The 144179-nt window shown below is 41.9% G+C and overlaps 1 protein-coding gene, 1 long non-coding RNA gene and 1 other non-coding gene across 5 annotated transcripts; 2 read left to right on the forward strand and 1 right to left on the reverse strand.

Moving 5' to 3' along the window:
• Window positions 1–48457: 48457 nt before the first annotated feature.
• Window positions 48458–59173, reverse strand: LOC113944525. 2 transcript variants are annotated; one of them, XR_003526719.1, is made up of 7 exons: window positions 59087–59173; window positions 58644–58785; window positions 58392–58510; window positions 57272–57323; window positions 55356–55603; window positions 50238–50316; window positions 48458–49688 (listed from the first exon to the last, which is right to left on the reverse strand). It is a non-coding gene; the product is annotated as an uncharacterized LOC113944525 (long non-coding RNA). The 2 variants fall into 2 exon arrangements; XR_003526720.1 differs by lacking the exon at window positions 55356–55603.
• NUDT14 (nudix hydrolase 14) lies at window positions 58932–118981 on the forward strand. Of its 2 annotated transcripts, none has more exons than XM_027637740.1 (5): window positions 58932–59092; window positions 85935–85978; window positions 100170–100234; window positions 105053–105290; window positions 117485–118981. In XM_027637740.1, the coding sequence occupies exons 1-5, from the start codon at window positions 59012–59014 to the stop codon at window positions 117723–117725; spliced, it is 669 nt and encodes a 222-aa protein (XP_027493541.1). In that variant the 5' UTR covers window positions 58932–59011; the 3' UTR covers window positions 117726–118981. The 2 variants fall into 2 exon arrangements, with proteins under 2 accessions (XP_027493541.1, XP_027493542.1); XM_027637741.1 differs by lacking the exon at window positions 58932–59092 and adding an exon at window positions 81757–81945.
• LOC113944852 lies at window positions 112677–112802 on the forward strand. Its single transcript, XR_003526847.1, has one exon. It is a non-coding gene; the product is annotated as a U1 spliceosomal RNA (small nuclear RNA).
• Window positions 118982–144179: the final 25198 nt, after the last annotated feature.

Below are 144179 nucleotides of genomic sequence, written 5' to 3' on the forward strand. Positions count from 1 at the left end.
TCCACCACAGTTTTTGCAGTTTTGAAGAAAATTGAGAGTGTTTTGACATTTGTGAGTGGTTTTAGAAGGTTCAGAACCATTCTCCATCATAACTGATATCAACACAGTAGCAATTCAGTAGTTCAGTCTCTATTCTCCTTCAGTACTTGCTAAAAGCTTCTAGAAAATGCATGAAATTAGCAAAGGCATTTTCTGGTTTGATTCAAAAAACTTTTGTGTTCTCATATTCAGAATTCAGCAATAAACTAACTCTGTGTTTGGGTATCGCTGAGAAAAATTAAAATACGGGAAAAAAATTATCAGCATCCTAACAGAAAGAGACAGCCTTCTCCTTCCACCTTCTAATCCCCTCTGCTCACACATGACGTACAACAGCAAAGCTACACAGAAGATTTTGAACAATTCTAGTTTGTGGAGAACTTCACTCAAATTTTAGTCTCAAGTAAAGTTTTAGAATCTTGTTCAGATTTCAGAGTTTTGGCCTTAAGAAAATACACTCTGCTAAACTATTCGTAATGATCTGGATAGTCACGGCTCATTTCAAATTATCAATAATATTGCCTTTTTGATGAGCAGTCATAGATTTTATGTTAAAATTTGCAGAAAAGGCATTTGGGGGATGCTTTGCAGCCTTTTGAGAGTGGGCAAAGAACACTATTTTTCCCATTAGCCTTCCAAACTCACATGTCTATGGGCAGATTAAAGTGAAAGACATAGTGAGGGTGTCCCAAGGCTGCCCCCGCTCCAAAATAACAATAATACACAAATAGTTCAGCTGCTGAATAGGTTTGGGTAATCCTTTGTACTTTTAGTATTTCACCATCTGCCATGTCTAAAAAGGAGTACATGTAGCCAGGAGCACTGTGAAAGACAGGCAGGCGAGGGATCATGACCCCTGCTTTTGACCTTGATGCTGAGAACTCACATCTCAAAAGAGATCTAGGACTGCAAACCTGTCACTAGTCCTGCCCTTTGGAGGCAGACAATTGGCAGGGCAGATTCGTCTCTGTAAAAATGAGAAACTGTTGTGGGGGGCTTAAGGGGAGGAGGGAATGAACACCAGAGAACAACAACTGCATTTCAAATAACCTCACTGATTCCTCTCGGCCCCCCTATCAGCATTTCCCTTCTCTCATTTCCATACCGAAGGCAGATATAAAGCTGTGAAAGATGTTCAAGATGTGGCATCCATTTGGAAACCTCCCAGGCAGTTGTACTAACATGTTTTTAAAGACTGCCTGTAGGTCTTTCATCTGGATTAGTTGCACATTCTTCCCTTGGCTCCTTTTTTTGTACCGAAGAGCTCCCTCACTTTTATCCGCTGCAGGACAAAGTTCCCCTTAAATCCCCACCTTAGAACTAGCTAATTTACACAATAGAAGAGACTTGCTTACCACCACTTTGCATCTGTATTTACACACGAAGGGCACCTGGAATCAAGTGAAGCTCCTTTTGGGGATTGACTTCCCTTTGCAAATCAGGAGTACATTCCAGAGCTTCACTCACTTAAAGTTCACACCAAATATGCGAGTTCAGCTGGCTTGTTCATGAGAGTAAGGCAAGCAAGAACTGGCCTTCTATATGACTTCACATATGAGCAAGGTCTGATTTTTCATTTTTATATTTTTTTTTTTAAGTGCTAGAAGTAAGCAGAGGTAAGCAAAGGATGGACTGGTGGATACACCGCACTGATCTTGTTGTCCTGGGCTTGTCTCACCTCTCTTTCATTAGGTTGGTTTTTTTTATTATTGAAGAGGAAAATAACATAGATGGAAAAAAATTCAGGAAGATATATGCCAGACACATAAGCTGAGGTGTTCATGTTTTGCAAATTGTTTCTTCTGTCTGCTCGTTGATAATGGAGTTTTTGACACTGAGCCACAGAAAAACAGAAAAAATTGTTGCCTGCCTTGGCCAACCTAGTGAAAGAACTCATCTCCTCTTTCCAGTTTGTTTCCATTCCCCTCATTAATCCTTCTTTCCTGCCCAGCTTAACTCTCCCATCCTGTTATCTTCGCTTCATGATGTTTCACCCAAGACAAGGCTGATGCCTACCATAACAAATTCCTCTGAGAGACCTGGCAAAAAGAGAACACGACAAGAATCTGCAGGCAGACAGAAACCTGAATGGCTTGCCTTAAGCTATATTGATATTTCTGCAGTGATATATAAAGAGACTGAAGTAAAAAGGTAGACCTTTGGCTCACTAGGGACAGTTATTTGTTTTTAGATGTGGCTACTAATTAGTCTTTCAAAGGAAGATGAAAAGTCCCTGTATTACACCAAGTTCCAGTGTGATGCTACACAGAGGAAATTTTTCTTGACCTAACAAATCAGCAAGACATATCATGCTTATTCTGATATTGTCTTAATCCAGATATCTACAAATACTATCTATCAACATCAAATAACTGAGTCCTACTCAAAATCCAGGTCAACCAGTATGTGTATGAGACTATGTAATTGGGTCATTGGTCATGATATGTTGTCCTTTAAAAATTTTGGTTTCCCTTCATTTTGGAAAGGTTGAAATAAATGATCCAATTGTCTTTGACCCAGTAAAGGGAAATGAAATAAGAACAGCTGGGTAGGTCAAGAAGGAGATGAGTCATGTTACAGTCAACTCATCAGGAAGGGCCAGAGATCTGGACTGCAGGAATTAGGACAGCTGAGTGGGAGTAAAGCAATTGCAAGTGTATTAGACTCTTATCCAAATCCCTTAAAATGGCCTTTGGTTCTCACAAAGTCAGCAGAAAACTGGCAATATATTGTTGGAAATACTAGACAAAAGTGGAAAAGAAATTGCTTTTAAGAGAATGTTCAGTGGAAAACGTCAATCCTTTATTTGAAAATATGGGCTGCTGTCTTAAAACCTGGAAGGTTTTAGCAGATAAATTGTTGCAGCAAAATAGAAATTAATTTAGGTGAAATCAACAATCTATCAAAAATGTCAAAAGATTTCTTACCCTGACTGGATGTAGCGTTTTTGGATTTCTTCTTCCTAAAGTGTATTGTACAGTCCTAAATCAACACACTTAAATACTGGCAAGCATTACCAACACTACATATGCTTTCATTTTACTATTAATGGCATTAATGCTAGAAAGAGCAAACTGTGCTCTTTTACATGTATCTGATTACTTCCACTTACAAATATGGATTTACTTTAATAGTATTCTTCTAGAACAGGACACACCCTTGAATGCTTCACACTTCCCCCCCCCCCATAAATCATGGCTAAACTCTTTTCTCTGGCCAAAACCATCTCTGTGCAATGCTGTTCCTGATCACTTCCACTATTTCTGCTTCTTATCCACTCGCTTGATACTATAGTGTCTGCAGATTATGAATGTCCTGGTGGTGTCAAACCAAAACAAAGCAATTGGGGATGAGTGAAAAAAAGTTCTGAGTCCACAGGGCCACAGATAATACTCTAAATACAACTGTGCAGCAGGCCAGTGGAATAGCTGAAAACTCTTTCTAGGTCAGTGAAGTTTGGGTAAAATTGGAGGCAAGCAAAGGCAGGCAAACAGTCTTTGGATTAAGCACATGGGTTTTTTTCTCTATGATTTTGCCTCAGGTTCATTTTGAAGTTTACATGATTTTTTTAATTATAGCTCCATTGTTTGAGGTTTCATTGGGATTTGGGGGGGTTCTCCTACTTTTTTTTTTTCTTTTTCTTTTTTTTTCCTGTGTAAAAAGAATATTGGAATAGGATAAATGCTCAGGCAAACTGGCAGAAAATATTTCCTGAAACCAAGAGAAACAAAGGTGAAGATAAAAGTACCAACAACTCAAGTTGTGACTCAAATCACTCCAGTGCTGAGGGTAACTGTTTTTTCATGAGGAATAAGAAGGAATGCAACATCTCTGAGGGACCAAGGACTAGCAACTGTACTGCCCAGTACATGAACTCCCATTAGCTCCCTGCTAAATAGATGCATGGTGGGATGGATTTGAGTATCACACAACATCAAGAGAGCAACAAGTGCTTCGGAGATTGACTGTTGTGGAGTCTCCATCCTTGGAGAAACTCCAGACTCAGCTAGATATGACCCTGAGCAACCTGATCTGACTTTGAAGTTGCATCTGACTTTGAAGTTGACTGTGCTGTGAGTGGGAGTTGGACCAGGTGACATTGAGAGGTCCCATCCACTCCAAGATATTCTCTGATTCTCTCTAAAGCTTTTTAAATTAGTTACCTGTGCAGCTAGAGTGACATAAAGAAAGATAGAGAGAATGCTTTAGCACTGAAGTTAAAGGCATCAAAATGGGTAATATCTCTATTTCCAAAGGGGAAGATGAGATGTGAGAGTTGCTAAAGTAATGATGATCCAACGATATAAACAAGACAGTTGTTTGGAAGGTAAGATAGTATCTTTTTATTAAGCCAACTGATAAGAGTGGAAAAACAATGATAAGGTTTGGGGCATGTAAGCCTTTTTCAGGTCTGCTTTTTTCATGTCAGGTCATCTTCAGTTGATCTTGTAAATAATCATAATTACTGCAGTGCTCAACTATGGAGAGATAGTGACTCTATGCATATAATTACTCAAGAAAATGAAGAATGTGAGATTAAGTTTTAAAATGTGTGTTAAGAAGACATACAGCCTGTGGCAAAAGGAACATTGAGTTTGTTTTGAAATAAAATATAGTGTAAAGGGAAATTCTAGAAGTTGGATTTCAAAAGTAATTTTAATTTTTAGGAGTTTGTTTCATTTCCTTGGGATACTCCAGACTGCAAAACTATGTTCAATTCACTGGAAATGGTGGTGTCTAATGGAGAGAAGCCCTTGCCTGGGACAGCAGAAGACATTTCAAGTCAGAAGTAAAAAAGTTCTTTGCTAGCAGTGATGGCCTTCAAAGAGCTTCCAAGAGCTTTGCTTACCTCGTGTCAGCCCTGTGAGTCACTCTTTTACACAAGCAATAAATGTATCCAGATTATATACACTTAATGCAAAAAACCTTGTTTTGTTAAAGTTGTCTTATTTCCTCACCTGTTCAACATGAAGACATCACAAGTCTTGTGGCAGCTGTGTATATCCTGCATTCAGAGAGCTGCCTGACCCAGTCAGGGCAGGTCTGTAGTTTAGGCAGATCCAAATTTCTCATATTTTTGCCCTTAGATTACCCTCTAGATTATTTGTTAAAAAGTCCCTGCTGTTCATCAGCAGAAGAAATTATTTGTTTAGAGTCTGAGGAGAACCCCAAAGCCTCCTTTCCTCTGGTTCATGACTGTCTCCAGCTCCCTGCAGCTCAGTACCCCTCTTCTACTCCCTCTCACTCTGTGTGGATTAATGAAGGATGATATTATCTTGGCAGGGGGCTGGGGACTCTCCTGGGACTTGTTTCCAAGTGTTGGTATTTTTAAAGAATCCGAGGTTATATGAGGGGTGGGCATGTCCAAAATAAGGTAGCAATTCTGAGAAAAGTCAAGATGTGCTGGTTGGAAAAGGCACAAAGGACCCACATCCAAAGACCACCGGCTCAATGGAAGGATGTGCAACAAGCTAATCTGATGAAGCACAGGGCCATGAGACTCTCAGAACCTGAAGCCTTTGATATATGAGCCCTGTAGCAAAGATTCCCTGGATGCCATAAAGGTGAATTGAGGTTAGCAGGGAGCAGATAAATATGGGAGGGCGCAGACTTCCATCCACCTGATGAGGGAGCACGGTTTTCTTTCATCTGAGCAGGGCCCTGTGTTTGCTAAACATTTCAGATGCTGCGTTCTTGTTTTGGTTTGGTTTTCATTATTAAAAACGCAGCAAATGAAGCCCCCAGAAAAGAAGCGGGAGGGAGAGCTGCTCCCACATTCTCACCTCTGGGTGGATTGCTTGACCCTGCCCACAGTCCCACCTCGAGTGACTACCAACAACATAAATCCCTGTGGAACACGGGAAGGTTCTGGTTTAACGTACCAGCAGAGCGTGCCTCAGGAAAAGGTATAATATCATTGCCAAGGAATTTCAGCATTTATATGCAGCTCCAAAGTAATCATCTTCTGTTTATTGCCTGGGTAAAATCCTTTATTTCTTGGGTGCTGCATGTTTGAGTTCCTACCTATCACAGACAAAACAGACATTTTGTTCTTCTTGCAGCTGCATCCTGTATACTCAGAGGTGCCCCGTGTTTTCTCAGATTTTCCCTCATTTTCTTTTTATTGGCATAATTTTCCTTGTTGAAGAACCACAGTTACATTTTTTATGCACAGGAAACAATGACATATACCAGGGCTACCATGGACATCCTGTTATCTGTAAGAAATGCTCCCTATGCTTATTTTTGACAAAGACTATTTCAAAGTTTTCAGATCAAAATGGCTTGAAAACTCATTAGTTTACATGAAGCTGTCCAGTCTTATCAGGCCTGATATTTCTCTGAGTATAAGCCTCTGAAATCCATCCTCAGTGAATTATGTCTGCACGGCATCAAGGGCCCTGTAGGGAGGGATGAAAGTTCTCCATAACTGGCAGCTCATGATTTAGGCAGGGACACCTGTACCAGGTGCCCTGTCTGGAGAGCAGAGGCCAGTCAGTTAGCATAAACCACTCCATTCCTGTGTACATTTTTCACAAGTTTCATTGATGCACCAGGTTCAGCATGTTTTCTGCAAAACAACAGCTGATGGAGAACATCTTTTTGACACCTACACAGATTCCAAATCTTTACAAACATGGTATTTTCAGTATGAGATGACAAGCAGCATCTCAACTGACATGACTTGTGCCTAACTTGTGACTATCAGTCCTTGGATGCCAAGGCAAGAAGCACTCAGTCTAGGAAAATTGTCCATGTCCAAACCTATAAACACCCTCAGTCATGGCAATGGCAAATTAACTGAGTTGAGAATGTTGCAGACAGGGACTCAATTCCTGGGAGCCACAGCAGACCTGAGCAGAGGTCAGGACTAAGCACAGTCAACTTGGAGAGGTTTACTTGACCAACAAACCCTGGTATTTTTTTATCACAAGAAAGTTTTGCCCCAGATAGTGCTTTAAAAAGTTCAGATCCATCTGTGTGGATGATCTGAACAGCCATGGTGTAGTCCATCCACACATGGGTTTGTTCACCCCCACTGTCACGACTCAAGCTGTCCAAGAAGTTTGTTGATTAATTTCTGCATGTCAGCCACTGGCTGGGTGAGGGTGGGGAGTGCAATTTGCACAGACCACAGCACTCAGAGTGATCTGGGTCACCCTTTCAACAGTGTGCTATGATGGGAATACTGTCAGACACTTTTGTCAAACACAAGTGTGCACCGTGTGAATGTTACAACCACCAAATGTGTTCTGGGTCCCTGTGACTAACCAGAGCTCTAAGATTTAAATAGGTATTGAATTTTGTAATATGTCCCAGGGGTATGTGGGAAAGGCATCCTTGGTATGATTCCTTAGACCTTAGGGGGAACTGACACCTGTGTAAGTATTAATCCCAGGTAATTATTTAATAGGATTTTTCTAGAAGAAGGTACAGAGGTTTCATAGTAGAGCACTGTAAGACCAAGCAGAGCTGAGTTAAATGACGAATATTCCACAGACCCAGACTCATGGGTACTATACATGGGCTGGGGACTGCCATCTCTTCCGTGGTTATACCCCAGGACACTGGCAGGAATGACATGTCTGCCTGACCCCTGATTCTTCTGCTCCATCATGAACCTTCCCAGTCCAGTGCTCACTGCCTGCAGCTGGAAATCCCAGGAGCTGTGGAAAAGCCTGCATACTTCATGGCTGTACTCCTGGACATACTTCTGGTTTTAGGGGGCACAGCTGCAAAACACTGCTCTACCAAATTCATGGGGGTTGCAGTCTCACCCTCTGGTTGTGCCATTTCCAAGAAACAAGGATAGGTTGTTAACACTGCTTTAGCTACTATGATTTTAAAAAATCACACCTTTTGCCTTGTGCTGGGAAATCTGTGGGCGTTGGAGCGATATATATATATATATATACACACATATGTTTGTGTGTATGTATGTTATAGAGATACTGCATATCTATTATATATGTATTTGTACGGACTTACACATATGTGAACATGAACAGGTTAAGCCTGATCTGTAGAACAGGCTAATATGTCCCCTTTTTTTGAAAAACAAACATTTATTGCTGACTTGTCAGGCATATTCCTTTTTGTTGTTTTTTTAACTTGGCCAGTTCTTAGAGTACAATAGTACATTGGCCATCTGTGCAGAGGAGAAGAGGGGTTTAATGAATAGACAAAGCAGGGAATGATTGACTGATTGGGACTGTTTCCCAGTCTCATTCATACCAGCCATACAATGGAATCACTCCCCATTTACACCACCAGAAGTGAAAGGAGAATCATGTCTGTTTTGAGTTCATTCCTCAGAAGCTCAGATCATCCTCCTGGGCAAAAGACATTAAAGCACGTGCTGCTGAAGCCAGGCTATCTAGTTTATTCAGAACATGCCTAAGCCTTTTATATGTGCTAGTAAAATTAGCTTCTCCTCTGCCCCTCTGATGGTGTCACGCAGCAGACGTGGCCTTTGTATAGGGCTAGGACAGTTTGTGTCCGGACAAACTTGTTTATGCAACCCAGAATGCCCCTTCCTTTTTTTGTCCCCATGTATAATGACAAAGTTCTAGGCATGTGGGCAGATCACTTACTTTCCCCTTTTGTCACAGTACAAATTTACAACAGCCTGTTTGCATACCGTGCGCTGGATTTTAATCAAGTTCACTGTAAGGAGAGATAATAAAAATGAGAACCATGATTACTTCACAGTTGATTTCATTTGAATAAAGAGCTGCTCAATGACAGATGGTTTCTAGAGCTGCTCTATATGTGAGCTGCCATGATGTTGAATAGTAAGAAGAACAAGAAAGTATGCTGCTGTGGTCTTTGGGTCCTTACTTTGTCTTATCTATATTCATGTTTTATTCAGAGAGGAAATTAGACTCCACACCATTTTTTATTCAGAAGAGAAGGTTGGAAAGGGATAATACACAGTATGCAAACCTGCCAGCTTCTCTCAGACCAGGTCCACATCCATCTACTCTACCAATAGAGCTTTAACAGTATTCTCCACCAGCAAAATGCCTTATTGTGAGTGTAGCTTATATCAGGGAAACTGCGCTTTTGGCAGTGTGACTTGTTTCACCTCCACCCTCAGCCCAGAGGCAAATGTGTTATCCCAGAAGAGCAGAGCAGGGGAGTTGCTTGTAAGACCTGTGTGAGGAAGGGATGTGTCTGTGCATTGCCTGATGTGGCTACATCAGCAACTCTGCAATGCAGACATGTGCTGTGAGTCTGTTTCCACTGGCTTTGCATTTGGTCACTTCTGTAGGTTACTTTTGCCATGTCTAGTACAGTATTACACAAAACTGTTGAGGACTTTATTCTCAGAGTCTGTGGCAGAAATGCCCCTCTGGCGTATACTGAGGGAGAATATAACCTGTACAAAACAAAGATGCTTGGTGACGTATCCTTCTATGAATGAGTGGTCTTTCATCAGCAACTCATAGTAATTTTAATGTTTTTAAAGAGAATATTGCTTGTCCTCCCCCACCTTTTCAGATCTCTCCCTGATTGCTTACCTGATCCCACCTGCATTATCCTGATTGACTCTTCTGAGCTGCAATGGAAAATCATTGACTTGATGAATTAAAATGCCGGGCTTGCTTTGCATTTGGAACAAGTTTTCCAGAAAAGGCAAAAATCCACAGTTTCTAAGCATCCAATAAATACTTAGAAATGTCAACATTTCTCAGGGGAAGGAATAGCTTTTATTAGACTACCTGTTGTTCTTGCAAGGGTTAGACAAGTTTTTAAGCACGCCAACAAACTTCAGTTCAGAAAGTACCAATCTTCAAAAATAGGTACAGTTTGAAAACAGTTGCTTTGAAATCAGTTAATACATCAGGAAAAGATATGGCTTGAGATGAAAGGTAGTTGGTGCCTGTGGCTTGTTGGTGTCAGAAGGGACTGCTACTAAAAGCGGAGTCCCGAAGGGCATTAGCCCATGTGGTTCAGAGGGAGACAGGTAGTTTATCACCTCAGGAACACAGAGGTATTTGCTGAGAATAGTTACCAAGGGATTAGAACATGCCATAAAACCACTGTCTTTATTGCATCCACAAATTTTGCATCCGATAGTGATTAAAGCCAAGAGGTAAATATTTCAGCTCCTTGGGCCTCATTAATGGTAGTCTTTCCAGTGGCTTTAAAATGCTTTGAATTGTGCTCACATAGAGCACATTCATCTTGTAAGCTTTTGGACTAAACTTTTTTGGCTGTTGAATCATGGGTTCAGCTAGTGGCCACCTGTGACTCTTGAGATCACTGTGATTATTAGCTTAGGCAAATGCACTTGCCTTCCATTCCTCCTTCCTGTCTCCATTTATCCTACCAGGGTATTCACCTGTTGTGTACTGTCTAAATCCTTGATTAGGAGGTCTCCGGGTCAGGGCTTGTCTTTGTGTCCTTTGTTAGATCTCTTCAGTATTAATCCCTTTCACATTGGCAGTATATGAAAGGTGGATTCCTAACAAATTCTTATTAAGTACCCAATTAATAAGAGCAAGAGCGTGTTAAGAGCACAGAACAGAGACAATGCTCCATTCAGATGCTGTACGAAATCTTGATGCTGATACTCTTATTCATGTGAAGTCTGTCTAGGGCTGGGGAAGAATCTCATGATAGCACTAGGAAAGGATTATTAACAGAACTGATCATTATTTATTTATTTATTTGTAATTCAGTGTGTATATAAAGGAATAAAAATTACAACTGTTTTGCTTGTTTTTCACTATGCACCATTTATATGGATTTTATTTTATAAATTCAGACACAATTTGATCCTGGGAAAACAAAGAAAAATTGGCTTAAACATTAGCCCCTGGACCTGACCATAATCTGAGGCTTCATTCTGCTTTACACCTTCTCTCAAAGTATACCACAACACAGAGACTTTTATGGTCATTCAGAGGAGCAGGCATCCTCTCCTGGGATATCTCTGTGTTTTTAAGGGACTCAGCAGTTCCCATGTGCCGAAGGATTAGCAAAGTCCAGACATCAGACCCAAAACTCGAGTAGGGCAGAATACCTAAGAGCATGTAGGTATGCTTGTACCTAAGTGATCTAGTGAATTGCATCAACCTAGTAAATGGCATCCCTGCCCATGGCAGCAGGGTGGGAACTAGACGATCTTTAGGGTGCCTTCCAATTCAAATCATTCCATGATTCTATGACCATGGAACCTTGTGGCAGACAGGCACTGAATAAAAGTGGGTTGTATTAGTCTGAGAGATGATCTGGGAGCAAGATGACTCTTTGGGATCAGTGACAACAGGGAATTGGCAAGGGCCAGCTGACCATGAGGGCAAGTAAGATGAAGGAAAAGGTTCTGGCACTACTGGTTGAGAGAAACTCCTGGAATTTACCTGAAATGCCAAACTGAATAAGATGCCAAGCTACAATATTTGCTTTCAGAATAGGTGGCTACAAATTTCTGGAGGGAGGGTCACATCTGAGGTGGTTCCATATCAAGATGTGCCAAGCTGTGAAACCTGGCTCTGCTTCCAGGCTCCTTCGTCTTGCAGGGCTCCAGGCTTCCTTCTTCCCTGGCTCCACGTCTCCACATACACAGGCATCAGAAAGCACATGCAGTGCCTTGAGCTTCTGCCTTGAGCAGTGCCTTCAAAAAATATTCCCACGGTACACCTCCGGCTGTGGATGTGAGGTGATGAAGGCAGGCCTCTGTGTGCTCCCAAAAGAGCTCCCAAAGATACTGGGTGCTCGTTTTACCATTCATTGCCCTATAGAGCAGCCTTTAGGCTGCTCTGAATGGTAACAGGTGCTTTCTGGCCCCATTGTGCCGTCCCAGCTGTCAGGGATTTCTGGGGACCAGTGAGTGAGATTGTGTAGGAGTTGCTTTAGTGGCTCTTTGCCATTCAGGAATTCTTTTGCGCCAAGGGAATCCTCCAACAGCTGTTTGGGCTGGCTTGGTGACAGCTTTGTGCTGCCGGAGCTGGGCAAAGCAGCCCCAGCTGGGCCAAGTATCTGGCTCCTTGCGTGTAACTTGCTTATTTAGGCCTGTCGCCCTGTTTTGTAGGTAATCTCTGCTACTGTTGGTGAATGCAGCAAGCTGCTGAAGTCGGTGGCCTTTGCCAAAGAGCAAAATACCAACTGATGTAATTGGAATGTAAGATCTGCAACGCTTGAAAATTCTGCCAGAAACTGGCTAAATGGAGATGGCATCTCATTAAAGGGAAGAATGGGGTCTCTGTGCATGTGTTCTGTCCTTAGACAGGGCAATGGATCTCCAGCAAGTTTCCTCTGCAAAAGACAAGCATTTGAAAGAAAAGGATGAGGAAGAGCTGGATCTGTAGGTGCAGTGTACAGTTTCAGACCTACTATATCCCAGGATGTGACATCCAGGTGCAGCAAATGAAGACCTGGCTGAAGGCTCCACATCCCTTATGAACAAAGATATGCTTTGGCCACGCCACACTTTTGGTTGTGCATGTGACCTGAATGTCTGTCCTCATCCCTTTGTGCTATTGCCTATTCAGTGGCCACGAGGAACAAATCATAAGGCCAGCTAGAGACAGTGTCTCCATATCTACTGAGTCACGATTGGCAGTGCACGCCTCGAGCATCAGCTGTTTGATTATCCAGAGAGCATGTGGCTTCACTCAGCTGCTCCAAGCAAAAAAAGCCAAGAAGGACAACTGACTGATTGTCAAGAAGTGTGGACAATGAGGCAGGAGCGGGAATCCATGTGACTGGTTTCTGAGTACGGCCCTTCAGTACCTAGTCAAAACAGAATGGGCCTGAGCTAGCTGATGACCTGCATATGTAAAAATATTTGTCCCTATTCAAAAGAGAGTGGGACAACATACACTGTGAATGGAACAATGCATGCAAGCATTTGGAAATCCAAGACGTGCCTTGTAGCTAAATCATACGCAATTACATTACCTCCCCCAGTGTGTTGTTGATGGGCAATCAGGTCCCAACAAAGCTGTGAGGAAAATGAAAATAGCACAAAACAAACTCCTTGCTAATGAGCAAGCCCATTATTTGTCTGCCGCTAAATATGTAAATACTGAAGCAGATAAAGTAAGAAGCTTAAAAATAGGTATTTTTCTGTTCATTTATCGGTATTTTGTAGCCTAATGGATTAAAGCGCAAAGCTGACAGGCTGCTTTAAAGAGATGTTCCTTGTGGGACATTAAAAAGTCTTCATGCATGGCACTAGACAAAACAACCACATCACTGTCTTTGCTCCAAGTGAAAAATCAGCTTTTTTGTCTGCTTTTTATATTCAGCACTATTAAAGGATATGCTCTATTTTGCTAAGTAGACAAAGGAAGGATATGCAATAGAGTTAGACATCACCTAGAATTTACAGTATTTGCCATTAATTGAAATACATCTCCCTCAGGACCATTCACTTCCCTCACCTCTATTACAAATACAGTTACAGAATTATTTGGCCTAGATTCATCCACAAAAATAATGCCTTGAAGGGACCTTCCCAAGGGAGGAGCAGTGATGCTATGCTGCCCAACTATTTCCTTCTGGACCTTAGTGAAGACACTGCCTGCAGATGGTGCACCTGCCAGGCTGGATGGGCCAAGGCAGGGCCACCAAGCAGGTTTGTCCCAGGACAGCCTTCCAAAGCTTATCAAGAAAAGACTGGAGCCCCACCACCTCTCCAGGCTGGGGAGCAGGGGGAGGCGTGTGGTGCCCGGACCTTGTGGACGGGCCTGAATTTCCATGGATCCCCTAAGATTTGTAATATCCCTGGAAAGCCCTTGGCTGTGAATGGCCCATGTGTCTTCTTTCAGTTGAGAGACTTCACCACATCAGTTCCATGATGGATGGGAGGGCCCTGGGCTTGGATGATGGGTATGCTCCAGATGCTCCCTCGCCCGGGGCTTTTGGCATCCCCTTTTCCCGCTGCAGGGGAAGCCAGTGCCTGCATCCGGGGAGCCAAGCTGGGGGGCAGTTTCCCACAGGAGGGGAGAGAGGCTGGGTTTGGAGCCAGGGCTTGCAGCCCAGAGCCAGCATGTGGAAGGGTTGGAGGGAGGGATGGACTCTCCCTGAGGTGATACCCTCCCTGCGAGGGACTCTTCAGGGTTTTTAAGCGTAGGCTGCAGAAATCTTTTTCATTAGTAGATACATGTTGCTCTTCTTTGAAAGAAAACAATTGCCTTTTTTTTTCCCCTCTCCCTCCCTGGGCTACTTTAAAATCTTCTTCTCCCATGAAGATTTCATCCGAAGATAAAAGATTCCTCATTTTATTAAAAGGAGCCCTTCTGGGTATGATCCAGTGCACCAAATTCAAAACAAACCTGGAAAATATTGACAAAAATAATAATAATAAAAAGAGCCTATATGGTGTGAGCAAATTAAAATAGATCAATCCCACATGAGGAAACATGACAGCCCTATATGTGAAGGTTGGTGTGGATTTACCCTGCTCCAAAGTTAGAGCACAGCACAGATTAGAAAGAACAGCTCCACACTCCTCTGAGAGTCTGTGTCATCACAACCTGCTACCCCAGGAAGAGGGACAGCTATTTATTATCTTTTTTTGCGGTGCTTTTTGTCAGCTTGAGTGTGAGTAATGTCAGCTCACTGATATTTTTCATGTTTTAATAAAATGCAACCAACACTTCAGGAACAGCATGCATCTACGTTTTTTTCCCTCAGTCTCAAGTACCTTAAAAATCAGCAGTACCAAATGTTAGGCAGTTACCACGACTGACTTACAGATGGACCAGACAGGAGAGAGAGAGAGAATACTGTTTTCTCAACACCACTTTTATCTCATACTTTAAAACCCTCATCAAAGAATTTCATACATATTTCTCTACATATTGCAACTTGTTGGAGGGGCTGGACTTGGATTGTCTTTTTAGTTAATTGCTACTTTATATTTTATTTAAAATACAGCAGTTCTAAGAAGTTCTACTAGGAGGTCATTCTCTCAGGTACTGCATAAATGTCAGCTACGTTTGCATTTACTCCTTTATTTCCTTTTTTTTTTTGTTAGGATTTTCCTCCAGGCCATTCCCCCTTTATGTTCAGAGTTCTTGAACCTGTGTTTCAGCTTCTCTACTTTCCAGCTCGGCGTCCTACTATCATTAATGATGTAGTTCCAAAATCTACGCATCCCTTGCAGCTGAGATAAGAATCATTTGGGTTTTCTATGAGTAGTTGCTCTACCTTTATCTTCATATGAAAACATTGCCCTTCATGGGAAATAAATTTGCACCACTTTGATTCACAAATTCATCTCCCCTGTCCTTGCGGACTTAATTCTGTAACTGAATCCAGACACGGAAGCTACATGTACCCTGGTAAATTAAACATGGCCAGCAGTGTTCCCGGGCACTCCGGCCAGTTGGCATGGAAAAGGTAGTGTCTGTGCTAGGAAACTGCCTAGTTAAAACTGCTCACATGGTAACCACTTACTGGAAATAGTCCCTGGACTGGCCTAAGTTCTGTGCCTGAGAAGAGAGTTAGAATGGGCAAATGCCCAGAGAAGTCGTGGATGCCCCATCCCTGGAAGTGTTCAAAGCCAGGCTGGATGGGGCTTTGAGCAACCTGATCTAGTGAAAGGTGTCCCTCCCACAGCAAAGGGATGGAAACTAGATGACCTTTATGGGCCCTTCCAACCCAAACCAGTCTGTGATTCTACAAAATTCATATCAGGGGTGCTCTAACAGTGTGCCAGTACAGGCACAGCTCAGCACCTGGGGATGCTACTGCCACACCTGAATTTCCTGGCATAGCCATCGCTGCCTGAGCCTCTTGCTACAGACCCAGTGCTGTGGGAGCAGGATGCAGGGACCAGCTCACTACTTTATCTGGGTGAGCTGTAGTACCACAGTGCAAAACACATCTGCTGTGCATGACAGCATGCCACTGGTGGCTCAATTGCATGTGAAAGTGGATTTGTCTTTTATTACTGCAAGATACACCGTGAAGCTTAAGCCATTGCAAAATGATACATATTATTTGGATGCATAGGTGGGTAAGATAGGTAGGTAGATAAATAGATGGATAGATAGATAGATGGATAGATAGATAGATCAGGATTCTTCATCCTTTGGCTCTCCTCCAATGTCTAATTAGAGGAAATGAGGTGGAAGGGACCTCAAAGGGATGTCAGTCCTCACTGCAGAGCATAGACATAGAAATCCTTACACAAGGCCACCCATGAGCCCAGGTGCCCCAGGACCCTCTCTCTGGCAGTGACCTGCAGCAGGTTTGTAGACAGTCCAAAGCAGGGCACGATGCAATAATCCTCCTGTGGGCATAGACTTCTCACAGCTTTTGGCAATCAACAATTTCCTCAATTTAGTAGACTCCAAAGGAATTTTTCATCATGAATGTTTCTGTTCCTTTCCTGAAACCAGTTATATTCTTGGCCTTCATAATACCCTGGCAAGGAGTTCCACCAACCCATTAGATGTGGTATGAAGCAGTATTTCTTCTTGTTTGACTTCGCTGCTTGATCATTTCTTTGCATGTGTCTCAGTTCTTCTATTGTAAGAACAGCTGTCTTTATTTACCTTTTCTGTGCCATTTGGGATGTAAAACATTTTTTTCTCAGATGTTGCCTTTCATCATCACTTTTTTCCCTCATAAGGTAGATTCCATTGTACTTGTTTAGTCTTTCCATAGAAGTTATTCCTCCATAAATATCACACCATGTTCTGTCACAGTTACAGATCTACTGTAGTTCTGCTATGTGCTTTTGAGATGGGGGGACCAGACCATTTGAATGTACTTGGACTGAAGTAATGGCTTAATAATGTTATCTTTTTTTTTCCCCTGTATTGTCTTTCCAATAATTACTAACATCCCATTTGCCTTTTTGATTGCTACTGAGCACTCACTGGTGCTGTGATAGTTTCATAGCACTGTCCCCAGTGACCCCAGTTTTCCTCTCCTGATTGGTAATTGGTATATTAGAAGCCCTCATTACCTATGTAATATTCAGACTGGTTTTCTCCAAAGTGCATTATTTTGCACTTTTCAACACTGAATTCTATTTTCTGCTTTATCATCCAGTCACTCAGTAATGCCAACCTCTTCTGCAATTCTTTGCTGCCAGCTGTAGTTTTGACAGGCAGGAAAACATCCAAAGCTGACTCTTTATGGGACCTTTGATTCCTCTCTTTATAAAAAAAAAAGTCAATTCCCAGAGGAGCCCACCCATCTCTTTGCAGATTTTCTTCAACCTACATGCTATTGCTGCTGTCCAAACAGCAAAGTCTTGTCATAGACCTGCCATTCTGCTCCAATTGAGATTGAACTAATGAGTTAAATCTCTTATGCAAGTTGTTGGGAATAGGCCTGGGCTTCTCCTACTCTACAAGCAACACACTGTGCTCCACTGGCCCCCTGCAGCAGTTTTCATCTCCACACATCAAAGTACTTGCAAAGATGGGGGAGTATCAATGTCTCCAGGTGACAGCCAGGGAAACTGATACCCCTTTTAGCAGTAACAGTATGCACTGTTCTAGAGTGGCCTGAATGCTATTTGTTGAATAAATTAGTTAATGAGTAACAGCAATAGTTGCTAATTAACATACCCAATGAATATTTATGCTGGCATCTCGCCAGTTGTACATCTTATACAATGTGTCTTTCACTCTCACTTTCCCCTTATTTATTTCATACCATGAGCTCCCATCGGAAACGACCTATCCTGGCTCTGCCTCCCCAGCATCTGTCACAAGGAAAGCTGACTTCTTCTTCCCACCCTGCAATGGCCAATCATAATCAAACATAAATCTCAAAAACCATCCCCAGCCTCACTGTGTCCCTACTTCCCAATGTAGCAGTCAAACAATAGCTCCTCCACAGCACCCTTACGATTTACAGAGTCAAACTGTACGGGGGAAATAAGACCCCAGCTTATGGGATGAGGCAGAATCGACAAGTAACCTGTGGGATTCAAGGTCACACCTCCACATTTTTTGCCACTGTCAAAGACCAGCTTCAGAAGAGTTATGCCGTCAAAACGTAACTGTCCTGGGATATTTAAAGCTTCGTAAAGAAAATCAATAGTTTAATTTCAACCTGGAATCCAATCTGCAGCCTGCCTAGCTCCAGGCTCATTGCTGTACCCCACAGCCTGAATTAACTCCAGTGCCTGGAATAGCCCTGAAGCGTGTGCATTACACTCAGTTCACTAATCAGGCATCTCAACTCTGTAGTACGATGAGGCAAGAATTGGTGTTTGTAATTAAGGAAATGAGGGAGTCTGTTGGTGTCATCTCTCCTTTTGAGACGTCCAACACGCCTTTGTTCCAGCAAAGAGCATCGTACAGGCACAAAACCTAAAGCCTGATGGTCTGTATCCAATACTACCCTTAGGGATGAGATTCTAAGCATTACCCCTGTTTTGATCTTACCCAGTTACTAAAAAGTTAAGGCTGACTTAAAACAGTAGAACAACTAGTGCTGGTTGTGAAGAGTCACAGGAAATCCCACTCTACCAGTGACTGCAATCTCACATTAGCAAATGATGAAATAGAAAATAAGAATTTCATGATAACAAATGCAAACTCATGCTTACAGAGAAAAATGCTCACCCTAACAATGTCTACATAGTAATGGACATTACATTAGTTATTTCCAGTCAGAAAAGACATCCTGCAATCAGTGTGGATAGTGCTGGTAAGTACATAACTCAGGGTCCAGCAGCACTTAGAAAGAAAAATGAACATCAGCATTAGGAAAGAAACAGAGAAAAGAAAAAGACACCTGTTCTCATCCCTGTATTGCTGTGTACATTGATGGTGTGTGCTCCTGCAGGCAGGACTGCTAGCTGTGCCTCAGAAAAACAGAGCAGGACCAGAAAGGTTCACAGAAGATCGACAGGGATGACCAAAGCTACAGAAAGCCTCCAAAATAAAGAAGCATCATATGGGCTGTGACTGCTCAGCTGAAAAAGAGACCACTGGGACAGCAGAGAGAGAGGTATGTGAAATTGGGAATGGCCTGGAGAATGTGATAAAAATGTGTCTCTCATAGTGTGAGGACTGGGGAGACTTTATGTGATTGTCAAGTTTAAAGCAAACACACCCAATGCATAAGCACATTGTGACACCCGCAGGATGTCGTGGAGGCCAAAAGTATAAATGAGTTCAAAAAGCAATTAGAAAATTCTTGAAAGAAAAGTCCATCAAAGGCTCCTAGATTGCAGAGATGAAGATACTGCCCTGGCTCAGGAAGTCCCTGAACTCCAGATTGCCAGAAGCTGGGAGGATGAAGTGGAGGAAATATTGCTGTACTTGCCCTGCTCCTGTGCTCCTGTTGCTGAGCATCCGCTATGGGCTGGTCAGAGACAGGATATGGTCTAGGTGACCCCTCAGCCTGACTCAGCACTGCTGTTCCTGCAGCCTGGCTCCTCTCCAGCTGGGTTAATTCACATGATGGCTGCTCAGAGGCTGTATTTCTTCACGCCCTGCTGGCCTGTGTTATTCGGGTTATCCAGAAGACGGAATTGTCTCTGCCAGTGGGGACAGACCCTCACTGGGATCAGAGCAATAGGGCATAAATTTTTGGACACAATGATCAGAGCTGAGAAACTTGGTACTATGAGGTCAAGGGTCCTGGTGGAGCTGAAAAAGAAAGGCAATGACAAGGACAAGAGCTAAAACAGGCCCTGGGCCTGCCATGACCAGACCAGCACTGGCTACGTCACTCTGGCAGGACCTCATTGAGGTGTAGGAAACTCATTTCTTTTGAGACAGGCCCAATCTCAAACCAGTGCTATACAGAGTGGGAATATGGACATGTAAGGGATTTTGAGTCCATGCCATGCCCAGCACTTAAACAGTTTCTGACAACTTCATGTTCTACCAGGGCAGAGCAGTTCTGGGTTTTGCGCTGGAGTTCCTCACTAAACAAAAGAGGGGGCAAGCATTGCTCCAGGCTCCTACCAGGCTCTTCTCCGAGAATTCCCAGCCTTCCCATGGCAGATACACAGAGCTGCAGGAGGTTCAGATAAGGCCTCACTCCAAAATGAAATAAAAAAGAAAGGAAAAAAAAAAAAGAAAACCCAGAAAACCAAACCACTTGAGCACCCAGGTAATGAGCAGCACCTGTGCACCTCAAGGCACACAGTGCTTCCCAGTCAAGCCCACAGAACTGCTCCACGTGCTGGAGATGATGCCTGCACTTCAGCATTTTGCAGTATCAGGGTGTAAAACAGTGCAGAAAAGCTCTCCTTTGCCTCGCTTTGCAAAGCTGCAGCATTTGTGAACACCGTGCTGCAGATAAGCAGTTTAGCTGCGTTGTAGCAGTGCGGCTCTTTTTGAATTACTAAAAATCTCATCACACAAGCTTTGTCTGTGATAAGCCTAATCTTCCCTTCTCATCATTATCGTGCTAGAAATCATGCTGGAGGCCTCTATAATCTGACTTTATTTTGCATTAACCATAATTGTGAGAACTTGCTTTCTGCATGCGTGTTTGGGCAGAGATTGTTTGCCAATGACTTTATACAATTATTTTACTCCCAGAAGTATGCCAGAATTAATTTCTTTTCCTTGGTTTGAAAAGTAAAAAATGAATTATCACAGAGAAAAAAGAAAAGGAGAAGAAAAGAAAGTCCCTGTTGTACAGCATGACTCTGAAGTGTACAGTAATGGCCTTGGTGGCACGAGTTATGAAGTTAGAGATACTGAATAACCAAGCTTCACCAGTCAGCTTGGTCTGCACTGCTTCAGTGCACATTGCTGTGACAGTCCCAGTACACCAGCTCTCAGTGGGGGACATATGCAATGACTTGCATTGCAGTTGTATGGTCACCTTTGTTACTCTCTAATTAATACAGATACAGCGTTGTGTTTGGATATTCTTTTCTTTTTCTTCCACTTCCACCAAAATCCATGCTGCCTGTTCACTCATAACATTTTCCTTTACAGTGTTTCAGGAGTTTTCCTTACCTCTAGGGACTGATCCTTTTAAACCAAAATGAGACCTTGGGGGGGGGTGGGGGGGTGGGCCACAGGCAGGAGTTGGGGTGGGAGCTGCAGAGGAAGCTCTGCACTGCACAGGGTGTGGAGCCTGAGCACAGGATAACAGCTCTCCAGAGTCAGTCAGGAGCTACAGGGCTCAAAGAGCAGAGCCAATATTTGCAGCTACAAAGCAGACCTGATGCTGATCCCAACCCATTTAGATCCCAGTCTGATACGAGAAAAGAAATTTTCATAGTCTTCCCATTAAACACCTTATCAGTGATGTTAAGGCACCTGGAGTGACTGAGTGCTAGGGAGAAGACACTCATCATGAGACGTTTATAAAGAGGAACACCTAAGAACATGAAACAAAGATATTATTATGGCTAATGAAACAAAGGTATTTGATTAATTACTGACATTGCAGAAGTACATTTTTAAAAGTGATTACTATAACTAGAGATGTCGAATGTGATAAGATGCACTAAACAACATACAGTAGGGCAGGAGAAGATTTATGGGATTCCCCTGCACCTTGACTGTAACAAAGTTCATCAAATCTCAGGAGTTCACAGGAAGAGACCTGAAGAGCTGTGAGTCTTCTTCAAGCCCCTGGAGAGCCACATTAACTAACCAAGACAGTCAGTGAAACAGATAACATGGTGGGAGTCACTCAGGAGGGGGAGAAGGCAGCAAGGCTGCTGGGCTGATAGCCTTTTCCCAGTACAGGGTTACGGGGGTTTGGCCTTGACCAGAATGCCCAAGGAATTGTCTAGAGGGGGTCATGGGGGCAATTGTGGTGCTCAGGCTCTGATGTGCCACTTTTTTCTGGCAGCCCTCATGGAACAGTTTGGAGGTGGCAGGACATTGGGCCACCAAGGGGTAAAACTGAGTTTTCCTGAAGGGCTTCACCATGGGAAGAATTCCAGCAGACATGAATCAAGCTGTCTGCTGGTGCTTTCCACCATCCTAGCCATGATAGTCCTATGGCCTCCCACTACTTTTACTTTGCATTCCAGCAGTTGGCCCTGGACAGTTTCCTTGGGGAACGCAATTATGCAGGAGCCTCGTTCGCTGCAGGGAAGGGAATGTATTCCACCTCCATTTGCTGCTGCAGCCACAAGGAGATGGGAACAAACTGGCCTAAGGAGGGGAAGCCCTTTGAAGATGGGCTCTTGTAGCCTCCTACTTCTAGATCAGGATGTCTCAAAAAGCTGAGGACTGTTACGTGTAATATAGAAATAAGTGTTGGGAAGTGGGTAATTTTTCATCACCACCTTATACATTACCACTCCTGGGTCAGATTAGTCACTGGTGGTTGGCAGAGCAGGCTGGAGACTATCAGCTATCTGCTGCCCTGCTATTATCCCTTCCACAGACACCAGTCTCTGGCTGCTGTCAGAGAGCAGCAACATGTAGCCAAAACTCGGGTTACACATTGCATGTTAATTTGTAAGCTAATTTTGCTCTCTTGGCTCTGTTCGTGCTCTGGCTCTGAGTTCCTGCTCACAGTTAGAACTAGCCATGCATATTTAGACAGTGACGGTAAGGAGGGAGAGCTCAGGGACAGGCAGGCAGCCTAGTCTTCAACATATCCACCTGCATTCAAGTTGAGGACATTACCTAGAAACACTGCTCCTCTCTGCATTCTGCATGGAAATATGGCTGTATTGATTACAGGGGTGCAAATAAACCATTTCTGAAATGGCAAACAAATGGTGATCACAGAAAGAAAAACAAGTTACATAAAAATAAAGAATCAGATATAAGAAGGCAAGTTGCAACAGTGAACACTGGGGATTTGTCCAAGGGCCAAGAACTAACCCAGTGTTCGTAGGTGCTCTTGGACAACTGTAATGTAAAGGTTTGGAGCCAGATTCTCTGTCAGGATAAGTAAGTAGTGCAGTAAATTGCACTAATCTGAGTTACAGCAACAGAGACTCTCTGCCATTAAAAGCATAGGTCCCTCCAGAAGAGCAAGGGGCGTCTTTGATGAGTTGCTGCATGACAGCAACTCCTTACACACTGGAGAAATATCTCAGTGATTTCACTGGCAGACACATGCCCGCAGGGGTGTTTCAAAAGGTGGAAAAAAATAATAATATCCTTAAGCTACCTATAACAATTGCTAATTTCCAGCTACTTTCTTTTTTAATCATCGAGACTGGCGTATGTTGACACTCCCCTATCATTGCTATTAATCAGATTTGGCTATCTCTGTTTAACTACCACCTTCATATGCCCCGCGGCATTTTTTTGCATTTGTATGACAGCTCCATAACCTTAACTGTGTTGCCCTGCACTGACACCGAGTGTAATGCAACACCTTCAGACAAAGGTGCTAATAAAACCTGCTTGCAGATGCCCCGAACACAGCGGTGTGGGAGGGAGATTATGCGTCCTGCCCTTGCCAGCAGAGGTCACTGCAGAATGGATGTGCGAACACTCACCCGGAAACCATTTTAAGTCAAATATCCAAAAAAGGGTTTCCCTCTTCTCAGATAACTCACAAACAGTAAGTATTAAAAAAAAAAATAAAATAAAAAAAAAAAATTTAGACTTGAGGAGTTCTGAATCCAAACGGAGTCAAAGCCTCCAGGTAGCACAGCAGATCTCCTCAGATCTCAAGTAACCAGACATGACATTCTTCAAACATTCACCTCTCCCACTAGGCCAGATCGCACTGGTTTTAGATGAGGGCACCCACTATAATCAAAATGATAAATTTTCTGAAAATAGCAATGCATTTTAACATAATTGCTAGCAGATTGGCTACTGTTGATAGCAGATCTATTGTGTGAAAGAAAAAGGAGGCTATTTCTTTTAGTTATTCCTGTTCTTTATCTCAGTTTCAGAGGCACTGATGTTGAATGCTGTAATCTCAGTGAGATTTAATTTTGATTACCTAGTATGGAAACATTTCTCCCATTCATTTCTCTGGGGTATATAAGCAGACTGTGAATATGGACTGTATGGATTTCCCAGTGCACCAGGGTCACAAAGGGGTTGTCAGAGTAAGGACTAGAGGGGCTTGGCTTGGAAGATCAACTCTGCTGTACATTCAGTTTTGCCATGGGAGCTTTCATGATGGTCATCTGACCTGCTGTGTAACCTTGATATAAAATCCTCTCCCATGAGCTCTTTTCCATCATCAGATGTTGCAGAGGAGATTTCAGGAAGCCATTCACCCTTGATTTGGAGGAGAAACTGAGAACCCAACTTTACTCTAGTAAGTAGTGGTTAATTACCTTCAAATTTTTTTACTTGCCTTCTCTTCTGGATGTATCTAGCATCAACAACCAACCACTAGATTTTATTATGGGTTTATTTTCTGCTTGGAACATCTGTTGTATTTTCCCCATGCTCATACTTGTAGACCACAAACAAGTCACCCCTCAGCCTTCCTTCAAACAGACAAATTCCACCGACTTCTCAGTCTCCTACCATACAGTTTTCCAGATCTCAGACTGCTCGTGTACCTTTCCCTGATGCCTTTCCAACCTGTCAACATCTTTTTTTTGAAGTGTGGACTTGAAAACAGGACAGAGCGTTCCTGTGGTTGCCCCGTGCTGTTGTGCACAGAAATAAATCCAGGTCATGGCTCCCCTTGTGCGTGTTCAGGACATTCTGCACTGCAGCATCACACGAGGAGATGACATTCATCTGGTTACTTCCCATCACCCCTACATCCTTACAGATACCCTACAGCACATGGAATGGAGTCCTCTTCTTTTCCAAGGGATTTTTGACCCCCCCAGCTCCATACGCTGACGGTAATGAAAGGCCAGCCCTGAGCTCGGGGAAGAAAATGGCTCCCCCCTGATCCTTGGACCATTTGGCTTAGCACCAACCCCAGGTTTAAGTTAGAGCCTCAAGGGAGACTCCCCAGCTGCAGCAGCACAAAAAGGATGGAGCTGGGAGCAAGGGTGGAGCCTGCATTCCTCAAACTAAAAGGAGACTTTTAGTCTATTCCTCACCAGTTCTTTGAAATGTCTCTCAAGAGATGGTTAGAGAACAAAGTGAGGAATGAATAAAACACACATTATCAGTACTTTGCATGAGTCCTGCAGGGATAGGTGGCAAACTCCCTCTGTTTCTCCTCCCTTTCTTGTTCCTTCCTTGCCACAGTGACTCTCCCAGCCCCAGCTGGCTTGGCATCCTCCCTGCAATTCTTTGCAGATCTCCCCTTGGAGTCACTGGAGATCCTGACGCCCTTCTCAGATCTCTTTGCTGCTGCTAATTGGCATCCCAACTAAAAATGCCTTGATTGGAATGACACAAATGGCAGGAGAGGAGGAAAACACACAAGAATGGGGACAAAATGCTGCACAATGATAAATGAAAAGCCAAAAATGTTGGGGGTGGTGCACACCACTGATTCACTGGGGAGCAAAACAGAGCCCTATCACTCATTGCCACCAGGAAAACCTGGAAGGACTAAAGTTACATCCTAGAACAATGATATTTTTAAAATTAATATATTCTGTCTTTTCTGTCTCTAGAAGCATACTTTTGAAAACTACATTGTCCAGTGCTGGATCACACACCTTTTTTTTCCCATGGGATTTTAATCGAAATTGCTTCCTTCCCAACCCATAGTGATTTACACACAGTTTCTCCAAGTGTTGCACCATTACTGCCATGCAATGGAAAACTAGGCCCTATGGCTTGGACACATTGGTCAGAGTCATTTGTATAGGCCAGAAAATCTTTTGAATGCATTCTTTTATTAGCTATTGGGGGGGTTGTGTGTCATCTACCGCCACCACCTGCAACTCCTAGAACGCTTCCATCAACACTGTCTCTGTACAATCCTAAACATTCACTGGTCAGATTATGTGACCAATACAGCTGTTCTAGAGCAAGCAGCAGTCCCAAGTATTGAGGCCATGTTGCTGAGAACACAGCTGCGCTGGGCAGGGCACGTCTCCAGGATGAATGACCACCGCCTCCCTAAGATCTTGCTTTATGGTGAACTTGCCGCTGGCTGCCGCAAGAGAGGAGCCCCAAAGAAAAGATACAAGGACTCCCTGAAGCAACATCTCAGCCTTGGCCATATTGATCAACATAACTGGTCTACTCTGGCCTCCAATTGGGAGGTCTGGAGACACACAATCTATAACACTGCTGCTTCCTTTGAGAACTCACACAGGATCACTCTTGAGGAGAAAAGACAACGCAGAAAGAATCGTGTCTTGCAGAATATACCATCTAAGGAGACCTTCTGCTGTGCCTTTTGCAACTAATCTTGTCTATCTCACATTGGCCTTTTTAGCCACCAGCGTGCTTGTAGCAAATGTGGGTAGAGCCCTTCCCAAATCTTTGTTTGCGAAGCGCAGCCATGATGAGGGGGGGTTGTGCCTTTTCCAAGAAAGTTATGCAGAAGATGAGCATTTGCCAGCCTGGAATATGTCAGCATAGCTCCATGAATGATGTAAAGCCAAATTTGAATAATGCCATTGGTGTTAATTTGCATCATTGCTTAATATCATCCCAGAAAAGTTGGATAAGGATGGATTGTCAATTGTCTTTTGCTGTACATGAACTGGGTTCAAACAAGAAGTGGTAGTTTTGCATGTAATAGATAGTAGATCTATGGAATTGTTTGCCAAAGGATATTGTGGGTGATACAAGTTTATAAGGATTCATTCAGTGACTGGACAAGTTCACAGTATAGAAATGCACTGAGGTTACCAAACAGACAAACCACACCTTGCTTAGGGAGTCCCTGACCTGAGAACAACTGGATGCTGGAAGGGGAATGTATCTTAGAGGTTTGCTTGTTCCTTACTCTCCTCAAGACATCTGCTTATGATTACAGTCCAAAACTAGATGCCAGGCTAGATGGACCTTGATGTGACCTGGTACGGCTGCTGTTCTGGTTTTATGTTTGTGGTACAGATAGTCGGGATAAGGATTCTAGGATTCTATAGAAACATAGAATGGTTTGGGTTGGCAAAGACCTTAACGATCATCTAGTTCCAGCTCCTCTGCCATGGGCAGGGACACATTCCACTAGAGTGGGTTGCTCAAACCCATTTCCTGAAGTGTTTAGTTAAGAGAAAAATGACCTAGATATTTATATTTATTTCTGCCATTACAGTATGCTTTGGGTTATGCATGGCTTTCAAGAAGCAGCATTGCTTAATGGCAATATTACTTATATTTTCTGTGGATAAGTTGTGTCTTCTTTATTCACATTCTCACAAGAAAATCAAGACGGTAAAAAAAAAAAAAAGGAAAATGAAAAACAAAGAAATCAAGTACACGTGTTATTTTGACCCAAAACGAGTCCATGACAGCTTAGTACACACAGACATTTCAACAGGCATGTTGGCTTTATAATCCCTTTTTTGGCGTCAGCATAAGTGATGAAAGGTAGCCATGTGTCCAGATAACTCCAAATGAGTGATTAGAAAACCTGGTCATTTTTCCCATGGCACAAGCCCCTACCTGCCTTTTTAAAGACAGCCTTCATCCCAGATGCCTGGTGAATGCCAGCTTGTTGCAGTGTCATATACCTGTGAACATGCAGCCCAGCCCTGCAAGAAGCAAGTGCCAGGGAAGAGGATGAAAAGCAGACCCTACAATACTCCAGATGGGCAGGCTGTCCCCAGGGAATAGCTCTCCTCTTGTTTCTATCAGCAAGCAGAGGGAAATATTTAAAAGAAACAGGCCTTGTTTGCATTAATATTTAGAGTGTTTTGCCCCAAATGTAGCTAAATAATGAATCTGAAGGTACTAAACACTGTTGTGTGAAGCTGGAGATCAGACCAAACAGAGGAAGAGAGGTGGCAGGAAGGCATCTTAGGGAAGCAGAGACTCTGCTTGGCCCTGTGTGCCATCAAGGTCTTTCTGGAGGACTCCACAGAGATCAGATTGTGAGACCATGATGAACCTGACAGTGACTTCCAAAGGAAATGGTGGTGCCATATTAATGGCCACTGGAGAACTTCAATGAAGCAGCTAAGGACTGCAGCTTAGCTGAGAAAATCCAGTGAGGGTTTGTCTATCCAGCAATCCAGAATCACCTTGGTTGAATTAGCCAGTGAAAGCAGGAAAAGCATCGCTTCCCTGAAGGGATGGAGTTCATTTGGACTTCCTTAATGCCAGTCAACAGGGCAGTGAGGGAGAGACAGGCACCAAATGAACGCTTCTATATGGGATGTTCCAACTACAGGTGGAGAACTGAGCTCAAAAACTACTGCCAAGATGCTGCTGGGGGTGGGAAACAGCGAATCTCACTTAGCAGCCATAGATTAGATCTAGATGCAGACACAGATATTGTTGGTTTATTAATGCCCCTGTTCTCGAGCTGGGTGGCAAGTCCCCCGGGGGGCTGGAGTGCACAGGGTTGAATAGTTTATTTCTGCGAGGGAGAAAGCAAGTCTGAAGAAAATCCCCCGCACCGCTTCCCTCTGTGCTCCTGCTGGGATCAACCAGAGTTGCTCCTCCAGGACGCCAAGACCCACAGGCCACATCCGGCATCCACGTGGATCCCCCACCTCTGCATCGCCTGTCCTTCCCTGGCCAGGGACATGCCCAACTGCTCTCACCATGGCCTTGGCTTTGGCCTGGCTGTGCTCCCAACCCTGCACCAAACAATCCCTGCTCGCTCAAATTAGGATATTTTCCCTGGGGACTGCTGTCTGACTGTCAGTTTTTCCAAGCTGGGTCTATGCCAGCTTTGTATTTCCTTTTTCTTTCCTGATATGCTAACTCCAGCTTTGTCTGTGGGAAGCTTTCTCTCACAAAAGTACTTGGTGAAGATCCTAGTTTTCCTAGGCTTCCAGGCTAGAGCTTGGGCTGATAGCCATTGCATCTGGTGGAATCACTGGGCTTTTAAACCTACCTCTGCTGCTGCCAGGGGCAGCTGACAGAGGGGTTGCAATATCAGGGTATATGATAGCAATTTATAACAAATGAATAATGTATAAAACCTGACCAAAGATTGAGCTTCCACATCTGATGCACTGCCAAGAAAGGTGGTCCACACTGATCAGCAATTCTGACCTTCTCCATTCACTGCCACCTATTTTATTTCTGTTCACACAACTATTTGAGTTCATTCTTCAGGTGCAAGAGGTCAGTCCTGGCTCTTGCTCAGGACGGTGGTGCTGCCACAGTGATCTGTGGCCAGGGTAGAGGCAGAGAGCTTGTCCTCACCACCTGGGCACCTCAGCCCTGTATGAGGAGCACAGATATCCATCTGCCTGTGCTGCTTTAGTCATTGGTGTTCAAATTCTCCATCAGTTCCTGGGTCATTTGGGTGCACTGTCAGTGCAGAAAAGGTGTGAGGGTGGGTCAGAAGAAAGTTTTTTGGTATCTAGTGTCTGGGTGCCAGCTGAGGTCCTGTCAGAGCCCAGGGGTCTTCTAATCACAACCAAATGGTTGGGCAGGAGGAGCCACTGGGATTATCTGATGGGAAACTGAGGCCAGAGGTGGGTTTAGTGACCAATGAACAGATCAGTTCACCAGGGGCACATTACTGGAAGAGTATGTCATATAATAAGAAAGATCAACCAATGATGGGTGAAAGGGAGGAAGATATTCTGCCTCAGCCTCTCCTGAGGATCACCACAGGTTTGACTCATGAGTGTAGGCTGGAAGAAGGCTCTTAATTTTGTGATGAGAAATGCAGAGATTGGATTTAATGCTGGAGAACTCACCACTGGAGAGCTGGTGACTTTCCATAAACAACCCCTGTAGGCAGAGCCTGATGCGGCTTCACAAAGAGCTGAATTTCATTCTAACAGATATATTTGTTTTGGAAAGGTGTCTGTAAAGCTGAATGTGGTGCAAGTATGCTGCTGGCAATGAATTTTCTGGCAGAGTCCCTCTTGGCATGCAGCAAAGTTACCAGTCCAGCCCCGTCATTCACGCCGGGCCTGAATCACCAGCGTGTTGCTGCAGCTTTGTGCTGGTACCGTTCCAGAAAAACGGGTGAGAGGCTCCAGAGAGTTCCCGAGCCATGCCATGTCCTGCCTGTATGGCAAGGTCAGTGGCAAAGCTGCCTGCCAGAGGCTGGCTCTGTGCAGGAATGTCACTCCAGGCATGTCAGGACACTCTTGGCATCAGTTGCTCTCTACCTGCCTGGGCCTTGTTTTCCCTCCTGGTCCTACACCAGGCTGGATGGGCAGGGAACAGCCAGTGAAAGGGATAAGTGGCTGCTGCCCCAGCTCTGCTGGGATCTGTGTCCCAGCTCTGCTGCAGAGTGGTGATGACAGGGAGACTACGGTGGAAATTGAGGAGAGGCACAGAACCCTGATGAGGTTTGCATGAGACCTGTGCTCAAGGTGAGTAGAGCCCTGCCTTACTGGAGGAAAGAGTCAAGTGGCTTAGAGATGTGCCTTGAACATACACAGAAAAAATCATTTTGAAGCTAAGATGCTCAACAAAGGCTTGAAATAATGTGATTTCGTTCTCACCACTTTCACAATCTCCTGTGTCACCAAACAATGTTATTTCTCTGTGTTTCAGTTCCTTCCCTCTGGAATGAGGAAATCTTCCTTCTCCTGTCCTTTGTTGCTCCTGCCTACTAAAACTGCAAGTTGTTTAGGCCAAGTGTAGTTTCCTACAAGGTGTACATACAGCACATATTCCATACATGCAGGAATAAAAATGAAAACTTAGGACTCCTCTAAAACTGACAGGTCCTGATAAGGGACGTGCTCACCCTGCAGGCTGTGTCTACCAAGTGGCTGCATATGTGGTCAGTACTTTGAGAGGCTTTCATCTGATGTTTCCTCGTGCCCTCAGTCTCTTTGACTCCATGTGCTGCCAGACATCCGTGGCTACAGCAAGTCTCCCTAATCACTGGCTGCTGGCAAATACACAATCAGTCACCAGCCACTTTTGAAGCGCGCCAGACACACAGTGGAATATGTGCTCTTCTCAACCCATCTGCACAACAGGCTACAGATGCCAGCTGCTTTTCTTGGAGTGACATGGACGAGAGAGAAAGAAGGGAAAAGGAGAAAACAGGGTAACTGAAAATCACATTCCCCATGCTTCTTTCAACCCATTTGCCCCTTGCTTACATATTGCTGTCTTGCTGTTGCCCCAGTTTTTCTGTCTTTTTCATTTTTCCACTGACTAATTAGGCTATCATAGGGTTAAAGAGGGTTTAATCTCATGACAATAAAATATGAGATGTTCCTAAAGTGTCTCCATACTGGTCTTTCAAAATAGAATCAACATGTCTTCTACCTGATGGTTTAGATCACTTGAATAGACTGACAAGAGCAGCCAGTTCTGAGAACCCCTCAGTGCAACTCACTCATCCTTCTCAGAGAAAATTGACATTGCAGTTTTCTTTGGGAATATCCCCAATTTAAACAAGGTTAAGATAGAGAAGACCACTGGGGATAATAAGCTTAACCTTGTTCTCCCTTATACTTTCCTGACACTGCTCTGACTTCACTTACCATGGTGAGAGTACTGCTGGTTGACGCTGGCCAGCAGCAATTCAGATGAAATTTGGGTAGGCTGGGATGAAATTTAGCTAGTCTACAGCTGGTCCATGTGAAAATGCAAATCTGCAAGTTCTGAGGCATGTTGGTATGGCAAACTGTTGGGAACAAGGTAAGTAGCCACTAGGTGAGTAGCTAATCACTATGTTGCAACACTATTCACCGGGTGATCATTTCTCCGGGATTCTTGTGCAGGATCATACATATTTTGTGCCAATATTTTAGGAAGAAAATATACTTAAAACTCTTATCCTGCTAGTGCAAATCTACATGCAAATCCTCTTTCAAAAATAAACTTGGGTATGATTTTGCACATGAAGGCACATGAGCCTGGATGAATCACCTGAATGAATTCCAGTTCAATGGGATTAAACTAGTAATACAAAACAAAGCGCTTTGGAACACTTGGAAAAAAAAGGAAGGAGACTCTCACTGTGTGCAACTTTTCCTTTTTGAAAACAAAATGAATGAAAGTAAGCATTCCATGTGCCTTCAGATGAAAGGTGCTTGATGAACACAAGTGCATTCTGGGAGTTTGTGTTGTTTTAGAGCATAACTTTTTGTGAAATTCTCAATTCCATCAGCATCTTCCACATCAAGCTCCCCAGCTTATCTAGGAGCCCTTCCCCCATGTATAATGAATAAATAAAGATTGTGAACAGCAGAAGCCACGTTTCTTCTGAGTAAAGTCTGTCTGCACAGACACACCATATGAATGAAACCATTTTCAATTCACAACTCTTATTAATTTGGTGACAGAGGGGGAGAACTCAAGACTGGTGGGTACAATGGGCTAATTGGATAAAAGGCATGTGAAAACACCATACCTATAACATACCTTGTTAGCATATGCAAATTAGATAATTATACAGGCTGATAGCAGGTTAGGCACAGTAATACATAGTCCATGTGAACTGTTCATAAATACTTTTGAGACCAAGAAATGAAAGTAAATTCTTTAAACATCCTAATTGGTTGCCAAAAGGAAATTCATTCCAGCTAGAACTTAATTCAGTGTAAAGTAACGTAACTCATTTGATCTCAATGAAGATCAAAAAAACACAACCATATCCAGACAATCTTGGATTAGAATGCATTGTTTGTATATATTTACTACATAAAGTTATTATGCAAAAAAAATCTAAACTAGATGAAAGGTCTGTGAAATCATTCATTACTATTTCTCATGTTATTAGTGAGTTGAACGCTGTCCTGTTCGTGCAAGGAGACAACAGGTCTTCCTAAAATCTGGGTTTGCATGCAGGATTTCTACAAGCCAAATGGATAGTCAGATGTTTCCCATTCCCTCAATTGCACTCAGCAATTTTGCACTTCAAATCCAGGCCAGCCTCTCACCTTTCAAACTATTAAGGTACCTCAGAGACATTTTCTAGGGAATTATTCAGGTAGACAACATTTTTTCTACTTGATTTGCTATGAAATGACAAGCACTGTTAAACCAAAGGTTAATCATTGATTAAGTTTAATGACACTAAAAGAAACAGGTCATGTGAGAAAGCAATTGCACTTTCATTTTTGCTGTCACAGGTCATTTATAGCTTTTGATTCAAATTCCACCCCACGCAAAGAGTTGCTAACAACATCCTACTTCAAATTCTAATGTACTACAACTGCAGAGCAAGCATGTGAGCTGGCAGTAATCAGGTCATTTGTAAAGCATACACAGATTCTTTCATTCATCGTGGCCATTAAACTGTTTGAAAAGATTATTTTATTGTTCCGCATTAAGAGGCAGTGCTTTTGACAACTTGTTTTACAGAGAAGTGCCCCATTTTATTTGTATGCAAGACTTCTCCCATTTTCGTGCACCTTATTATCACCTGCAGTTTTTCCCAGTTTGGTACAGACTCAAAACAAAAACCACCAACAAGAAAGGAAACGAGCTTGAAAATAGATAATTTTTTTTTCTCTGTGACCAATAGCTCTTGTGCCCAAAAGTAAATGAGGAGCTGAAAAGTCAACTGTAAGACTCTACAGTTCTTTCAAGGGTGGCTACATCAGCAAGGAGCTGCTCAGAGCAGTAACAGAGATTGCTTCTGATCTCATCCTCCTTTGTACCCTCTCATATCCATTTGGTCCCACGACATGACTCTTCCTTTACTCCAGCACCAAGCAGATCGGAATCAAATCTTCCACCTGCTGAGGGAGAGTTAATGGGCATTGTTAATCCAATATGCATCTATGCTTTGGCCTACTAGCCAAAATAATTAGCCCTCTAACAAAGAAAGGACCTTTTAAAAACTTAGACATGGGCAGGAAATAAGCAATAGAAGTAGACCATGAGGTTTGTAAGGCTATATAAAGCCTCTGTAAGCTTTCTTTTCTTCCTTTTCATCCATGTATAACATAAAAAAGAAGGGCCTACTGCTTTAAGCTTTTGGGCACTCACATCAGGACCCACATATTTTATGCAAAAATGTCACAGAATTTTCAAAACCGACCTTGCTGAAAGAAAAAACAATATAAAGTCAGTGCTATTGGCTTGACCTAAAAAGGCAGAGTTTCTGTTACCAAGAGCACTTACAGGCAAAGGAGACCCATGTTTCAAAAAAACTAATGGTGGGGGAAAAGAGAAGAGATTGTCTTTATTTGTACGTTTGTACATGAATTCAGGGGTGAGTCTGGCTCTTGGGAACCAGACTGCTGCCAGATGCAAAGCTGCAGAGAACAGTTTGTCTCTGAAGCGTAGCACTGAAGAATCTTCATGCAACGGGCAAACCACTCCAGGTGTGATTTGATGAAAACGGGCTGTTGTTACAGACCAGCTCCAGAGTATCACCAGAGCTCATATCAAAAATTGGCTTTAAAATGGTAGTAGAACCGATGCAACAAAAGGAATGCCTTGAAGAGTTAAAATATTTCTCTTTTCAAAGAATGCAGCAAGCATTGTTCAAATCTATAAAACATGAGAAGACTGCTCATTCTGCAATATCTACATGATTTTTTTTCACTTTAAATCCAATTCAGGAATGGTCATAAAAAGTCAGCATTAGAAATTCTCATTTTCAGCAGAGTTGGACCATTGCCATCGGAGGCTTCTTGAAGAGTCAGTCGACGTCCACATCTATTTTCACCCTTTCAACCCAATTCTACATTGTTACTGCTGAGTGGTGGAGCTGCCTTTGAAAACATACAAAGCAGGTGATTTTCAATTGTGTAAAGCCGTGTTTGACTTCAGGCATTTGAGTTCATGGGAATAGCCTTTCAAAGTGCCTGGTCCAAAGCATAGTGGAGTCAACGGAAAATCTCCAGGTGACTTCACTGGGCCTTGGATCTGGTCCAAACTGTGGAGCCTCAAAGTCTGGAAGTCTCAGCTGGGCTTGAAGTTAGATTGTTCAAAAACAGAATAAGAATTTTGCAAGGTCAACCTCCACACATGCTGTGCCCTGTTTTGCAATGACGTGAGAGTCTCCTTCAGGGCTGCAGGTATTCAGCACCCAGCAAAATGACCTCCCATCTTAGGATAAACCTTCTCACAAAAGGCACTGCAGTAGATATCTAGTGGATTCATTACATTGTCTCAATCTGTCTCTGTCAAAATTCGTCCAGCTGTGCAATCTTGTGTTAGACACAAGTTGTGGTTGTAGCTCATCTGCTGAACTTAAAAAGCTACATGGAAATTCACTTCTAGGAGACTATTCCCTCCAGGGGTTGGCTAGGAAAAATAAATAAATAACCCCCCCCAAAAAATATGAAAATTTAAATTAGAAGTGTGATCTGATCTCCAAAACAATTCTTTATCCATAAAGTTCCCACCCAAGGAACCAGTTACATGCATGTTTCAAGGAACTATATTGTTTAAAGAAACCGTAAATGTCACACAGTTAAAAGAGAGAGATGCAGCTAGATTTAGTTAAACAATTGACTAATAACTCAGTCAACATTATTCTTACCCTAGGTAGTAGTTATCAGCTTAGACAGCTGTTACAGTCTTTCACTGCAATACTTAAAAGGCAAACCACCAAATTCAATACCATATTGTTTGCGTAGTAGTGTTTGTTTAAAGGTAAATCACTCATAAAAGTGTAATTTCCTGCTGATACATAATGGCGGATAGCGGCAGGAAGCTGGGCCGAGCAGACAGACCCTGAGATATGCACCACTAAACCACCAGCAGTAGCTACCCCAGCTCTAAAATGATTGTGTTTTTACACCCAGTAACACCTAAATTAGCACCAGCATATTAGGCCTTCTTGCAGACGCCTCTTGTCTCTTTGTGCAACAGCACAAGATAAGAAAAACTGCTACAATCGACACAATGAAGTAATTTTTCTCCAAATAAAGATTCCTTTCCTGCTGGGGAGACCCTGCTGGGCAAAATTCCCTCCCCAGTCTGTTTCTCTTACTGATTTGTTACAGAATCATGCTCATATTTTGGGATTCCTTCTGCCTGCTTTCAGCTGACACACTACTTCATAGGATTTCATCATTTTTGGAACAGCTAATCGGAGCTCCCAAATTCACAGCGTTTTGTTGTCTGGTTTCTGAGTGCCAGTGGCACAGAGAACAACTGCTGTTGGCTTTGGGAGACCTGCTTTAGATTCATGTCATTATAACCAAACCCCCAATTAACTTGCCAGCATGTACTAACCCCTCACCCAATGGCCCCTCAACCTGTGTAGGGCCTGGCAGCACAGGGGGATGCTCCTGGGGATTAAGCCTGAGACACGGACAGGGATAAAACCTGCCCCAAGAGGAATCACCTGTTGTTTCCATCTTGGTCTTTGGAGCTGAATGCTTTTTGCCCAGCTTCACCTGCCTAAATGTCAGATTGCTGAGTCCAAGCCACATCACTACACAATTAAACTATAATCAATGAGAAGAGAGGCAGAAGGCAAATCATGCTGTGCACTCCGTGTACCTTTCTTGGGCGGAATGAATCAGCACCCATCTCTCAGATAGTCCCTGGTGCCCAGGGCGAGTGGATATGTATTTTACTTTCCTGCATTTCTCTAAAGAGATTTCCTAGGATGCCATCACTATGCCTTGATGGCCTGATGCCAGAGCACTCCCCATGTGCCATAAGAATGCACTGGATAAAATCTCACAGCCTGTAGCTCAAGCCCACGCAGAGTGGGAAGGAAAGGACTCTCACTGCATCTCTCGCCCTTTCTGTGCCAAAGCCTAATTGCTCAGCCAGATTAGGAGAGGAAGAACAACTTGTGTCCTCTGCTCTCTCTAACCCGTCTGTACCTGAAAAGCTGGACCCAGACAGACCTGGATCTCAGCCACAGCATTCAGAGGAAGTTTTGACAGAGTGAGGATGTTGAGCCTCATTTGGTAGGAAGGGTAGTTCATGTGGAATTTGAACTGGGACTTTCTCATTCCTTTGGACAGGAGAGACTTTTGATATGTGTAAATAGAGATATTTTTACAGAATTCCATTTAGCAGTCCATAGAAAGGAAACAGGAGTCCTGCACAGATTACAGAAAAGTGAATTACTATGCTAAATTTAAATTCATAAAACATTAATAGAAGACTAAATTGGAAATCAGTTCCATCTTCCTCCATCTGCCAAGCTCTACCTTCTCAGCAGCAAAACATGTAGCTCAGGGAAATTCTCCCATCTCCCTCCATAAGGGTTTGATGTAATCAACTTTTTCCTGTCACATACAAAAAATTACCTTTAATTAGCTCAGTTTACATCTGTGCTACCCAGACTTGGAAACTTGTTTTGGGATATGAGGAACCAGTTGTCTTCTCAAGTGTCTTATGAATCATCATGAGCAATAAATACATCAAAGTCCTGTAGTTCAGGAGTATTGTCTGGCACAACTGAGGCCAGTGCTTATCCATGGAGATGGAGCTCCATTGCACATGCCATTCCTTTTGCACAGTCCCTCATCCAGTCCAGTTCAGCCATCCCTGCCCCTGGGCTATCTTAGCACTGAGAGGAACAAGAGCAAAAAGCTACCTTGCCTTCCTATGTCAGCAAGTGTATCCCAAATGATGACCTAGATAGAAGAATTGTTTGCCTGAAAATGCTTTATCTTTGGCCTAGTTTTGGTTGGTTTGGAGGTTTGTTTGTTTGGGGTTTTTTGGGTGGGGGTTTTCTTGTTTGTTTTTTTTTCCTTAAACACAAATGCATTTAAGAACAAAAGTTTCCAGTGCCGTGTGAGCTGCTCACATTCCCTGAAGTTCAAGTTGTTAGAAATGAAGGGGGATTCATTTCCTAATAAGTTGAATAAAATCCTTTTGCAGGTTGCATAGTTCACAACTAAATATAGTATTTGTCAATGCTTTCCTCACCCGGAGGAAGAGAAGACTGTCTATTGGTTTCCTCTTCATTAAGCAGTTGCTAAAATAAAATGTCTTTGTTTAATTGAATGCCTCTGCAGACCTAGTCAGGTGCAACTCCTATTTCTTCAAACAAAAAGATAACAAAGGAAACATGGAACTGCCATATAACCTTGTCATTTGCTTTGAGGGGAGGAAGAGTTACATGCCAGTCATACACTTCCCTCAGTGCTTCAAGGACAGAAGGAACAGCTGTTAGTCTGGGGGCAGCAGGAAGAAGGAGGATCACACACTATATAAAAGCAGAATAGGATTTGGAGAGAAATTATAATCAGCAGGGGAATGGTTTGGGAAAGGCTATGAGGGGCACGGTTTTGTCATGACAATTCTCTCGGCTAGATCATCACTTTTCTCCTGTGGTAGTTGGTTCCTCACTCAAAAAAATATCTTGAAGCCAAGAGAGATTTTACAATGACCCTGGTGTTTGTGAAGATGCCATAATCTGGCATCACTTGTGCAGAAAGTACCTTTTTGGTATAAGGACTGAGCTACTGACCTGAGTCACGGATTGGGTAAATGTCTGTCCTTTAAAAAATAAATATTGTTCCTTATTATTGCTTGCACTGCAACCAGGAGTGAGAACAAGACCTCTTCGTGCTTACAGAGGCAGATGCTGTCCCTTGCATTTGAAATCAGTGAGAGCTATGTTGTATGCCAAAGATAACAGAAATGGAAAGGAAAGGATTAGATTGTCAGAAATCACGCAAGAGGTTAGTGGTTGTGCCTGAATGCTGATTTTAGGATGCTAATGATAGCAGCTAGGAATATGGGGAAATAATTAAGGAAATCTCCCAGATGTTCATTCCATAGTTGATGATGAAATTTAGGGTTTCTGAATAACACTCCTTGTTATTCATAATAACAGAATTCAGAATAACACACTCTGTCAATAACATACACAGAGCCATGTTTTTGCAGTCTGTACTCCAAAAAACCATAGGAATCTCAGACTTTTATTTTCTTAATTGATCATGAATTTGTTCTCCTTTCTGTTACAGCAGGGTCAACTTTGTGGGAAACTACTGAGTTATTCCAGATCGGAATTTGTCAGAGAGCAGAAAAACAGCAGGTCACCTGCCACACAGTTGCAGCAAGCCTGCCTGCATTGCTGCTGTGAGACACGTTTGCCAGCCTGTAAACTACTTCCACATAAGCCTGAATGTATCCTCTCGTCCCTTTCTCCCCATCTTAAACGGCACAGCACAGGCAAAGCCCCACACGGATCTCTGGCTCTGGCAGCCCATGCACTCAGATCCCCATGCACTCACAGCTCCCCAGGCCTAAACACCTTCTCCAGCAACAGAAGCATCAATCTAGACAATGATGGCAATACATGGATTTGTCATCACACAGATTTTAAGGCCAGAGAGGCTGTCGTGATCTCATGATCTGATAGTCTGACCTTTGGATTAACCTAAGGTGGAGAAATTCATGAAGGAGCTCCTGCTTAACCCTGTGGTATCAATTTGAGGTTGTGGTGGTTTAAAAACCATGCCTTGCTCCAGTCTCCTGATGATGGAGAACCACCACATCCCTGGTCAGGTACTGCTGTGGTTTGCTACACTCGGTGAGTCACTTCCACACAAATCCTCTTAAGCTTCACAGGCCTCCTATACGGATGCAAATCTGGAAACCAAGACATTTTGTAGATTCTATTCCAGTACAATACAAATAAAAATTCTCCTGTTGGGTCTATTAGTCAGCCTAAAGCATCCACTAGAAATCACAATACATGGATCTTCTCTATAAAGTGCCACCTACTTTCTACCTCCATCACAAATTTATAAGTTGGTGTATTAGCCAACACAGATGTTGTTTAAGACACTTTGATCTTAGAGAGAAGGTCTAACTTTGCCAAGAGGCTCCTAAGGACATGGAAACTGAATTTCTTTTCCTATTTGAAAACATCTCTCACTGAAACACTCTTTGAGGGAAATCACAAATGCAGGAAACAGCAGCTACAGTGCTGCATGTTTGTCTGTATAGAAGGAATGTGATGATATCATTTTGGAATGTGCTTTCTTTCTCAGGTTTTTGTTTTGGTGGTAGGAATGTCACTTTCTTAAAAAGTAAAGCACATTCTTGGCCGTTGTCTCCCTCCCCCTCCTTCCAAATTTTGCCTACAAATCAATATTCTCATCTCCTGCCATGTGTTTTTCCCAACCTGTCAGATACCGTTCCTATGTTACTAGTACAACCATCTGATGTCAGGCATCCCAACAGGCAATTATAAATAGTCATTTACTATTAGCTTAGAAGGTTTATTTCTATAGATATAAGCTTCAAGATGTTCTTTGCTATTTTAACATGAAAGTGTTGTTTATTTGCATTTGGCATAAAGGAACTGACCATTTAAAATCTGTCCTTTTCCACCACACTGTAGTAAAACCACAAGACAAACCCTAGTCCTCTGAAATGAACTGCAAACACCTCATTCTATGGATTTTCAGAGGAACTCAAGGGCATGTGATGTCCTGTTCTCCACAAGTCCGACTGGGTACCTCTTTTTTATAGCTCTGCCTGAGAGTGCCCATTTCCCAGTGGACATACCCTTAGAGCCAAAGTCAGTGCAGATGAAGCTGGCCAAACATGGAGATCTCCTTTGCTACACTTTTCTGTGGAACTGTCACTTTTTTCCCCGTTTATACGTAATCCATGTGCTATGCACCACTACTACATCCCCTATTACCTCATGCTTTTACACTTCTACTTCCAGTTGTTGTTAAGAATGACTTAAGGATAAGCGAGATTCTAAACCTCAATGCCCCCAAGGGACTGAGATGCTGGAGAACACACCTGCACTTCCAAGAGGCCAACTCTGCCTCATCATGCCAAGTTGTTGTCTCTGGGAGCGCCTTCCATCCCATGGAACAAAGAAAATTCAAAATTATCCAGGAAACAGACCTTCAGACAGAAGAATCTAAGAGCTTAACACTATTTTTGTCTTCTGAATTTGTCTCTCCCTGGGGATCTCAGAGTGCTTTGCAGATGATCAGAAAAGGAATTCTTCCTTCAAAGAACATGGGGGAAACTCTCCATGGTTGGAAGGTTCCCTTGTCCACATGGGCATGATGAGCATAGCTTTCCCAAAAGCCTGGTGCCTCAGGAGTTTGTCCTGCAGCAGTTTGAGACCTCTTCAAATGGCAAGTGGAGCTTTGATGGTTGGAAGGACAAAATGAGCTTCTTGTCCTTTCCAGCAGGCGACACTGTGTTTAAACTTTGATATTGAGAAGGGCAATGCACATTGAAACAATGAGTTTCAAGAATCCTACTGATCCTTAAAAGCAACATGTTTTCAGCAATGAACATCTGGTAAAGAATACCGTGGAAGAAGAGCAGGGCACGGCCAACATGGGAGGCAATTCAAATGCTAAAATGCTAAACCCTGTATAAATTAAGCTGACTCCTGAAAGAGGTATTGGAATCTCCTTGTCCTCGTATATCTCACGTCCCAGAGATGACATGGTGTGTTTTCTGGGTCTTTATTCTCAGAGAACAGCAGCATTAACATCAGTCAAACTGCAATTTCTGACCAGGATCATAATGTTGATAGTAATGAAACAGCACTAGTGAAACCCAGTTCACTGATCTAATGTTCTGTCTGATCTCCAGGGTCATTTGCAATGAATTCTACTGTGGTTTTTTATCATAGAACTCCTCTTACCGAAGAATGTTTGACAAAATGCTAAGGGTCTGTAATTGGCCAGAGAATCAAAATTATCTATACAATCAAGGCCACTGTAAGATCAAATATTGACTTTGCATTAGCAAAGCCATCACTACAAGAGAATTAAGAAGCCTGGTTGGGCAGATGTAATCATGCAAGCATCAGCCAGTACATTTTTTTAAGTCTCTATACTGGCTACAAAATGCTTATGCAAAACCAGAGGCTTCCTAGTGACTTAAATCAGGATTGTGTGTGGGTGTAAGGGTGTGCCTTTGCTGGAGCAGTTAACATGTCAGGGGCCAGAAACCCAACTCAACAAGTCTCTGTATTCTTTAACAATTAGATAAAGCAGTAATAAGTTCATAATTGCAATTCCACAAGGTAATTTCATGTGCCTGGGAGATGACAATATGCATACAATTAAAAGAAGAAAGCTTTTCATCCCTGCAAGCTGTATTACTGAATTCTACAGCCTTTTCTATTTGCAGCACTCGGGAGTCACCTGCTCAGCATGGAGGTAGCAGGAGGGGAAGAGGGAATCCTCAAGGCTGTAAATGCACTGTGTCAGTTCAACAGACAATATGGAAACACAGATCTCTCCTATGCTACCTCTTCTTAGCAATTTTCAGCTTTTTGGTTGTACGCAAAAGGAAATGTCCTGGGATAAGGTTCTTAGATCTAGTGTAACAAAAACAGTATGAAATATCCCTTTTACTCCGGCCATATTTGAAATAACAAAGCAGCTCAATTTCTGAATTATTATATTTAAGCTGTCTTTAAAATTTCCTTTTTCCCCCGACAGCTTTAAATCTCTCTGTGGGTGGAGGTCTAATGTCAGCACACGCAATTCTATACTTTAATCATTTTTTAACTACAAGATCAAAGCAAGTAGGTTTTTATTACTCCAGCGTCCAATACTTCATAATTTAACTATTGAATGTCGGGCAACAGCTCTTTTCAATGAATGGCATTTAAATTAATCTTTTCAGCTACACTCCCCTGTGTATTACAGAATATGTATTAAAGGAAAAAAAAAGAATATTTTATTAATCATATGAAAATCAGGAGTAGTACAGATGAAACATAACAAACTTGTTTCTACATTTACTCTGGGGCTGTGCAAGCAGCATGCTGCCTAAGAAGAAACCCTGCAGCGGACAACATTAACGTCTTCATCTTATTTTAATTTCTAACACTTTTCTTCACTTTCTCTGCTCCCACACAGGAACCCAGAGAAATTGATACCCAGAGAAATTAATACCTGGCCTGTGGCCAGACTGTCTGGGTGAGCAGTCCACTGGGATATTATTCCTCCAGCCATGGCAGCGCAGAGCCATCGCACCAGAAGAATGTAGGAATCTTTTATCCCCCTGGTGTCATTCTCTCCCTGACTGTGCCTAAACCCTGTCTACAGTCTCTCTCTCCACTGCCCTGTTTATGGGAATTCCTCCCATCCATTTGCTAGTGTCTTACTCTCAAGGTTGGGTATCATGGGAATAAAGTTTTCCGACCTGGCTGCAGACTTGCTTGTTCTTTTGCTGACATCACTGACTTTGAGTTTGGGACAATAGCTTCAAAAAACATGATCATTCCTTATAATTCTGGAGAAAAGGTGTCACAGTTATATATGGCTTATTAACGTTCTTTCTACTGTTCACAGGGAAGTGACATACTCTCGTTTAGTCCAGAGGAATCTTAACAGCGTCTTACTGTGATTACAGCATAAGCCCTGCACATGAATCTTTCTGCACATGAATCACTTTGGGCACCTGGGCAGTCCCACTGACCCTCACCATTCAGCTGCTCTGCGTGGACACGGATTTACCAGGCAGCATTTCCAACAGAGCCGAGCACAGACAATGCTTGCACTTTGCTTTCCTCCCAAATACTTCTCTGTCACAAGCCATTCCAATTAAGAAGGCATGCAATAATACCCCTAATTACATTTTACTTTGATGAGAGATCTAGGCATTTTTTAAAAATGCCTGTTGTATAGGGTTAGGAGAATCTTCATTTCAATTCTTTGCATATTTTGGCACGAGCTGTGTCTCCGCCCTTCGTCGGGCTCCAGGCCCTGCGGGGCACGTGCATCTCTTCTCCTACTGCAGCCCAGGCCCTGGGCGCCAGACATCAGCAGAGCAACATGGGGCTAGTTTTTACTGATTAACCCCAGTGCTAAATCTGTGAGCTCTGATAACTCCAACACAAGAAGACAAAAAGACTCTGAGCAGCCCAGGGGTCTGGATGGAGGGGGTCTTGCTGTAAAAATGTTCCCTCGGAGCCGTCAGGTACAAGCAAGCGCCTAGAATGAGATTTATATTTTGTTGATTACAACGGTAATAAGCCACAAACACAAATTCAAAGAGTAAGAGTGAACCAAACCCATGTTCTCTTTGAGTGAGATAGAATCTCTACCTTTTACACGCCTATCTATTGATGTGTTCCTGGATAAAATGTGTAATTTTAATTAACTGAAAGTACCTGCCTTTTACATTGGACGTGGTGCTAAAAACAAAGAAAAATAGACAGCAAAAATGCCATGTTGGCTGACTGCATATTTCTTTTGTGCTGAGAAATTGGGATGTGCACTGCTTTCCTCTCAATCAATACACATTAGTGTGTAATTGGGGAGTATAAAAATATCTGCATCACTTTGCTAATTCTCTTGCCAATTAGGTGTAAGCATTTATGTGTTAAGCTTCTCTGCTGCAGGTTCCACAGATAAATTTCTTTCTATTAGTGAAGCAGCTAAGGGGAATGTAATTGTCCCTAAAATAGGGAAGAAAAGAAAAAATCTAAAAACAAATGTGTTAATACAGAACCAAAGCACAAGGAAATTAAATTCTTCACTGTAATTGTAAAATACTATACTAGTATGAAATATTTGTCTCTGTTATTTAGACTATCATGTCAAAAGCATCTCCATTTAACACACATAGTTGTAAGTATGGAGGTATAAAGATTTGTCTTTTTATAACTCAAGAGTGCTGTGTTTTTGTTGGATCTCAGAATTAATTGGTCAGTTCAGATCCCTTGACCATACTAAAGATGAATTTTAGATCAAGAATTTATATTTACAGTGAACCAAATATCTGAGCAAATGGGTATATCATTAGAGCTAACTTTTAATCTCCGTCCAGGCCCAAATCTCAAACATTCCTCCTGGATATCCTCTCTCTGCCCAAGGGTTTTGCCATCGCACTCTCTCTTTCAACACCACCCTGTTGTTTGGCTAGCAAGACACGTTGTTTCTCTATCTCAACCAAGGATTTTGCCAAGTCCTGTTGCTTCCACTTCTGTAGCATATTTAGAATTCCTCCAGCCCTCTCTATCTTGAAATTCTTGGCCCTGCACAACTGTTTTATTTTGGCTGCTAGAAGCCCACACTAACCTAACCAGATTTTGGCTGGCAACAGAGATCTTTTTAACCATGTCTGTTTTTCCCTGGGCACATCCTTGTTTACTGAGTCTGGTGGTGGTGGAACCAATACAGCAATACTCAGCACATAAAGACACCAAGGAAAATCCATGCTGAGTCTTTCAAACAAATAGAAGTGCCACAAAACAGAGTTGAGGACGTGGCTTAGCCTAAGACTCAGGTTTTCTTTGTAGGGTTTTTTTTTTTTTTGAGGATACCTGTGTCTGTCTACTGAATACAGCTTCTTTTTACTGTTTCCAAAATGCAAGCATATGATGTACAGTTTTAATTTTTCCTGCCCAGTTTGCACACAGGTGAATGCCCACAAGCAACTCTCTCTGGGTAAGGGCAAACATGATGTAGAGACTCTGTGATTCTCCCATTAAATCTGACTGAACTGGGCTATTACAGCTAATAATGTCTGTTAATATATTAGTAGACTGCTGGTTAATGTACATGGGTAGATAAATGTAGATGTTGGTATTGGTGATGGCAGTGATAAAAATATAACAGTACAAACACAGTCTTCTGCTGCAAATCACTTTTTCCTTTATTACCTTCCCCAAGTAAAATTCAGCTTTGATTCTAGTAGCAAGCCTTTAAGGAAGGCTCAGACAACACTTATCCCAAACCTCTTTTTACCAGTATTATCTTCCTTCTCTGGTAGGTTAGATAGAGCACTAACTTCAAGAGTTCTCCTATATACAAGGTGCACAAGATTGTTTTTGTTGAAGAGTTGCTTCAGTGGTTTACTAAAAGACAGAGTTCATTTTTTTCTTTTTTTTTTCTTTTTTTTTTTATTTTTTAGGGCTTTTTATAAAACCCATTTTTACTGCACTTGGAAAATGTGACTATACAATGGGAAAGGGCAGGCCCTCCTTTTTTTTTTCTTGTCTGAACACAATGGCAGGATAAGGGAGGCACCGCTCATTACAAGGAATACACTTTAATCAAGTTGCCCAGCACCAAGTGTTTGTCTTCCACCACTCTAGATGCCAATGTTTGTTTTCTCTCTGAGAGAAGAAACAGAAAACATTTTTTCATTTTAATAAAAATCTTTCAGAATGAAGCAAACAGATGACCTAATTTGGAGGATCCACTTTACTTGGTAAAGATGATTGGAGGTCTCCCGTACAGCATTGCTGGAGGAGATTTAACACTTTCCTGCTCAGTTTGCTAGCTGGGAACTGTGAGATTGATTGCAATGGTGTTTGATTCGACTCTCCCTGCTTCAGCAACATTGCCATTACTATCACATAAAGCTCAGCTTGAGTGGGAACTACAAAATATGCTGCTGTGACTAAAGCTGCAGTTGGAAAGGTGGAAATCTGGCTTTATTAAACACATGCGGGCGCCTGTTAAAATTACTTCTGCAGCTAAACCCAGGATTCACAGCAGTCTCGTTCTCTGGTACGACAGCATCCAGCTTTAAAAAAAACCAGCTGTTTCCAGATTCAAGGATATCAAAGCAAGTCTTCTGATATGTTTCTTTATCCTACAGGAGTGGGTGTCTAAGTATACAAAGACAAGAAATCATAATCATAAGAAAGACTCATCTTTCACCTAAATAATTCATTTTAAGCCTCCAAGTTTGCACAGAAAAGCCCAAAATCCTTAAAGACTCATAGTGCAGGGAAACTGAAATGCTTATTTATTGTGAAATCTCATTAAATCAAAGCCAATTTCCAGGACTTGGAGCTCGAGTGCTACATTTTTTGTGCTGTTGGCTGACAGGAGGCACTAACAACACTTGAGGGCTTCAAACATCTTGTCCTGTCTGGATGTAGCATCTGGTGACAGCAGAGACTGACTGTATTCCCTGTGACCAGGCAGAAACAACAGCCTGAAGGCTCCTGTTCTGTTCTAGGATTCATCTCCTTCAAAGCTAGATCTCCCATCCTTGTCTCCAAGCAGCATGGAACTCCCAAAATAAAGGGACGTGAGGGTAAAATGAAGGGCAAAGAGGCAGAAACAAGAAACCTAAGTCCTCTTTCCCCTACATCACCTTGAATACCAAGGGAGCAGCCCTGTTGTCACCGAACTGCAGGCACAAAAGGTGCCTGAAGTTTGTCTTCCTGAGACTCCCTGCTGGGAACACAGGAGGGACACCAGGGAAGAGGAGACAGGAGATAGTGGAGGACTGGAACCAATGTGTTTTCTGCCATGCACTTCTCCCCAGATAAACCCCTACTTGCCTTGCATCACACAGTACATCATAGCTGAGACTTGGTAGAATCTATCAACTTGTCTATGAACTTCCAAAAAATACCAAATTAACTATCAGCCACCATGAGATGGTTTACCTTGGAAGTTGTACTCCAATGGTGAAAGAATTTCTCTTTTAAAGCTGCCTTTCTGTAGCTTCCTACTGCTAATTCTGACTATTGCAATGCCATATGGCATCTCCCTCCAAGGGTGAATCAGGCAAAAATGAGGGAAAAAATGATTTTTTGTGAGCACATTCTGGGACCTGCTCTTCTGCCTGCCTGCACTAGAACATACAGAAGGTATTACTGACAGCCCAGGCTACCTGTGCAACGCAGCTAATGTGCAAAAATAAATGGTTTGTTGTAAGCATCTCATAACAATATCTGGTAAAACATACACTGGACACTGAACACCTTGAGGAGTGCATTGACTGACGACAAGCATGGTATTCAATCTTTGTCTAGGATCCATCTGTGAATGGATCAGTCCTCATTTTCATAAAATCACTGTTTATTGTACTGGCCCAATAATTGCTACTATTAAAGCAAAAGGCCTTGTAGAGTATCAACAACCTAGAGTTGTGAGGCACCTACCTAGGTGTGCTGGAAGGTGCCGCATGCAAATATCTATACTCATCAGATGGGCATTTCTTTGCTTATTACTGTTTTCCCTTTGCCATCTCTTAGGGCAGTTCCCCTCCATGGCATTCGTGGATACCAGCTGCCTACCTGTTTTAGCCAGCAGCTGCTATCAGCTTTGTGCTATTCATTTGGCAGAGCTCTCACTCCTTAGCAGGTTGTTATGGTTATGGGCATTTTCCTGTGTTGGAAGGACCAGGAATGAACGTGCTTTCCTGTGCTTTTGGCCCACATCACCTCTGTGGCACATGGAATATCCAGCTCCCTGAAACCACAACCCCTGTTCATTGCTGACATTGCGGAATCATCTGGATTCAAGATGATTCAAGATGTGATCTCTTCAAGATTTTTCCTCCTAAACACTGTAAACCACCTTGGGATTTATTTTACCATTTATTTTGCTATGACCAGGAGGATGTTGGATTAATATTTCCTCTACCAAAAGCAGCAACACTGTCAGCAGAGAGTTTGTCCCATAAACTGGATTGGAGCTGGACAAGCAGGACTCCTGGTGACATGAACAATGGATTGTTCTGGAGAATTATCTGCAGAAATCCTGCTATATCTCATCTACAGAGAAGCGTCAGAGATCTCAAGCTGGGGCTAAGGAGTAACCACTGGCACTCAGGACAGACTCCTGAAGACTTCACTACACATAAAGCAGGCACCAGGTTTATCCACTCCAACATAAGGGTTTCAGACATGTCAAAACAGTTCAAATCAAACATCTCGCCATTCATTAATCATGTTCTTTGCTCTCTTTTTTTTTTTCTTGTTGTAAAAAAATGTGCATAAAACAAGGGCAGAAGTATAAATTTATTGTCTATAGACTGGAAATCTTTTTTTTCCGGTCAGCTCTGTTCCTGAGTCAGTTATCGTGTGCACTGCCAAAGGAAGTAATGGAAGTTGTCTATACAAAAGAAAGGGAGCACAAATCAACAGGAGGGAAAATTGGGTTTATCTTGAGCCACCGGCAAAAACAAAGCTGTCAACGATGTGAAATGAGACAGAGCTCACTGCAGACTTGCATATTCTGCATCGATGATATCTAAGTTGCATGACTGCTTTGCAGCTCTTTTTCCTTCAATCCAAATAATATCAGACTTCAGATTTCTTCTCAGCCTATCTGTCTGCTTGCAAGACACTACTGCATTGATTTCCATCTGGTGCATGTTTTAAAAGTTTTCCTCACAACCCTAAGGATTAACTGCCCTTTTTTTTTTACAGAACTTCGGATTCTGAAGCATGCTGAAGAAAACAATCACAGCAAAGAAGCACCAAATCTCTTGCAAACTCTCCCCTCATCACTGGGCATTCAAAGACGCACCAGCAGCTGTTAATGTAACGTTATGGATGATTAGCAGGACTTCCTGTATCTAATGAACATAGCTCTTTCAGAGAGGAGACACAGTGCAATGCTGTCCCAGGAAAATAAAAACGATGTAACGTTCAGTCAGGAATGCATTTACTACATGGCCCGGAATGGTGAATTGATCTCATGCTTCTGTAACAAAGATCTCATCTGTAGTCCCCATGCACTGCCGGCACTGGCACGGCTTCAGAACGAGCCCGACAATCCTGCTCCCAAAAGGAACTGATTAGGAGGGATGTTCCAGGAGCTATTTGATACAGGCAGCACAGTTCAGAATGCCATTTATAGAGTAAAAAAAAAACCAAAAACCAGTATACAGCAATCTTAAGTATTTTCATGTCTAGGAATGTCAACGGCATCCTCTGACAGTAAAAATACAGGCTTTTTAAGCACTCCTATAACCACGGTGTTCCTGGACTTGAAGGAAGTAGAGCTGACGGACAGATGTTTTGGTGTGAGCATGGCACAGAAGAGAAAAAGGTTCCGTTTGTTTTCCACTCCTTTCCTCTTGATTTTAACTGGAATTATAAATGTAGATCCATTTAAAATCCCACTGCTCATATCTCCATGTCTTGTTGCACACAACAAGGGTATCCAGGGATACGTGGAACAAAATGTAGAGTTGTCAGACGACCTAATGGTGATGGGAATAAGGATAACATAAGTAACACAGGCAACTTGTATGAAAGGCTTTCAGCATCTTTTGCTGAATACCCAACTTATGGCAACAGCGCAAAAGCAAGGGAGTGAAAATGCACTTGGGAGTTCAGCTTCGTCAATACTATAAAATAAACTCAAAATGGGTGTTGCCCAACCCAGTTGTCAAACATCGCTGCTGCAATACAAAGACAAATGTTTGTTGGCTTAACTTTGAAACTGCAGTAAATGCTCTTCTATTCAATTAGATAAACAAATACAGGACTGAGTATATAATAGGGTCCTTTCAAGTAAATTATGCTTCCTAACACGTGTAAAAGAAAAATTACTTTAATGTTTATATTTCTGTAAAATAAAAAGCCATCAAGGCTCTCCTTCTGTTATATTCCAAATATAAAAATTAAAGAATGTTTAAATGATGTCCATTTTATGACAGTGTCAGCAAAGAAAAGCAAAGAAGTATAGTCAGGCTGACAATCCAGCTTTTCTTCTCACTGTTAGGAGAGAGAGGGAGAAAAAAATTTACCATTCTGTTCTCATTTACAGTAGCACAAATCCCCAGGAACTGCACTGACTTCGGTTAGTTATTTTGGATTTATGGCACACTGAAAGAGATTAGAATTTAGACACACATGAATAAAGAACAGAACATCCACGTTCACTCTAAAGGCGTTTCCCTTTCCTATGTACACAGAACAGCAATGCTGTCCTTAGCAGTGACAGATTATGTGCTGTTGGTTTACCTGCTCGCCTGGAGATATTTATACAGGTACCAAGTGGGAAGCCTCAGTGAAGGAAGTGCTTAGTTACCCTCTCCAGCAAATACATCCCAATCTATGTCCAGGGAAAATTGCCTTCTCTACAGCATCAGGGCGCTAGGCAAGGGCTAACATGCATACACACAGCATTATGCACCCAGTGATGAGAACCACCTGTTTGTGAGTCTGTTCTATTGTCTCTGCCAAAAATTGGCTCTAAGTCAGGACAATCTCTCATGCAGATATGTTAGCTTGCATGGGTTTCATATCTTTAAAACACCAAGTAGAAAACTGTAGTCGTGATTATAGAACACTATGGTTAAAACAATATATAATTCCTGACCTTGATGGAGGAGGGCATTTTGTTCATACAGTCTGCTTAGCTATGAGAATCTAGGATTTAGTCTAGGCAGAAAGGCAATGCACTGAGTAGCTCCCTGTTAATTTGAAAGCAATGATATGCCCTGCAGAGCACAAACCAACTTTGTACACAAAACACCCCATGCCTTGTCCACCTTGCTCAGCTGGGGTACAACATCCTCACGCAAGAGCAGGTGGCCAAACAAACAGTGTCTTTTCCTTTGGTTTTGATTCCTGTCAACATTAAACACATCCACCTCTTACACTCTGCAGGCTTTCAAATGAAGTGGCTGCAGGCAAGGAAGAGGCATTAAGAGAGGGAGCATTGCAAAAATAAAGTGAGAATAGGCTGCTCCAGGAGATCGACAGAGATTAAGGTTGGATATCCCTGGTCTCGGTTTTACTGTGAGCATACTAATGGCCACATCTGCAATTGAAATGCTCTGGAAACCTTCACTGCAGCCTCCAAGAACACAGTGCAAAATAATAAATCCAGCAAGATGGTTCACAAATAGGAAAGAGGAGGAAGGGTTGATTTTTGTGGTTATTATTTTTTGAATTATAACCAAAAAACTGAAAATGTCTAAATATGTAGAATGTTTATTAAAAAAAATTGTCAAGGTTTCAAAGTCAAGCACTCACAAGTTAGGAAAATGTCAATGGCAACAGTTTTGAGAGTCCAGTATAAAATGCCTAGGATTTTGTTTTTCAGAGCTTTGATTTTTATGGAGACCAAATCTCTTGGAGACCCAATCTTTTAAAGACCCAAACGCTAACATTCCAGTGAGCTCTCAACAACAGATCAGCTCAACTTCTTGCAGATTACTTGCTCAATCACCTCAACTCAATCAGTCCAACCCTTATATTGCTTCCTGACTTCAAGTCACTGATAATGAAATCCTGCTGCTCTGTATCTCCAACCCATATCCCTCACTGCCATAGCCAAATCATTGTCCATGCTGTCCTTCAATCACATGCTTTTTGATGAAAAGTTACAACCCCCTGAAGTAACTTGTGGAGCACCTACCCTGTCCTTCCTCTGAGCTCTCCTCCAACTCAGTTCTAACGAATCTCACTAAAGCATTTAGGCTGTTTTGTTCTGTGATTTGATCACAATGATGAGCACAATAAAGTTCTGGATTCCTCAGTTTTGGTACAACAGAAATAAATATGAAAATAATATAGTATGCCTAATGAAGAGGAGGCAGAAAAATGGCCAGTTGTGTCTCTTTACCTTTCTATCACATAAATCACACATACATATATTTATATTTAAATATATCAAAATAGAAGCCAGATACCTGCTCCCTACATCTGTTGGAATAAAACCCCTCTGACTACACTTTTCCTTTGGAATGTCTCAATTTACCAAACAGAAAGATTTCATCCAGACAAGTATTCAATTAAATTCCTTTGGAAAACAGGCAAGCTTCCACTGGAGCTACGCCAGCCCCAGCTTCTGAGCAGCCCAGCTGGTACTCTCCTGAGGACCAGGGTTTCCAGTTCCCACAGCTTCAACAAAACTGCCTGAAGATTAAGGACACTTGGACTTATAATGCCTACAGTCCAGGGCAGGCTACCAGGCACAGCACAGTGTTGTGGTCACTGGGGAGCTCAGAGATACCAGGGTCATGGCTAGAGCCATGGCCAACATTCAAGTATCCCACAGCTCAGGCTCCAGTCCCTTTTACAGGCAATTTCAAACTATTGGAACATCAAGGTTCCCTGAGAAATCAAAATACTTTTCTCCTTCCAGCTCTATTGCATACATATGTGGAAAACAAAAGAAGATTCTTCTTGATCTTTTCCTCTCCTTCAGCTGTTCCTTATTACTGTATGTTCATCTTGTTTGTTCTTTTGTATGAATTAGTTTGCTGCTTTTTTTTGGTGAAAGACACCATTTTTCTACCTGTATTTGAACAGTTTCCAGCATAATGAGATCCAGATATTAGTTGTGTGTGGTTTTGTAATGCAAGCAACACAGTGTTATCATTTTCTTTTTCCCTCATTAGAGAGAAGTTAATTGAAAAATCAAAGCCTTCCCTCTAATCATTTTCACTCTGCTAGCTGTAGGCAACATTTGTTGGATAGTAATTAAAATAATATAAAAGTATCTAAATTTTGCATGCATATTGTTTCTTATTTTTTTCACAGGCTGTGTGTTTGTTCTTCCCCCAGCTGAAAAGCTAGAAATGAGAATTGACTTCCCAAGTTCTCACCCACCTCCCTCTATTTTATACCATATTGCAACTTGTCATATTACATTGTGAATATCTTAAGGACTATTTGACATATTAGTTGCATATTTATGTTGAAGAGCTTTTTCCCTCCACTATTTTTAGATAGATCAATTTTACATGTCATGATACACATATCTATATTTATACTGAATATGCTTAAATTTTTTTTTTCTTACCATATTTAGTTCAAGGCTTTTAATGATGTTATGCACTAAAAAAAGAGCTTTTTATCAGACTTTATTTCACAAGGCAGATGGATACATATCAGTTCTTCTGGGAAATCACACTACTCTACTAGGCACAGGTGAGTTTCCTAATACAGCCAGGAGACAGTACTTCACAAAGTAAAGACCAAGATGGTTGCTCTCATTAAGAGAGACACACTTTGTGTTTCTCAAAACAAGGAGGAGCTAATGAAAACATCTAAGGCAAACAAACTATTTCTTTAACTCACTGTGGTGCACATCAGTGATAGATACCACACCTGTCTTTCTCCTGCTGTCAGTCCTCACAAACCCAGTTCTGCAAATCCATACATGAATAATTGCTCCAGCTTCTTCAGACTGAGGCTATTCATGGGATTAAAGCAGCTCTGGACCAACTGATGGTGAACAAAATTGCTGCAACATAATGTTATGTACTGCAGTGCAGACCTCTAACTTTATATTTGGTAATTGAAATGTAAATAATTTATTAAAAAAAAAAGGCGTCGCTCAGAAAAGTTACTACTAAAATCAAAACAAATTTCTCTAGGGCTCTATTTACAAAGCCAAGAGAATTGGATAAGCACGATTCCTGACTTTCATGAATGTAACCAGGGTGGTTATGCCCCAGAACTGAATAATAATTAAAAGTTAGATATTGGCAGTTTCAGGCTTGCTTTTCCACAGGAGCCTAAGGGGTAAACCTTAGAAGGCAAACTTCACAACAGCCACTTCATTATGGAAAGAACAAGCATCTGATACCAAGAAAGGCACTCAAAACTAACATCTCTGTGGCAATGCAAGGATGACCCACATGAAGAGGATAAGATTTCATGCTGTCAACCATAAGGATTTCCAACATAAGTTTACAAAATATGCTGAATTTTGGACACTTTCACCCACCTTTCTCTCTAAGCATGTACAGCAAAGGTGTCCAACCTTCCTGATACCTTATGTGATCTTAACAAAAACTGCACGTGGGAGCTGAGGAGGAAGTTCTGGAAGCAGCTTCCAGGCAGAGGAAAACGGATCTGCTGGCATCCCAAGTCATCTGCAGCTGGACGGGCTGAACTGGGCACACAGCCGGATCCTGGCTTCAGCCAGTGCCCCTTGGCTTCAGCAGCCTCTGCTGCCCAGAGCTGGGCATTCAGGTTATCTGTCACCCCAACAGCAAAGCCTTTCTACCAAATATGTGGCATCACCTTGGCACAGGACCTGTGCATAACAGCTCACAAATTACAGGTTTGTCATTGCTTCATTTCCTGGCCTTTTTTTTTTTTCTGCAGCCATGAGGGTTAGAAATTGTCTTTTAAAAATGAAAGCTGAGAATTGCAAGTCTCTAGTTCCTGAGGCTTCCATATTTGTAGTATCTTAGTAACTACTGTTACTACTACCGTAACAACTCACAACTGTCAAAAGACATAAGAAAGTAATGATACTCTGCAATATCTCGAGGAGTCCTCTGGAGATAAGAAATGCTCAGGACCTGATGATTTTTTGTTCATGAGCCATGGCATGTCAAAGAGCAAAGTGATCCTGGCAGGGACTGATGGAGATTAAAAGCACATGCAGATGCTCAGACACACAGAAATCGCTATGGAAAACGTGCTGCCTAACTGTGCATGAATGAACCCAATAGCTCAGGCACCTCACTAAGCTCCAGCAGGAAGAGGGAAGTACTGCAAGGGACATTCCTGGCTGTCCACCCACGGTAAACCTGCATGCAGGTGGAGGTGGGAGGGTGTGCTTGGCTCCCGGAGCCATCGCGAGCAGAAGGGCAGTAGCACCAGGCTCTGGACGGGAACGTTCCCGGTTGTGTCCCAAAGCAAACAGCAATAAAACAAACTGCTAATGAGGATGCAACCTGACCCTCTGCAGAGCGTATGCCCAAGGACTGTGTGACTGCAAGGGGAAGAGAAGGACTGTGTCGGCAGAAATTTCAAGCTAAAGGGGATTTTTTTTAAATGAGCAATGCAAAAAAAGAAATAATGTTTGGGTACTTCGCTGGTAATAAAAGTTACTCACAAAGTAACACAGGGCAAACACTGCTTTGGAGAGAAGTCTGTTAAACAAAGAACCTTACCCTGCAGAAAGAACTCCTTTTTAACACTAATGTTAACATTTCATTTCTTGTAAGAAATCCCTGTGAATCTTCCCTTGAGACTCTTCAGCTCCAGAGAGGACACTTCTCCTTTTTCTCTCTCTGCCTGCTGACGTACTCTGCTGATCTTCCTTTCCAGGAAAGGAACAAAAGTTCTACTCAGTTTTTTGCTTTCTTTATTAGGTTGTTTATCAGACTGTTACACAAACCATTCTCACAGCCTTCAGAGCCTGTGTGGTGAAACATCTAGATTTTAGTATTTTACAACAGGAGACCAGCAGCTCCAGGAAATAAAGAACTCATGAGGAAATCACTCACGGCAGCGTTCACATCCTTACATCTGTTATTTTAAAATGCAAGAAAACAACACACAGTACAGAAGCCACTGTTAAGGGGGAAAAAGGAATGTGTTTAATGTAATGAAATGCAACCTGTCATTCTGACACATTCCTGGTTTCTGTGAGTCAAATTAACAGTATCACTTAACAAGGAAGATGTGATGGCATGAGGCAGTTGGTTTGTGGAAGGATATCAGCGGTAGCTATTTCAATTAGGAGTGCAATGGTAAACCTGGATAGCGCTCTGCAAAGAAGCTGTGACAGCCAAGAGTAACCCAGGATATAAGAAGTTTGGGAACTGATGATTTAGGGACAGTATCACAGAAATGTAAATGATACCTAATGGAGTGGTGCTAATCAAACCCTAGAGATTTTGCAGGCAGTTAAATGTGAGCTTAAACTTAAGCATCATAATCTTCTCATTGAAGGTAACAGACACGAACAGAGTCATTGGACACTCTGGAATTATGGATGCCTGTTTTCCCAAGTTTCTGGATGAACACCATCATTAGTAATGCTGGTTTAAAAAGGAGCAGACACAGGGATGTCAAATAACACCCAACAGAGAAGCTGGGACAGCGCTCGGACTGAGCAAACATGCCTGGTCTCTCCATTTCCTTTGGAATCAAGTTACTCCAGAAAAAGTGGTGTGTGCTTGGTGGGCACATCCCCTGGTGGGACTTTATGTGGAAACAGAGCTCTCCCAACCCCTGAGCTGAGCCGCTGAGCAGCATCCCTGCATTGTATCATCTCATAATTATTGCTGTGAAGCCAGTGCACTTAGAGCTAGGCTGGAATCACTGTTCCAGTCAGCAGAGGCAAGCCACGAAAGCAGTGAAAGGGAACAGGAAAGCAGGAGTGCGTTTCACCCATCCAGAAGTTTTTCCCCCTTTGCTACTATCCATCTGAATAAATGGGAACTTAGGGGAATTTCCTTCTTGGGATTGTTCTTGGACTAGCAAATGTAAAGCCACTTGCTGCACAGGTTAGTTAGGCCTTAATGAAGAACAGCAATGAAATTCAGGTCCAGGTGGTGAATGGTCAGTCCCACTATGCAGGACATATTTTTCCTATTTATTTTCTCACTCAGATTTCACCTCTAAAATGGGAACACTAAGGCAGCTCCTCAGTCTCAGCCTGTTAAACCCTTAGTTCAGCTGGCATACTCACAAAAAAGATTTTCCAACAAAAAAATCGACAAGTCTAAGTTGCGACACCAGAGCACCCCAAAATGTGTTTTCCCGTGACAATCCACTAGACTGTTCCAGGTACATTAACGAGATCAGGTCTGTGACACATCACAACCCCAAAAGCTTCCCACCTAAAGCTAGGAATGGAATAAGCAATCCATCACACAGTATGACATGTTCCTCAAAACACACACACACTCAAAACCTGAAAGCGGTGTCAGAATGTTTATTGAAGAGGGCAATCTGAGTGGCTGAACCGACCTGGGTAGCCGGTAACTTTTAACATAAGCAAACAGAGATACTGTAAACCTGCTGTGCATGGAAACTGTGTTTATACTTAAATTGGACTTAGAAGACTGAAATAACTTACTAGAAAAATATAGCTTAAGTTCCCAGGAGCTCTGAATGACCTCAAGATCGTTCTGAAAAAAGCAGAAATATATGGACATATACAGTGATGCAAACAGAGTTATACAAATATTTTCAAAGTCAGCTAATAAAATACATTTCCTTGCCTACTTTTTGTGATAGCTTTGCAAACATACTTTTAAAACCACACTTTTCAGCCCCACCAAACATTTTTTTGCCACTTGCGTTATCAGAACTGATGGTAAGCATTCTGCAATGTAAGTGCTGCCTCATTTACTTTTTAGCGAGTTTTGTAACTGCTTGGTCTGTTCCTTTTAGCCAGACTGCTGGGATTCTTCTTACCACAGGACAAGATAATAAACCTTCTTAGTGATGACGTGGAAGTACATTAGAAGACAAAAAAAGAAACATATGCAAGAAATTTCAAATTAGTCTCAGTGCAGTCGATACATTGACAAAATAATTTGATTTATACAGCAACCAAAATAGCTGTACACAGGAACATCTGCACGGAAAGTGACCACAAATCAGAGAGATAATGACCACTACAAAAAGTGAGCTCTGTTGCTCATGAACCCAGAAAATCATTACTAGAAGCATTAAAACAACAAGGATAATCTAACCTGGCGTTGCATAACAATGATCAAACTCTTATGAAAATCAGAAAACTGCTAAATCTGATAGTGATTTATTTAAGACAAAAGTGAAGTAAAGGGAGAGAGAGTAATTATTTTGTAACTTGGTTGAAAAAAGACAAAATAATTTAATTGAGCTGCATTTATTCTTCTGCCATGGGTTGGGTGTGTGGCCACAACTGGAAGCTGACGCTGAAAGGGAAAGTTGGAGAAGCAAAAAGTGATGCACTGCAGGCTACCAATGAATCTGTATTCACCCCTGCATTTTCCACACCACTCATACAACCCCCATTCTGACACGAAAGCACCACACAGGCCGGCATAAGTGACTGTCCTTTTAACAGCAAGGTGCTCCTCCTGCAAAGCCTGATGTATAATCAGGATCGGGATAACCTGTGGCAAAAAGGTAGCACACAGGTGGCATCCAGTTCAGTTCAGTGGAGGAACACCCCACCAATTTTGGTGTAACGTGTGGACATAACTGACCCCGAGAGCATGTGCCAACCTCCTGAGCAAATATCATCGCTAATCGGTGTTTCTGGAGAACAATGCAACTATCTGAAGGCAGGTTGCAGCGCGGTGGTGGCCGGTCCCTTCTGCCGTGCCTGCAGTGAAAGGACGAGAGCAGATGGGCTTAGGCTGACACAGGGGACATTCAGATTACATACCAGAAAAAAAATTTTCATTGTCGGGTGGTCAGGCACTGGAATAGGTTGCCCAGGGAGGTGGTGGGCTCACCACCCCTGGAGGTGTTTAAGAGGCGTCTGGACCTGGCGCTGGGCGATGTGGTTTGGTGCTTTAGGGGTTACAGCGGCAGGGCTCGGTTGACGCTTAGGACTTCATCTTAAAGGTGTCTTCCAACCTTGACGATTCTACGGCTCTGTGAATAAAGGCGACGGGGCCCGTGTCCCCGTTTTGGGGGCGAAACGCAGCACTCCCTGATCCCGGTTCTGTCAGAGGGCAGGACAGCGCCGCACCCGCGCCCCGTCAGCGCCCCGGGGCCGCTCCCGGCCCGGCCCGGCCCGGCCGCCGGCGGCTGCGCGCGCCTCTCCCCTTCCTCCCCTTCCTCCTCCTCCCCCCCTTCTCCCCCTCCTCCCCCGGCAGGGATGGAGGCCATCGAGGAGCTGGCGCTTCAGCCCTGCACCTCCTCTCTGTACCTGCGGCCTTTCCGCCTCTCTTACCGGCAGGTGAGTGGCGCCGCCGGCTCCCCCCGCCCCCTCCCGCCGGTGCCCTTCACCCCCGCCTGCGCCATTTTGGGGCGGTGGCGGTGTCGCCTCATGGCGCCGCCCGCCCCGCTCCGCCCGCAGCGCCCCTGGGGCGGCTGCGCTGCCCCCCGGTACCCCCTCGGCCCGCCCTGAGGTGGGGCTGGAGGTGGGCAGCCCGATAGAGCGCGGGGTCACTGCTGTGCGGTGCCCCCTGTGCCCACTGCTCACCCGGGGCTGGCACTGTCGTCTTCACCCCGTGCTGGTTTTGTGGTTCACCTCACGCCTTGGGCCTTGCCTTGGTGCGGATATTTCACATCCTGAGCCCGTTGCTGGCCAGCTCGTTGCTGACATCCACAAGTGTTTAAGGGTCTGGGGCATCTCTCATAAGGAGAGACTGGGGGAGCTGGGCCTGTTTGGCCTAGAGAAGACCGAGAGGGGATCTCATTCATTCATATAAATATCTCAAAGGCAGGTGCTGAAATGATGCTGCCAGACTCTTGTTGGTGCTGCCTAGCAACAGGACCAGGAGCAATGGCCATAAACTTAAAACCCAAAAAGTTTCACCTCAACATGAGGAAGAACTTTACGTTGAGGGTGACAAAGCAGTGGAACAGCCTGCCCAGGGAGGTCATGGAGTCTCCCTCTCTGGAGACATTCCAAACCCACCTGGATGGGTTCCTGTGTTTTTGCCTTGGACTAGATGGTCTCCGGAGGTCCTTTCCAGTGCTAACAATTCTGTGATTCTGTGAATTACTCCGCTGCTCTACCAGCCCAGCCGCAGCACCTGCAGTTGGGAAGCGGGAGAGGAACTCCTGTCCTTTATCATGTTTATATCAGCGTGAGTCACACAGGATCACAGAGAACTGGTACCTGCAACAGCGCTGGAAATGCAAGGTGTGAAAGGAAGGTTGCTTCTCGGAGTGCAAAGCTCTACATGTTCCTTGGACTCTTTCCTTGGACCTGCACAAAGCCAGTTGTTTCTCTGGCTGACTGGTCCAGGATGAGCTTTTACCCAGGCAGAGGGGTGGAGGGGGAAATGCATAAAAATTTGGACAGCCCTAGGAATACATGCTGCAAAACACATCTCTTATTCTTTATTTGCTTCGCTTCTGGACGCCTCAGTTGGAAAGGCAGAACGGGAATGTATATGGAGGAAGTGTGTTTAAGTCCAACAGTGAGATACAATACAGAAAAGGAAAAACAAGGGTTCAAATAGATTGCACCAAAGCAGATAAGCTGACTTTTTACCTTTTAAAAATATTTTTTGTATATTATTTTCATAAAAAAAGTTCTCCTTAGTCAGAATAACTAAAGTAATTTGTGAACAGCTGAGAGCTTTACAAAGAATTAATTATTTCTTTTTAGGTATCAGAAGTAAACCTAAGAACATTTTTCATGTTCTGAATTTTTGCTGTCTTAGTTTACAAGTGACAGGCTTTACTGCTTAATTTCATTTTCGTTTCTGAGTCATACTTGATTTACATGAAAAATGGTATTTAATTAAAATGTACTAAACAGAATTGCAAAATTACATTTAATTGAATAGATGTACCTTAAACGTGATGAGTATTGTGAAGAAGGAACAAGGATGTGTTCGGTCATGTGCTTTGACAGAGACCAGCATTGCCACCAGATGAAGTAGACTTGCCCTTCTTGCTGCTTCCTCTCCTTGCACAAGTGTTTGTGCAGCAACAGAGTGAGCTGGACCAGGATCAAACCTAATCTGGCCAAAGAAAAGGAAGTTAGTTTTAACCTAAACAAGATCAGTGATTCAGTTCATTATGCTGGCAGAGGGGAGGTGGTAATGTAGTGGTTAGGGATGAGTGTTTGGGGCCTGTTGAGGGCAGAGATTGTTTCTTTTGGCCGCAGCACTGTCTTAAAATGAACTTGACAATGTAGTTTCTATGGCATCTGTACAGAGTCTGGCTTGTGTCCAGCCTACTGAGAGCATAAGCTCAATGTGAGCACGACTGCACCTGACCTGAGAGACAGGCCCTATGTTTATTAAAAACACATTTTGCATTTAAAAACTGACTTGCTAACCAGAGGAAATGCTAAATATTTTCAATTATTTAACTAATTGTTTCAAAAGCATTTAGGTCTGCTGAAAACCCCATTAAACAGTCAAGTGTCTAAAATCTATGAGAGTTAAATGCCTGATCTGCTTTTTTGAAAATTCCACCACTCCTCTAAAACTGACAATTATTTCCAAAATCTAGCCCTTGATCTTAATGGTTTTATGCTGAGTAGGGCTTCTCCTTGTCCAACGTTTTTTAATTCACTAGCTGGAAAAAGAAAAGAAACTTTCCTTCTTCCCACTTTCTAATTGGTGCTGTATCTTATAGTAATATTAGTTTCGCCCTTCCATGAGTTCCCTGAACTTGCTCGCTGAACTTAACCCAAATCTAATAAAAAAAGTCTTTCTAAATAACTAAATGCGGAAAACATAAATAATTTGCATATTATTGCAAAACATTTGTTGCACTGTGAAAACTGAACTAGTTTGGACACTTATGTTATGCAATCTGGGGCATCATGCTGTAATTGGAAGGCTTGCAGTGGTCTTACAGGTACTTCTTGTGAAGTTGTAATGTGTCCCCCACATCCCTACATGCACTGTACTCCAGGGGAGATTCCTTGATGCATTTTTTTGTGTTCATGTAATATTAATGAAGGATAATCTGGGCCTTGAAGACTGAGAATTTGAAATCTATTGTCAAACAGGTATGCTCCTAAAATAAGCATTGATATTTTAACATAAATCCTGTGTCCAAGGGCGAACATATAGTAAGAGGGGTTTTTATGCATTTGGTTTTTCATAACTACTGCTTTTCTGTACAAATAGGAAATTGAAAGTATTCTTTGATACAACATATGATTAAGTATTCATGAATGCTTAAGTTACAGCATAGATTTATAGGCATTTCATGTCAAAACTATGCTACTTATGTGGAGATAATTTGGATCCCATTGCTAGAGCTAAGACAGTTAAGTCTTCAGCAGTTAGACATAAATTTAGATAAATTTAGATAGATGATTTATATCACAGTTTATCCTGCTGATCTGATTTTATCCATTCAACCTGCACCCCACTGAGCTGTAAACCACTGTTCTAGCAGGTTTACAAACCACTCGAAATCTGCAAGACATCAGAAAGGGATTCATTTGGGGGCTGAAATCTAAACAAAATGCTCAGTAAATATTGTAAACCAACACAGGTTACACATCTGAAGAAGATGGTCACAGAAGAAGGGAGGAGCCAAAGACTCCGATGATCATCTGCTTGTGCTCAGAGGCACTTTACACATTTACAGTTGCAGGCCCAAGGATTGGATTAGTGTTTTGGCCAGCTGAGTGTTTTCCTTGGGCACATGATTGTTCAAACACACACAGGAACAGGGTTGTATGTACACAGAATCAAGTCAGGCAGTTACTATCACGTTACAGAAAACTCCAGCAGTGTCCTTGTAGGTTTGTGCTTGAGTCCAAAGTTCCCCTGTGTTGTAGCAGATTCTGGCTACATAGCAGTAGTGAGGATTGTTGTAAGTCATGGCAGTTCCTGAAGTTACAGCAATTTATGCCCACAGTGGATCAGCCTGTCCCATGGAGGGTCATGAGATTTTTTTCATAGGTCTTTCATCGTCCTCTTCCTCTGCCCACTGGTATTTTAAATGAAAGTGATGAGCTCTGAATTTTTCCTATGGAGCATAAAAGTGGGTGTACACCCTTCTGAAGGAATTCTAGGTTTTGAAGCATACAGATGGAGGCACTGTACAGTTTGGTGTTGGGCATCCAAGCTATGTGGAATAGCCTTGTTGGACACATCAGTGCACTAGTCACTTACTGAAATTATTTGTTCTGCTTTTGTATAGTGTAAAGCTAGAGATGGAAGTGCAGCCAAGGAGCTGTGGAATTCAGCAAACTGTTGTCAGATTTGGTTAGGGCCAATGTAGAGGGCCCTATGTTCTTCAAACTGTGTTCTTCAAAATAGGCATCTGACAGTACCTCAATAGGGAATTCACTTTCTAGTTGGGATTTTCAGCTGTCAGCCCTGCTCCAGGTGAGGCCCTTGGTCAAATAATCCATGTTCTTTAAGGTGAGATAGCCTGGGGTTGAGACATTCATGGGGTACCTCAGCCTGAGGAATATCCTCTGTTCTGTCAGGAGGAATGCTTTGTATGTATTTTTGTTCTGCTTGGTACTGAGAGAAGAGAATTCATTTTTCCTCCATATAGGGCAGCATCTGGCTAGTTTTAATGTGTACTTGCCTCCAAAGTGCAAATTGATTTGTTATCTACATTGGCTTTTTTTTTTTTTAAACATACATTGCCTTCTGAAGAATTGGCTTTTTTACCAGGAACTCCATGGTAAATCTCTTTTCACTTTTTCCTATTGAAGTTTTTCTGCTTTTCATAAATAATTTATTCAAGAGACCAGAGGGATGGCTAATGAGAGATTAACTCAATGCCCAAGGGCTAGGGCATTTCCCTGGGATGTGGTAGAGTCAGCCTGCAAGATCTCACTTCAATTAATATTGCTTCCCACATCACAGGAGAGTGTGCTCACTGCTGGGAAACACATTTGTGTGTAAATCTTCAGCTCTCTTTTGTGTATGCTGGCCAGGCACTGGCCTATATATTAGAAAAAAAAAAAAATACCAAGTTTAAGAATTCTGCAGAGACTCCAAGTCATAAAGTAGACACACAGTTAAGGAGAGCTGTTAGGATTTTGGGTGGCATTAAGTATCCAAATGGGAAATTGGATTCAATGTATTCTTCTTAATCTGCACCTGAGCAGGGATTTCAGTGGTTCTGCATGTTGTATTTGGACCCTTGCAGGGGGTTTTGACGGAGCTATGGTGGATCTTCTTGTAGTAATTTAAGTTACTGCATGCAATTTCCCCCCATGCTTGTGGTTCTTACCCCTTGAGAATCAGCAGAGAATAGGTTTGCTCCAGCTCTTACTCTGCTGTTCCAGTTCAAACCCACCTCCATCAGCCCTCTAAGCCAAACCACTGAGCTTTACACAGAACGAAGTGAATTGCCTTTGCATATTCTTTTTGGTGACCTCTGTGCTAGGGACAGTACCCTTCAAAGGGGAGGCAGAGCATGAGCTGGGGGGAAGCATCTCTCTGGGGGAATAATACCTTGAGCTGCTACAGAAACTTTTGTGCAAAGCTCACAAATCAAAGCCTTTGTGGATCTCACCCAGACTCCTATTCCTTTGTTTTTGAGGGTGGTTCTGGCAAGGGAGCTCTTGCCACTGTTTCCTTGCGTTGTATAAACATATATGTGCATTCTGCCCAGGAACTTTTAGAAGTTTGCCACCAGACTAGAATCAATTGTCAGTGATTCTCCCAATGTGTATGTGTGTGAGTGAGTTTGTGTTTTGAACCTGTGGAATGGTGGCTGAGCATGTGTTTCAGTGATGTGGGATAACCCTCAAAAACTCCGTGCATATCGACTGAACCATGCAGTCAGTAGTGGTAAATTGGAACTATTTGCTCTTTTCTAAGCTTCACATTCCTTCCACACTTCAGAGTAGGCCAATGCCTGAGCATCACCTTACCTCTGTTGATTTAAGGTTTAGAATAATTCATTTTGAAATTAAACATGAAAAATGCTCCCTTCAAGTTCATACTAATGCATGATGTTTTCATTCACTGTTAAGGGAATTAAATTATATCTTTGAGTTTTCTCAGTCATTCTAAAGTAATATTCAAGGCTGCTGTAGATTTTAACTTATCATGACCTTTGTAATGGGTGCAAAATTTACTTCATGATCAGGGTTCAAACCATCAGTGAAGAAGGAATTTCCTATTTCAAATCAGAAATTTGCTACTACTTTCTTTTATGACCATGAGCAACCACTGTTTCTGTGCCTTACAATTCAGCTGTCTTGGAGATGTCATGAAGATGAAAATATGTGTAGAAACGAGTGAGGCAAATATCATTGATGTCATGAAAAATTTGAAGATGAATAAAGCAAAGCAGGGCAGTGCTACAATAATATTAACATCTTATTTTGCATTCAGATTTTTTTATATAAGCTAACAGCAACACGAATGTGCCCAGCTGCCTGAAATATTCTCTGGAACTTCCGTCTGCTTTTTTATAAACATAAAACATTCTTTTCTATTTTGACAGTTAAAAATTATGCTGTTTAGGGAGTAAACAGATTTTTGAATTACCTGTTCAAACAAGTAAGTCTTCTGTTGAATCTTCAAAAGGTTCCAGTAGTAGGAAATATGTTACCAAGTAATACATTTATTTGCAGTTCGTTTTTTTTCAAAGCAGTAGTGCACAGAAAGGAGATGCCATTTTTTGCTGCAAAGTTTGTCTCATTTCCTTCAGCTTGTCAAGTCTGATATGTCAGTATATAGTATTAATCTTAAATGGAAACATACTGCTGCTAGCTCAGGGACTCCCTGAGCTGCAAATTGCAGGAATCTGAGAGTGTTTTAACAATATATTCTTCCTTGGGCATCTTGTCAGAGGTAGGATCCTGGATGAGACTAATTTTTGATCTGACTGATCTGATTGCTCCTGTGTTAACTGGGAATTACGGTTGAAGTGCAGTATAATTCTTTTATATGGGTGAAAGGAAAGAAACATGAAGTTTTTGAAAAGACAGCATTAGGGAGTTAAATACAGAGGGAACATAATTTCCTTTGAGAGAAATGGTGTTCTCTGCAATTAGAGCACAGATTTAAGAAAAGGAATTAAGGAATCTAGGCGTATCTGCTTCTGGCTCTGCCATGTGCTTTGAATCCAACTCTGGAAAATTGCACAAGTTATTTTTGTATGAGACATCTATGAATTACTAAAGGGGGAAATGAGAAACATTAGTTAATGAGAGTAGTAGTTGAAAAGAACACTGCTACTTGTTTTTGTTTCAGTGAATATTATGTCGTGTTAGTCTTAATTTCTTTATCCAGCGTGCTTTGACAAGTGAATGTTACCTTCTTTGAAGTAAGTGCATGAAAAGTAATTGGCAGTGACAAAACTTCATATTTTTAGGTCAGTCATATTATAATTTAACACACATGACAGCAAATGCCACTGATTGGAAAGAACAAGGCTTTGTTGAGCATCATTTGTAGCATCCTTGCAGAGGGGTGAAATGTGTCTGCACTTGCATAAATGAACAGTAAGATCTCATTTAGTGCCATCAGTAGCAAGACTACTTGGGTTACTGCACAAGTATGAAATTAAAACCAAGTGTCAGGGGGAGGTCCATCAGCTGTAGTTAGTTTAAACCAGTACTTCTCGAGTTCTGATGTGTAGCTCACTAGTGAACCATTGGAATACTTGTAGATCATCCATGTGAGCCAACTAAGGAAAGCAGATCAATTATCAGCAGATTTTAACGTGCTACCAAGGTCTGCAGCTTTGCTGTAAGATGTTTCCAGGTCTGCAGATGAAGAGGTTGAAAACCATCAGCTCTGACAATACCTCTCCAGTAGCCTCAACTGCAAGGGCTTGTCTACACAGGACTTTCCTGATTAACTCCATGTCTCATTCTACAACAAAGAGTCTGGTTCTGTTTACGTTAAACCATTTTCAAAGTACGATTGCACTTTGAATTCGTACCCTACCTTAATCCATGTTAACTTTCCAGTGCGTGCCCTAAGGGAGCAGTAAACTAAACTGGATGACTGTGTCCACACTGGGGTTTAATGGAGTTTAAGTAGCAGAATTGAAGTTCATCAAGGTACTTATTTCAGATTCATTTTCTTGATGTCCTGGTATAGACAAGCCCTAAGAATAAAAGTGGTTTAGTTCTAAGCAAATGAACCATGTTATAAAATCCATCACTGAGGTTTTATTATACTTTTGTGTGCGAAATACAACTACTGTAGGGTATAAAGTGTGTTCTTTTGTCCTGTTTGGTGCCATATTTTTTGCAGTAATTGCAGTTAGATCTAAGAAATAAAATAGCGTTCAGGTTCTTCAACAACTAAGCGCTTTATTTGTTTTTCAGTTTGGATCAAAATGCATGTGTTTGCTTAAACAGCAGAAACTTCTTTTTCCTTACAAAAAATCTGTCATCTGAATCACAGTCTCAGCTATGACTTCATGTGCATTTGATGTGTTTTAAAGCAGATGAACACTGTAAAATTTTAAGTGTTTATAGCAAATCTGAATATTATGGAAATTAGACATTTTCTGTAAATGGCGGTATTATTAAAATGCCTGAGTTTCGTGGTCTATATGGGATGAAACTATCCTGTTGTGTTCCTGAAGATATAAGTGTATTATAAATAACAGTTTTACCTCAACTACTGCCATATTTAAAATACATTTGTATTTTCATGTGTAACTCATAAAAGGTCAGCTCCTGTGCTTTGAAAACTCTGCACAAGTTTATACTGCATAAATAAGCATGTTTTACACAGCAGGCATGTAATGTTATCTTCCCCTCTGACTTGCACTCAGATTAATTATTCTTCATAATTTTTAACTAAAGCAAGTTAAAGGACTTTGCTTTTTGGTCCTGTCCTTCAGACATTGATCAAAATCTTCTTAATAGAGTAACACTAAAGTTTGCCGAAGTTTAAACAAAGTGAAGCTCAGTTTTTCTTAGTGGTCGGCTCATGTCACACTAAAGCCCTGATCACTGATCAAAACAGCATTAATTATTTGTTTCACATTGCGGTTGCTGTGTCAAAATCCTTTAAATACCTCTTGGAGCAGAGAGGGAATCTTACGGCCTGTGACAGAGCAGCTGGTCTGGACATGGGCTGATGCCCCAGTTGACAGGTTGTTGGATTAGAAAGAATATCAAAGGCAGTGAGTAAGATTAGGGATAAGTGAACATCTGACAGCAGTTTGCAGCAGGGGAGAACAGATGATAAACAATGGGAGCGGGGTGCGTGGGGGGGGCGAGAGGTGAGAAGGCCATGGGAAAAGTGTGGCGGCAATCACTAAAGCTCCAGGTTGCTGAGCCTCATGAATAGAACAGGAAATGGGATTTGCTGGGACAGATGTGCTGAGCGGTGATGAATACATTATAGGGAAATGAGGCTAAACTCCTGAAGGTGAGAGATGTTCTTTCTCTGCAAGTAGAAAATATGGGAAAATAAAAGTTTGCCCCCCCCCCCCCGAGAAGTAAGCATTCATAATTGAAAAATAATATAGAAAAAAAAATGGTGATTTTAATAAATTATTATTCCACAGTAGCATTCACGATGAACTCTAGGTCTGTGCAGTCTTACAGCGCTATTGCATAGATAGGATTGAAACTATTTATTTTAGTCATACGATTGCACAAATGCTGGAATAGTTTGAATGATGGAACAGCCTGGGATGGAGGCTCTGACTGGATAATGCTTAGACACATATTCTGTATCTGGCATGTCTTATATAGCACTCACATAACATATGTTTGATCCTGCCACCCTTAAGAGACTTGTACTGAGTGATCTTGTGAGGTCCTTCCAGCCTTAACATTTTTTCTGTTCTGTAAAGTGATTGAATGCTTGCAGAAAATCGTGCATAACTCTTCCTGTTCCTTAGGGTATTGTTTCTGTACTTCGTTGACTTCCTTAGTTTATATTCTTGAGGGATCCTTTTGCAGTATTTATGATACATTTACCTCAGAAAGCCAACAGAAACATTTTGTATGTTTACTGATAGGACTGTATGTCAGTTCTCTGACTTAGAATTTCTTCTGTGGTTTGGTTTTTTTTTTACAATTTTTTAAAAGAAAAACTCCTTAAAAAACTTCTTGCACTACCATTTTAATAGTGCACTACTTTAGCTGAAGGGGGGAGGTGCAGAAAGGATGATTGTTGGTGTTGTTCTGAGAAGGTATCAATAAGGTTTGTTCACAAAACATATAGAAATTTATTCCACAGTGTATTCTCCCAGTTTGAGTTACAAACACGAGCTTGCTAAAAGAATGTCAAAACACAAACTGTGAGAGTCACCAACTGGAAAACATAAAGCTCAATGGTGTAAGGACAAGAGGTGACCATCTGTCCTCCCTGACCCCAAATCCCTCGTATGTGCTGCCTCTGTCCTCCAGATAAGGGGACATGTAGCTGGCCTCCTTTAGTCCCTGTGTGCTCCTAGCCATGGGTACTGTAACTGTAGCTCTAGTTTTTAAAAGTACAAGGGATTGTAACCAGAATTTGGGAGTAATATGTCCTATAGCCCCTGCTTCATGGAATTAGCTGTTCATGTTCCAGAAACCCTCTGTGCAGTGTTTTGACCACAGCGACATCCCTTGAATACAGCAGCTGTAGAGCTCAGGAGTTTCTGGAAGTTCCCCCGAATTATTGATCTACAAATTTTGTCCTTCAGCTGGCTGTAATCAAAGAAACAAAATGGTGGTGAGCACAGCAAATCTAGATTAAAAAATATGCTTTACTGATTCTGATCAGCATAAGTACTGCCCTAATAGTTCTGTTTTCCATAAAACTTTGATTTCTGCATTGGCATTAGACTATAACCAAAGAATTTGCTATTTGTTACAGCAGTTCCCATTTTAAAAAGTGGTTGAAAATTATTTGCAGTTGGCTTGAATAGTTCTTTATATCTCAATATTCAAACTGCTGCAGGGTCACTGTCATCATAACATTTCAGAAATACTGCAGTAACATATGGAACTGTATATAAAAAAACTAATCAGTTAATCACCAATTAATTCAGTTTATTGAATGCCAGTTGTACATGACTTTCAAGTAACAGGTACATTTCTGTGTAGTAGTGCTCTCTTTAGAATGGCTGAGAAATTAGAAGATGTTCACAAGTTCCCACAAATTACTTGAATCTTTCTGTGTATTATTTTTTTCCCGATGGGAAGATGAGATGACCACCTCTATGGGAATCACATTTCAGCTGAGTCTATCAAAATTGAGAGGTAAAAGTGAAATTAAGAAAATAACAGAACCTGGAGCTAGTTGCATCTGTCACTTTGAACTGATTTTGGGGGGGATGGGGAGAAAGGAGAGGATGAAAAGCCCTGAGGATCTTTGTGAGGAGGGTCTGTGAGAAAGTTTTAGGAGAAAAATCTAAAGATTGTTCCTAAGCTTTGGCTTCTGTTAGCCCCCTGCTGCTGTTCTTCATCAAGTTGTTTTAATGGCTTTCAAAGCAAGTGAGTGGAAAATGGTTTCTCTGGAACTTTAAGGAGCATGAACTGAAAACTGTCATTGCTTTATAAGTGAAACACATCAAAGATTGATGGAAGAATTGCTTGTTAAACACATTGTAGATTTAATTAAAAAAAATAGGATATATCGTAAAAGAGACATCATATCATCATAACTACCTAAAGGTGAAAGTTTAATGGCTTGTCATCTGCTCAGGAACCTATGTTAAGTATCTCTTTCATAGCTTTTTTGACCCTCTTTATGTCTGCAAGATTTTTTTCTTTTTCTGAGAGTGTTTTTTTCCCCAAAAGTACAGAGGGAAAAGTACCCAAACGTAAAAATGTACCTGGTGGTTACTGTGCTTTTTAATTTTCTTTCTGTGTTTAGGGATGCCTTCTTCTGGTAGTTTTAATTATCTAGTGCTTCAAATTCTTATCTATTTCTGAAATAGTTGTTGTTCTTTGTGTTGCAGTGCATAATATTTGTTCTGCGTGTTCAGTGTGTGCAAAGTGCATTTGTGTGTCATCTAGTAATTGTGTGTTTCTTCTGGAACCTGGTCCTCTCACTTTTCTGTCCTCTCCCCGCCTTCTTTTCCCTCCACAGTCCTTCCAGACAGTAAATAGTATGTTCTTTAGAGTTATGTAGTAATTATTAAAAAAAAAAAATAAAAAGTGTGCCTAGAAAACAGCGTTTCCACTGAAACTCTGAGCTTCATTCTGTTAAGCTGAATGCTTGTTCTGATGTCATGCTGCATATGATCAAGGTGCACATTTTGGAAGCAAATGCAAACAATTGTTTTAAAAGGCTAGAAGAATTCCTCAGCAAGCTGATAAAACACACTGTGCACAATTCACTGTCCATCTTCACATTTCAAAGATTTTAAATGTTGTAGTTCTAGTTTTAATTCGCAAGTTTTTTTCTGGAGTTAAACAGCTGCATCTATGCATGATTCTGACTCTAGATCTGATTCTTAATGTAAAAAATTGTTTTTCCCAAGAGCATAATATGTGATGACTGCATTACTGGATTTTGTGCACGTGACAGGCTTAAAAATCGTATTTATCATCAAAAATCATGGCATTATTTGGGTGATTCCGTAAGATTTCCGTGATTTATGAGACAATTTAAGTAGGGAGTAAGAATATTGACTATGCAATCAACTACATAGGAATTGGTAATTTGGTGTTATTGTTTTAAGGATTCTTTTCAATTATATTTGTCATTTTAGGTGCTGTTTTAATTAGCTGTAATGGTTGGTTGTGAATTCAGAACGAAGGTAGCATTTTGATTTGCTGCATAAGAAGATTCAAGACTATAAATGGGCCTGGCCAGACATTAAGATCCTTAGCATGTATTTTTATAACCTCCTGAAACTCCAGCCTTGCTGAATAAATTGACAGTTTTGCTCCTTTCATTGATGAGGCCAGGTCTTCCCTTGCATTGTTTCTACTCAGTCCTAGTTTAGACAAATTCTAAAGTAATCTAACTTTTTCTTTTTTTTTTTTTAACTTAATAAGGAAGGTGATTGGAGTAGCAGCAGTGCAATGCTTTTTGACCAGAAATTATATGTTCTGACAAACTGAGCTGGAAGTCAAGATGTGGAAAAAATAGGGGAAACCAGTGAATTTGTATATTGACTGTAACATAGTAAATAATTAAAGAAAGTATTTAGGATATGAGCCTACACATCTCTTGTATATATTCTTACCCAGAACTGCTGAAATAAACTATTACTGTTGACTTTGTCCGGTTTCATTTGGGCTTTAAGACTTACCTTTGTTATCATTTGGCTACTTAAACTTGTTGAGCTTTTGAAGCAGCAGGCTTAGAAGAAAAATTTGCCATCCAATCTTTTGGCAAATCTGTCTTAGAATTTCATGTGTATGTCTGCACTTAGCACTCTGCTTTCAGCATTGTAGTATTTCTGACACTTGAAAATATTGGACTTAGGCAATTTCTGGCTTACTTTGTCTGCAAGGCTTGTGTTGCTCTTCAGAGTGACATTTCCATAGCACTGCAGTTTGCACAGTGTAAAATTTGATCTGTAACTCATCTGACTTGCACTGCTCATATAAGTTAAAAAATAACGTGAGATAATTTCATGTAGTGGTAAGACTACAAGGGAGAATGGCCTTAAACTGGAAGAAGATAGATTTAGATTAGGTATTAGGAGGAAACTCTTTACTGTGAGGGTGGCAAGGCAGTGGCACAGGGTGCCCAGAGAAGTTGTGGGTGGATGCCCCATCCCTGGAAGTGTTCAAGGCTGGGTTGGATGGTGCTTTGAGCAACCTGGTCTAGTGTAAGGTGTCCCATGGCAGAGGATTTGAAACTCGATGATCTTGAAGGTCCCTTCCAGCCCAAATCATTCTGTGATTACTGACCTTCTATTCAGTGGAACCAGTCACTGATCCTTAGTACAGAAATTACTACTGTAATACTTTATGCGATAGTTCCGCCAAATTTGAAGCCTCAATGTCTCCCTGATTGTTTCCGTAAACCATCCTTTTTTCTTGTCAAGGAGAGATGGTTGACCTGTCAGTCTGAAGAACCCTGTTTCTTTTTGTCTCATTACTTTCTCTTTGATCTGTCTAGGAGTTAAAACGTCTCGGCAGAACTCTCTCAAGGCTCATGGGAACGTACAAGCCTCCCTAGAGCATTATGGTACACTCCATAGAGAAAGATTAATTTGTAAAAGTAATAATATAAATGTCAAGATTTAAGTGTAAGAATTATGTTGGGGGGTGGGAGAGTAGAGATTTAATCACACCCAGGGGCTGAAAAAAGTTAGTCAGGGAAACTATTTCACCAAACGGAAAAACTGTTGAAATATTTGCTTTTGAAGTGTTTCTCAAAAAAACTAGATGAATGCCAGTTGGCATTGTGTCTTCCCTCCCCTCTGTCTGTACATTCCCCTAGGACAGAGCAGTGTCATGCCTTCCAGTCCTGCATTGAGTGAGATGACAAACCACACCTAACAGTTGTGCCTTGGGGAGATGATGAAAGGGAAAAGAAACAACTTTCAGCTGTGCTATGTTTTGTATACTTTTTTGTCAGAAAAGTGTGTCTTGCTCTTGCGAGGGAAGGTGTGTAATTGTCTGTAACACTTGTGCACGTTAAATTTTCGTTCTCAGACCAGCCCTGCTGACCCTGTGGAGTGAACTTGTGACCTTCATTCTTTGTCTAAGATTCTGGTCTCTTCTGTACATGCTGGGTTCGTGCCATTGCATGCTCGGGATAAAGTCTTAAACTGTTGTGGTATTCTGTTGAAGGAGCCAACAGCAATGGCCAATAAATAGTTTAAACATGCTCACAGTATTCAGTACTGCTGAGGAGACATGCTCAGAATCCTGGGACCTTGTCTATGAACATCCTTGCAGGAAGCAGTAACCTGGAGTTCCTGTGAGCCATGGTGTGCAGGAGGTGTCCTTCCCTGCTCTTCCTTCACCATGGAGACACAGCAGTGCTGCACCTGGCTTTGTTCCCAAGTTGGATGAAACTTGGGGTCTCCCAAGTGCTGCCTACTGACCTTGGTCAGTCTTGTTAATGCTGGTTCTTTGTTGGCATGTACCAGCCTGGTGTGCTGGTTATTGAGCCAGTTATTGAGCTCTATTGTTCCTGCACTGGTTTAATTCTGCATCAGAAATATTTTGTCCTTTGTAAGTTATATATAAGTGAATGGATTTATTAACTATTTTAAAATCATACTTATGTGACCCACACTACTGCTTTTCAGGTAGATTTGGAAAACCAAGTAACTTTGGAGTTATGCATGATGGATTGCTTTCTGTGTTTTTGTGTTTTCTTAATTTTTTTTTTTAATTAATCCAATTTTAATGATACAACAGTCAATGCACAGGCTTTTTCTTATCAATATTCTGCTTTAGGTGATGTGGTCGGTAGTTTTTGTTTCTGAAATTAGAACAACGTTCATCAACTGCATAGTTTTTGAATGCAGATTTATTATCTCTCTAAAAATGGAGTGGTCCAGTATTGTGGTAGAAGAGGGATAAGTTTTTTTCCCTGCTGGCTCTTTGTCAGCCAGAGAAGATTTTAATCAGATCCTATATAAGTTGCAGTGGATTGTTAGAATGACTAAAGAGCTAATGAGAAATATTAGACAATTGATGGTGGTGATTAGCTTTTGGCTAAAATACCAGTGGCAACTTAAACTGTGGTTTTATGGTGTTGTCAGTGTTGTTTTCCTGAATGGCATAGCAAAATTAGCGATGAAAGGACAGTTTCTTTCCTTCCTCTTTGGGATGAGGGTCATGACCTAGGGTAGCAAAGAAGAAGAAATTATGCTTGTAGGCGTAGTGGTTGCCTTGGGACTGATGATTTTAAGATTCATTTACTTCTTCTACTTATTATAGTTGTGTTTGTTTCTCTTCCTGCTGTGCCTGCAGATATGAGGTGAGAGCCCTAAATCCCAGAGAAGTCAGTGGGGTGAAAGTCTCTCCAAGTCAGAGATCCTACATGAGGCAGCAGTCCAGGTACCTGGGAGTGCTATACCAGTCAGAGGAATCACAAGTTGTGGGAATGTGATGTGGACCAAAGCAGTGTTTGCCCAGTGTGTAGCATTTGGAGAGTCCTCTTCCTAAGGGGTTGAAAGGTTATTTTGACTAATGAGTGAACAGGATCTGTACAGGAAGGAGCTCAAGAATATTGAGTGAGAATTCTCATCAACTGTGGGGTCTCAGACTTGCAGTGGGTACTTTATATTGAATTTCACTCTGTCTTGAAACAGCTACTACAGACAGACATGATTGATTTAGGGATGTTATGATGAGTGCAGAATTATTTTCCTTGCCTGTCATTAAATGTCACTAGTCTGAAATTTCAGTCAGGCCCGTTATCTTGGTAACTTTGTGGTCAAAAGAATCAGCAGTTATCTATGTCTCAGCAAAATTTAGCAGTTTAGAAAATGTTGTCTTCAGTAACTTAGGAGTTTAAGTGCTGTTTTCCAAAGAAATTTTCAGGAATCGGTCTCACTGAATTTCACTAAAGCCCCATCAGGTAGAAATAGTTCTGTAATCTTTATCAAATATTGCAGTTTAAATCCCACCACAGAATATGACATTATTCAGTAAAGGTGTTTAGATGCTGTTTGGGGGCTCTGGCGTTTGGTTGAAATTACTGTGGTCCAGAGTAAAGTCTAAATTAAGTTCTTCCACCTTTCCAGTGAGGGCCTTAAAAGTGGGGGGTTTTGAATGCTAAAAAGTGCTTTCTTAAATCTCATCTTTCATGAGTTGTTCATGAATTATTATAAATTGAAGTAGGGATACGAACCCATGTCTGTGTTTTCCAGATTCATTTATTACTGAACTACAAAGGCCATGCTGTTTGTTTGTTTGTTTCTAACATTTCATAAATGAACATGCAACAATTTATGCAACTGGGGAAAACTCCAGAAAAAGAAACGAAGCAGGGAACACCCAGGAGCTCTCAGCAGCCTCTGGTTGAGGTAGTTACCTGGCTTTTATTCTCTGAGCTGGAGCCTCCTGGATCTGTGTTTCTCAGCCTCTTATTATAGTTATTGCATATTGTGGGAGATTTTTTTCTTTAACCTTACTAGAAAAATATCCGTAAAAGATGAGAGAACTGGCCTTTGCTGTGGAGGTTTTCAGCAAGTATAGATAGAAGTGGCTGTATGAGATGTGCAATACTTGTGTTCGAAAGTACAGCACTTATCTACAGTAAAGTATTTTACTGTCACATCAGCTGAATGCACAGATTTTGGAAATTATATTATCTCTGTTAAAACATCTTTTGTTATTAGGAATATATTCCTTAACTATGTCCAGTCAGAGCTTCAGGGTTTGTATTTTACTGTAATGTGGGAATAGTAGGGTTAGTAATTTTGTAACTATGGAAAGCGTGTGTTCTTTTTATCCCTGCAAAATAAGCAAGTATGTCACAGACTTCAAAGGGAAAACAGTTTAGTGAAAATGGCAAAATACATGCAGCAAAATTCAATAACATGACAAGAATTTAAATAAAAGAGTAGTTGAATACTAGCTTTAAATTTTGTCATTTGTATACAATGACACTGGAGTCTGACAGCTCCACCCATTAGCAATTGGTTCCTTTGTATAGAATTGAATTTATCTCGGTATTAGGAAGTCCCCATCTGTATCTCAACTTATAACCTTAAATTATATGCTGGCTTGGCAGTTAAAATGATGTGAGAAAAGTCATAAATTTGACCTTTGTGCATATCATGTTTCTTAACACACGCACGGTGTCCTTACTCTTTGCAGTATAGATTTCAGTGTGCTACTGCAGATTTGCCTTGGAATACAGTGTCTTTGATCTGTATATGCAATTCTTGTTGATAATGGTGGATATCAAAAACAGAAAAACAAGGTTAGAAAGGAGATTTGACTTAATTTAGTGTACTTATATGTGCTTAATTCTCGTGTTTTCTAAATTTCATTCAAAGGTGAGCGATCTCACTGATAGCTGGATGCCAAGCTAAACTGCAACAACTCCATTGTTGAAAAGTACACACAAAAAACAAACTGTGACCTGAAAAGTAAACTTCCAGAGGATTATAGGAGAAAGTTTACTTACACATCAAGTATCTCAGTTGTAATTGTTCTGGCAGTTGATGTACATAAAATGAACAAAGTGGCTTGGCCCAGTACTGCATTAACAGTTGAATAAATTAATGCATTCTCCATTGTTTATCTTACCTCCCAAAGTGTGAAAAAATTGCACCTTTGAACAGTAAACTCTATTGCTATAACCATCTGTTTGCAGTTTCATTACAAACTCCTACCAGAATAACCCTCACTTTGAAGAGAAAATTGATATGGGTTGTAAAAATTACAGTCTATGACCTTAGGTTTTATGTCTCCTGAGGTATCCCTGGTGTGGTCTCCACTGGAATACGTTATGGTTTCTTCAAGAAGTGCCTTTATGTCTTCCAGCTAATTTCAGATAAGAAGCCCATGCATCAAAGAGTTGGCTGTCACACAGAGCTGAGCACTCCTGCCTCTTGTTCAAGGCCTAAAATGAGCATTGTGAGACCGCAGCAACTTTGTCCTGCCCTGCCCAGAACTGCTGTCTCAGCTGGGGCTGCCATGCCCTTCTGTAGTGTGCAGGATGATTTGTCCCCATGAGCTTTGCTAGCTCAGTCTTACCTCTGGAATTGTTATTATTGCCAATTAAAACCAACTAGCAGAAGTAGTATTTGTGCTTCAGGTAAAATGTTCACTTTTAATGTTGTTAAAAAGTCACCCGTTTGTGTATTTTTGGGTGCATTAAACCCAGTCCTTTCTCACTGAAATATTTGAATAGGGAAGTTAAAAACTGCAAAATGCCATTATTTGTAATCATGATGCTTTTAAAATAAACACTCTGGATAGTTTAGTAATGAAATCTTGCAAGCTTTGTTTAAAAAGCAAACACTCCCCCCCTTCCTCTTGAGCTTAAACAGTGGCTTGTTTAAAAAAACAGTAAAATTCCATAACACTTAAACTCTTTTGAAGTAGTTTTTCAACATCAGCAAGTAATTCTGCAAATTGCTTTTGAAGATGAGGCTTCATTTACTCCAGCGTGTGCAGTCTGATGGAGTGGATTAGTGGGTGTGGAGTGAAATTGTAATTTAGGCTTTTTTGTGTGCATGTGTCTCTCTGTAGAACACTCCCTATTAGATACATCTCTGTCCTCTTGCAGTAGTTGTGGATAGACCAAGGCTGCTCTGTTTAATAGTCACTGGTAAAACCTTGCAATATATATAATGGCATTACTTTCATGCTACTAAATACCATTTTTTTAATTCAGGGTTTTTTTTGTTTTGTTTTGCTTTGTTTTTTAATTAGATCAGTTCCCAGAACCAGCTTCCTGTGCAGTTACACAAATGTCAGTGATGGGGGAGAGCAGAGATGTGCAGCTGGGGTAGCAAAAGGAGCAGCCTTGATTTCCATTGACTTGCACTGTTTTGGGACTGCACCCCAGGACTGAGTGGGTTCAAGGCCAACACTTTGCATTTGAATTAGTAGTTATGTCATATGATAGCCCAGCATAAGACAGTACTGATGTATACATTCAAAAGGAAAAAAAAAAAAAAAGCCACTCAACTAATGCAAATTAAAATGATTGTATTGATTTTATTGTGTTTTTTTTTAACTCTGTTGCATGGTTTCATGCCAGCTGAAAGTGCTTCCTTTCATTTTGAAAGATATGTAGTACTTTCTATGAAGTCTGTAATTATATAAAAAGAAGACAGCTTTCTTCCTGCTTGCCACAAATCAAACCTTTAAAGTAGACAAAAGAATTATGATATTTCAAACACATTTCAGATGAAAAATAGTCTGTTCAGAACAGAGTTTTTCCTTGAGATGAAAAAGTTGAATATTAATTGTTGTATTTTTGACTGTTCATTTGCACTCTTTTTTTTTTTTTTTTGTGGATGAAGATCTTTTGGTACAGCATGGCAGTTCTCTGGCTTCTGTAAACAAAAAACCACCCCACTAATTCATTAATCCAAAAAAAAAAAAAAATTCAACAGGAAGCAATGGAACTTTAAAAGTGTATGGAACAGGTATTTTATTTTATTCTTACCTGGAAAACTTTAAAAGTCCAAACTTGTTTTAGCTGTCTGTTTGATTTCTGTTCTTCATACGGGTTTCACAGCATCATGATGACTGCTAATGCTTTATTTCTTTAAAAAAATCCCAAACTCTGGATTTTTGGGGGTCAAAGCCAATGGTTTATTTATTTATTTATTCACATAGTTTTTGTATATGGCATGTGCTGAAAATACTGTGAAAAATGTTGAGGCAGTGCAAGGTAATTTGGTGAGTAATTGTCTGATAGGGAAGTGAAAAGCATAAAGTCCTGATTTTGTCCTGGAAGTGCAGCTTCTGTGGGCACTGGAAACATTTTGTATTGATTCTGTGTAACAGAGAGTTATGGCATTAATAATTCAACTGGCAAGAAATGGTTTATATTGGGTTGTAAATCCTCATATGTTTCTACTGAAAACCACTACAGATGTGACATCAGGTTCCATTAAGCTGAAAAAAGAAATGTAACAAGGAAATCTCAACTGATAGCAACATTTCTGTAGTGAGTGGAGAAAGGAAGGGGAAGGTTCATTTACAGAGGGGTGAGGGCTTGGCTTTTTTGGGTTTATCATAGGGGAAGTCCACTCTGTTTAGCCCATGAACTGTGACTTGAGAAGCAGCAGCTGATACACATCTTTCCCATTGTAGAACCCTATATTTTATAAACCAAAAAGTACTGAATAACTGAGTTGCTTCTGTTGCACATTTCTCTCTTGGCAGCTTTTACTGATCATAAAAAAGGGGAATATGGGTGAAAAGCATTAAGCTAAGACCACTTAAGGAAATAAAGGTGGTAGGAGGCAGCAGGAGCTGGCTGCGTTGGTGCAGATTTTTGTCTGTCTCCAAGAGTCAGTTACTTGATTCCCCAGGCACGCTGATCATCTGGATTAACCTGATGAAAACCCATCTAATAAAGTGACAAGTCTGGTGCTCTCTCACCACGCAGTTCTGGGCAGCAGGTAAACACCTCAACAGGAGAACATGTGGGGAGTTTCCAGATAGAGGCGTTGCTGTGCACATTGATACTAAACTGTGCAGATACACTTGCAGAAGATTGGTTGAATGTGAAAATAAGTGCAATAGAAAATCAGGTTTTACACAAGTTTTTCAAGAAAAACATAACCCTCCTGCCTTTAAAATTTTTTTCTGAGAACAGAAAAAAAGCAAAACCTCGTTATTCCTCTGGGGAATTTTACTGCCTTGTTCCATGTAAATCATTAAATGGACTGCACACTTGCTTGGCTCTGCTGACTCTGGTTTAAGACCGTTATTTACCAATTAATTATCTTATCTTTTTTTCTGTACCTGTAGTCTAATTATTTTATTACATGAAGAATGCTCATTATCCTTTTGCATTAAGGACATTAACTGCTTTTGTGTCTTAGGACTGTGGAAACAGAGTGAATGGAGCAATAAGGACAGAGTTATTTTTATGTTATAATTGCTTCAACTTCTCAAATTGGATTTTTTCACAAATATGGAACATTTACTTCTTGGGTAACTGCTTTAAACCCAGTCCAGCTGGTGGAGACTAGGGGATCATGACTGTTGTTTGCCATTTTAACCCTCATAACTTCTGCATGCAGCTTATCTATACCATAACGTATTTGTCATTTTTCTTAACTGCCTCTGCTTGTTTACACCAACTTTTGTCTGGGCTCTAACTGAATTGTAAGATCATTGAACAGGAACTGTTCCCACTACATATGTTTAGTGCCTTTCACAATGGGTAGCCAAACGTCATGTTGTCTGTCCTGTAATGTAAACAGTCAGGAGTTAATCATTGTCACGGACAGATTTTTTTCTTTCTCTTTTAGTGGCATGTGTGAAGTTAGTTTGCTTCTTTTGGACATATGTCTCCTGCATTTTAAGTGATCTGCCTGCGTGGCCTGTCACCATTCTCCTAAAAAATATGTAATACAAGGTATGAAGCCGTTTTGCTGAGATGGTTTTGGTGTAACTTTACAGTTCCTGACCACTTATGTCTGTCCAAACAGAAGTTTTCTGTGGATAAACATGGGAGATGACATAAGGCAGTGCCTTTAATTTGGTCACTTTCAAAATTGTTAAGTAGTTCAATAAGACAAATAAGACAGGAGAAGCTTTAGGTAGATTTTGAGTAAAGATTGTTTCTGCTTCAATTATGCATTGTCTGTCCAGAGCTCATTGCAAGAAGTTATTAAATCAGTGCCAATCCAACATAAATTTTGGGTTTTTTGAATGGTCTGAACTCCCAACAGAGTAACAACAGGAAATCTGTGACTGTAAATCTGCATGCGGAGGATTTATTTTATGCACCCTTCTGTAATGTTGTCAAACTACCATGAGGTAGAGTTAAAGGAAACATTTAAAGAGGTTTTGTGAGTGTTCTTTCACCTGTTACACTAACACATTTCCAGTTTACTCTCCCAGGAGAGCTGTACACCTCAGCCAGACTGAGGGGGGTTGGTTTGTTTGAGCTGGGGGGTTTTTTTGAAGGCTCAGGATGGTATCAGTGTAACGCTGAGTACTGGTACCTGTGCAGACACATCACCCCATGTATGAGTTAGTTCAAGAGCTTCTCAGGGGGCAGACTGTGCATGGGCCCTGCCCTCAGAGAAAAGGAGGAGGAAGGCATTCAAGCTACCCCAAAATGAAGAGCAGAAATTCGCAGTAACTTGTGTCAGACCATGTCCAGGGTCTGTCACATGTGGAGCACACCCAGTATCAGCATACAGTCAGTGCCAGGGGATGTTACTTCCTACATCATTAGCACAGCATGTCCTTTTTCTCTTCTTTATGGGCCAACCTGGATTAAATCTTAGACGAGTTTCTCTAGCAAGCAAAAGTTATCCTTTGCACAGGCATCCTGACAGCAATTTGACCTTGTTGTTCAGACATTATATTGCCTCAGGCAGTGGAGGAAAGCAAAGGACAGCGATATCCCTGCCACAGTGATTCTTAAAGCATTTTAGCCAGAGACAGACAGAGTGTAGGTGGGAAAAAGAATGGTGTTTTGATAGGCTGCAGACAAGTCTGACTTATCCATAACAGACGGTGTGAAGAGGCTCCTGCTTGTAATTATGGCACTGAGCAGATGCAGGAAGAGTCTTAGGAAAATGATTTAGAGGATGGAAGCAGGACAGAGAATATGAAGATCAAGTGTGAGTGACATAAACAGCTCTGTGCAGGTAGGAGTCACATCTGCTGAACTTGCATCCACTGTCAACACTTGTATAGCAGAGAGCTCTTTGCAGTCCATGGTTGTCCTGGAATCACTTGATCCAAAAGGGGTTGATTCTCTTTGTGCAGATTGTGAAGCTTGGGAGTGTGCTGCTCTAATTCTAAGTTATCAATGCCATTGCCATGTCAGTCTTACAGAACACATGAGCAGGACTTGTGACACACATTCAAGTAGTATAGAAATGGCTATTTCTGCTTCCTTTTTGGGGTCAGTGGAGGATTGTTTTATTTGGATGCATTTGGGGGAACTGTCTTTTGCCAGTCTTTAGCTGCCTTTTGTCAAAGTCTTGGAAGAGTGTTCTGGGGAAGCATTGCTCTATGCTTTCCCTGTTCTTAAATTTTAGAGCCAGGATGCCAGGCAGGATGGACATCTCATCTGACCTGATATGGCTTTCTTATGCAATTAGTACTTATGTAAGTGATCTGTCTTCTGTGTAACCGGAAACTTAAGTTGTCTCACATGCTGCCTCTCCTGGAATACAGCTTTATTAATTTACACATACTATATGCACTAGTTCAGCATTGCAACATCACAGAACCTGATCACTGAGCACAGAAGCAGAGTGTGATTACTTTGTGATTAAAGATTTACCAAATCGATTATGTGTTACACAAAGTTGTTGCAGTACCAGAACTGCTATCCTGAACAGATAAAAACAAGTAGAAAATAATTTTGATGTATTTGTCTCTATAAACATCACAGGGCACGTTTCCTGTTTGAAGAATAATTTTTAAGATCTTTCTCAAATGTAATTATATACTCCTTTCTCCTTTCTGTCATCAGTGTTTAGATCTCCCAGCAATCAGTTATACTTATTTCTCTCACTGCATTGAAAGACACTGTGATTGTTCCCTTTAGACATTGGAGAATGGACTACTTTGTAATAATGCAATTATATATGTTTATTAAGATGAAGAGCTTTACAAGTTTGAGGCAGCTTTTGTCTTTCACAAGGATACTTCTGTTTTTCGGAAGTGATGTTGACCATTGATACTTTAATCTTCCAGCTGTCTGTAACTGCAGTAATAGCAGAGCCTTGTCAAAGGCCAGGATATATGGAATGGAACAGTTTAACAAGTAGTCACAGTTACTTGGCTTTTAAAAGCATGAATCTTGATCAGTCCAGCAATTAGTACTTTTGCCTTAAAGATAAGATAGAGATACTACATAGAGCTTGACATAGTTGGTTAGAAACTGGCTGGAATTAATGTTCTGTGAAGTATGTAAAGCACCATAAGAACCATTGGTAACTGTTTGCATGCTATTAATAATTAGCAACCTTCCTACTAGTCTGTTAGGAAAGAACCATGCTTTGGGTACAATAGAAACTCAGCTCCATACGGTTGGGTTCAAATTACATTTGACTTGGACAATAGGACATGAATGGGGCTCATTTGAGTTTCTGCCACTGTAAACAAAGAGATGTTGGAATGTTTCATTTGTTTATTGATTTATTTATTTGGACAGGTGCAGGTTGATCATATGAAGTAGGTTTTTTTTTTCAGATATAGGCAGAAAATAGCTTTGTCCAGTAAGAGTGTATGGTGCTAACCAACGTCTTGACTGGACAGACTCAAAATAATTTAGCTTGTTGCTGGTTTTGAATTTGGGTCTTAAACTAATCAAACCATGTTCTAGAGAAAGCGCGTTACGTGGGCTTAGAAAATACGGATTTTATTTTCTTATTAGTTTCCTTTTAGGTACTAAGTTCTTTCTTTTACTTTCTGCTAAAAATTATGTGCATGTCTGTGAGGTAGATTCTGTTAATGGTAATGGAGCTCATCCTTGAGAATAGGTCATTCAAATCTGATGGATCCCATCTGGATGAGGATGAATCTCTAGGGTGTAATTTTCCTCAGCTATTTGACTCTCGTAAGTGCTCCAAAGCAATCAGGGTCTATAATTTGCAAAATGATGGCAGGAGCAAAGAGCCAGGAAGATTGTTGCTGGGATCGTATGTTTGAAAGTAGTACCACAGGACTAACAGCCTAAATTAATGCAATGAAGGACTTGATTCAGGCTTTTTTTGTGTTCTCCATCAGCTGGGCACACACATTTCTCCCAAGTGGACACTACAAAGGTAGAATGGATGATGGTAGCACATTTTGGACAGGGTAAGGTTGAAACTGGAGAAGCAATATGAAGTTACATTCAGAAGACATTATTCTTGGTCCACAGCTCTCCAACTCAAGTTAAATGGAAAATTGCCCATTGCAAATTGCAAACAAGAGAAAATCCTGCCATACAGTTAGAAATAAACCTACAGAAGGATTGAGCTGACCTTACACATTTAATAGCTTAAATTGTCTTACCATACAACACAGCCTATGCTATTACATTCAAGTGTTGTGTCATAGTCCTATCAAAGTTGTTCCTCCACCTCTCCCCAGGTGGAATGGATTGGATTAGCACTCAGCTTTAATATTTCAGTTCACACTGAAAATTTGCTGTCTTTATTTCTCTTTCAACATTATATTGCATTTAAACCATGAGAGGGCTTCTCCCGTAATGGAGACGTTTGGTTGCTGTCAGTGCTCACAGAAGGTATGTGCAGGCACCAGTGGAAGCGAAGACTAGAGTTTCTCTTGAGGTGAACAACTGTTTATAATTAGAGTTGTGGGAATGAAGAAAAACCCAGCTAGCAAGCAAACAGTCACTCTTCCAAAAAGCTTGGTAAACTCATAAAGCTCAGGAGCTTAATCTCTGAACCAGAGTGCTTGTTATCTAATCCCCACCAGCTGTTGTGTACTTGGTAGCCATGACATCTGTAATAGAGCTGAAGGGCCTGTCTATATTGGTTGGCACCTTTACCACCAACTGAATTTGATTCTTCTTTCACTGCTCAGCATTTACCTGCTTTAAATCATTAACCAGTTGCTCAGGGTTTGATCATCCGTTTAACCATACTTTATAATAGAAACCTAGTGCTGCTTTTCACATTAAGCATATTTTGGGTACGTAGGTTTTCAGCAGGTCTAGTTTTTACGTTGCTAATAAGAAAAAGGTATCAACCACAAGAATTTCCTCTGGTTGCGTTCTGATTCCTCATATAAACTTAAAACTGACCTGGGAGTGAAATCTCTTGACTTGTATTTCAGCTGAAATACATCACACTTCTAATAAGCAGGGTGAGGAATTATATACATGTCTCCAGCTGGTGTGTATGAATTGCTATAGGTGACTGTGGAAGCTATAAATGTAAGCAAGTCTATACCTGTTCATTATAACTGTCGAATAATACCTTTTTTCAGGGATGAGTTTCAGCTGTGCTGTAGTGGATATTGTTCTTTTTAAGCCCATCTTGGGAAAATAATCCATTTTATGTCTCGTAGTTCTTGGGTGAGTGCTGTGACTTCAAACCTGCTGTTAGACAGTGCTCTCAGCACCACCAGCAGTGCAGAGGAACAGCTGCTGTGTAGAATGGAGTATGTTTTAGGTGTGGACAAAACTGCTATTTTAGGCCTTGTAAGGGGTGAGAGCGAAGGATGTCTTGTTCCTGGATCCCAAAAGAGTTTAGTTAGGAGGTAAATGCTGAGCTGTCTACACCAGACCATTTCTGGACATGGAAAAACATGGATCTATGGGTTATTTTACAGTTTAAAACGTGGCTGTTTATAGCTTCCTGACACCTTGAATGATTAGCTTAGGCATCTGAAGTTGATGCTGTGGCCAAAATTGGGCCTGAAGACTACAGTAGTCTTGCATTAGCTGTCATCATGATATTGTGGATCTAAGACTTTGAACTGTCCTAAGACAGTTCTCAGCATCTGTAATACTTACTGTCAAAACACAGAAGGATGGTCTCATAAATAAAACCAGCTATACTAAGTTTTTAAAGAAATGCCTGTTAAATTTTATTAAATTCCATTATAGTAATTTTTTCACTTGGAATTAATTTGACTGATGGATTTTTAATTTTTTTTTTTTTCTCCCCAGAATGGTACAAAGAAGTTCTGGGATTTTATGAGAACACATGACAGGTAACGATGGAATCACGTTATTTCCCATTGTCTTTATGTTGTATTTCGTGTTGTAGTCTCTTCCATTGATCAACTGTTGATGTTTTTTCCCCTCCAAATTTCTCTTCAATTCTCACTTCTTTGTTATACTCGCAGGTAGTTCTTCACTGTTTTAGCTGGAATTAGCAGAAGTTTTAAAATCTCATGGTTTATTATGTTTTCAGTAAGTTTTGTCTGTGCTTGATTTTTTAAATATCAGAGTTTTAGCACATGATGTACTGGACATTTTAGTGATTACAGAGAAGATACAAATGAAAATTTGGATTGTATGAAATTTTCTTTTTTGAGTGGGAATATATCACCTGAAGGAAGGACTTTCTTCTGTCTTTCTAATTGTATTTCTGCTATTGAGGAAGAAAAGCAACTAACTCCTGACTTCAAAGATCAGTTCATACAAGATTATAACAAATAAGGTATATATGAAACAGTCTCAGAGTTATTAAAAACTAAAGTAATTATGTGTCTTTTAGAAAAAGACATATAAATAGTTTAGTTAATCTGCTCATGGAAGATAAAAATAAAAAACATAGGTAACAAATTTTTCCTAGAAAAAACTTTTCTAAATTTATTAAATGTAAAAAGTGGTGCAAAACACTAATGGCAAAAAAACACTTGTGACATAACCAGAACCACGTCAAGAGACGTGTTTTTCTTGTGCATGAAGTAAGTAAAATCAGTTGCATTTTTGGACGTTGTGCTCTGTTGGAACGTTCTAAATCCTTACATGAGTCTTTTTGTGTGTAGGTGCCTGTGAGGGACATAAAATGCTAACAACACTTTTTATCAATATAAAGATTATGAAAGTAAAATTTCCAGGAAGACTGGGAAAGTATTAGCTAGGCTAAAAATGCCTGTACTGCTTGAAACTAGGACAGAGTAGGGAGTGATATTTCATTACTGAACTTCACACTTGCTTTTGGAATTTTTCTGGAAGACAGTTCTGTCTTTGCACTTTGTGTGTCCATATGGGCATGTGCCTGAATTTATGATCGCAGATACAAAGGCTGAAATGATAATTGATTGCTGGAAATTTAATATATGCCCATTGTAGCAAATGAATCCAGCCTCAAGTCACAGTGTTGGGAACACGACTTAAGGATGAATTTGTATTACTATTTTTGTTTAAACTTTAGTTTATCACTGTGTGGTAACGTGTGAATATATGCAACTAACGGAGTGGGGTAAGTATTAAAGGATCAGTTTTCCATGAACTTCTTGGGAACAGTATTTCTGAAGGACTTTTGTGGGCATTTTTAAAATAGTTGAGAACATAACTTTATAAAAAGGCTACGGCCACATGTCATGCCAGTCATCTCTGGTCACATAACATTTGTTAGCTTCAGATGTACAACAGCTGCCACCCAAACTTATTAGTGACTACTGTTGAACTGCAGAACGTCTAACACTCTTTCATGAGGAAATTCATTGCAGCTTCTGACACCAGAGGTAATAATGTGAACTTTCTGTGTAGGAAATCCGTGGTTTCACATAAATTCTACTTGTGACTAGGAAGCCAGTTATTATGAGATACATTAGTCAGGTTCAAACTCCCTTATAATGCATTAAAGCCCTACGTTTTGCTGTATCTTAGTAGGGCAGCTGTGGTGCTTGTTATATGGAAAAGTCACATTAACTAGTTGCTGAGGATTATGGAGGGCTTCATACTTAGAGAGCTCTTAAGCATTCTTTACCCTTGATGAAGAATAAATCTTGAAGAAGAGGAGAGCTTTCCAGGACACGTGTCTTGTTGGTCAGGGTTTCCTAGTGCTTATGTCTGCTTGAGGAAGATTGTAGATGTTTTCCATAGATAAAATCCCTTTTTCTTAATATTTTTTCAGAAGTATTCAGAAGTTGTGCTACCTCTGAAAGTGCTGTAATACTGTTAAATGCTCAAAGAAAAACAACCTTTTTTGATAAAGCTGTTTACCTAAATTGAACATATGCATTGGAATGTCAGATCTGTAAAGTACACATATGTATATGTTATGCATTTGCATGTAATTGATATGTAGAATGGATTTATTGATGCTGAAGAAAAAAAACCTACAACTGTGCTAATAATATAAAACCAGATATTGTGTCTAACTCATGTCTTTGTCTCTCATCCTCTTTCAGCAGCACAAGTAAATGTGCTTAAGATTCTGACTTCCTTGCTGTATGACAGTGAACTCAGTGTGTGCTGGGTTCCTTTGGGACTCCAGCGTTCTTTCTCATTTCAAATTAGGTCAAGATAAGCCAATATTCAATAGATTTGTATCAGAAGATAGACTCGATACAGGAAAATATTTACCACGAGAGATTAAGTTATTGGTGTATAAACGTATCCTTTCCAACTGTTCAGATGAACAGCTGATTAAATTATATGAAGACAAAAACATGAGGACTGCAATAGTCACTTCATTTGCCTAAAGTGTGAGTCACCTTTTAAAATGTGACTGTATATTGCAGTATGGCGAGATCATTTAACTGTATGCAGGCTGGAGTACCACAAGCACAAGCTAAAATAGAAGAGTTGTTATTAGGTATTACAGGGGGAGGCTTTTTTCTTTTTTTTTTTTTTTTTTCTTTTTTTTCTTTTTTTTTTATTGCAGATCTGGGCATGAGTCTACAGTGTGTGGTTCCAAAGCTTTTGTAAGACCAACACCATTCAGAACTAGAGTATCAGTCCTGGAGTCACCTCTGTAATTTATGTTGAATAAATAGTTGCTTATTCTTAATTCCTCCATGCCACTTAAAAAAAAAGTTTTCTGCAGTTTATTACTGGTCACAAAATAAACTGTTGCCAAGGCAAACTTTCAAAACCTCTGCTGTCAGAAGTCAACTGAGTCCATAGACAAAAGAAGCAGCATTTCTTACCGTATTTAGGTTTAAATTGTGACAGAAGGAAGACCTGGGACAGAAGGACATACTCATGGACAGTAGTTTAGTCCTGGAATGTTTTGCCCAGAGAGACTGAGGAACCCCCATCCTTGGAAAAATTCAAGCCTTGATTGGACAAGGCTCTGAGAAGTCAGACCTAACTTAGAATTTAGCCTGATTTTGAGCAGGAGATTGGATCAGATGGTCTCCAAAAGTCTCTTCCCACCTGAAGGTTTCTACGATTTAAGTAGATTAATTACTTAATGAATGTTACAGTTCCCATCTGACAACTGTCAAAAATTTGCAAACTTGTCAAGAAATCTGTCAACTTCTAAGCCATTTTTCTTTAGGAAAATAAGGAGTTTACTGCTGTCCTGTGGAGTTACATTTTAGTTAATCTTTCTTTGAAACATGCAGATGAACAGTACCAGAGCTCATTATAAGGTTTTATTACATCGTTAGAAGCAACAGTGAAGTTTACTAAAAATGAACGAAGAAAAACAAAAATCCTTGATTACCTCTTTTCCAGTGTAATTATTGAACAAGTTTATTGAGGTGGTGCTTGTAAGCATTACATAATTCTGGCCTGTTGTGTTAGGCAGTGACACACAGCAAAAGATGCTTTCTGCAGTTATTTAACGCACTGGTTACTTTTCCAATTAAGTGTAATTTTTCCTTTAATACTCAGCTGATGTGTTTGCTGATTATTAAACATATCCTTATGAAAATCGAGCAGAATGCAAGCAATGAAAATTTAGATGCAAGGTGTATTTCAAATTCTTTTTAAACCTGGGTCTGTCAGAACTGGTTATCAATTTGTGGGGGGGTGATTTGCAGGATGAGAAGTTGGTAATTTTTTTAAGGACTCTGCTTTTAAAAATAAAAATCATGATCAGGAGAACATTTGTGGTGATTTTCTGTTAGAAACATACCAAATATTACAGAGTAACCATCGATACCTGTAACAAAAAATTATTCTCTAAAACCAGACTCAGGTTACACTTATATTCTCCCTCATCCTAATTTTGCTATATTTAGTACAGTAAGAGCCTGAAATGTAATACTTAAGTTTTACATTCATCTACTTTATAAAGCAATAGACCAAGTTCGTTTCAGGTTTCAACAGCTCCCCTTAAACAGATTCAAGGCTTTTAAAAGACATAATTTGGGAACAGATGAAGGTCAGTGTACAGTCATGTGCTCCCTTCTGTGCTTTGAGTAATAACTCTTGAGACCAGGGACACAAGTGTACCTTTTGCTAGTTGACAGCTACAAGGACAGTTTTCCAGTTGCATTGGGAATGGATATAAAGTAAAATTATTGCTACTTCTCCATTTAGAAGTATGAAAAATTCACTGCAAAGTTCATTACATTTACAAGAAACAAGTTCTGGGAGACTGGATTGTGTGCAAGATTATTATGTGAGTTCCTCTCAATTCTGAAAATATCATGTGACAAGGAAAAGGCATTTGGACTAAAAAACTTAAAACTCTGCACGTGCATTGAACCCTATTTATGCTGGACTTTTACCTTCAAAAATGTGTCACAGTGGCTCAGTAATAGTTCCTGACTTAAAAATTCTTAATGGAAAAAACTGAAAGCCTTTTCTTATCTCTCTAAAAAGAGAACGGAAATAACATTCCTGCCTTATAAGATTGGTTTCTTTTAAGAAATTAATTAATTTCATATTTTAAAGAAACTAATTCCTAATTTAATTTGTTTGCTCAGAAAAAAAGGCTTAATACTATAGCAGTTGCAAGGACAACTGCAAAGTGTAGTTTTCCATCAGGAGGGAGTTTGCAGGGAGAAGGAAACCAAGGCAATCAGCACCTCTGCATGTTTTGTCCTGTGAGTACCAGCCCTGGGGGGCAAACAGAAAGTGGTTCTCGAGGCAAGTTAAAAATGAACATAGAATGAGAGGATGAATTTATTCATCCATTCCCTCTGTGCTTTGGAGTTACCTGGCCAAGGTCTGGCTGCTGCTGAGGTCGGAGAGTGTGGCTGTACAGGGGGAGTGTGGAATGTGGCCACCCAACAGCTGCACCAGGAGCCTCCTGCATCCCAGCCCTGGCCACGGGAGCCGGCCAGGGGACGGGTCACCAGAGCTGGGAGAGTGACCTGGAGGAGCCAGGGTTGCTATTCTGGCTCGGTGGCTGTAGCAGGCAGCTATGGAGACAGGATGGAAGTCATGTGCCCTGACCACATTATAGGAGTGGATTAAATTCCTTCTCCTATTTCATATGCCAGATCATTTGGGCTTTATGGAAACTTAATCCTCTATGTATTTTTCTGGTTTATGTCCTAGTGTATTATAAGACACCATGAAATTTAACTCAGATGCTTCCTTTGTGCAAGAATTATCACAGCAGCTTTAAAATGGGTAAAATACAGCTTTTCAACATCTTTATAGGTAAAAAAAAAGTCTTTCTTGGGTGGCATGTGCCTTTTACATGCACTGATGTGCTGTTGTGCTGTAAACCTTGTCTGTCTTTGTGATGTCTCCTCCAGGGTGTCAATGATGTGGAATTTTCTTGATTATCTTCAAAGATAGTGCAGAAGATAATGCACTGTTTAAAATCAACTGGATGTAGTTCAACAAGCAAAAAAAAAAACCATGAAAAGTTTAGGGAAATAATAGCTGGGAGAAGGTAATGAGGGCCGGGCATGTTCGTGCAAAGGATAACACAACTGAGGAGAAAAATTACTTCTTATCACAAAAATGTAAAGGAATGTTATAGAGCAGGCTGGAATCATTTAATTTCATCAGTGATCAATGACAGAACAAGAAATGTGGATCATGTGGTAAGTATTTTTTTTAAATTAAACACTAAGAAGATGTTTTTACCAATAAACAATAAGACAATCTGGGAAGGCATGTTTTGTAATCGCTGTCCTTGAAAACACTCAGGGCTAGGCTTGATATCAGTCTATCAAGGATGCTATCAAGATAATGATAATTTTCCTGGTGTTAGCAGGAAAAAATATAGAAGCCTATTAATTTCCTTCAACCCAAGTAATTACACACTATTTGTTTGCATATGATATTTGCAAATAAAATGCACTTAATGCTGTATTTTTTGTTGTTCATTTTTGGTTTTTTTTAAAGCAAAGACTTGACAGATCCTCTGCTTGTGTGCCAGGAATTCTGCAGGCATATTTACTGTCTTTTAAAATGTCTTATTATGTTGTTACCTTAGGATCCAATCTAAATAGAAGCATAGCAATGAGGCAAACATAACTGTATTTGATGCTGTAAAGTTATAAGAGAGAAAAACAAGATTGAAAGCCAAATTTTCAGATTCTCATTTCTCCTTTTAAAGTATTTGATAAGAAAGTATCATATAACATATAAACTCTTCTCTGCTGTGCCACTGAAACAGGGTAGAAGGACAGTAACATCTCTATTGAGGGCACTGCTTCATTGGGAAATTAAATGTTTGCCTAATTTTAAGGCTGGAATCCATGGAAATTCTTATAACTAGGCAGGTACACAAGAGTTTTGACTGATGAGTCATAAATTTCTAAATACAGGTTTCTAGTATCCAGATTACAAGCATCTTGGGTTTTTACAATTTTAGGGATTTAATCTATTAGTGTTTGTAGTAATACGCAAAAGCGATGGATGTGTTTATTCTCTTAGAGTCACTGGAATCAAGGAGAGTCTTCCCTCTGCCTTGAGGTGATTTTGAAATAACCCAGTTCTTTCTGAAGAGTGCCAAAAGTTTTTGCATGGCCTAGAGACAGTAGCGTGGTCATGACCTGCATTTGGGATTGGTAAAAATAATCTTAGGAAAGCTAGGAAATGTTCTGTAATTGGAGTGCCTGTAGGTTTAGAATGTCAGCTGAAAATATCTCTTGGAAAAGAGGAAACTATTGAAACCATTATTCTAGAAATGGGAAAATGGGGGAAAATGTGAACAACTGCCAGTTTCTCAGTCTGTGTTTCTCACTGAGACTGTGCAGTTATACCTGGCCAGAGGTTGTGTTAGTCACCTCATATTTGGGTTTTGGTAGGTGAGAAACAAAGTTGCTGGCTTCCCTTACCTTAGTTAGGGCAGGACACTTGAGCTTTTTATTTCGCAAACTGCCCTTAAACCTGGTATTGTTTTAAAACTTTAATTTTTGCCATTTCAGAATGGAGTCATACTCAGGCCTTTTGGGTGGATTTTTTATTGGTCTCACTATGTGATAGCAGTTATAAATGGCGGTTTCACAAATAATTAGGAATTGGAACAAAAGCCCGTCAGGCTCTGACATCTGTTGCACATAATGCCCACAAAGCTTTATTTAATCAAATAAGTTAGCATAAAACCTTAATTTATTTATTAAAATATTTTGTTGAAAGAAACCCATTGAGATGCAATGTGTCATTTCCAAGGGTATCCTGGGATCCTGGCCAAGATATGACACTTAAGGAATGTTATTGAGAGCAACATGCTTTGATGTCTCATTTATTTTGCAGTTGAATTTGCTTTCTCCTTTTTTCTTTGTTAAATAAAACAGGGTGCTGGGAGGATTGTTTATTCTAAAGAAGTTGTCCTGATCGTATTCTCTGGTTGAGTACAAATTGCTACTTTAAAAGTAGACCTAAATTATGTTTTAAAAGTGCACATATATGGGTTTGTTACCACTTCTTAATTCATTCTTGTACTGGTCTGATGATCATATGCTTCCTGCTTTATGGTGTCATGAACAACTTCCTGCTGCAGTTCAGTTTACTGAAACCAACCTTCCTTCTGATTTTTTCCAATGTAACATTTATTTTCTTAAGCATACCTGGCTCACCACTTTATTCTAGTTTTACTTAGCATTAAATATTTATGTTGTATCCGAGAAAGCATTCAAGCTTCATCAGAATACAGAAGTCTTCTAGATGTCTCTAATTATCTTTTGCCAAATCCACTTTATTTGTGATTAGTATGAAAGGGTGAATGTTTTTGTCAGGAGCTTATAGCTTTGCTTTTGTAATAGGCTGCATTTTAAGCAGCCAATTGGATTGGTGTTGGGCTTTGAAAAATGTAAAACGCTTTGAAGGAAGACTTAAATGAACCAGCAGAGATTGTGCAAGCACATTTAATCTCAGAACTATCTACATTATAGTTAAAGCTCTGGGATGCTAAAGGAATTGCACTGGAGAGTAATCAAAATCTTTATTGCATGTCTGTTCTGAAAGTGAAGGGACTGTTTTCTCTGGCTTAAGGTACTGGGTGCTGTGCTGATAAAAGGAAGAAGGCAGTGCTTTAGAGACCACATTAGAAGTTTCCAGGGACATGTCCAGCTGTGAAATGAATGATTAATTTGAATATAGAAGTGACACGGGGACTACGTGCAATTCTTTCTTGTGGACATCAAAAATAATTTTGAAATAAGATGAAGTAGGCCCTCCTGAAGGATGACTCCTCCCAAAGAATTACTTTGGAATGTTGAGTCTCAAACAAGTTTTGGGGCTTTTTTGATTATCACTTTAAAATTGAAAGCACAGTCATTTTAGATTTGAGCAAGAAAAAGACGTGTGCTCGCTAAGGTACTTTAATCCTGATCTGGGATGTTTTTAAAAAGACTAGATGGAATTGTAGACTTGACTCTAGTGGAAAAGGGTATGAAAAATCATTTTGTCAACAGTCTATGAACAAAGAAAGCCAAATTCATAGAAGTTGAAGAAGAAAAATTTATACTTTAAAGCTAAAAACAATTAGGAGACATCTAAATTATTTATTTACTTTCTTGCTTTCATTCTAGTATGATTTTTAGGTCTTGACAATTTCTCCTTTATGAGCCATATAGGCAAAAATATTGTATGTATGCTCTCCAGCTGAAATGAGTACATCTCTAAATATTTCTGTGGTTGCATAGTACATGTGATTATTTTCTTCTGATTGTATCAAAAGGATTTTTAAAACCAAATATCTGTTGAGAGTCAAGGGAACTGATTAAATCACTTTCTTGCTTTATTCCTTTTTTGTGCCATTTTTTTGTCTCTTTTTTTTGGGAATCTGCCATTCTTTTGTCATTGTTTTCTTTGAGAATGGTAACTGAACTATTGCAGGCTCTGACAGCATTGCATGGGTTTGGGTAGTTTGGTTTGGTTTGGTTGTTGTGTTTTTTTTAAAAGTCATATATCATTAGTTCCTAAAGTCTCCCCTATAAAACTGAGATTATTGTTTGTAAGCAGCACTTAACAGTATTACAGGCTTTAAACTACTTTTGAGATACTTTTTAACCTTTAAAAGTAGGTTAAAGTGGCTGAGGTTAATAGCTGAGAAGTCTTTGCTTTCATTGTTAATGTCAGATCACAGTTTGTGTGTGACACACACATACACATGATTCAAGAAAAATCGGTTTCTTTGCCTGTGTTACCTCAACAATTATTTAGGTGTAATAGTATTTTAGTTATTAGTACAAGTTTGTCATGAAAAATCATCACCTCCAGCCTTGAGAATCTTACTTCATCGACAAACACAAGAGTCTTGTCCTTGTCTTTGCTATTACTATACCGGGGGGGGGGGTGGTGTTAAATTATTTTTTAGTTTTACAAATTCACTTTTTTAAAGTCTTTTTTAAAGGACCACATTTAAGAATAACAAAAGGCTGAATGAATCTTCATTTATTAAAGGATTTTGAAAGTTTGTCTCATGAAAAGCAATTAGTAAGTGTCAGCATTTGCTTGTGGATTAACTGTAGCTCAGGTTAACAATTGACAAATCATACAGACAGATTACCAAACTGATGACTACAAGGTGAAATTACATGTCTACCTGAAAAAAAACTCCAGCAACAAAGAGCAAAAAAAACCCTCAGACAAAAAAAAAAAACCACAAAAACCCCAAAACACAAAAAGAGACCCCAAACAACCCCCCTTATTCCCCACTCCCAAAACCTTCCTTCAAGTATTGGAGCTCTACAAGTACGTGTTCATGAAGCTGTGGCAAAGTTTACTTGCTGATCTTAATTGGTAGGATGTATTTCTAAATAATTGACTTTGCACGTGTCCATATGTGTGTGTGCACATTTTAACAGGATGTCAGTTTTCATCTGTCCCCTGCCTTGTAACTGCCGCGGTCAAATGTTTTACGTTGCTCCGTGAAACACCACCTTCCTTTCTCAGGCTTGAGAGTGTGAAGCTGTAGTAGTATTTCTGTGTAAATATCTGCTGGGCTGGAATGTCATAAAGCATCAGTTACCATGAGTTCAATAAATACAGAGCTGTGCTATGTTGGGGGAAGGAACAAATGTGGAAATAATGTTCTGTGGCACACAATGGAGTCATTTTCTAAACTCTTCCAAGAGGTGTTTTCAACTGTAAAGGTTGTATTCAGGTGCATGTCTTGTCCTTCAGTAAGTCTTTAGAGGAGGAGGAGGAATTAAATTTCTGGACTCCTGGGTTGCAGATGTCCCTGGGTCAGTTGTATGTAATTTCTGCACTTCGATTTAGACATTTTAGGGAAGACAAATATCCATTAGAGAATGATAATACTTCTCTATTTCAGTAAGATTTTTCTTTGAAATTAAAATGGTTAAATGCTATGTGAGAGCCTTGGCTGAATTACTGGAATCCCTCTCAGAACACAATGTGTTAGGTAACAAGACCAGACACACTTTAACTGCGAACATGAGTATAATAAGAGCTCAAGTACAGGTTGGTTGCTCTTAGTAGGGATGTCTTGCTGACATTTTAGGTACATCTCTTTCTTAAAATATTTTAAGGCTACTCTCATTGTTCATATATTTATAGAAAGAACAGCATCCTACATTATTGCATAGTATGCTATTTACCTGCATGCCTCCTTTGGGAAAAACTGTGCTGTAATTGGAGTAGTGATTTATTGTATGTATAAAGTGAGCAGGAATTACTGCAAGGGAAGCTGAGGAGGGGTTTGGCTGAAGGCTGAGCAGGCCTGTGGTCTTCACCAGCCCTGGAAGACTCTGCACAAACCCATGTCATCTCTTACTATGTTCTTTCTCTGTTCATGGTCCCTAATGCAGGCACTGACAGATATGGTGTGGGGAAGCCAACTCTCCTTCACTGGTCAGGGTGCTCCGTGTCTTACAGAAGCAAATTACAGCTCCAGAATGAAACCTAGAGCACATTTTTAAGGGATTCCTTCTCAGCCACCTTTTGCCTGCAGAGGTGTCAAGGCCTGGGCAGTGGCAGGTACCCAGTGTGACACCAGCATGCAGCAATTGTGCTGGGTGTGCTCTCTGAGTGCAGCTGCAAGTCTGTGGCTCATGGCATTCCCTTTGCATTAATGGCCTCCCCTTTTACACCAGCGATTTCCCTGAATGTCAGCTGCTGGGGGAATTCAGCAAAGATGCACACCTGTGGAGTATGGTAAAAATTAGTGATCTGCCACACAAAATGAAAAGCTTAGCAGGTCTAAGCTGATAAAGAGTTTCCTTAGTGCAGAGGCATCATAGCTTGTTTTAAGGAATGGCGGAAAGTTTAGGATTCATCGTGATCCTTTTATATCTGGGTATTCTTTTCCTTTGTAAAATCTAACAAAAAAGTGGTCTTGTGCTCCTGTTTGAGACGGAGGCACGTGAAGCCTGTTGCTACATTAGGACCTTTGATATCCATTTTAGATTAAATCCTCGTCTAGGATTCCTGCCTTTATTTAGGAAATGTGGCTGGGCTTTTTTTTTCTTTCTTTTCTAGCGTTTCTGTGTGTTTTTTCTCTAACATACAGCTTGGGCTTTGTTTCTGTTCTGTATCTTTTATATGTGGAGATGCTAACAAAACTCCTTGTGAATGTTTTAAATTTTTATTTTATATTTTTACTCTTCACTTTAAAGCTTATGGATGCATATCTAATACCCTAAATTAGGTTTGGTTGTAATAGTTTAAAGGGAATTACCTTGAAACATCAAATACTTTTGTAGTGCCCTGTGGTATGATACGACTGAAAGATGTATTTGGACCTACTAATGGATTTGTAGCAGTTCTTTTCTGTACCTGTATCATCTGTAAAAATGGTAATCCGAAACTAATTTTGTAGTAAATTCTTGGTATGATCGTTTAGAACTCTAGAAGATAAATACTTGCTTTTTCTTACAGACCAGACCAAACAGCTGAACAGACATGTTTGGGTCATTGCAGCAATAAGGAAACCCATTGAAAGCAGTGGCTCAGAGGATCCTCCACTTAGATCTATTGAAATGTCTTGCTCTAAGTTTGTGTAATACTCAAATAACTGTCCTAAGGGCAGCCTTAAATGGGTTTTCAGAAGTTACAGACCTGGTGACCTGTGGAAATATTTCATGTCATTTTGTTTCTTGTGGACTAAGAAACACCAAACGACATTCCCAGTGTCACACTCCTCCTCAGAAGGTGCAATTCTTAACTTTTTCCTCTATGGCTCTCCAACTCTGACAGGAAATACTAGAACTTGTGTGTTGTGGTTTGTTAAAAAATGTAAATTTCTGTTCAAAATTGGTTGTCAGTCTCTCAGAAAATTAGAAGTAATTAAATAGAAAGTTCTACAGATTTGTGCCATTTCTGTACCCTCTCATCTCAAGATGGTGTGAGAAGCAGACAATTGAAATAACTTGCTGCTATTCCTTTCCAGCTAATTTGATCTTGTTCCTTAATTCTGACAGATTGTTTTTAATTTTCCCATCTGTTCCATAAAAATCTCAAGTGATTGACTCCTAGGAAAAAATAATGTCTAATAGCTGAGCCATTTTTAATGAGTTGGTATGAGTTATTTAATGAGACATGCCGAAGAAGACAAGCCAAGGGGAAGATTGGGCCTGAGGTGGTGGATGTAAAGAAAGGTAAAGGGCAGCCATATGTTTCAGGAAGCTTTCACTCTTCATCCACAGCTTTAGGCTGCTGCTGTCTCCAGTTTCAGGCAGTGCACATCCTTAGGCTTGTGGACAAAACAACAGAGGTTCACTAGCAGTAATTCCTTTTCCACTTTTATTTAGTGCAGTGTCTGCCCTCAGACAGTACCTATTGGGAAAGGAACAGCCAAGTAGAGGAAAAGAAAATACCAAAGAATAAAAGAATAATATTTAAGTAAGCTTAAAAATATTATGGTCCGTGGTTTAACTTCATTTCTTCTGGCAATCTACACTGTAACTCCCAGATATTCTAGTTTAGGCCAGAAAGAACCCCTGTGCCAGTAAAAAGAGCAAATGTTCTCCTCCAGCCTCTCTGAAGGCTAAAACATTTGCTTTAAAATTCCCTGCAAATGGCATCTCCTGGGCCAGGAAGGCATCAATATTCAGTACAGGTCTTTGAGAATAGCAACCATGAATATAAATGTTAACATCTGGACTTGCCCCTTCTGTTTTGGTTTGTATATATTATTATAATAAACATTAACATTATTTTTAATAATCATCAAATAGCAGTTTCTCTAGCAGCTGGTGACTTCATTATTAAATCAAATAGTGAAAATAAATAAAAAGGTCTTTTACAAGGAAAGTTGAAAGTTTGACTCAACCCTGCAAATATGCCATTGTTAGACTAAGCCATTGTAGAATTAATAGAATAATGAATTAACTTTCCAGTTGCATAGAGTGAGGCATAACAAATGAGAGAATGCTGCCTTGGTAATGAGCAAAATATACACTGGTTTTTGCAGGTGGCAGTGGGCTACCAACTAAGGAGAGAGACTTCTGTCTGCATTTTCTTAAACGAGTAAAATATGAGAGTGTGCAGAGAATATCAGTACTCCACATTTTTAGAGATCTCTAAATATTCAACCTGTCAGGTTTCCCCATGGCAGGTATTTCAAGCAACCAAAGAACCATTAATGTGGTAGCACTTGAAACTACTTCTAGTTTAAATCTGTTCAGAATTGAACTTGGATGGTGTCTGGTTTAAGGCCTTACCTCAGCAAGCAGCTACAGAGACATGCTCTGTGCTTGCACAGAAGTCTCTGGTCTAAATGACACTAGACTGTGCCTAAGATTCTGACTATCCTAATTTGGGATTGATATAAGAATAGAAAATGCTTTTAATTTTGAGGATTTTTTTCTATGTAATACCAATGTTCTTAGACTGAAAGTTTTGGGGTTTTTTTTCCTGTTGGGAAGAAGGAATTGATTGATGCTTATTTCGCATGGCAGGAGACAAAAGAGACTTAATTTTTGGTAAATTCTCGTGGGCTTTGGGAACCTGACCCATTATCTATCCCTCTAGACAGATTTTGGACAAGCACCTTGTTGCATTGCACCTTTAGTAACAAATTTGTGTTTATGTAGTTAAATTCACAAGATGTAAGTTTAATAGTTCTGCATTAATCCTTCATAAAGCATTGATCTTTTGTTTTTTTGTCTTCCTCCTCAGTGTGTCAATCCTGATCTTTAATACTTCCCGGCAGTGCTTTGTTGTGGTGAAGCAGTTCCGCCCAGGTAATCCTCTTTTTTAGATTTACTTTTTCTCTGTAGTGAAGCAAGCTTTTAAGGGTTTAGCAGTTAAAAGTTGGTGCATCTGTGGTGATAAAATCTTTGTTCTATATTCTGTTTCTTTGTATGATAGCCCATCCTTTTCAGTTGGTCAGAATTTCTAACCAGGGAAATTTCCATTACAGATGAAACAAGTGATCAGGGTAGCCTTACATTCTGCTTTTGGGCTGCTCATTGAACTCTTTTGGATGAAATAACAAACAGCTCTACAATGACGATGCAAGAAATTGCTTTAATTTGAAGTTCCTTCTTAACCTATCTCGTATTTTGTAGGCAGCTTCTGTGCAGAAGCTGGTGTGTTGGTTTTTTTTTTAAATTTTGTCTTAAATATTCCTCTTTTTTACTGTCTTACTGTGCAGTGTATACTCGGGAATTTAAAATGAGAGAAATTCAGGACTGTATGATTTTTCATCAGTATGTGTACAGCTTCATTTTACCAGTTGTTATTATGAATTTAGGTTAATGTACTTTTTTTTCTGAGTCTTTGTATCAGTTATTTGAATTCAAAGTAATATTTACTTTCTGGAATTTAAAGGAAATGCATATTCTCTGCATGTTAATTAAAAGAAATCACAAGATATTTCACTGACTGTTGCTAAGAGACGGTTTCAAGACTGTTCATGGTAGACTTTGTAGGAAACTTTCGAGGGTAGTGTCACACTGCCCTTTCTTACTGTCAGCGATGGACAGCCTCTCCAGTGCTGTGCAGCACTGTTGCACTGGCAGTGCATGTGTCTCAGGAAGAGCTAATTGACTGTCAGAAAGTGTTTGTTTATTTGTTTATCAATAATCCAATGTCATTTATTTGCCAGCCAAATAAAATGGCTCCTGTAGCTGTTGCTCTCTTCGAGGCAATCTTACGCAGAAACCTTTGTGCATGTGCATATATATATACATATACAAGTGTACTAAGCAGCTAAACTTCAGCAGAAAAAATTCATTACATTATCTGTATGGAAGTGTCAACTTGGGCTCAAAAAACTGGACTGTTCCTGGAGTTAAACCATTCCAGAGGCTGGAGCTGCTCAGAAACCTGCCCTTAGGGACAGTGGCCAGTCAGACGCCCTATAGCAGTTCAGTGATCACAGCCATGCCCTGACATTACTCACATCCCTGTAATTATAATTATATTTCCATTCCATGGTTATTGTCTGCCTTGGTGCCTGTTCCACAAAGCAAAAACAAAGGCTGGGGCTTTTCTCACTGCTTGATCCTACCAGGGTCCCACCAGGAAGGCAACAGCTCCTTGCTTGTGAGGGAACAGCTGCCGCTCGCTCACCAGGCACGTCCCCTGCACGTGTGCTGGGTGACATATGTGCTGGCCTTTCCTCAGGCTGTGGTGTTGTGGTCAAGTTTTCCAACTGATGTCTGTGCTCCTTGTAAAGGCAGTCATCCCTCCTTGCCTGTACATTCCCACCCCATTCCCTTATGCGGTGACACCACAGGTCCCGTATGGCTGCAAACAGAAAGTTTTGAGGACTAGGCTGCTCACCTGACTGGCCTGAAGGAGTTCATTCATCCCGACTTGAGGGGTGGCAGGAGCACACAGTGAGGCAGGACCATATTTTTCAGTGTGCTCTGGGCTTAGATCATCTTGAGTGATCATGAAATCACACATTTGGGTGGAGCAGAGAGAAGAAAGTTACATGCATATCACAGTAGTTTCCGTATCAGCTCCTTACTTGTGACTGATTGGCAAAGGTCTTGGGCAATGCTTATTTAGGTAGTCAATTGATCACACATTTTCCAGTATAATAAAATTATATGTTCCAGAGAAAGGCAGGGGTAGCACCTATGATCACACACCCTGGGTTTTTTCACTGTAAGTATAGTGCCCTTTCAGTGGGTTGTGATGTTTGGTTTTCTATTGACTTAAAATAAACGGTATCAAAGATTTGAATAATAGGCCATGTTCCATTTCAGGAGGTGCAAACCACCGGTGCTATCAAAGAGAAATCAGAAATTTGGAGAGGAGCTAGCATACATTCCCCAGTCAGCCAAACTCCACTAAGTCCTCAGTCTGTTCTTCCTCTTGGAGAGCAAACAAGTCCTTGTATAAGTCACCTAACAAGGCTGCTTTGAATAACAGTTGTGATCTTATTTGCTGAGTTTGGTTGAGACATCTATGCTTTGTCCCAGCTTGCAGAAAGGAAGGCAAATGCATCAGTTCTGGAGTTCCCACTGTGAGACTTTTTACAGCTGAGTAGCTCCAGGGTAATTAGTCAATATGCTTAACAAGGGCCAGACAGTTGTTTGAGTTGTAGAATCACGGAGTCAGTAAGGTTGGAAAAGACCTCCAAGATCATCAAGTCTAACCTTTGACTGAACACCACCTAGTCAACTAAACCATAGCACTAAATAACGTAATGAAGTAATTCTCCCTGATGTCCAACTTGAACCTCTCCTGGCACAGCTTGGGAGTTCATGCTGCTGCTGCTCATGGCATGTGTCCATCTGACTGTGGAGGAGGCTGCCTGGGGATGACAAAGTGGCAGTTTCTACCAGAGAAGCACAAGCCATTGGAAGACAAGAGAGCAGTCTGGCACAGGACTGGTGGATGGGTGACTGTGCTGGGAGCTGAGCTCTTCTGTGATTTCTGCTCTCCAAACTCTTTATCACCCAGTGCATCACTTGTGCAGTCCATTTTACACCTTCAGGAGAGGTATGGGAAACTCTCTGTTCCCAAGCAGGCAGATTGGTTTTCTAGGCTTTGCTTATCTATGACAGACAAACTGAGTTTGAATCTTTGTGAGCCAGGTGATATTAAATTCATAATCAGACTCCTTGGTGAATGCTCTAATATTTGGACTCTCACAGAAGTGGCTGGTATTGCTTCTTTTCTTCCTTATCTACAGAGAAAAGCTGTTACTGGGCTTTAAGTGTCGCCATATCTCAGGACTTTGCTCTGAAGAGGACTGCTGGATTAGGTCCTTCTGGGAATGTAGGTTTTGATCTACGTGGAGCCCAGTTGTGCTGAGGGAGAAGGGGAATGGCAGGTGCCTGATGGAATGACAGGATGGGTTTCAGGGATACAACAGACTTATAATAGAGGGTTAGTCAGTCACAGTTTCATATTTCTGTACCCTACACTCTTACCTGCATCCTGTTTTGATGCCCAGGGCTTTTAATGGGATGCATGTGTTGTTCCTTTTTTTATTTTCTTGTATGGATACATCAATACTAAAATAGAAATAAAACTTTGAGAGGATTTGGCTCATCTCAGAGAAATCTTGGACGTGGTTGTCATTTATGGTAATTGTCATAGCTTTTAGAAATTTTTGGAGTAATGACAATAGACACCCTTCAGGGACCTGTCCCTTAGAGCTAGAAGGGAATATTTTTTCTTTTCTGGCTTCATGCTGCATTTTAAAAAGAAAACTGAGCTCTAGTCATGTCTTTCAAGTGGAAATGGAGGCTCCTGTCCTTACCTGTTTGATTGAAAGGCCTGGATGTCCCTAAGACAAGCAGCTTTCAAAGTTCTACCTTCTGGAGAAAGATCAGGTTTTGGGCAATGGACTGATCCAGACATCTCCCTTTCAAGTGCTGATCTTGGTATTCTTAATTTCTGAGATGTCAAAATGAGCATTGCAGAAGGAGCCCAGGCACTGATTCCTGGAGTATAGACTCTGCCTTAGAGACCAGGGGCTTAAGAAGTTACTGTGGTACTTTACTGTTAAGCAACTTCATTTCTCTGTAGACCTTGTTTTAAGAAATAACAAGCCAAATCCAGTACCTGGAAGGACAAAAAGCTGTCAGTTAAACTTGAGTTCTTATATACCAGTTCTGTGAGATTTAGAATGGGAAATAAAAGGTAAACTCTTTTGAAAACCATGTTATGCGTATGTGAAATATGCATGTAAAATATTTTCATGGAATAAAAATAGTCTCAAACTTTAAAATAATTTTATTCAGGGTGGTTTGTAACAGCCTCGTGGTAACTTTTCATGAAAAGCAAGGGGATAGACTTAAGGAAATTTCAAAGAAGAAACAAGTGGGTTTATACCTGTAAGTTAAAGTTACAATGACTGGCAGTGTTAACATCCAACCCTGCAGTTCTCACTCAGGCAAAATTTCTGTTGACATCAGTGAGAGTTTTGCTTAAATAAGAACTAAAATCTGGCGTTTGCACTTTCTTTAGGAGTGCATTACAGTGGCAGCTGTTTGTAGATAAATTCAAGAAGTCTTTTTTAGACTCCACACAGGAATCTGTGCAAGGAACTATATGTTCAAAAGAGATTTTTTTTTTTTCAAACAAACATAAATGCTTTTCATATCCTTTCTAAATAACAGCTGAGTTGACAGGCTGAAAGACTTATCATTGTGCACATGGTACTTAATGTGCAACCCAACTTTTCTGCAAAATAACTGCATAGTTTAAATTAAATCCTGATATCCACATTGCCCAACAAATGGAAGCTGTATGGCACTTCTGGCACTTGGATTTCTTGGATGAACTAGCTTCCTTTTTCAATTTTTATTTATTTTAAGGTGTTCATGAATCCGTTCCAGATGATGTAAGCACAGATACAGTTTAAAGAAGAATTTTACAAACGTGGCAAGAGAACCTTTGTTCTTTAAAATTCCAGTTTCAGTGTGTCATTATTTTAATAGATAACACAGCTGAATTCCTTGTTATTCTCAAGTGCTCTTATAAATTTCCAGGCAAAATTTGTGTAACACCCTTTTTTCTATTTAATATGAATAAACTAATATACCCCCCCCCCCTTGTTTCCTTTTCTTTTGTGTTTTGGGTTTTTTTTAAAGCTGTTTATATGTGCGAAGTAGAAAGGCATCATCCTCAAGTCTTTCAGAATCAGGACAAGGAGAATTTCTCTTGCCTGGAGGATCCTTTACCTGCTGTGGTTGGAGTGACCTATGAACTCTGTGCTGGCATTGTGGACAAACCAGACCTTTCTTTAGAAGAAATTGCATGTGAGGAAGTCCTGGAAGAGTGTGGCTATCACATTTCTGCTGCAGACCTGAGGAGGATCACTTCTTACAGGTAAACAGCAGGAAAAAGTTAAAACCCTCTGCATTTCATTGTTTCACAGATTGCTGCAGTGTCCTGAATGTTCCCTCTTCCCTTACTTAAGCAGTGTGTTGGAGGAACGTGGACGTCTGAAAGTACATAAAAGGTGTAATTTTCAGCAAGTGAGAGGAGTATTAACAGAGACTTAAGGAATTATAAACTCATAATTATGGGATTGAATTCACAGGAAGAATCATACTATTGTGACTTATTCCAAAGACTGTTAGAACTGGGAAAAGTTGCATTTGGCTCTTCAAATCAGTTTGTTACAGCACTAGAAAACAATCCTTCTTTACTATATCTGGTGTTTTCCATCTCTGATTCTTATTATTCTGATTAACAGTAGAAACTGCCCAAGATGCTGTCTGATTAATCTTTAACATGACTTTGCAGAAGAATGAGAACTGTGCCATTAGATCTCTTCATAATATTTGGTTTGCAATTAAACCTTCTTTTAATTGGACAGTAATTACTGTTATATATGAAGATTTTGCTGATTTGACTGTGAAAATTTTACATTATATTTTTGCAGGGTTTCAAATAGTTATTGAAATAGTTTTTAAACATGTTTTAAAACATTTATTAGGAGTAAGAGGAAATTTTAATATGTAAGTGGAAAAATACAAAATGTGAGTGGGGAGGCAAAACCCCTCAAGAGAAACTTTGCACACGGCTTTAATCCTATTATATCTCATTCTCAGCTTTTAGTATTGTTATCCAAAATGTATGTATGTTTGTATTTTACAGAGAAAGCAGCAGGTTTTTTACTTTCTTTATTTTGCTTGACATCTCCATTGAACTAGGCCCTGTCATTGGTTTTTAATTTGGGAATTGAATACAAATCCACAGCTGTCAATCCTGGCAAATGTTATTTCCTGCTGGATTAACAAGCAGTGCTTCTGTTGAGGGGAGGGGGTGAATCACAGGAGCTGTCTTTTACAACTCATTGAAACCAGATTAAGGGTTTGTTCTACTGAAAGAAAAAGTGTCTTCTAGATTTATGAGCAAAAGCTGTCTATAGAATTTCATAGCTTGGGTGACACTGACAGGCTGTAGCATGCAGATATATACATATGTATATGTATGTATATATGTGTATACAAATGCAAAACAGGAAAAGTAGAGTATCATTTCTGTAGCTGTAGGAGGTTGTCTCTTGAGTTTACAAGTTTGACTCAATATTAATGATTTATATGTATCTAAAACTCTGTGTGTTTTCATGTTGATAAATGTCTTTGTATGTTACAGGTGGTTGTTCTTTCAGTTGCCTTTTTTTTTTTTTTTTTAATTGCACTGACTTGTGAAGAGTGTATACAATTGGAGTTTTCTTTGTTGAGACCCATGCAAGGGGCTCTTAATCCTCTATTGTCGATGTGGACACAGCTTTCTGCCCATGGAGATCCATGCTGAAGTCAGAAGGGCCTGTAGAGTATTTACTTTTTTAGATTAATGTGAAAGGTTGAAGCCTCAAAGATGGTATTTTACCATTTCTTTTGTCTAACTTCCCATGCTCTGTATTAGAATTTTATTCTAAATGTCTCCTGTTAGGAGTGTTCTGTTCTTCTTCCTTCAGTCAAGAATTGGAGAATTTTTCTGATCCTTGATGCAAAGACAGGAAGTAATTGGTTCACTTATGGTCTGCTAAGGACATTTTTTCTGTAATGGCTGTGTTACATATAAGAATTCCTGGGCCATTTCCAAGTGTAGCAGGTTTTTCCAAATGGTTTATGCTGCTGTTTCATGCTGTGACTGTCAATACAAAGCACTGGCATAAAGCATTACAGTAATGCATATGCATGCCATTAGAATTACAGTGCATCATGTCCTTCTGCTCTTATCTGCCATTCCAGCGATCCGTGTAATAGTTGCTCTACCTTATTTATTGATCCAGTGCATTGGGTCAGATAAAAGCCTTAGAAAACAGAATTGGAAGGAATTTTGGGGGGACTCTCATCTAGACTGCTCCTCTTCCAAAACTCAGGCTCAGCTGGATTGACATCCGTTGTGACAAATGTGCATCTGTGCTTCTTTTAAAAATCTAATCATTCCATGGCCTCTCTTGGAAACTTTTGGCATTCTCTCTGAAGTGTCTTATCTGTCTGTACTATGACAGATTTTTTCCTCATGTCTTGCCTAAATTTTGCTTTCTTTGCTTAAAGTGCAAGACTTACTACCCTGTTTCCAGTGGACATTAAGTACTTCTGCACCTTTCACCTACTTGTTAGAACGTATCTCTTCTTTATTTTATTTTTGCCTGTGCAAAGCTGTCTTAGTTGATTTAAGCTTTCTGTCTAGATCGTGTTTTCTAGATATCTGAATATTCCTTCTGCTGTCCTCTGCCTTCTCTCCATCTGATCCACGTATTTCTTAAGGACTTAGTGCCCAAAGTGGAGCACAGTACTTTAGTGGGGGCTTTCCTGGATAGAGTGGAAGCATCATCTCCCTGGTCTTACGGATAATTTTCTTTATACACTGTGGTATGTTGTTTGCCTTTTTTGCAGAGGCATTACATTGTTGAGATATTCATCATCCACAATGCCTCCCCTCTCTCAAAACCAAGAGTTGTACTCAATAATCAGTGTGGGTCCCTTCCAGCTCAGAATATTCTGTGATTCTGTGGTACTGCATTGTCATTCATCTCCTGTCCATAGTTGTGCCATTCCTTGTTGCTGCCTGAACACACAGCCCTGAACTTGCCTTTACTGAGTTGCTTACAATTTTTTCAGACCATTTCTCCAAGTTGTTGGGACAATTTTGAATTCTAATATTCATCTCTAGCTTCTTCTACATAATCTGTCTCAGCTTTGCTATCTCAAGTTTGTGTTTCAAAGGTAAAATATTGAATTATGTTGCATAAAGGATGGTCCTCAGTGGAATTCTGTTTAGTTTTATTTCCAATCTGACAGTGATATCCATTCTATGAATACCATTTTCCTACTGGCTTTGCACGTATTTCACAGTTTCTTCAATTTCTAAGTATATCATTATTTCCTAACTTCTTAATGAACCTGTCACATTAGACAGGGTTCAAAGCCCCAGTAAACTGAAGTTGCGTTGTTTGTGTTGCTGCCCCATCAACAAGACCTGTTGCCCAGTTACAGCTGATGTTTGACTGCAGTTGATCTATTCCTGATAAATCTCTTAACTGTTGGTCCTTTCCTGACACAAATAAAACCACATTAAAATATTTAGATTTAACTGTGATTAATAATTGCTGAGTGAAGTCTATTAAATTTTTGTAGATAAAAACTCCTAATTGTGTGCACAGTGAAAAGGCTTCGTACAAACAAGAGTTTCTGTGTCATCGCAGCGTTTGGTCTGAAAGCAAGGAGCTGTCTGCTATTCCTGATGACAACCCCTTCTGCAGTCATGGTTATGAGAAGGAAGTTGCCTGCCTAGAATAAAAGCAGGAGTTGATCTAGACCTGACAGAAGGACATGGAAAGCAGAAGACACATCAAATATAAAGGGAGAAATGGTTATGGCTGGGGAAGTCAATACAGTTCTGTGGCTGATGAACTAAGAAGGGGAGGGCACGGACAATGCAGAGGGAGAACTTAGACTATGGGTAAAAATGGAATAGAAAATCCTAGAGTGGAAAAAGAGGAAGAAAAGATGAAGGAACAATGCAGAGAAAAACCATGGGCTGAGAAGTAAATGGACCTGGGGAAAGTACTTTGTGTTGGAGAAGAATTCTCTGTAATGAAATGAGGAAAGTACTTGGACTGTATTCAACAGAACTTTGCCCTGTTCTCAAGTAGTGGGAGCAGTACAGATTGGAGTCATCTGAAGATAGCAGGGGTTTTCCTCATGTATTATCAGGGCCTGTAGCAGTGGTTTTGGGGAAATTTGTTTTTTAATGTTTCTCAGCTAACAGGAAAATTTGGCCACAATACTGGCACAGGTAATTCGTACACACATGCAAGTGACCCACTGGACCCCTTTTTTAAGCCCTGTCAAAGCCCCTATGACATAATGCTCATCAGATGGAAGTCAGGCACTGAATTAAGCAGATCTCAGTACCTTGAATGATCCACGGCGTAGCTGTGGAATCAATGAGGAATCAGGAAAGAAGCCAGGAGTTGGGGAATTGATGCCAGTGGAGTAAGAGTCTTTGGAACAAGTTGTTCCAGCAGCAGGAGGACAGTATGGTGTGGGTGAATGAAGGAGGCTGGACTGGGGGAGGTAACGAGAAAGACAAACATATTAAGAGGGACTTGACTGGAGGAGGACAGAGGAATCACACTTTGAAAATCAGAAATATCTTCTCCTATTATAGAAAAATGCCAGACAGAAGATGAATTTAAATGCAGGGGGTTCACGTTGCTGTGTAGACAGAGGCAGGGATGATTCTGAAAAAAACCTGTAATGTTTGCAGCGTGTTTGGTGAGTTTCCTCTTTCATCACCGCTACACAAATTGCTACTTTTGTGCTTGGTATTCAGTAAGTAACCTTATTTTGATATTTCACAAAGTTTGTTTTCTATGCTGGCAGCAGCTAATCCACTTTTGGAGGCTTCCTGAAAGTTCTGGTGGCTACTGGTGTCCTGAGTTCTTGTCAACTGTAGGTATGGCATCAGTCAAAAACAGCATAGATGGCAGTGGTGAGTGGTGTAAAAATCCACTTAGCTCAATAATAAAATGATGCCAATTCTGTGGTATTTTAATTATAAACTGAGGCTTCATGAAAGTTGAAGGTTGCCAGTTAAACTGTCCATTTTTAAAAGCTCTGAAAGAAATCTGTGAAATTCCCTCAAGGTTTTGGGTTTTTTTCCCAAGTGCAAAATTTTGTAAGTGAATTACTTACTTTGGACTTACTCGTATATCATATATAACAAATTTTCTGTCTGTCATGGGATCCCAGCAGCTTTCATATTGAATCCACGTGAACTTCAACTGTGGGTTAGTTTCTTAGGTTGAAGTACTTCCAGCTATCTTCTTTGAGACTTGTTTCCTTACAAGACAGGGGCAGGGAAATATGTTGGGTTTTTTGTTGTTATTAAAGATGTTATTATTGCCATTGCAGAGTATTTTCTTTTTAGTTGTTGAAAATGTTGATTTTCTTGAAGAGTAGTTATAAAATGGACATAAATAGCACCTCAGATCATCAGGATGAAGTTGAACCAGAGCTTCTTGTTCAACTTCCTTTTCCCTTCATTCTTTATGTTCTCCCAGAGGTTGTAAAAAACTCTTGGCTATGAACCGGATACAACAGGAGCTGCAGGTTATCAGCCCTGCTGCAAAGAAATCAGATGGATTAGTTTAAAGGCCTAAGTATATTAACATAGGGACTTACTTTAATCTTCCTACATTTGATTTTTTTCCAAAAGTGTACAACAAAGAAGAGCATTCAGAGAATTAATATTGGATGTTCCAATTACTGTGCCATGGCTATTACCCTCTGTGCAATGAGGTAAAAATGGTTTGTATTCACAGGTTTTTATGTAGAAGGAATAATAGCCCTGAAAATGTTGGAGTGCATTATAATTAGAAAGATCACCTGCTAGTACACCTGTTGGGTGATGGCATAATATAATATAATTTTATGTTAATTACCTCTATGCTTTTTTCCCTGCACCTGCTGTTTATAATGTCAGAACTGTACAAAGGTCCTAAGAAGTGACAATAGGAGCTGCATGTCACTGATCATCAGTTTACATATTGCATGCCTAAATGGATCTTGATTTCAGCATGAATAACAGAGATTTCTGTCACATTTATTTGTAAACATGGATTATGTATTCACTATATACCCAAATTTTGCATTCAGATGGCTTAAATCTTGTAAAAGTATATATTCCATTCAGGAGTCTGCACTTTAACTATGTCAGATTAAAACAAAAAAAAATTTATTTCTCAGCTGATAGAAGTGTTGATTGTTTATAGAATTTGTATTTGTTAAATATTAAGAAATTATGAGACATTTAGCTTTTAATTGCTGTCTGTCAGAAGTCTGAGTTAAGCTAATAAGTCTTCACAAGGATAAGTCAATCATTTGTTCCCCATGTTGCAGCAGAGGAGTAGAGTATAAAATATTGTTTCTTTTCTCATACACGCTTCTTCCTTCAAATTAAAAACGTAATATTTATTAATGTGTTAATTACGAATGCAATAGGTGGTTGGCATAGGTGTGAGCATCCAGACATGAAAAAAAGGCAGAGCTAATCTGAAATACTTGCTTTGAATTTTGACCCTGCTGACAAATGTGCATGTGTGTGCACACACTCGGTTTGAAGAAGAAACTCACTGAGTGTTGACAAACACATGACATGGACTCAGTCTCACTTGTGGCTTTTAGGCACTGCTGAGCCTTTTTTTTTAAAGCAATAAGAAACTGTTACCCACTTTGGATAAAAAATGTGTGTACTGTATCTTTATGCTTATGAACTCAGATATGATAAGTGAAAAGCCCCATTTTGTGAGCTCAATTTAATGTGCTGTGTATTTCCTCATGCATTTGATAAAAGGGAAGAGCCAAACAAAGGCTTTGTGGTAGCTGCTACTGCCGTGTTTCAAAAACAGATTGGAGTGACAATCTGTCTTTTGTGTTTTCCCTGGTCTAAGAAGGAAGTAGATAGAAATACTCTAATTCCAGCCTCGTGCTGCCAGCCAGTCCCACCCCTGGGCAGGAGGTGAGGAGAAGCACTTCACAGCCATCCTGCAGAAACTCCTTCTGTGGTGTGGTGTTGCCTTCAAGTGTGTTGCCCAGGGTTTTGAAAGCCATCTCATGATTTAATCTCAGTGTTTGAGTGTTTTAGTTAAAATGAAACATGGGAAGGCAGCATACAATCTTGTTTTGATGTGTTAAACTTATATTTAAGTTACTGTTGTGATGAAAACCATACCACTTTGGTATCCTTACTTTGACATGCTTACATTCCTAGACTTGCTGTTGTCAAAGGTAATGAAGGTTTCAAACTGTCTGAAGCAGTGCTGGAAGTGCTAATAGACTTTTGGTTTTAAAAAATATCTCTGTTGGAGTTACAGGGCTTGTGAGCTTAAGCCCTAATGATTTGACAAAGATATTTGTCAGCCATGTAGCTGTTAATTGGAACTATAAACTTCTCAGAGGAAACTGATCCTCACGATAAAGAGAGGAGGAAAACAGAGCTGTGTTTTGTATAGACCATTTGCATTTGTCTCACAGTGGTAAATTGGAGCCAAGCACTGTACAGACACATCAAAATACATCTGGAACAATCAGCTAGGTCAAGCCAGGCTTAGTAGGTCTGGGTCAGTATGAGCCACGATGTGCTGGGTTTGGGCAGTGCAGTGCTAAACTTCAGACTGACACTGAAGCCCAAACTCTCACCACGGGCTGGTGCTGTGAGTTCAGACCCTGCTCACCCTCCCCCAAGCCAAGCCTCTCTTGTCCTGGGAAGGCACCTTTATCAGGAAGGTGGTTTTCCCAGGGTGAAACTCATCCCTTGCAGTTGGGGTGTGCTGACCCCTGTGATTTCCACAGATGCAGAGCTAATGAATACAGCTGTAATCTGTTAATAGGTGACTCATTTCAGACCATGGCAAAAGCATTTTATTTGTAGTGTGAAATACTGGGGTAAGGAAAAGCATATGGCACAGACTTGTGACAGGGAAGATGGTAGCAGAAAAAGGAATATAACCATGATTAAAAGCAGAACAAAATTCCTTAAACATCATATTCAAAAAGTGCAAGTAGTTGTACAAAAGCATAGGAAGTTCATAGTGGCAGATAAACCTGAAAGCACAGCACAAACATCATAGTGCCTGTGGCCTATTTACCAGTCAGACGCACCTTCTCCCTCTCTGCCCTCTTCCACCTCTGCCCCAGTATCCAAAATCACCTGAAATGTATGATGTTTTCCAAGGGTGTGTGTTAAAATACTTTATTGCTCCAACCAACAGAGCTTCAAAACAACAAACCTAACTTTTGATTTCTGTAAAAACCAAAGGTACTAATACAGATGAAATGTGAATAGCATTGATTTTTGGGCAATTTTCTAAGGACAAGCAGGATACATTAAGAGTCTGGAAATGTCGTCAAAGACAGGAGTAAGGAATATTGGAGAACATTTAATTTAGTAAAGGGCATTCCGTGTGGATCTATGCAAAAATGATCAACTGGCAGTGTAAGACAGAGCATCCATAGAAAGAAATACCAAGTAAAAAACAGTAAGAAATATGCCTCCTTTATGGATTCAAGTATATTTCTGCATCTTTCAACTTCTTTCTGAAACCATTGAAATGGACTTTTAGAATCATAGAATCATGGAATACGCTGGATTGGAAGGAAACCACAAGAATCATCGAGTCCAGCTCCTGGCCCTGCACAGGACATCCCAAGAGTCACACCATCTGCCTGAGAGTGTTCTCCAAACACTTCTTGAACTCTGTCAGGCTTGGTGCTGTGACCACTGCCCTGGGGAGCCTGTTCCAGTGCCCAACCACTCTTGGGGTGAATAATCTTTTTCTGATATCCAACCTGTATCTCCCCTGATTCAGTTTCATGCTGTTTCCTTGGGTCTTGTGACTGGTCACCAGAGAGAAGGAATCAGTGTCTGCTCCTCCATTTCCCCTCACGAGGATGTGGAAGACCCCAATGAGGCCACTCCTCAGTCTCCTCTTCTCCAGGCTGAACAAACCAAGTGACCTCAGCTGCTCCTCACACAGCTTCCCCTCCGGACCCTTCACCATCTTTGTTGCCCTCCTTTGGACACTCTTTAATAGCTTTGTATCTTTTTTATATTGTGGTGCCCAAACCTGCACACAATATTCAAGGTGAGGCTGCACCAGTGCAGAGCAGAGCAGGACAATCCCTTCCCCTGACTGGCTGGCGATGCTTTTCCTGATGCCCCCAGGACACGGTTGGCCCTCCTGGCTGCCAGGGTACTGCTGACTCATAATCAGGTTGTCATTGACCAGGACCTCCCCTGTCCCTTTCCTCAGGGTTTCTCTCCAGCCTCTCGTTCCCCAGTCTGTACACACAGCCAGGGTTGCCCCATCCCAGGTGCAGAATCCAGCACTTGCCCTTGTTAAACTTCATACAGTTGGTGACAGCCCATCCCTCTGATTTGTTGAGGTCTCTCTGCCCTCAAGGGAGTCGACAGCTCCTCTCAATTTAGTGTCATCAAATTAGGAGGAGTTGTTGACTCCCTTGAGGGAGTTTAGTTAGACAACAAATAAAAGCAGTGAATATGTTTATAAATAATATCATGCAAAAATTTGCAAAGTCACCATCTAAATAGTGAAGGGATTCTAAGTAGTCTTAGAAGTGTTAGATTTGCTGGTTTTAGGAGGAAAGAGTAGGATAGAATGACATGAGTATAAATACCAGCATTGATTTTATTTATAGCTCATTTGGAAGTTTTTATTAGTTTTTAATTAATACCTTATGGCAGAGTTGCACCAGAGGAAGATAAGTTAGATAATCAATTAAGAAAAAAATGGTCATGTGGCTATGTCATCCTTTGAATGTATATTGTTACAATTCTCCTGTTGATTTCTGTTGCAAATTATGTGCAACATATATACATGAAGAAATGCTGTAACTTTGGACATCATAACAAAAGAAAGACATTGATGTCCAGGGCTTTCATCTTTTAAAGTATATTCAGTGTAGTAGCCACTCTTGATGTATTTAGTTAATAAGAAGAGAAACACTGATTTAATACAAGTTAGTTCATAAGAAGAGAAACACTGATTTAATACAAGTATCATGTGAATAAATACAATGAAATAACAGCATATGGAAATCACTCCCTGCTATTTGAGCTGTGGTGGCAAGAACCTGAATCTTACAGTGTAGCACCTTGGGAAGCAATTTCCATTTAAAGAAAAAATGTATAGAAGGTGAACTCCTGTGATTTCCACAGCTGCAGCTATTTCATAAGTAAATGGTCACAGGTGGTATGGAAGGAGATTATGCTGTAAATAATCAAGCCAGAACATTCTCATAGAAGGGCTTCTTAAAAAAAGTCTCTATGTTTTTGTATATAACCTTTATTTAATATCAAGTGGACATAGAAGCACTCAATTTAGGATCATTTTCATTCTCCAGATGGAACACCCTAGATGAAGCTCAGATTTGACACTCATCAGAAATAACAGAACATTAAATATATTATGCTCAGCCCTGTGTGTTTTATGGTACCTGTGGAGACCACCAAGCTGCATTCTTTGTCTTGAAAGTTTTATAGTATATATTAACATGTGGTTTTTATTCTTACTATCAAGTACCAAAAAACAATCTCTGAACTCCAGGTTTCCTATGTTTATTTAATTACTAAAAATGCAATTTTTTTAGAGGAAAAAAAAGAATAATGAGTAATCACTGTATATAGAGAAAAACAGATCTAATGATCTAATTGATCATAAAAATAAAAAGCCTCTCTACCTTCTCACACAAGAAAAGAAGGAGGAAAAGAGGCAACAAAAAATGAACAATCACAAATTCCATCACAAATACGTTCTCTCAGGGAGGCTCTTTCCAGTGGTCGTTGCTGTGATAGTGAGGAGCAGGCAGCACATGGGTCAGCCCTGGATGGATCTTTTGTTGGCAAACCATCTCTGATGGTTGTCAGAACAGTGCACAAATACCAAGGACAGTGGCTGCAGGAGAGAGGTCCTTAGGGAAAGTAAATATGGAATCATATTGACTGAGGAAGGAGACGATGTGGTTTGGTGAAGCGGCAGGGACATCTCAACTGCTGCTGTATCCTAGGAGGTCACATTTCATTGTTTAAAACATGTATCAAAAATCTCACCACTGGCATTGGAATAAAATTATGAGGTCAGAATGAAAGAAGTCCCATAGCAGCCTTCAGAGTTCCTGGAAGTGCCAAGGATGGTTAAGTTTCACTTCTCAGATGTTCGGGAATGATCCTGAAGGGCTAAAACCTCTTGTCCAATGTTACAGAATGTATCAGAAGGAATTTATTTTAGGAAATAAATTCACTGGTATGCTCCCTACTCAGTATTAAAAAAAACCAAAATGACTGTGTATTGATGCAATAAACCAACTTCAGTAGTCACTATTAATCCTCCAAACAAAATAATTGCCAGTGTTCTTAGAAAATTGAGAGACAAATGATTAATTCCTGCTGTGGGGTGTGATGTGTGCTGGATTAACTGAAAGATTTAGTTGACTAATGGTTGGGTAAGTCTGGATATATGCTCTTAAGGTCATAACACTGCTACAGATCATAGAATCCTCTGTATGTGTAATAATATGGAAGCTAATTTTTCAGCTTGTCCTAACACCTCATTCATAGTTTCAGTGAACGTTGGATCCAGATTTAATGTGAAAAGTCACTGGTAATCATGTGAAATGAAGAAGTTGTGATTATAATGTGAATATTTTCTTGGAAGGACTAAATGAGTGGATTATGTTCTTATCCCTTATTTAATAATACCTAAATTAAATAGTCCTAAGGAAATGGAGGATTAACAAGTAAGAAGTATAATACACAGCAAGCAGTCTAGCTGAAGAAAGACTACATAATCTAAAATATCCTCAACTAAATCCACTGAAGCAAATTTAGCAGGGAGACTGAATTACTTGGGATATGTGCGTGCTTACAGTGGTCCATTTGGGTCAAGGCTAAAGTTCAGAAAGGATAGAGTCTCAGACTGCCTTTCTGCCCTTGTACCTATGCAGTCCATGAGCGGAGGACTCCAGCTGTGAATGGACATAATCTTCTTAAGAGTAAAAAATCTAAATATTTGTGTAAAAACAGGCAAACAAATGTAGCACGATAGCACACAGACACTCTGGGGGAGCTTCATCATGTTGTTTGTGCATCTCTGTGAGTCATCCTGCAGTTCTGCTCTCCCTGAGGTCAGTTAAAAAACTTCTCTTGACTTCAGTACATGTAGAACAACAGTTCACCAACACAAAATTGTTGGGTTTTTTTATTTTCTCCCAAACTCACATTTTTCCAAAGTTGTAGAATACATTTGAAGACGGATCTATTTCATATCCAACTTTATTCAGAAGTGTTGGAATTTCTGCATGAAAGCTGCAATCAATTCCTGTCTTAACAGAATTGCAACTAGAGGTTCTAATTGACATTAGCAGAGAGTAAGGACATGCATTTTGATGTTGATTAGTGACACATGTTAAGGACCCAGGTTTCCATCCTTGCTGCCTTCTTTTTATCTAAAACAGAGTTTCCTCTCCTCTTTTTTCCAGGTCTGGCGTTGGTGTGACGGGTTCTAGGCAGACACTGTTTTATGCAGAAGTAACAGACCAGATGAGAACCAGTGGAGGAGGTGGCCAGCCCGAGGAAGGAGAGCTGATAGAAGTTGTGGAAATACCTTTGGAAGAATCCATGAAGTTTGCTTATGATGAGACTTTCCCAAAGACGATGGGTGTCATCTTCAGCTTCACGTGGTTCCAAAACAACATAGCACCCAAACTACCAAAAAAGTAAAGCACTGTGATCTTAAGAAAAACTTTCCTGCTGGTTCTGTGGATACAGAAAGCTGCAACTCTTCCTGCCTCCATCAACTCAAATTCTCACAGAGCAAATATTTCTTGAAATAAATTTGGAAGTAAAATCTGAATTAAAATCCTGACCCAATCTCCATTATTAGCAAAACACTTACTGGCATCGGTGGGACCAGGATTTGCCTTTGAGAGGCAAATGCTGATTCTTGTGCAAAGGTTAAGTAAATGTGTCCAGTTCTCCTTTTTCACAGCACTGTTCTGAAGAGCTGCTCAGGCCCTCACTGTGGCTGCCACACAAGCCTGTCACTGTGGTCTGTACGTGCTGGCAGCTCTGTATTCACTGCAGTTTTTTATATTTTTTGGAGGGAAGCAGCAAAGCTGAATAGTGACAGATACCCTGACTGCGTTCCTGAGTTCTGCACAGCTTTCAGGGAGCAGCTTTCTCTGCAGAGTGTAGCTCCTGTGCAGAGGAGACGTTTGTGTTTCTGAACATGCAAACCTTTATCATAAGCAAACACGTCTGTAAATCCTTCTGCTATCGTGTCATTTTGACAATAGAGCAGCTGTAAGATTATGTGCTTCTGTTTGTTCCCACTACAATGCTGAGCAGCAGTGATGGTGATAGAGGGGTGAATGATGGGGGCTTCTGCTGGAACACATGCTCCTTTGTTTGCTTTATGGGTAATACTTGATTAATTAGATCAAACTTTGTCTTCTAGAACAGGACCAGAGAGGCCAAATTCTTTTAATTTGACTCAGAGGTGAGTACTACAAGTGATTTCTCTGAGCTCTCCGTTTCCTTTATCACCCAAATGGAAGAATGGGACTTACCCTTCAGATAACACTTCTTGGAATCTAATGATTGGAAATGCTTTATTGTGATTTTATCATGATTTGTGCAGTTTACATGGAAGCCTGTGCAACCTGCACAGACGTACTGAGCAACAAAATTTGATTTAATGAAGTGGCCTAATTAGAATGTATATTAGGTCTTCTATCAGCGTAGTTTAGATGTGAACTATTTGTCATGTGAAACTGTTATGAGCATGAATGAAAGAGAATCGAATCTGTCAATTTAATTATGCACTGGTTTATGTTATTCACTGATTTAATCAATGTGCCTACATTGTATGTCCCTCCAGGAGTACTGAGGTGCTAAGTGTGTTTAGAAGATGAGGACTGCAAATATGCAAACTTGAACTTAGCACCTGGAATAAAAGCAGCACATCAGGTGCCTGATGGTGTCCAGTGGCTGATTTTAAATCACTGCATGTCTAAATAGGTGTATAAATAAATAATGTGGGTTTTTTAAAAAAAGCTTTTAGAACTGCTACTTGCTGGTTCTTCTGCTGACTGGGAGGAAAGGTCCTTGGAAAGCCACTGAAGAAGGAGCAGCCTTCGTCTGTGAAGTCAGACACTTTTTATGGAAGTTCAGGCACAGCTGTGTTGAGCTGGACTGGGTCTGTGGTGAGTCAAGGGCTGAGTTATTGTGAGAGGCAAATAAATTCTGTCTGTCTGATGTATTTACATTGGAAGGTGTTTTAAGGTGGGGTCTCCACTGCTCTGTGTAGTACAGTATGTCCTGATTGCTGCTGAGCCCTTTATGAACAGTCTGTAGAATAAATAATGCCCGTGTCTGTGATGGGCATTCAGAGTGTGACTCACCAGACTAAATACACAGTTCATGGATTACCTTCTCTGGAAGTGCCTTCAAATCCCAACACCTGCATTCGGTTTGGGGTCGTCAGAGCACCCTGGGGAGGCAGGTCAGCCACTGCTGGGTCTCTTGTGCCACCACACAACGTGCACATCATGGGCTGCCGAGTGCCAGGGACAGCACATGGACAAACCCAGCGAGGAGGGTGGGCGAAGGTCCTAAAATCTCTGTGAGCATCACACAGTTGGTGCCAGCCAGTCACGCCGTGGCTGCACATCTTTGAGCTGGGCTGTTTTAAACACACACATATTTTGCCCCCTCCAAAGCACTGTGGCTGTCCCTGTTATGTACTGAACATCCCCAAGGGCAGTGCCAGACTTGCCAAAATCTGTCCCAGACTCCTGTTGCTGGTCAGCAGAAGGCTGTCCCCCATCACTCGGCTGGGTGGAGGGCTTGCAAGCTGTGCATGCCCAAGAGGTGTTGCTTTACAGCCCGGCACTGGGGCCGTGCAGGGCGATGGAGAGGAGCCACCACCTCCAGAGCAGCAGCAGAGGCTTCCCAGGTAGGAGAGTGGGAGGTCACAGTGTGGGAAGAGAGGGGCACGTGATGCAGCAGCCTGGAGGGGTGTGTGGGCAGGGAATCCACAGCCCTTGTGAGGGCACAGGGATGGCACTCCTCAGGGAGGTGACCTCACCCATACAAGCTACAGCCTTGAGACTGCCTTTATGCAATGGATACTTGTGGATGGTGATGGAGGGCAGTTGCATGAGCTGAGTAGTCCTTCAGCACTTCTCCAGAAGACCAGACAAGAAGTATTGGCCCCACCCCACAGTCTGCTCCTCCCCAGGGTTCTGCTGGGCACACACCTATAGAGCCCTGGGGGACTGCAGTGTCTCTGAAGCTTTTACACCCCAAGGGATGCTACACCCCATCCCTGTGCTCTGCCTGGCTGTCCACACAATATGCAATTCTCAAATAGAAACAAAAGTCACATGATTACTTTAATTTTCTTCCCCCAATTTGGGAATTTTCCACAGAAACAGCAGTGATGCAATATAGTGAAAGCTGTACACAAAGCAATGGAGTATCTGGTGTTTGGATTTGCAATATTAAATATAAACCTATCTTCAGCCTTTACTTTTTCCATGTAAATTTTGGTGGGGATTTTTGTCAGTAATTAGGAATTTGAGAATGTGGGAGAAAGGGCTTGAACTTTTTTTTTTCCAAAACAGTAGATGATTCATATTTATAAAAATAAACCCAGAACAATTCAGATGTCACTTCTCTCGTCAGGGCTCATTTCAAAGATCATAATTAGAGCAAATCCAATATACATTGGCCAAGCCCGGGCAGGAAAAAAGTTCTTCTAATGAAATCTTGAAATTGTGTCTGCATTTTAGATTCATCCTTCGGACGTGCCACCACACATACATCCATGGGGAGTGAACAGTTCAGCATCAAGCAGGGTCCCCATTTGTTGCTAATGAATACTGGCTCCAGCCTGCAGAACTCTAATCTGATCTCATCCCACCGTCCCCATTAGATCAGTGTCTTTCACTGAGTACAGCTGAGTGGTCTGCATTTATGATACAGATCTGAGCATCTCTGTCACCTCTGTGATGTGTCTTGGAGATATAAAAATAATCTAATGAACCCGAAGTTATGACTAAGGCTTCTAATGCATTAAGCATGAAATTATGAAATCTGGAATGCAGTGTCACTGTGGGGCTCACTATTAGGTGGCAGAAGAGACGTCACCAGCACCTTGCAAGCACATGGGCCTCGTTTGTTACTGCTCTTTACGACCCTATTTGTAAAGCGGCTACAAGGCCTGAGCTACTCTCAGGTTGTTAAGCACTCAACAGTGATGTGATTAAAACGTCTTCTCTAAAAGCCTGACACTGTAAGTAAACGACCTGAATTACACAGTGAGGTCGGTGGGGGCAGACACAGGGATGGGGCGCGGGGTCCCGGCTGCCCTCCTCCCCTGGGCACGCAGGGATGCTCCCTGTGCTGCTGCAAGTGCTGCCCTCGCAGGCGGCCGCTTGCCTTTTCCCGCTCCCTCATTACCATCCTTCCCCGCCGACCATAAAAGCCACGTTCCCGACTCCCCACAGGGCTGCGGCCGGGGCCAGGCCAAGGGCAACCGAGATAATTGCTCCTGAAATACACGTGCCGACCGAGCAGGGCGACCCGCTGGACAAATAGGATTTTTGCTAAATTAGGACAATTGCCGAGCGCCCTCCATCCCCTCTCCGGGGCTCTATACATAGACGGAAGGCACGCCCAGTTGTGCAATCTGTTGCAGCGGCACACCTGGCGCTGTCTGCAAGTCTATTCACAACCGTCAGCAGGTGCGAGGTGGCCTTTGTGGCCATAAAAGTCCGGCTGGGCGGCCCCCGCTGCGCGCCCTGTGCCGCGGCCGCCCCGCGCCGGGGCAGGGGAGGCTCTCGCAGATTAATGCGGTTGTTTGAAGCTGCTGGGAGCCACCGCCCGAAGGCTTGTAGAGGCTTCAGGGGGATCAGAGTAAGGCTTGTGCACACAGAGATGGATTTGCAGCTCCCGTCTCGGTGTCAGCGCCGAGGTGGAGGTAACAGGCAGGGCAGTGCTGCTGCCTGAGCAGGGACACGGTACAAGAGCGACCTGAGCAGATGGAACGTGTCCCTGCCCATGTCAAGGGAGTTGTAACCAGGTGATCTTTAAGGTCCCTTCCAACACAAACCATTCTATGATTCAGTGATACAGCAGGTCCCTGTTTCTGCAGCCCCAGGGGTACCCTGCCAGCAGGTACCAGTGATTTGCAATCGAGCCCCTGTTTGGGCTCAGCCTCTCCAAAAAAAGGATTTTGCTTGCTCTGCTTTGGGATGCTGCATCTCACACAGCACAACACTGAGGTGGAGTTCCAAACACCCCATCCCCAGTCCACGCTTGAATTTAATATAAGGAAGGACATGATGGAATTTGGAGCAGGTTTTCACCAGGAGTTTTCACTCCCACTGGTTCACACAGGATTTTGCTTGATAGGAATGAAAAAAAAGGATGCTCATACAAATCCTGCGCTGCTTCAAAGGTACTCCTCAATTAGTCTAGTCCTTCAGAGCCAGTCTCACTCTTTAATTGCGAAGGCATTTTTACAAGGACTTTAAATGCTCTCGAGATGAATCATGAGGGAAGAGAGGAAGAATTCATAACAGCTAAATGGCCCAGATTTGTGGTTCTTGGGGCTCTCTGGCCTCAGGACTGGCTTCAGTGCAGTTCTCATAATTGGAAATACGATCAGATACATATTAAACCCCGACAACCATGCACTGTATTGCTCTGCTGCTGAAGTGCTCAATATCCTGTGCTGGCTTTGGTCTCTAATAAAACATTCAAAAGCAGTGGTGCTTTTGGAAACCCCTTTTGGACACTTGGTTAGGATGAAAATGGGCTGGAAATAGGCAATGGGGGAATGGCTGTCACCTGTCATTATTAATGGCTGCCCTCATGCCCCAGAATCATTAACAGAAAGATCCCTGGGCTCCTCTTGTGCCCACCTGTGGGCCAGTTCTCAGGGTATGGGTGTGATGGGTAGAGCATTCAACAGTGAGATAAATATGATTTGATAATTTTGCAAGACCAAATGTTGCTGTGCTGGCACAAACATGCCTGTGGCAGCCAGGAGCCAGGCTGGGCTCGGCCACATCTGACCGGCTGGGCATGGACCAGGTGCTGTGTGACCCTGAGCAGTATGTGTGTGTGTGTGTGGGGAGGGATCAAAGCCAGCTGTGTGGAGAGCCTGACCCCTCTAAACAATGCCATCTGAGGGCATGTCCACCCCACTGTAAGCCCAGCCTAGTTTTAACCCTGTTCCTTTGGATTTGTGGAGAAGTGCTTAGAAAGAAAAAATAAAAAGAGCAATTCATCAATACCCCTGACAAATAAGCATAAGAGTACAACATCCCACCTGGCTTTAGGTGCAATGGAAACGTTTCTGATGAGCCTTGACCCAGTGCTTTAGGGTGTCTGGCATAGAACTGGCCCCATACCCAGCCCTTTCCGAAGTCCTCAAAAGGTGATGGTGGGCACAGATGGGTTCTGTGCCCTATGAATGGCACAACTCAGCCACCACCTCTGAAGCCTCCCCTGGAGCTGCAAGGCAAGGGCTGAGGCCATGAGAATTGCTGTGCCCCAGCCTGTTGGTCCCCTCCAGAGCTGCAGCTGCTCCAGCTGCTCCTGTGAGCCTGGGGATGGGGATGGGTTTGGGGACCAGAGTCACTAATGGGGCTTCCAGTGCACCTGGCCAATGGAGGTGGTGTTGGATAAATGTGCCTCCGACTCCTGCCCATCGTGTGGGTCCCTCCAGCAGCCCTGCCCTGGCTTCTGGGGAGGGGGTGTTTGGGTAACACTTGCTCGTGCAGCAATCGCTAAAATAACTGGACAAGGCACAGTCACGCACTTGAGAGTGCGAGAAACAATTTAAGAAATGTTCTTGGGACCAACGGCGGGCGCTGTGCAAACAGCTCCCCGGGCTTTGTGGAAGGGGCCCCGGCTGCCGGCCCACCTGGCCCCGCAGGAATGCACTCACACTGATAACCCACTCCACTCCTCCTGTAACCTCCTTCGTTTGGCCCTTCAGGCTCCCCCTGCTCCCACACTGGGCTTTTGGGGTCCTCCTTTAGCAATTAAATCAGGAAAACAAACCCAGAGGTATTGCAAGCCCATGCCATGCTATCATTAGTGCCCCTTTTCTATTCACTGTGAAAGTGAGGGGCTTTGTAAGGACTTCAGCACTCCCCATGGGTCTCCCCAGAGACAGAACTTGAGGTTTGCTGCTCCACAGATCCCCAGCTTCAGCAGACTTTCAACAGAAGCTCGCTGGCCTGGCTGGGTTTGTACTGCAGCCCAAGTGCTGCTGACCCTGGTGCAGCAGGGATGTGAAGGCTTGAGTTACAGCAATCCATCAGCTGCTAATCCACTCTGCCAGCCCCTCCGCTCTGTCCTGCTATCAATCATGTGCAGAGCACCAGGGCAGGTTTGCAGCCGAGTTGTTCCTGCTATGGCAGGTTAGCAGGGTGTCAGTGGCACAGGGGAGCCCCAGGCTTGAGGGGGGACTAAACGCAGCTACCGGAGCTGGGACCTTCCAGAGGTGACAGAAGAGGGAGGGGGACATCAACAACACATCTCCTTCATCTTTGCGACTGGCATCAGGATCTGTCCCATCTCTTCCTATTGTGGTCAGAATTACTGGGAGACAAGCATCAGGGCAAAGCAGCTGAAATCACATTCAAGGTTTTTGCTTAGTCATGGAAGTGCTTCAGAAAACCCCATTTGCTGGAGTGAACAACCTCTGCCTCCAATACTTTTGTCTGATATTTATGAAATATCTGTAAAGAGCAGGGAGGGGTGTTTGCAACAGGCTCCCAGGACAAAAAAAGGAACAGGGCTAGACTGGTGCAGGGTGTGTATGAAAGTTGCACAGCCTCACACTGGCCCTCCAAAGCAGCCTTGACCCTTTGCATGCCCAAACAGCTGATTTTGGAAGGGTGGAGACTGTCCCAGCTGCAGCAGCAGCATCGTGCTGAGCAGCTTTTGGGCTGCCCAGAGCCAGAGCAATGTGCAGGAGACGGCAAAGACAGGTACCAGCTTTGTACCCAATGTTCTCATCTGCTGCATCTTCGTGGTCGTGCTGCCAGCTTCATTTTTCCAAATGGCTTTCTTTTACCTCTAATGTCTTTGTTCAGGGTATTTTTTTACTTCTATTTTTTTCTTTCTCTTAGTGCTCTTCCATGCAATCTGATCCCAGCCTCTCAGATGAGCACAGGCAAAATCACACCAATACATCACAATAATCAGATCTGATTCCAGGAGCTCTCTCGGAGCCAAGGCACTGAGTGAAGGCCAATGGGCTTATTGATCCCAGCAGACCAACAGCTCTCTCTTGCACAGGATTTAGCTCCTAGATGGACTCTAATATGTAGATTTGTCTTTTCTCACTGGCAAAAGCATTGTGTAAATATTCTGCCATTAATGGTATAGGTCTGTTCCTAGTTTTGACAAACTGGGAAATGAAAAGATTGAAGTGGAGATCTTGCCTTCTAAAGCCGCATGACTGATCCTAATGCCCTGTCCTTTTTCTATCAATCAAGGCTGATTGGCAAAGCTTTTTAATTCAAGTCTCTAAGCAGGATGATCAGCATTTACTTAGCTAGTGTTGATTTCCACTTGACCAGGCTGCTCTGGAGTAAGGTATCGTCTTATAGTGCAAACCTTCTTACAGGGGATAAAGAAAGTGAGACCACCTCGATCCTCCTCATTACCTCCTCAGTCCTAACAACTGTCCCGAGCGGCTCTTGGATTGGGTCAGGGGGTTCCACAGGAGCTGGGCAGGCACCCAGTGAGGAGCGTGGCTCTGAGGGAAGGGGGGCAGAGCACAGAGCATCGCATGTGGCCCCAGCCCAGCTGCACTGTTTGGCTCCTGGCTGCTCAGCCCCGTGCCCCCCCATCCCCAGCCCTGGTTCCCAGGCACTGTGCATGTCCTGGGATCGAGTCCCAGCACTGCTGCAATATAAAACAAACCTGGCACTGAGAGTGTGCAGCCTGTGGCATATTCCCCCCCCCCCCCCGCCCCGGCTATTTTTAGCTTCTTTTCCAGAGAAACAAGGCTTATGCAGCCTGCCTCCAAGTGCAGGGACTCCAGCTAGTGCCCACCCCGACAACTCCACCTCTTGGATGGGTTAGTTGCTGCAGGATTGGTTTAATAATGCTATTGAGAGGGCAAGCCCACAGATTTGCAACATTAGCATCCCACAGAGCCAGACCAGGAGTTCTGCTTCTTGCAGGGTGATACATTTCTCCCAGCGTTTCTTCTGCCGTCTGCACCTAAGCACCCACCCTGGGCTGCAAGCAAGGAGAGACAGGAGAGGGAAACATGAAATGCAGCCGGGTTAACATTAAACAAAATGACTCATTTTTATGTAGTGAATTTGTTTGCTCACAAAGCATGTTGTTCTGTAAGGTCCTGTTCCTGGTCAAGATGAGAGAGGGTCTTGTGGGTCAGAGCTGAGCATGGTTTGTCACTGCAGCCCTGGTGCTCCCACGGCTGGTTTTGCCTCACTGGCTTCATAAAGCTCATCCAGAATGTGCATACAGCAGTGTAGAATTAACCCTGAGCATTTAATCTTGATACAAAAAGGAGGAACTTTCTTTTCTTCAGGTACTATATTTAGATCTTTTATGTGGAATAAGAATTTGTTGGGTTTTTTTTCAAGAAAAGTAGAGATTGCTGGAAGCAGGTGTGTCTGGGAGGGGAGTCTGGAGCCAGGCAAGACCACTCTAAATGTTTCAGGGGGCTCAGGACCTGCCTCCAGACAAGATTGCCACAGCATGAGGAAGCCTTCAGTGCTTGGGAAGAGTCCAGGAGGCTGTCAGGGCAGTAGTCTGGTGCTTCATGCAAGGTGCCTGACCACTACAGCCATCCTCCAGCTGCAAATATCCATCCTATTCATTGTTCAAAACAAAAGCTAAGCACTTGTCTACAGGACAGCAACCAAAGGCAGCTTGGGCCATTTTGCAACCCCTCTCGTTTTTCCAGCAAAGCAGCACAAGCTCTGCAGTGTAACACCAGGCTGAGCCATAGGGATGAGACAGGGGAGTTAACAGGAGCCATCTGTGCAGGTTAGGAACGATTTCCTTCCCTTTAACCTGTATTGGGCCAGCTGGGTCACTCTGAGGCACAAGGAAGTGTGCCTGCCCCTTTGTGCCGCCTGGAGATGATAGATCCCATGCAACAGCATCAGATACAGAGCAACTCCACAGTATTCCAGGTCATTAAACTGATGCAGTGCTCAGCCCACCCAGCAGCCATTTGTGTACAGATCACAGATGCTGTAGATCAAATAAATTCCTCTAAAATTTCTGTAATTTTCAGCATTTGTGTACATAAGTCCAACAAGTGAAAAACAGTCAGCAAAAAACCCCAGGATTTCAGGAACTGTGTTGCAGCAGGAAGGCTGGGACCGAATTTTCCTCTCTACTCATTTCTTTGATCCATCCATGTACACTCTGCCATGGGATCAAGCACTGACTTATTGGATGTGCCTCCAAAGAGGATGTGTCCTCTTTTCCAAATGACACCATTCAGCTGTTGCTGTTTAGTGTATTCACATACTCACAACAAAGATTTTGTGTCTCAGCTTGTAACAGTCTTAGCTTACATTTAAAACTTACCATTTAAAGAAATGTAAATGCCTAACAATAACAATATTAGACAATTTTTCTGAGGCTGTGTGTACGCTGATGTTCCTGTTAGGCTACAAAACATATTATTAAGCACAGAAAGACTATTGCACTAATACCCCTTATAAAACCAGCCTGAGTTTGAGTACCCAGAAAGCTGCTTATCCTTTCCTCTGGACTAAGAAGACTCAATGCCTTTCAATTATTAAGAGGGCTGAATTATGTCTTGGTCTAAACTTGGAAGTCAGAAAAGCCACAGACCTCTTCAAGACTTCTGAAAGAAGTAAAGTCCTTTAAACTAAAGCTTTTCAGAAAGAGCATTTGACTTCAGGAGGGATCCCTCATTTGTTTGCTTGGTTGTTTTTGTGTGTTTTCAACCAAGCTTATTTTTAAGTGCTTTGCATTAAACACCCTTTATGGGCTTTTCCGAGCTTCAAGAAAAGTCCCAGCCCAAAGCACTGTGCAATCCCAGGCAATAACAGATGGATTTGCAGGGAGGAACTCAGCTCACAAGGTCTGACACCCTCCCAACATCAAGCCACTAAACAGCCTTTTACGAGGGACACTGTTTTCACCTGAAAACCTGGAGACTGGGAGGCTCATTACGCTTAATTAGCCCACCCTAATGCAGCCTTGTACTCTTAGAGGTCTCTGCATCAAAGGCAATCATTTCACTGTCAAGCTGCAAAAGCTTAGTAAATCAAATATGTGCATGTGGAACACCAGCCCTGGGTTACAGCCAAGGTCCTGAAGGTTAAGGGACGATAGGGAAAGACAGCAGACCTCAAGGATACTGGCTATATTTTCTATTTGCAGGTTGATATGTCTATCCTGGCATGTGGTTTTTGTTATGCATACAGCATACAGCATGAACGCTGTATTTGACACTTTAAATCGAGGAACAAAGGACTATAACAGTAGAGGGGGCTAAATTGAATTGAATTAATTTGTTTATACTGCAAATCAACATCTGCTCAAACCTATTTCTTTCAGCTCTGAAGTTGTCATAACGGAGTATTTTGCCTTCTGCTCAGTCTAATTATAGATGCACGAGCCAAGAACTCTTAGTTTTGTTCACAGCCATCAGCAGGAGCTCTGCTGCCACACAGTTAAACCAAGGCTCTTTCTTAGGAAGGTGTTTTCCCCAGTAAGCTGTGTGTTGGTACCCATCTAAGGGGATGTTTTTACACTGAATTAATTGAAAACCTGCTTTTCAGCACCGATGAAAATCATTACAAAAGAAGACACAGAATCCCAAAGGATCAGGTCTGCTCAAACAGGGATGGGAGGAAAGCTCTTGGACACACACAGCTCTCTGTCATTGTCACCCTGCAGTGCTCAAGAGGACATGGACTTGTGCCACAGCACAAAGCACCCCCCACCAATGAGGGCCCCAGAAAGGATCATTACTCCATAAATATCGACCATGAAAACCTTTCCACCATCCTCACATCTTCATAGAACCCTAAAATGATATGTGTCAGAAAGGACCTTTGAGATCAGCTGGTTCCAACCCCCCTGCCATGGGCAAGGATGCCTTCCAGTAGACCAGGTTGCTCCAAATTCTATCCAACCTGGTCTTGAACATTTCCAGGAATGGGACATCCACCTACAACTTCTCTGGGCAACCTATTCCAGAGCCTTTCCACTCTTCTAGTGTCACAGTGAAGAATATTTCAGGGTGGCTCCTGCAGGATGGAGGTGCCCAGGCTGGGGCAACCATGGGGCCGGTGGCTCCCCCGAGCCCAGCACAGACATGACCATGGGATCAGTGGCATCAGCCTGAGGAGCCTGTACCTGGTGCAGGCTTGTCCCTACAGCTTCAACTGCAGCAAGTATGACCTTAGCAACCATGGTCACGTTTGTGATCATCTCAAACTGTCACCTTTTTCTGCCACACCGTAAAGAAGTCCAAGTGTCCCACACTGTAATGATAAAGGAATGTGGTTTAATCCTTTAAGGTTTCATCAATTTTCTGGGAAATATGAGGCATCTCTACTTCAAGAAGTCTCTGAAAGCAGAGGGTAATTTTTAGCTGCTCGCTGACAGAAATTACATGGTTTTATTTGCCACCTCAGGGCCAAATCAGGGTGGATGTAAATAAATATACCTCTGTTGTTGCCAGAGAAGAGTCTCTGTTGACTTGCACTGTACAGGAAGATAGAATGACTTTTCTTTGCCTTGATTGTTTTGGCACAGCTCTGAAAGCAACGTGTCCAGGTTACTAGGAACTGTCAACACCAAAATCCAGATCTGCTCTTGAGGAAAAGGAGCGCTCACAGGGTTTCCTGGACTTCTGACCACAGAGCCTACCAGAAAAAGGACATAGGGATGGATATGTGCAGAGAAATTACTCTTCCCTCTCTCCAGAGCCATACCTGTCTCTGAGCTCCCCGCAGCACCTTTTTGCAGTCAGGAAAAGTGTCTCCAGCATCTGCCAGTGGCTGCTCCCCATAAGGTCCTGCCCTGAGGCTCCTCGAGATGTTGTCTGCCTGCCTACTGCTGCTGCTGCTTATCAGCAGCCCTGGCTTGAGGCTACCCCAGCAGTACATGGCCATTATTTCTTCTGTAGAGTTGCAGAGTTGGGTAAAACAAGAAGCTTTTCCCAGTGTTTGATATTCGCAGCTGTGGGTTGCAAACTAATTAGCTCCCCTATCTAAAGTCATCTTCAGCACAGCAACTGGGGCTTCTTTAAGGAAGACTCATTTAAAAAGAGCATCATTACCAGCACGGGGCCTCACACATCTAGAGTTTTTTAAGAGAGGCTTGAGGAGATGAGGAGTTTTTGCCCTTAAGTCACAGTCTTCAGATTTGAGTGCTTTTCTCTCCTTTAGAAATATGGCCTGGAAAACACAGCTGCTGAATGCAATCCCTGTTCAGGGGTCTGTATTGGTGTACTTATAGGAAGAGTCAGGATGGATGTTTAACTTCTCTCCAGGTACCTGCAGCACCTTCCTTACCTGCTCTCTCTGGACCCTCCAGCAGAGTGGTTGCCTCAAAGATCTCACCCTTATATATGACACATCTCACCCTTACATATGACATTTTGGACCAGAACTTATGGCAAAAGTTTGATATTGACATTTAAATATAAAGACGATATTAAAATAATTAAAAAGAAAAAAGCAAGCTCCCCTGGACACCGACCCACCCACTCACAGCAGGTAGCTCAGTTGCAGCCTCATCCTCCAGGACCCTGGAAAGGCACAAGACCCCAGCTGAGAGTAAACGCAGGCATGGTCCAGACGTTCCCTGTAAAATGCAGAATAAACAGCTGGAGGGCAGTTAGTGCTGTAGTTAACTACAGAGATTCTTCGTGGTAAATGGGCACAAGAGACCCAGGACAAAGGGACATGGAAAACATCGTTGTTCCTCCAGACACTGGTAAATGCATTTCTCTGGCCGGTGCCTGGCTGGTCTGTTCAGTTGGATTTCAGGTTCTACTGAACAATGAAAAGAGGTGGGAAGTTGAGCAGGAATGTGCCTGGCAAAACCCTGGTCTATGCAAGTAAATCCACAAGTTTTTGTAGGGTCAGGATTTGACACTCTGCCAGCTGGCCTGTGTCTGTAATGCTGTGTAAGGAGGGTGGCAGTGGCTGGATGTAGCTGCTGTGCCCCAGATATCTGCAGGACCTCCACTACAAGTGGCACAGGCTTTCTCCAAGATGAAAGGCTTGGAAAACTAAGTATCCTCTCCCAGAGACTGAGCAGGAATTTGGAGCACTTGAACAGTCCCCAAAGAATCTTTTCCAGATCTGACTCTGATCCTAGTACATGCTGAGACAGGACTATGCGAATTCACAATCAGTGCTGTAGACATGATTTAAGACCCTATAATATGTATCTCACTATCACATCACAGTGCTTTGAATTGAGGAGCTCCAAGTATTGTATTTTCATGCATATAGCCTGCATCTCAGATAACTCACACCACTGTAAAAGACCTGTCCTTTCAAACAAGGATTTAGCTAATCTACATCCTCAGATAACCTAGGGGTCACCTCAGAGTATCAGTTATGTGTATGGAACCACGGGTATAGGGTGGCAAGCAGCCATCCTCTCCTTCCTCTAAGCCTCCACCATCCCTTCCTGCTCCCACCTCCTTCCCACAAAACAACAAGTTTCCTGCAGTCCTCTTCTCCTTCCCCACATGCAGCAGATGTGAGACGGGACAACAAAGCCAATGTTGAGCTGTTCACAGGTACTTTCTGGTCCAGTTTTGTTTCTACATGTAACTGGTGCTGAGCAAGGACCACTCCGGGGGCTCCAGGGGACAGCCAGTGTGGTGACACCAGCAACTGATATGAGGAGGGTGGAAAGATAGGAAAAGTCACAAGGTTGGCCCTAAAACTGCAGTGAAAAACAAAACAACTAGTTCTTTCTCCATTGCCTGTGTTGCCCTCTCAGAGGGAGCTCCATCCGGATGATCTTCCTGCATCTTTTTTCCTATTCCCACTCGGAGAGCTGACAGTAAAACCTCCCTGATGCAAATTTCCACTCCAGCCTGCAGAAGCTTGGCAGAGAAACTGAGCATTTACAGGGATGCTTGCTGCAGCCAAGAGCCTAAAATTAGACTTTTAATGCCACCGCCAGCACCCAAGAGGTGACCTGGTTTTCAGAAGTGGGGGGGAAATTTCAAAGCCTGGTCCATGTATGGCTCAATGCTCCATGGAAGCAGCTGAGCCTGCAGCTGCTCTGGTTCAGCTGCTTAAACCCTGGTCTGCACCAGTTGGGCAGGTCTGCAGCACGAGAGGACTCCATGCATGGAAAACTTAACTGCCCTCTCTTTAGGGGACCTATGTGCAGAGGTGTGTCATCTGTGGCAAATCCGTTCGCCCACCTTGCATCCTCCAAACCCTTTTCACTCACAAAAATGTCTGATCATCCCGTTAAAGTTCTGCTGTTGAACAATGTTGCACATGTGTTTATTTGGCTGATGGAGTAACAGCATCATGCATTTACAAACATCAGCTCACAGGCACAGAAATTGGCCAGGCCATGGGGTTTATTTAAAACCATACATTGTGTTTCAGGATTTCCAAATGAGCCAAAGGAATAGCTCCCTGGCCATCAGCAGTGCTGCTCTTTGGTGTACCCAAGGCCAGCCAGCTTGGCAAGACAGTGACATATAAAACCTCTTTTATAACAAAACCTGTGAGTGTATCAACCCCCTTGCACATGCTGCACCTTGGGGCCTGTGTTTGTTTTTGACCAAGGTCATCAAATGAATTATATCCTCATTGCAGGGTTTGTTAGAAAGGTCTTTGAAAGCAGATGGGATTGTGAAACACTCTTTTACTACACCTAATGCATTGCAAATAGCAGGGAAAAAACTGACAGCAGGCTGGAATGCCGAGAAAATTGCTTTGATAAACTAAAGTGTTTAAAATAAACTTTAATGTTATTGATTTTAACCCATGTCAGGAAGCTGAAGCAAGAAACATTCTTTCTAGTGTAAATGAGTTCAGCTTCAAGTCTCTGTAAAATTGAAGAAAAAATAAAAAGCAAAACCACAATACAGGGAGCAAGAATTAATTTGTGAAAAATTAGAGATGTGTGGGCCATGGCAGAAGTAAATAAACACAGGCTGGGCATCCCTTAACATTTGTTCTGGTTTTATTATTTTCTTTCACAGAGGAATATGAGCATCCTAGCTAATGTTGTGTGCCCCAGCTTGAGAAAGTGCTGGATGAGGGATACGGATCTGATATCCTTTGGGCAGGGAGAGCTCATATAAGCCTGTACCAGGCAGCACTGAAGGGCCATTGCCTGTCCTGGGGCTGAGCCAGGACCTTTCCAGACAATGTGTTTTAGAAGACATCTCATTTGGTTCCCATTACAAAGCCACCTCTGTGTCTTTGGTAGCTCCTATACTTGCCACGGGGAGGTGGCGGTTCAGTCTCTGAAACTGGGCTGACACAAGCACGTTCACCACCAGGCAAAGGTAGTGGGGAAGGGGGGGATGCTGTGATCACATCAAATTGTCCATTCAAGCTCCGAGATGAGAAATCAGCACTTTCTGAAGCAAGGCCTGCAGACAGTTGCTAAGTCTCTGGCCTTCATCTCATCCCACCTCACCCCCATCCCACTGGAGGTGTGGGAGTTGATTTTGTACCATGACAGACCTGGAGGAGCAACAGTGACAATCTCAGTCGGCGAGGTGGGGGTGGGATCGAGCTGTACAGGGGCGTTCCTGAACTCGAGGACACCTGAGCAGCAGCTCCGAGCCTCGTCAGGACCCAGCAGCTCTTGGCAGCCAAAAAAAGCGAGGAGAGGGTGGTGCAGGGAGCATCTGAGGGAGATTTAAACAGCTCCAGGGAGTGCAGGCGACCTGGGGAGCGTCAAACAGGAGTGTGGCAGGGCAGGGCAAGGCAAAGCAGTTATTCCCTGGCAGTTTGCTGGGCAATTCGTGCAGGTGGGCTGAGCAAGAAGGGCTCCTTTCTGACCATCCAGGAGCAGCCAATAGAGGTGGCAAACAGATTCAGTAGCTGGTAAGAAAGAGCAAGAAGAGATCCCCTCAGCCTCAGTCTTACCTTCATACTGGTGTGAGCGTGGCTGCCCCATGGATACATGGCTGGTGGCTGTGCCTCACTGGCAAGGACCAGTGTGCCTGGTGGGTCAGGACCACTGCACACCAGTGGTCCTGACCCTGGGCACTGGGATACCCCCTGTGCTGGCTCACTGTGTCCTCTGAATCATCCCTCCTGCCCCAGAGGCCGGCACTGATGGAAGCTGCCAGGGCTTCTCTGGGCATGGCTGTTTCTTATGTAAGCAGCTGGTTACTTGCCTTCAGAGGTGAGAACAGAACCTATTATTCTCTCGCAGGAGTTTTCCTGCTTCTTGACCTTCCTTTTTAGCCCATCCCCCCTTTCTGGCTGTGCAAGTTCCATTTCTGCTCAGGGATTGTGTTGTGTCCATCCATCTGCATTTGATGGTGGTCCCAACTGAAGACACAGCTTTTAAACAGCCAAAGAAACTCTATCAACAGCACAGGAAAGCTGGGAAATGCTGCCTCCTGCCCAGGCCATTTCACAGAGCTGGGCTGGGACTGGGGTCTTTGAACTGACCTTGGATTTGGAGCTTTAATGCTCCATCCTGCCCATTATCCCAATCTCTTTACAGGAGCCCTGAACTGAATAGAGGGTCAGATTCAAAAAGGCAGCTTGCTTGCTTGCTTCTTTTTCCTGGAAATCTCCCAGCCAGCTGCTGCTGTGGCCTTGTCTTGTTTGGCTCACGAGGTCTGATAGGATCAGAGCCCGAGATAGTACAACCGCAGGCCAGAATTACTGGTGTCATCTGCTCCTCACTTGTAGGAACAAGCTCCCAAGGACCTGACGGTGGCAGGTCTGTGGGGTCCCTCTTCGGGGTCCTCCTGCCCACACCCTTCTCTGCAGGGAGGATGTTGCTGACACACCTTCTAGGTCCATCCTTTCAAAAGAGCACAAAATAACCCTGCATTTATCTCCAGGCTTTGATAGATATTGTGATGTAAAGCAGCTGCTTAGCCTCTGAGGGTTCTGTTCTTTCCTTTTGGCTCAGATCAGGATATGGAAGCAAGATAAAAGCAAAATCTCCTGATGAAACATCTCTTCTGGACTGAGAGACTGGGGACCCAAGATAGGAGTGCAGAACACCCAGCCCCAGCCCCGTCTTGCCTTGGGCATCACAGTGGTGTCATCCCCTGTTGTGACTTGATCTGTCTCTGCCAAAGCCCCACTCTACTTTCCTGCAACAGCTGAGGGTTTGATTCTTTGCTTTTTTGTGCATACCAACACAACCCCACTGGGTATTAAATCCTACCTAAGGTCTGAGTTTTTAAAAATATGTATCAGTATGGACCATTTCTGAGAGTATGTTTGCATCAGCAAAGCCCCTGGTGTTGGACTACAGGGGTATTTGAGGGGTAAATAATAATATTAAATCCCCAGGAACCTGTTTAGGATAATGACTATTCTGTGGGTGGTCACTGCAGGCAGGGCCCCACAGGACAACATCCCCCCATCCCAGCGTGTCCTGGTGGGCAGTGGGACTACCTACATTTGGAACCAAAGTGCCAGTTGTGGGCCAAAAATGGCAAAGCGTGGCATAAAAACGAGGGTGTGATTTGGCCCTGGAGATGTATTTTTAGACTTTCTATTTCAGACTACTCATCTCCAGCATAACATCTGTTGGATCATTTTATAGCTGTGATTGTTTACTGGTGACCGGCTGACACTGACACTGCAGGGATTTGATAATAGTAGTTTTTCTGTGTAGCTGTGGATACACGTTACTGGAAGGCAGCAGGGATGGGTAAAAGAGCTATGTTTAAACTCCACAGCAAAGGGAATAATTTTTTTAAATCAATCACTTTCTTGCTAATTGTGGGATTGCCTTGTCGTTAAAGACAAAGGAAGTGATCTCTAGGCTTATGTTTGCTGTTCAGAGATTACCTTGAATTTGACCCTTCTGCTCAATTTACTCTGTCGAAGCTGCTGAAATTGTCATGTCCAAAAGCCACAGAGTCAATTAATCCCGACTTTGCAGTTGCAACTCTGTCCAGGGACTCCATGGTTTCTGCACTGTCAGTTCCTGTGAAAGCCTTATCTGTAGGGCTCATCAGACAAAGGAGAGTGAGGGTTTTTTAAATGATAAAACTGTGGTTTATTCCACCAAAAAAGGAGGGAGAGAGAGGCAGAGAGGACGGGCAGTTTACATGACAAGAGAATCAATCCGGGCAGAATTTCCAGCAGGGCACATTTAGAGGTGGCATGTAATGGAGATTACATTGATTTTCCTCCATTTACTGTAAGGTAACTGCGAGTGAAACTGTAACGGGAAACTTAGAAATGCTCTTCACAGAAGCTATATTTAGGCAGACACACTGACATGATACCACTGAATAAAATAAACATGCAGGAGACAACCAGTCCTGAGAGACTTTCAGCTCCATCCGCCTGACATGAGCAAGGGGAATGCATTATTCCCAAGCCATCTATGCGACCTTTACTGTAGGATCCTATAGAAGCCAGCAGGCTACTGGGCAACAATCTGGGTAAACTGAGAGGCATCTCCCTTAAATGCAAAGGTTTTGCCCCTCCCTGCTAAAACCAAACGCCTGCTAGCTGGCCGGAGCACAGCTCCTCTGGCTGCCGTTCCCTTTTATAACGGGATAATTTGTAGCTTGTTGTCAATAGAAAGAGCAACAATTCTGCTTGCCGTGCAGGCTGGAAGAGATGAGCTTTCTCAGAAGTCTGGGTGATTTTTGCAATCAGGAGGCGACTGCTTCTTTAAAGTCTCTGGCATCGTCTCCTGCATGAAATTAAGTCGTGCATGAGATCCAGCTGCCTGGGCTCGGTGATACCATCACAGTCCATGCAAGGGCCTGACTTTTTCATGGGGCACCCAAAGCTTTATCCAATTGCCTGTGCTGAACTCCCTATTGCTCCTTTCCCCCTGCTAAGGGACAGCTTTCCCCAAAAGGGTGGCTCCCAAAGCCCCAGCAAAAGACAGCAGCCCTGTGCCCCAGGGGCCCTGGAGGATTTTAGGTCCTGCTAGGGTCTTTCCAGAGCAGTCATGGAAAAGTCACTTAACTCTCCTGTAAGTGGGAGTGATGATGCTTTCCCTCCTCGCAGTCTGCACGTGACACACACTATGTAAATATTTAGTATTTGAACCAACTAATGCTTGCCGGAGTGGCACAAGTGAAAATCAGATCTGCAAACATTACATCCAGGAATGCAGCTGAGAACACTGTTTATTTTTATGAGCTAAGTGCACACCTTCTCGCCTTGGCTGCAAAGTCTGCATGTGAAGGGAAGTGAAACCATAAAATATCTGAACACCATTCCAAATTTCAACTTATTTCTCCTTGCACAGCATCCACGTTCAAGTCATCCTCCATGACCTTCTCAGCTGCATCAGCTCTGCCTGCCCAGAGTCTGCTTCTGCAGTGGAGGAAAGGTGCAGCAGCAAATCCCACTGCTGATACAGCAGCCCCTTCTCTGTATCCACCATGCCCACTCAGGTAGCACCAGATCCCTTGGGAGGGTATAGGGTGTCTGGTGCATTAAAGATATTTAGCATAAAAGAAACTTCCTTGAATTCCAGCTCTGAGATAAGACTCTCTGGGTGCAAATAGGCTTCCTTTCTGATTACAGCCAATTCAGTAGTATAGGTACAACAAGAACTTGCACAATCCAGATTATGGAACAGTACGTTTTATTGAAACAACAGGGAAATAGGTTCAGGATTACTGGGGATAAATGCACTACCTACCTATTTACTACTTATAGATTAACTACTGTTAAAATCTCCATGTCTGTCCTCAGATGTGAGCCCCACAAGCACAGCTCTGTGTGTGAGGACTTCGTTCAACGGCAGCAAGCAGGAGTCCTTTGAGCCAATGTTGCAGGCCAGTGTACTCCTGCACAGCCCCTGTGAGGGCTTCTGGATCTTCTTTTCTGTAGTGTCCAGCTCCAGATGGAAAGCATGCCCTGGGGGGATTCAGGGATACAAGCACATGGAACACAACATCCTCCACATGGCGACTCCAACCTTCAAATGCGCTTCCACCTTGATGGTTTGTTGTGGCACCGGGTAGAAACAATTTGACAGGTAGTGTCCAAAAGTACTTGTGAAGTTGTCCATCGGGTCAGTGATCATCACACAACCTCTGTCCAGGTCCAGAACAGGCCACTGTATGTGCTCCTCTAAGAGCCTTCCAAGCTTACTTTCAACACCATGGTCTTTGTCTTCATTTGCATCACATTTCCCTTCTTCGTTTCCAACAGCATTGTCTTCCTGCACATCTGCATTGTCACTTCTTCCTTTGCTTCCTCATTGCCTTCTTTTCCCCCTTTTCCAACATGGTCTCCTTAGTTTGTGACAACATTGCCTCTTTCTTCTCCATTTCCGCCACCATTGTTCTCTTCCTCCACATTCACATCATTTGCTTCTGCATCATTTGCATCCTCATTGCCTTCTTTTCCTTCCTTTTCATAATCATCTTCTTGATTTGTGTCAGTATTGACACCTTCTTCATTTTCACCCTTGCCCCTTTGTCTCCATCCCAGCTCAGTGAGTCGTAATGGCCCCGGGCAACCAAAGCCCTGACACCCACAAAATGCAAACCCACCACTCTGGAATGGTCCCCCAGGGGCCCACTTTACAAAGCAGACAGAAGTCCCCCCAACCTCCATCAAATATAAAATTGGGTGACCTGACCCACAGCTGCTTTGCTCCTTGTGATCCCCTCCAGTGAGATGGGATCTGTTCCTTTGGTGCTGACCTCTCCGCTTTTGGGGGTGCTCTTCTTGGGACGTTTGATACAAGGCCTCAAGTTTGATGCAATTCACAGGGAGGCCACTGGTGAAGGCAAAGAGACATCTCTGCTCTCTTTCTGGGGAATGTGTCTCCACAGCATCAGTAGCTTGATCCATGTGGTACCTGCTCCTTAGGAACCCACATCCACTGGTGGCACTTGAATATATTTAAATAGAAGGAAGAACATGGTCCAGTGGTTGCACCCCCAAGAGATGATGTGATGGGGCGCGATGCTGGGGGAGGGAATTGGAGCCCAGAGAAGGGTGAAACGTGCGTAAGGAGTTGCGGACACAACACAAGCCATCGAGTGCCATCTGCTGCTATCTGGAGATCATGTTAGCTCTGGGAAGGGCACGACACTTAGGGGTCTGCCTAATATGGAAGAAAAAGCAGGAATGAGCTCAGTGGTACTGCATCTGCTCTCCCAGGCTACAGATGAGCAAGGAAGGGGTCTGGAAATTGTATAGATCCACCGGCTGGCTCAGCACAGCCCCGACACAGAGCCCAGCCCTGCCCCTGCACTGCAGAGGAGAGTGTTTCCCGGTGATGTTTTCCTCGCCACCAGACGTTAATAACGTGGTGTGAGGTCCTTGCAGACAAGTGACTGCTGCCCTTTTTCTCCTCACTGCAGAGCTCTGAGGTGATGTTTTTTGCTGCTGCAGGGATGGCTGGTTTTCCTGGCCCTTGCTGAAACCACACTGGGTCTTCAGCAGCAGAGAGGGAAGAGCAAGGCTGACAAATGGCTTGCAGGAGAAAAGCAGCAGCTGTAGCTCCCAAAAAAGTTGGGTTCTGCCATTTTGGTCCCAGTGGGTCAAACCCAGCATTCATGCAGAGCAACTGGAAAGCTGTTGGGGCAGTGTTCACTGCTTGCACAACCCTTCCTGGCCTTTTCCAGATGGATTGAGCTGCTGCACCAGGATGTGACCTTTGGACCACCAAGAGAACTTCAATGCAAGAGGGTGTTTGACACACAAGTGCCTTCTCTCCTCTACCACAGCCCACAGCAACCCAAATCATGCCTTAATCATGACAGGGCTTCACCAGAAGACAGAGGACACATCCTGTAGCAACACCACAGCCTAAATCACTTTCCCCATGCCTGACTCAAAGAAATGCAACTCATTCCCTTGACTTCCTTCCTTCTTGACCTTTCAGTAAACACAAAGCAAGGCCTGGCTCTGGTGTCCATACCTTGTCTCGAGGCATGGTGAGCTGTACCCACAGGGCTGAAGCTGCTGAATTACTTTAGTCTTAGGCAATGCTGGATCTGCAATTTTCGAGCAAGTGCTCTGGTGATTATTTCACTACAGCATCGCGTGAGTTTGGCCCCTCCCGTCATTCCCCTAAGAAAGATTGACTTGGTGTGGAGGGTAGGTTCATTTGTCAGTGGTGTAACAGCTGCAGTTAAACCCAGTTCTCATCCCCACTGTGCAGCTGACCAGCTTGTTCACAGGCCTGCCCTGGTCGCATCACCTGCTCCACGCAGTGCTCAGCACTGAAAATGGTGATTTCTGAAATATAGATGCATTGCAGAAATGATGAGACAGTTTCTGAACGGAAAATGCTTCCATTTCTTATGCCAGAACCCCCTTTGTGCACTGCAAACGCTTTTCTTCCTCATCAAGAAGTAAAGCAAACAGCAAAATTGCTTTTTTTTCCACCCAGATGGATGTTTAAATATCGTGAGCTACTTCACGGCATCGTTTCCCTGAACTCACCAGCAGCAGGACAGATCTGGGCAAAATCCATCCCCAGTGCTGGGAATGGGGGATACCAGAAGAACAGCACTGGGGCTTGGTATGGAGGCAGGGGTGGAGGGACTGGCATGTGCTGGCTCTGCCAGCAGCACCTGCTCGCGTGTGAGTCAACTGCAGGGCGGGAGGCTCTTGAGAGAACATAAGAAGGAAAGCAGATATTTAAGAAATTAGTCACAAACATAATGGCTTAATCAAGAGCCTGTTGGAGGCATTTGGGCTCCGTTTCACCAGAGGCTGCTCCAGCCACCTGGGACAAGATGTGGGGGTGAGGGGTCTTGTCGAATAGCATGGCTGGTTCTTGATGTCCCTGAATCTCTCCACACCTCATCCCATGCCAGCACTAGGGAAAACCCTCCTGTCACATACCTAACCCTGTGGGGTCTTTGAGCCAGCCTAGGAAACTGATCCAGCTGGAAAATAACACAGGGAAGGAGAAAAGAAAAACTGCATTTTGCTCACAACCAACTCCAATCTCTGATGTTGTCCTCACCAGATCCCAGTACCCTTCCAGAAACATGACCAAGAGGATGGGGCAAGTAGCTGAGAGGGAGGAGTGGGAAGGGTTGGTTTGGCTGAAACTCAGTGTGTCTGAAGCTAAGGAGCCCAGAGATGGGTTGCTGGCCTGGGCCGGTGCATCTGGGCAGGTTGTCACACCACCCTGTGCCACTCTGGTACCTGAGTCACCAAACTCATCCATGTGGGCATCACCTTCAGGCCTCCAAAGACTCCAAAAGAGACAACCCAGCAGTGTCCTCCCCTCCCTCACACTCCCTGATGCTCCTTCACCTGTTGCTGTTTATCAAAACATCAGGTCATATTTGTGTTTATAACAACAACCTGGGTACCACTCCAGCACAAACCAAGGGAAGAGAGGGATAAGAGGCTGAAAAGCATTTGCATGTTTATGCCGTTCACATTTGGCAACTTCAGTGCAAAATGAACACTGAAGGCAAACCAAGTGCATGTCCTGAACAGGGAAATAAGGATTACTGCATGAACAAAGAAAATTCAGGTGGAATCATCTGAACATAAAAATTCAAAAGCTGAAACTATGTTGCATTAATAGCTGTCTACTTCATTTCAAATTCTGTCTGGAATACATCCTACTAATAGATAGGATCAGAGGCACACCGCTATTAGTCAATTTAGTTGAAACATTTCTGCTGAGACATTTTTGCTCGCAGAAATTGTAAATTTTACCATAAAAAAAAGCATTTCTCTATTCCTATTCTCTATAAAAGAAACACAGGTTTTCCTGAGGAAAGCCAAAATGCTTCACTGCAGCTAAAACTTTACATCTCAGTTGGAAAAGGGCAGGAAGAGATAAGGAGAGGAATTTCTAAGTCTACTCTAGCCATTAGCCACTTTGTGGCTTGATATCTTGATTTCATGACATCTAATAAAAAGTTAAACCATAGGACAAGGAAGAGTCCCTGCATGATGAAATAATTTTTTCTGTCTCTACAAAATGCTTCAATAAATGTTTGGCACAGGGCAAGAAGTCCTGATAAGAGATATTTTCAATAAATTCCCAGCTGCATTAGGATGTAAACATAAAAAACAAGCATTGCCAAAAAAAAAAAAAAAATAAGGAAAAAGAAAAAGAGTAACGATTTATGTTAAGACCATTCAGGATGAAAAAAAGTGGTTGCTGTAAACAAAGCTAGAGGTTTGAATTATATCTGTAGTTTGGTTAGTCCACCTACTTCAATCTGGCTCAGGAACTGAAGGCAGAATCTGGCTTTTCCAGTGTACACCTATCATTTGATTATCAGGTCTATGAAAATGTGCTATCAAACTTAAACTGTTACTTCTCATCTGTTGCCTGAACCCGAACCCTTTGCACAAAGTAAGACTATATGGCTACATTTTCCTTAGAGTAAAACAAATGGGAACAAGGAGGGAATAAAAGCCACCAGCAAAACCCACTCCTTCTGTTTAAAATTATAGATGTAAGCAAAGAGCCCAGGGAGCAGCCCATATTAGGCAAAGTGCACTCTTTTCTTGTAAAAAGTTTGAAGAATTGAAGGTCTGCTCTCCCCACTTACGATCCTCAGCACGCTTGTGTACTGGGAATGAAAACAAGAGGAGATGTGAGGATACGGGAGCAAAGGGAGGGGCTTTCAGACTGAGGGGAGGATGGGGAGATGAGACCTGCACAGAGGAAAATCAAAGGGCCACCCCGGCTTCAGCATGGTACCCGTGGTATCACTGCTGTACCCACCCTGCAACCAAGGGGGCACCTTTTGGCCAGGCTTCCCTGGAGAAGGGGTGGCTGCAGGGAGAGCCCCATCCCAGGGGCTTGTCCAGGTTGCCCAGCTCCGTGCTGCAGGTAGCACTGATGGGCCATGCTCAGCCCCACGCCCGATGGGGCTCTGCTTGGTATCCCAGCAAAGAGCACCCTGAGCTCCCAAAGCACCATCACACAGACTGTGCACACCCAAGACACATCACCCTGCCTGTGATGACAAAATCAAAGCTTATTCTAGCTCTGAGAGCCTCACCGTGCGTGACAGCACTGGATAACCCAGTGAGGACGTGGCGAGCAATCAAACCTGCTCAAAGCACCATGTAATGCTACACCTGGGTCAGGATCCCAGGTATGATTTCTGCCAGGTCCGCAGCTGAAAATGTGCTTTCTGGTATCTGGTCTCTATCAAGCTTCAGGGATCAGATTGGTTTATGAGCCTGCTTATATTAAGAGCAAACAATTTATCACTGCGGATTTTCCGTGGAGTTGCCTCGCTGTTGTTCCTCTGGTTCCACAACTACCTGCCCCCAAGAGCTCAAACCTCGACCCACAGGAGCTGTGCAGCCTGGGGTGACTCCATGGCTACCTCTCCCTCCTTCTGCCCCCAAAGCACATCTCAGACTGGCATTTTTAATCTTTCTTTTTAATTTTCCTGTCATGCAAGGTGTTTTCAATCACAAACATCACATAAAGGGTTCTGGTGTGTAATATGAGTGAGAATGGTGCACTCTCTACCCTTTACACACAGTTTCCTTCTTCACATGCCATGGCTTTTGGGTTGGTTACACCATGATCAATAAGATGTGGGGTTTTTTTCCAGATAGATTCCACATACCATACAGTATGTTTAAAATTGCTGCATCAACAAATCAAAGTAAACAACCTTCTCTCCTCTCTGAGATGATGAAAAACATAAATTATGTAGTCTTTAAACAAATGGTAAAGAGTTTCCTTATTAGGCTTCAGGGTCCTGTGTGTGTATATGCCCACTGTAAAATCCTTGTCATTCCTGGGTCTGTAGGTCTGTATAATGTTCCTCACAGGTTCAATTGAGTGGTCAGCATACCAGGCTTGGGCTGGGGGATTTGACATAGACACACACACACATATCCATGGAGATATATATATATATATGTATGTAGATGTTCATAAACTACAGTGAAAAAGTTAAAATCTCTGCTGATTCTTTTGCAACAATTTTCTTGAGAGTGAAAGCTTGCCTTGATTTCAGGAGATTTTCTCTTCCATTCC

Source organism: Corapipo altera, unplaced genomic scaffold, assembly GCF_003945725.1.
Source record: "Corapipo altera isolate COAL_440 unplaced genomic scaffold, ASM394572v1 23, whole genome shotgun sequence".
NCBI lineage: Eukaryota > Metazoa > Chordata > Aves > Passeriformes > Pipridae > Corapipo > Corapipo altera.

Bases quoted from the DNA above. Each gene is read 5' to 3' on its own strand.
- NUDT14 (XM_027637740.1), top strand. From the start codon at position 59,012: ATGGAGGCCATCGAGGAGCTGGCGCTTCAGCCCTGCACCTCCTCTCTG. The intron at 100,235-105,052 runs GTAATCCTCTTT...TTTTTTTTAAAG, and splicing joins GGTGAAGCAGTTCCGCCCAG to CTGTTTATATGTGCGAAGTA. The intron at 105,291-117,484 runs GTAAACAGCAGG...TCTTTTTTCCAG, and splicing joins AGGAGGATCACTTCTTACAG to GTCTGGCGTTGGTGTGACGG.